The sequence below is a fragment of the Malaclemys terrapin genome, chromosome 15 (genome assembly GCF_027887155.1).
Source record: "Malaclemys terrapin pileata isolate rMalTer1 chromosome 15, rMalTer1.hap1, whole genome shotgun sequence".
Taxonomy (NCBI): Eukaryota; Metazoa; Chordata; order Testudines; family Emydidae; genus Malaclemys; species Malaclemys terrapin.
This window is the reverse complement of record NC_071519.1, coordinates 9,696,497-9,820,159: the sequence shown is the minus strand read 5'-3', so window position 1 is coordinate 9,820,159 and position 123,663 is coordinate 9,696,497. Positions and strand designations below refer to the sequence as shown.

General features: G+C 56.3%; 5 protein-coding genes and 1 long non-coding RNA gene across 13 annotated transcripts; 1 reads left to right on the top strand and 5 right to left on the bottom strand.

Moving 5' to 3' along the window:
• Positions 1–12,263: 12,263 nt before the first annotated feature.
• On the bottom strand, positions 12,264–31,691 carry FIS1 (fission, mitochondrial 1). 3 transcript variants are annotated; one of them, XM_054005195.1, is made up of 5 exons: positions 31,636–31,691; positions 14,311–14,443; positions 13,957–14,033; positions 13,196–13,301; positions 12,264–12,862 (listed from the first exon to the last, which is right to left on the bottom strand). In XM_054005195.1, exons 1-5 carry the CDS (start codon positions 31,636–31,638, stop codon positions 12,765–12,767), a joined length of 417 nt encoding a protein of 138 aa, XP_053861170.1. In that variant the 5' UTR covers positions 31,639–31,691; the 3' UTR covers positions 12,264–12,764. The 3 variants fall into 3 exon arrangements, with proteins under 3 accessions (XP_053861170.1, XP_053861168.1, XP_053861167.1); XM_054005193.1 differs by lacking the exon at positions 31,636–31,691 and adding an exon at positions 31,348–31,627; XM_054005192.1 differs by lacking the exon at positions 31,636–31,691 and adding an exon at positions 22,616–22,762.
• Positions 31,692–33,448: 1,757 nt separating this feature from the next.
• Positions 33,449–38,255, bottom strand: LOC128823099 (dromaiocalcin-1-like). The gene is made up of 6 exons (XM_054005196.1): positions 38,215–38,255; positions 37,830–37,942; positions 36,774–36,892; positions 35,545–35,691; positions 34,331–34,460; positions 33,449–33,698 (listed from the first exon to the last, which is right to left on the bottom strand). The coding sequence occupies exons 2-6, from the start codon at positions 37,906–37,908 to the stop codon at positions 33,628–33,630; spliced, it is 546 nt and encodes a 181-aa protein (XP_053861171.1). The 5' UTR covers positions 37,909–37,942; positions 38,215–38,255; the 3' UTR covers positions 33,449–33,627.
• Positions 38,256–45,220: 6,965 nt separating this feature from the next.
• LOC128823060 (alpha-2,8-sialyltransferase 8E-like) lies at positions 45,221–51,894 on the bottom strand. Of its 4 annotated transcripts, XM_054005124.1 has the most exons (9): positions 51,837–51,894; positions 51,250–51,361; positions 50,334–50,432; positions 49,707–49,784; positions 47,901–47,987; positions 47,561–47,705; positions 47,182–47,294; positions 46,528–46,614; positions 45,221–46,210 (listed from the first exon to the last, which is right to left on the bottom strand). In XM_054005124.1, exons 2-9 carry the CDS (start codon positions 51,351–51,353, stop codon positions 45,748–45,750), a joined length of 1,176 nt encoding a protein of 391 aa, XP_053861099.1. In that variant the 5' UTR covers positions 51,354–51,361; positions 51,837–51,894; the 3' UTR covers positions 45,221–45,747. The 4 variants fall into 4 exon arrangements, with proteins under 4 accessions (XP_053861099.1, XP_053861100.1, XP_053861101.1 ...); XM_054005125.1 differs by lacking the exon at positions 47,901–47,987; XM_054005126.1 differs by lacking the exon at positions 51,250–51,361 and having other exon boundaries at positions 51,837–51,872.
• A 10,505-nt stretch (positions 51,895–62,399) lies between these two features.
• LOC128823067 (alpha-2,8-sialyltransferase 8E-like) lies at positions 62,400–67,266 on the bottom strand. 2 transcript variants are annotated; one of them, XM_054005143.1, is made up of 8 exons: positions 67,181–67,266; positions 66,841–66,939; positions 66,544–66,621; positions 66,189–66,275; positions 65,953–66,097; positions 63,997–64,109; positions 63,665–63,751; positions 62,400–63,255 (listed from the first exon to the last, which is right to left on the bottom strand). In XM_054005143.1, exons 1-8 carry the CDS (start codon positions 67,264–67,266, stop codon positions 62,745–62,747), a joined length of 1,206 nt encoding a protein of 401 aa, XP_053861118.1. In that variant the 3' UTR covers positions 62,400–62,744. The 2 variants fall into 2 exon arrangements, with proteins under 2 accessions (XP_053861118.1, XP_053861116.1); XM_054005141.1 differs by lacking the exon at positions 63,665–63,751.
• A 24,587-nt stretch (positions 67,267–91,853) lies between these two features.
• Positions 91,854–110,176, top strand: LOC128823062 (alpha-2,8-sialyltransferase 8E-like). 2 transcript variants are annotated; one of them, XM_054005131.1, is made up of 9 exons: positions 91,854–92,241; positions 94,161–94,266; positions 95,228–95,326; positions 96,008–96,085; positions 104,283–104,369; positions 104,564–104,708; positions 104,889–105,001; positions 105,690–105,776; positions 106,723–107,199. In XM_054005131.1, exons 2-9 carry the CDS (start codon positions 94,172–94,174, stop codon positions 107,183–107,185), a joined length of 1,167 nt encoding a protein of 388 aa, XP_053861106.1. In that variant the 5' UTR covers positions 91,854–92,241; positions 94,161–94,171; the 3' UTR covers positions 107,186–107,199. The 2 variants fall into 2 exon arrangements, with proteins under 2 accessions (XP_053861106.1, XP_053861107.1); XM_054005132.1 differs by lacking the exon at positions 95,228–95,326 and having other exon boundaries at positions 106,723–110,176.
• An 8,667-nt stretch (positions 110,177–118,843) lies between these two features.
• Positions 118,844–120,424, bottom strand: LOC128823143 (uncharacterized). Its single transcript, XR_008441696.1, has 2 exons — positions 119,852–120,424; positions 118,844–119,772 (listed from the first exon to the last, which is right to left on the bottom strand). It is a non-coding gene; the product is annotated as an uncharacterized LOC128823143 (long non-coding RNA).
• Positions 120,425–123,663: the final 3,239 nt, after the last annotated feature.

Sequence of the window (123,663 nt, the reverse complement as noted above, 5' to 3'; positions counted from 1 at the left end):
TGGGCTCAGGCCCCTCGGATCTCCTGTGGGAGCGGAAGGTGGGGGTCAATGGGGAGACATGCCTGGGGTGGCGAGACCCTGGGACAGAGAGAACTGTTGTCGGGCCCCAGGTGGTGCAGCCGCAGATGCTGAGGGGCTGTGTGACCCGGGTGAAGGTCCCTGGGATGAAGGCCCTCGCCCTGTCTATGGCCCGGATCCCTGTGCAGACCCAGGAGGGGTCGGGCTGGCTGGTAGTTAGGGTTCTCCAGGATATCGGCTGTGAGGTCCTGTTGGGGGGTGACTGTCTCTCTTTGGGACAAGATCTAGGCCCTGCCCCTGTAACGGCCGAGGACTTGAATTTGAATCCCGCTAATCAATTGGCTAAGAGGGAAATGGTCAGTGAAAATGCAAATGACCTGGCTGGCAGGAGGGAGGGGCTGCTGGGCTCAGAATACCTGCCTACCTGTAAGCAAACCCCTGGGGCTGAGTGGGAGGGAGAGATGCTCCCCGGAGAGGGGGCTCATGCTGGCTCTGATGCTGTGACCAGAGCAGAGAGCTCGCTGCCTGCCCCCACTGTGACAACAAGGACAGTGCTGGGCACGGTGGGAGCTGAGACCCCAGCTGAGTGGGGGGGGACACAGGCAGGGCAGGTCGGCTGCCAACCAGGTTTGCCTGGCCCAGACGTACTGCTGGGAAGTGATTACACAGCAGGGAGGGAGCTACCAGGGACAGGGCTCAGAGGGGCTGTGACTCCAGGCCCAGCCAGCGAGAGGGAACAGGTCCCACTCCCTTCCCCAGCTGCTGATTTCCAGACCGAGCTGCAGAAGGATCCCTCCTTGGAGAAGCTGAGGGAACTTGCTGGCCACAGCGCTGCAAACCTCCTTGGGGAAGGCTGCAGGGACAGAGTCCTGTGGGAGAAGGGATTCCTGTACCGGGAATGGGCTCCCCAAGGGGAAGTAGAACTGTAGGGAATCGGGAGGCAGCTGGTGGTGCCCCAGGAATCCACAGGGTTCTTCCCTTTCGAGCTGCTGTATGGGAGGAGAGTGAGGGGACCCCTGGACCCAGAAGGGGAGGATTGGGAGGAGAAGGGGGAAGACCCCTGGGTGGATCTCTTCCTTGAGGTGGGAGCCAATCTCCCCATCAGGTGTTCCCCGTTCAGAGTCACTGGGAAAGCAGCCCAAAACCTGGAAAGAGAGGTCAAGGACATGCTGGCTTTAGATGTGATCCAGCCATTCACCAGCCCATGGGCCTCACCTGTGGGGCTGGTCCCCAAGGAAGACGGGATGATCTGGTTCTGCGGGGACCATTGGAAGCTTAAAGCCATCACCGTGTCCGATGCCTACCCCACGCCTAGGCCTGGGGAGATTCTAGACAAGCTGAGGGGGATGGAGAACATGGCCCTGGCATACATCGATGACATGTGTGTCTTTAGCCAGACCTGGGAGGGACATGTGTCCCAGGTGAAGACGGGGGTGGGCTGCCCCAAGGAGGTGGGACTGACGGTAAAAGCTGGAAAGTGTAAGGTGGTGATGACAGAGGTGTTGTATCTGGGCCACAAGGTTGGGAGCGGCTGCCCAAGCCCAAAGCTGGCCAAGGTCAAGATTGGGGCTCTTAACCAAGAGTGCCCGAATCACAGCCCTCCAGACCAAAGTGCTGGGAGAAGACCCAGTCCCAGTTTGAACCCCAGGGGTATTGGGGTGGGAAAAGGGCACAGGCCGCATAAACCTTCCCACATGCGGCCTGCGAATGCCATCAAGCACACTCGAACTAAGGGAGGGCACGAAACTGGAAGGGCCTGGTGTAACTCCCACCAAGGAATGGGAGAGATGCTGGGGCATCCATGGGAACATTGGTGGGTTCGAACTTCCCCAGGTCACTGGCTGCCGTGACCCCGCTCGGTTTGGTCTCGAAGAGGGGAGAGATGCGACGAAGTGGGACTGTTCTTAATGTTTTCCTCAGTTTCCCCTATGCAGTTCTTAAGTATCTAGGTGGTGGGATAAGGGTGTATGGTTGCTGCAGAGCAAAGGGCCAGGGTACATAAATGCCCGACACTCTGTCTCCTAGCAACTGATGGCCTAGGCCCCTCCTCTGCAAAGGTGCCAACTGAAGGTGTTGGAGACAAAGGGATTAGGTGACCTCCTGGCCTGGGAAAGAGACAAAGCCTAGAGATGGGAGGTGCAGAACCCTTTGGCTTCCCCAGGACCCCGCCTGGACGGACTCGCTGTGGGAAGCACACGGAGGGGCATATGCTGAATGCTCCCAGGAGAGACCCAGGAGGTGAAGCCATGTGAGCTTCTTGCCCTGAAGATAGTCTGCTCCAAGGGAGAGGCTCCCCAAAGTCCTGACTGGCTTTGTGGGAAGCAGTTCCAGAGCATCGCCTGGGGACTCCATGACACACACCAAACCAATCTAATTCTTACTGGCCTCGTGGAGGGACGTCGCAGTAGATGTGATATATCTTGATTTTCGTTAGGTTTTTGACACAATTCCCTTAAGCAAACTAGGGGCATGTGGTCCAGATAAAGGACGCACAACTGGTTGAATGACTGTATTCAAAGAATAGAATCATAGAAGATCAGGGTTGGAAGGGACCTCAGGAGGTATCTAGTCCAACCCCCTACTCAAAGCAGGACCAATCCCCAACTAAATCATCCCAGCGAGAGCTTTCTCAAGTCGGCCCTTAAAAACCTCTAAGAATGGAGATTCCACCACCTCCCTAGGGAACCCATTCCAGGGCTTCACCACCCTCCTAGTGAAATAGTGTTTCCAAATATCCAACCTAAACCTCCCCCACTGCTACTTGAGACCATTGCTCCTTGTTCTGTCATCTGCCACCACTGAGAACAGCCGAGCTCCATCCTCTTTGGAACCCCCCTTCAGGCAGTTGAAGGCTGCTATCAAATCCCCCCTCACTCTTCTCTTCTGCAGACTAAACAATCCCAGTTCCCTCAGCCTCTCCTCATAAGTCATGTGCTCCAGCCCCCTAATCATTTTTGTTGCCCTCTGCTGGACTCTTTCCAATTTTTCCACATCCTTCTCGTAGTGTGGGGCCCAAAACTGGACACAATACTCCAGATGAGGCCTCACCAATGTCGAATAAAGGGGAATGATCACGTCTCTCAATCTGCGGGCAATGCCCCTACTTATACAGCTCAAAATGCCGTTAGCCTTCTTGGCAACAAGAGCACACTGTCGACTCATATCCAGCTTCTCATCCACTGTAACCCCTAGGTCCTTTTCTGCAGAACTGCTGCCTAGCCACTCAGTCTCTAGTCTGTAACAGTGCCTGGGATTCTTCCATCCGAAGTGCAGGACTCTGCACTTGTCCTTGTTGAACCTCATCAGATTTCTTTTGGCCCAATCCTCTAATTTGTCTAGGTCCCTCTGTATCCTATCCCTACCCTCCAGTGTACCTACCACTCCTCCCAGTTTAGTGTCATCTGCAAACTTGCTGAGGGTGCAGTCCACGCCATCCTCCAAATCATTAATGAAGATATTGAACAAAACCAGCCCCAGGACCGACCCCTGGGGCACTCCACCTGAAACCGGCTGCTGCCAACTAGACATGGAGCCATTGATCACTACCTGTTGAGCCCAACGGGTTCACCATCACACTAGTGGGGGTTCCCGCAGGGGTCACTCCCGGAACTGATCCCTTTCAATATTTTCCTTAATCCCTTGGCAAATGGAGCGAGCTAAGCACGCGTTTAAAATTTTGCGGCCAGCACCCAAACTGGGAGGGGGTCAGCCGCGCTTTGCAGGCGAGGGGTAGAATTCGAACCGCCCGCGACAAAACGGGAGAATTGGCCTGAAAGGAACAAGCTGCCGCTCAGTAGAGACGAGGGGAAAGTCGTTCATTTAGGAAGGAAAAAAAGTCTAAGACTTCGCCGCTGTTAAGGGCTGGTCTAAAGATGACGTCATGAGCATCGGCAGCAAGAGAGATTTGGGTTAGATATTGCAAAAGCCTTTCTTACTCCAAGGGGAACTAAGCTCCGGCCCAGGCGTCCAGGGGAGGTTGTGGGGTCCCCGTCACTGGGGGCTTTTAAGGCTTGGTTGGCCAAACCCCTGTCAAGGACGGTCGACATTTAACTTGGTCGTGCCTCAGCGCAGGGGGCTGGAGAAGATGACCTCTGGTGGTCCCATCCTGCCCTACAAAAAAATGGGTGGAAACAATGGAATTTTTCTGGATTTTTTTTTCCAAAACAAAATTTGCCCAGACCTGCCATGGTGCTGCGGAAAGCTTCTATGCCCACCAAACAGTATTTCCGGAAGGAAAAAAAAGAGCCATCTGAGTCAGTTATATGGTTTGTGCTGCTCGGGATCTTGGGCGGTGGCTTTCTGTCCTTTCCAGCTATCGCTGCACCAAGGGGCTTAATTGCTTTTGGCACTGAAGCCCAGGAGGATCGCCCTTCGCAAATAGCTTTCACTGGGCCTTGACAGCCTCCAGCATAACAATGAATCTGGCAGCTGCATCCTTGATCTGGGTCCCTGTGGAAAATTGACCCCTTCAAAGCCCCATTCCCAGCACAGCAGCACATCCCCACCCCCTCCCAGCCCCCACCTGTGGCTTTCTCCCCCAAGCCCCAGAGAAAAGCTGCCAAGCGGGGGAACTCAAGCTGGACAGACACTAAAGGCCTGATCCCCCAGCTGTCTGTGCCCCACCCCAAGCCCATGTGTGACAGAGCTATCAGGAATGGGACCCCCACACACAGGGATGTGGGGTCCTAGGAACATCCCAGGAGGCACTGGGACTGCTGGATTTGACACCTGGACCTTAATCACAATGGTGGGAAAGAGTGTGGGGTCTGGTGGGTTAGGTCAGGGGTGGTGGTGGTTAGAGCAGGGGGGGCTGGGAGCCAGGACTCCTGGGTTCTCTCCCCGGATCTGGGAGGGGAGCAGGGACTGGTGTGTTAGAGCAGGGAGGGCTGGGAGCCAGGACTCCTGGGTTCTTTCCCCGGCTCTGGGAGGGGAGTGGGGGCTGGTGGGTTAAGTTGGGGTGCAGGCTTGGCTTTTTAGCTCCTGAGGGCTGGGAGATCCGGGTCTGGCAACCCTGGGGCCTTCCCATGGCGGAAGCGTGGGAATCACACGCACGGGGCTCGGCGACAAACAGCCCATTGTCCCGCGCTGAGCCGGCTCGCCCAGAAATGTCAGGCAGGTGATGGGCGTCCCGTGAGGGAGGGACCCACCAGTGCACAAGGGAGGCTCTGTGCAGCCTGGCGCCGGGCCCGGCAACAGAACCCAGCTCTGGGCTGGCAGGACCGTGCCCTCCCCTCCCCTCCCGCCCACACAGCGCTGCCCACACGGAGCTGTGTGTCACGAGCCCCGTACGGCTGGGGAGCGCCCCACGGAGCTCAGCCCAGTAAGGAAGGGGCAACTTGGGCACCTCTGCTGGAGGCAAAGGGATGTGAATGGTCCAGTAACCCCCATCCAGGGCAGAGCAAGGGGCAGCCGGTAACTGACACCCCACATTCACTACTTGTTATTGGGGTTCAGGGAGCGCCCCCACACTGGGGCCCATTGGGCCAGGCACCATTCCGGACCCTCCCTTGAATGGTCCCTGCCCCAGAGTGCCCAGGCTAAGCAGACAAAGGAGAGAGGAGGAAATACAGGCCCTAGACTCCCTACAGAGAGCAAGTGAGAGAACCCAGGAGTCCTGGCTCCCAGCCCCCACTCCCCTCCCCGAGCTGGGGAGAGAACCCAGGAGTCCTGGCTCCCAGCCCCGCCCCTGCTCTAACCCACCAGCCCCCACTCTCCTCCCAGAGCCGGGGAGAGAACCCAGGAGTCCTGGCGCCCAGCCCAGCCCCTGCTCTAACCTACCAGCCCCCGCTCCCCTCCGAGAGCCGGGGAGAGAACCCAGGAGTCCTGGCTCCCAGCCCCCATTCCCCTCCCTGAGCTGGGGAGAGAACCTAGGAGTCCTGGCTCCCAGCCCCGCCCCTGCTCTAACCCACCAGCCCCCGCTCTCCTCCCAGAGCCAGGGGAGAGAACCCAGGAGTCCTGGCTCCCAGCCCCCTGCCCCTATTCGTCTCACACAGAAGCGAGGCATGTACCCCCTGCCCCCTAAGAGGCTAGTGGTCTGGCAGGTGGGGGCCTCCAGGAGCGAGGCCCGGTGCCCAGCTGGGATGTGAGCGTCCCCCCGCCCCATTGATCTGGGCCCAGGACGCCCCCCCAGCCCCATGCAGGTGCGGCAGGAGAGCTCTCCGCAGCTGGCACTGCGCCTACACCACCCAGCTGGTCCCAGCTCCCGCGCCTTCCCCATCAGCCAGTGCTGGCAGGGGATGTGCCCCCCCCCCCCCCCGGGGCTGGGCTGCGCCAGGCCGCACCCACCCACACCCTGCTTGTGCCAGCTGCGCGGGCAGCGGAATTACCTACCACCAGCCACCTCCCCACTCACACCTGTGGGTCAAGAGGATGCACTGATTGGGAGCCAGGACTCCTGGGTTCTCCCCCTGGCTCTGGGAGGGGAGCGGGAGCTGGTGGGTTAGAGCTGGGGGCTGGGAGCCAGGACTCCTGGGTTCTCTCCCCGGCTCTGGGAGGGGAGTGGGGGCTGGTGGGTTAGAGCTGGGGGCTGGGAGCCAGGACACCTGGGTTCGCTCCCCAGCTCTGGGAGGGGAGTGGGGGCTGGTGGGTTAGAGCTGGGGGCTGGGAGCCAGGACACCTGGGTTCGCTCCCCAGCTCTGGGAGGGGAGTGGGGGCTGGTGGGTTAGAGCAGGGGGCTGGGAGCCAGGACACCTGGGTTCTCTCCCCGGCTCTGGGAGGGGAGTGGGGGCTGGTGGGTTAGAGCTGGGGGCTGGGAGCCAGGACTCCTGGGTTCTCTCTCCACGTCAGGGTGACCTTGGGCCCATCACTTTCCCTCTGTGTGCCTCAGTTCCTCTCCTGCTATTTAGGCTGTAAGGGCTCTGGAGCAAGAACTCCCTCGTTGTGGGTTTGCGCCGCACCTGACCCCACAGGGCCCCAATCCCCAGCCGGGCCATGCGGCCTCCTGCCCAGCACGTATCCCCACAGCCCACCAGAGATGGCAGATCCTGGCACACTGGACACCCAGTGAGCTGCTGCGTGGTAGATTGATGGGCTCACGCCGGCTGGGGCCAGCAGCAAGGGGCTGGCCTCACCGTGCCCCAATCCTGCCCCCCCTTCGGCCCGGGGGTCCTGCATCCAGCTGATCCTTGCGCCGTTCCTAAGACAGGGACCCCAGTCCCGAGAGCCGCCACCCGACACCTGGGGCGAAGGGTTCTGCTCTCGGCGCCGAGGACAGGCGCCCAGGCTGGGGAGGAGCGCTCGCAGGGCCGCGAACAGCCCGGGAGAACGGCTGGCGCTTGCAGTCAAGTTGCTGCTACAGGGACACAGGCGACCCAGGTTCAAGTCCCGTCTGCCTCAGTTTCCCCATCTGGTAAATGGGATTGAAAACCCTTCTCCAGCTCTGGAGACCCCAGGCTGTTGGGGGTGGTGCCTCGTTATAGGTCTGGGCCACGCCTGGCACAAGGGGGACCCCCATCTTGGGGGCAACCTTGCAGTGCCTGACACAGGGTGGGAACCTTCTCTCTCACTGTGTGACTGGGTGTAACAAACACCCTGGGAATAACCGTCGGTGACAGCTTCCCAAGGCCCCTGGCGGATCCCGGATCAGCGCCTCCACTAGCTCGTCCACCAGATCTGGGCTGGCAGCAGGAAGCCCCGTGTGGAAAACTGATCCAGACCAGATCCGAGGATCAGCGAGGGTCCTGGCTGGCACCAGGTTGTATTAAATAGAGAGCCTGGTTTATCATCGGATATGGGGCAGGCCCACCAGTGGGGCAGGGGCAGCAGTGAAGAGGAACCGGTGCTGTATGACCGGACACAGCCCAGGGGCAGTTGTCTCTTGCCTGCCCCAGATAGTTTGGGCATTTGGGGGGGGGGTGCCACCAGGCACACTGAGGAGCCCCCTTTGCCCATGCTTTGCTTACATGGTCATCCAGGAGCAAACCCCGCCAGGCACCAGGTTTGGGGTGCCCATGGCCTCACGCTGGGAAACCGCTCATTGACACAAGCAAACCAGGGTCTGTGCAGTGCCCGGTCCAAAAGGGGGGGGGGGGGAAGTCCCCCAGGCTCAGAGCCCAGCAAAATGGGCACCCTGATCTCCCAGCCATGGGTTCAGGCCCAGGAAACCGGCGTCTCCACCACTTCACGGCACATGCACCTCACCGAGGTCCCCAGACGATGCTGCGGCCAGAAGGGCTAATGCGATCCAGAGATGCGTAAACAGGGGGATCTTGAGGAGGAGCAGAGAGGTGATTTTACCTCTGGATTTGGCCCTGCTAGGAGCCTGGGTCCGGTTCTGGTGCCCACAATTCAAGGAGGAAGTGGATAAATTGGAGAAGGGTCAGAGAAGAGCCGTGAGAAGGATTTGGAAACCTGCCTTGGCATGAGAAACGCAAGGAACGCGATCAAGGAGACGGTTAAGGGTTGGGGGGGGGGAAACTTGATCCATCTACAAGAAGCTACACCAGGAACAACCGTTTAATAATGGGCTCTTTGGACCAGCCAAGAAAAGTCTAACAACAGCTGGAGGTTGAAGTGAGACAAACTCGGAGTGGAAATAAGGCGTGGGATTTTTAACAGTGAGGGTAATTAACCACGGGAACGATTTACCAAGGACACTGAAGGATTCTCCATCGCTGATCATTTTTAAATCAAGACTGGACATGCTTCTAAAAGATCGGCTCTGGGAAGTAGCTGGGGGGATGTTCTACAGGAGATCAGACCAGGTGATCGCCCCGGTCCCTGCCGGCCGGGGGATCTACAAATCTCTGAACATAAGGATGCTCCAAGAGTGGAAATTTTAAAATCAAAGCTGGATAGTTGCTCGAAGAGATCGACTGCAGTTCAAGGAGGAATGAATGCAAGGCAGCGCTGGGGCCTGTAGGCTGGAATCAATAGGACCTCCTGGCCACATTCCTCAAAGGTATTTAGGTGCGTAGACCCCTGTCTCCTTCGCGGCAGCATTGAGATGCCTCCAAGGCACCGCGTACGGGGCATTTCAGGCTGCGCTGAAGGCCCGATAGGATGGGGGGAGGAGGCCGGGGGCGCTGTCTCTTTAAAAGCCCGCGTGTTTACAGGAGGGAGCTCGTAAAAAGTAGCTAGAGATAAAAAGCAGATAAGGAAATACTTGGAAGAGGCAAGTGGTACCAATCAATTGGATCCAGCTGACACGGAGCCCAAGGGAAAGGGAGCAGCTGAGGATTTCATCCCCTCGAGGCAGCGAGCTAGTAAACGCTAGGGTTTGTTTACAAGCCCGGGAACGGCCCAAAGATCGGCATGATTTTCGCCCCCAAATACTTCGGGGAAAGCAGCCGTGTCAGTTTTACGTATTGCTGCAAATCAAGCTGATTTTTTAAAAAAAACCCCGACCCATTCATTCTTACTACGCGGTGTAAAAATACGTCCAAGTTTATGACATGTGGGTGCGGGGGGCTGGAAAAATAATGAGACTTTTCAGAGACAAGTACAAGCCTCCCTTTCGGTGATCACACCGTGTCAAAAACCGGCATTAGACAGATTCTCTAACACCGAGGGGGGGTGGCGGGGCAGCCGTTACCAGCCTGCGCATCTCAACTCCATTTGCTCTTGGAGCGGAGACAAGGAAGGGGTTGGGTCTGCAACTCAACAGGGTCGCTAGAGAGGCCGGCGAGCCCGACTCTCGGAGCCAGGAGAAGCCAGAACTGGCCAGCTAGGATCCAGCCATCAGCTCTGGGCCCCTCAGCTCCAACATTTCAGAAGTGGCAGGACTCATACGCCCCAGCCCCAAATGAAAAATTGGGGTTTGATGAAAGAAAAAAAAAATCTGAATTTTTAAGCCCCCTCCACCCAAATCCAGTTTTTAGGAGTTTCCATCCAATTTCCACAGAGCACGTGAAACAGCCACTTTGCACCCACTTTCTGGGAGCCCCCCAAAGTTGGGCATTTTTGTTTTAGTTTGGGGAAAAATACCCACGTCGAGTAGCTCTTATGGGTCATCCAAAGGACACCACCCAAGAAGCACAAGTTCAGAGCAGGCCAGCAGAGGCAAGTGGAGGTCGAGCCGGCCGTGCCGGGGCACAACAACACATGAATTACGGCCGGCAGCCAACGCCCAGAGGGGAGAGGATGGGCCAAGAGGCTGAAATTAGGACGGCGGCTGGAGATTCATGAGTTTCCTGCTCCCATGTCTGACCACGAGCCAAAGCCACCACTAGAGGACAGGATCTACAGGGCTTCGATCCAGCAAAGGGCCAGACTCTGCTGGCGCATGGAGAGATGCGTCAGGGAGATTCACGCCGGCACAGACCCTCGTGTGTTATACAGATCCAGACGTATGTTAGGCCAGGAGACCATCTAGCTGGACTCCTGCATGCCACGTGGCGTAATTCACCCTATACCCCCCCGGCTTGGCATGTCTGCCCCCCCGGATCTGAAGACCCCGAGCGACAGGGTAACCTAGAGAGAAGCAGCCAGCCCTGGGAGCTCTTGGAGACATTTGAAAGACGGGATATTCCCGAGCATTTTAGCTCGGGCTTTGGCCTGGCCTGCTCGCCTCTTCCACCCCAGCCACCCACCTCCTGTCTTCCAGTTAAACCGCTGGGCACAGACCGGCAGCTCCCCTCTTACAAACCAGAGTCTTGAGCCCGTCCCCCATCCCCTGGGAAAGTATGTCTCCACACGGAGCTCAGAGCCCCCCTTCCCCCAGAGCAGGGAACAGGTTCTAGCCCGCTCTCCCAACCAGGCTAGCCCGCTATTTCCAAACCGGGAGACAGGATCCCACCCGGGCCCCAAACGATGGCTAAAGGTGGCAACAATTTGACTCTGATAGCCCACGGGTCTTATCCAGCCAGAGAGCTCAACGTGCTTTGCAAAAATCCGCAACTATTTTCCCCGTCTGAATTTATCTAGCTTCAACTTCCAGCCAGGAAGTTTGATCTGCCGGCTAGAAGAGCCCTCGGTTATCAAATCTCTGGTCCCCAGGGAGGAACTGAGAGACTGAAAGCGCTCGCTCTGTTGAGCTTAAAGAGGAGGCAAAGGGGTGACTGGATCCCCCTCTCAGGCACTGTTTTTAGTAGCATTTCTCCGACCCCTCTGCAACTGATCAACGGCCGTCTGCAACTCGAGCAGCCGCAACCGGATGCAGTGGGTGTCCCAGGGCTAAATCCAGAGGCAGAGTCACCTCTCTCCTCCTACCAGAGATCCCCCCATCTACGCAGCCAAGGATTGATTTAGCATCGCTCTAGGAGCTCCTGGCCAGCTGCTTATCCACTATGACCCCACGATCTATTTCAGAGTCACCGCTTCCCAGGCTCGAGCCACAGTGGTGGCTCTTAAAGATACAACCTTCCCGGGGGGCCTAGATGCATTGGGGGCGAGGAGACTGTAAAAAGGGCGTTTTCTGGCTCGCGGCCACCTGGCTTTGCAACTTTCCCATCTTTTTTAATGGAGTTTTTTGCCTGGAATTTCTTACAAGGGGGGAATAAATTCCAAGGGCTGAAACTAACCACCTCTGCGTGACACATCAGCAGCAGGGTTTGAACTCTAGACCTCACCCCAGCCTGCTCTCCCCTGCACTCCAGGGACCAGCTCCAGGAACTGGTGGCAGTAGAAGGTTGTTATCTCAAGGAGGAGAAATCAGAACTCAATCCCGCTGACTTCACAGCTGAGGAGGCAGTCGGCCACTGGAGCCGTGGGGGGTGGGGGGAGAGGGAAGAGCACAGTCAAAGGCCCCCACCCGCTTTCCGGAACATCCTGCTGACTAGCAAAGGCTGGCCCCAAACAATCTGCCACACAGGGCGGCTGCCTGCTCCCCCCTCCCCAGCACCAGCAGCCGGAGTAGCGGCAAGAACAAAAATGTAATCGCCCGGCCAGCAGGGCCTGCGTGAGAGACGCGGCTGCCGTGTGAAGAGGCCCAGCTGTTTATGCTGCAATCGGCTGTATTGCCGTGAGACGTGCCCGTGCTTTTACTGCTCCCGGCCAGAGTCCGGGGTTCAAGGAGAGCCGCTTATCGCCCCGAGACATTTATTAGCTGGGAAATGAGCTTTGGCAGGTGAGAAGGGCTGGCTGGAGGGGATGGGCGGAAAGGGCCCATCGCCCATGGCCTCCTGCCTGTAGCCTCAGAGGGGCAGCTGTGGGGCTCTGATGACTCCATCGACTCTAGCTCCCATCCCCTACCTGTGGGGAGATAGTGCCCTCTCTCCCAGCCAGCAATTCCCCCGCACCCGCGTGCCCCCCACACCCGCTCGCGCTGAGCCAGCTGGGAGGAGTCAAAGCCAAGATCCCCCTACGGGTCAAATCAAAACCAACCTTTATTTACAGTGCAAAGGCAGCGGTTAGAGCAGGGACAGGAAAGGAAGATCTGCCCTGGGGTCCAGCCGGCAAAGCCTGCAGCCGGGACCGACCCCTCTGTTCCCGCCCAGCCCGCAGGGGCGCGGGAATCCTGGCACAGCGGGGCCCCAAACGGAGGAGACCGGAGGCCGGACTTCAGACCCTGCCCCGGCCCCCTGCAGGAGAACCACCGCTCGCTCCCACGTGCGACTGGAGACGTCTCCACTCCAGGCTCCCCAGCCATCTCCCGCTGCTGCCTGGGAAAGGGGGAGCCGGCCGATTGACCCCCCAAACCCCTCTTCCCATGTGTCTGAACCCCTATTGCACTGATTAGCCACCCGAGAGCATGGAGGGGTCCCAGGGCAGGGAGGGGGACGATTAGTGACTCTGAGTGGAGTTAGCGCGTGGGCTCCCGGGCCTGGCGGGAGGGGAGAACAGGGGCAAGGGCGGGATGCACCGGACGGTTACGATTTTGACTTGGAGATGGCCAATCCAATGAGACCGGCCAGGCCGGCCACGCCCAGGGCCATGCCACCGACGATCGCCATGCCGACCAGGCCATCTGCGGAGAAAACACAGGGCTTAGCCGCGGGGGCAGGGCCTTCGCACACAAGGCCCTGCCCACCTCTCCTGCCCTCCCCCATCTGGCAGGTCCATCCTCACCCCTGGGCATGCTGGGAAAATCCAGCCGGCTCGCCCATCATGCCTCAGGCCGGTGGAGCAATGCATGCTGGGATGCAGGGACGCATTGGGGCCCAGCTGGAAGAAGCGTGGGCAGGCCCGAGAGGGAGACCCACAGCCTGGATTTCGGGGTCAGGGCGGGAAGAGGGGCTGGCCGATCCCACCCTCCCTGGGGCGAGGCAAGGACGGGATTGGGGGGCCGTGGGGGGCTGACCTTTCTGCATGGCCTTGTCGATGAGCTTTTTCAGCTCCAGCGCCTGCGTGTTCTTGGGCTCCGTCTTCAGCAGCCCCCGGATGTACTTCAGGGCCTGCTCGTACTCCTGGGGGACAGGGGGTGGTCAGCACCCACGGTACCCTCCCTGGCCCCCCCACCCAACAGCCCCTCAATCCCTCCCATGGCACAACCCCCTCCCTGTCTCCTCCCACCCCGTTACCCTCCTCCCACTGATCAGCCTCGAATCGTCCCTCCCTGCTCCGAGTCCACTGCCCCACACACGCCCCACCCCATCTGTCCTCGACCCTCTCCCCCCGGGCCCAGCCCTTCCCTTGCCTATCAGCACCTCGGGGTTTATGAGCTGCAGTGGCAGAGTCCATAAAACCCCGCCAGCACAGGGCCCCACCCAGCCATAGGTTTATGGAGCCCCGCTGAGCCACCCTGCAATCAGGCAGGGATGTTCCCCCACCGGTACCTGGGCCAGGAAAGTTAACCCGCTTCCTTTCTGCTGTGGGTCAGCTCCCCAGTCAGCTCCCTGCATCCCTCAAGGAAAACGGGGCACGGGCCGGGGCTAGCTGGCCCTCGGCACCCCCCAGCTTGTCCCTGAACTTTGAGGGTCCCCGAGTCCATATAACCTACTCCCTGTGCCCCTTGAGCCTGTCCCATCCAGCCCCCAGCCCCTAGGCACAGTTCCCCAAGCCACCCCAGGACCTTGGGACCTGAGGAGCAGCCATACACCCCCCCTCCCCACACACACACACCTTCAGCCGGTAATTGGCCACGGCCAGATAGAAGACGTAGTCGCGTTGTTCTTCCTTGCAGCCTTTGGGCACCAGCTCTAGAGGGTAGAGTGGAGACGGGGTGACTGGGGGCTCCGGCTCCAGCTCCCCCTCCCCCCGATTCAGGGCAGAACCAGGCAGACAGACCCAATGGGGGGCCTCCAGGGCGGTGCCCTGGCCAGTCTACACCGCGCTAACCCCAGGACCATCCTGCCTGGCGGCACGGTTCCCAGAGGCGCGGGCATGCCTTTGCTGGGTATCTGGCTCAGTGGGACTGGCCGGGCAAAGCCGGATGGAGCCGGGGGGGACCCCAGCCAGGAGCAGGGTGTCACTCACCCTCCAGCAGCACGATGCCCTTTTTGATGTCGTCGGTGTATTTGCTGCGCACCAGGCACCAGGCGTATTCGAACTGCGTCCCCTTGGAGACCGTGCCCCCGCTCAGCTCCGCCTTGTACTTCTTCTCGAACCGCTGCGGGGTAACGGCGGGGTGAGACCGTGGGCAGCACCAGGAACCCCCGCCCGCCAGGACCCGTCTTCGGGGGACACACAGGGCCAGGGAGAGGGTGGGAGTAAGATGGCAGGGCCTGTCACCCCTTAGCCTCCATACCCACCCCCAGACGCACATAAGGGAGGGGGGAGAGGAGGAGAGAGAGAGAGAGAGAGAGAGAGAGAGACACACACACACACTTACTTCCCCCACTCAGTTTCAGGACTCCTGGGTTCTCTCCCCAGCTCTGGGAGCAGAGTGGGGGATAGTGGTTAGAGCAGGGGGATGCTGGGAGCCAGGACTCCTGGGTTCTCTCCCCGGCTCTGGGAGGGGAGTGGGGCCTAGTGGTTAGAGCAGGGGGATGCTGGGAGCCAGGACTCCTGGGTTCTCTCCCCGGCTCTGGGAGGGGAGTGGAGTCTATTCGAACTGCGTCCCCTTGGAGACCGTGTCCCCGCTCAGCTCCGCCTTGTACTTCTTCTCGAACCGCTGCAGGGTAATTGCGGGATGAGACCATGGGCAGCACCAGGAACCCCCGCCCGCCGGGACCCGTCTTGGGGGGGACACACAGGGCCAGGGAGAGGGTGGGGAGGGGAGTGGAGTCTAGCTGGGGAGAGAACCCAGGAGTCCTGGCTCCCCAGGGCCCCTGCTCAAGCCCCTAGTCTGCTCTGCCTTGACCACTGGTGCCTCCTTTAACTGCACCCGGCACAAAGTGCCCCTTGCCCTGGGACTCGGCACTTTCCCAGCAGGGCCGTTCCGGCAGCAGGATGGGGCTGGCTCTGTCCCATGGGGCCAGGTGTCCTTCCCCCCCTGCTGGCCCAAGGCCCCCCCAGCCCTGAGGTTAACCATTCAGAGCAGCCTGGCACTCTCCAGTTACCAGAGCCAGGGGACAGGGTCAGTTTGTGGCTGGCCGTGGTATGCCCTAGACTCAGCACCCTGCCAGTGGAATAGAACCCAGGAGTCCTGGCTCCCAGCCCACCCTGCTCTAACCGCTAGACCCCACTCCCCTCCCAGAGCTGGGGAGAGAACCCAGGAGTCCTGGCTACCAGCCCCCCCCCTGCTCTAACCCACCCGCCCCCACTCCCCTCCCCGAGCTGGGGGCCGAACCCTGGTGGTTCCAGGCTGGGAAAGGAGCACCACAGATCCCAAGTCGGGAGCATTTCTGCCCCGGAGCCCGTCTCCCTCCTGGCCTGGGCTGGGCTCCAAGAGGAACAAGCTCCCTCCAATTCCGGGTCTCTGATATCACATTTCACCCAAGCCAAACCACACATTCAGCTACTGCACCGGGCGCGGCGGAGCCTCAAGCTTCTGGCTTTGGAGCAGCCCGGGCGGCTAGGCCACCCCCACCCCCAATCCCAATCCCACCCCAGCTCGGCCCAGGGTACCAGCGTCCACCACCCCACTTCCCTCCCACTGGCCTGTGTGTCTCGCGGGCCCGGCTGCAGGCTAAATGCCCGGTATTCACACCCTGCGTGCTACCACGCTGGGAGGGGTTGCAAGTGCTTTGGAGGAGAGGATTAAAATTTAAAATGATCTGAACAAAGTGGAGAAATGTTCTGAAGTAAACAGGATGAAATTCAAGAAGGACAAATGCAACGTGCTCCACTGAGGAAGCAAACATCAGTTGCACACACACAAAGTGGGAAATGACTGCCTAGGAAGGAGTCCTGCAGAAAGGGATCTGGGGGTCACAGTGGATCACAAACTCAATATGAATCAACAGTAACGCTGTGGCAAAAAAAAGGGAAACATTCTGGGATGTATTAGCAGGAGTGTTGTAAGCAAGACAAGTAGTAATTCTTCCGCTCTACTTCACACTGATTAGGCCTCAACTGGAGCAGTGTGTCCAGTCTGGGCCCCCATTTCAGGAAATGTGGACAACTTGGAGAAGGTCCAAAGAAGAGCAACAAAACTGATTCAAGGTTTAGAAAAAATGACCTATGAAAGAAAGATTGAAAAATTGTGGATTGTTTAGTCTGGAGAAGAGAAGCCTGAGAGAGGACAAAAAACAGTTTTCAAGTAGATAAAAGGTTGTTACAAGGAGGAGGGAGAAAAATTGTTCTTCTTAACCTTTGAGGATAGGACAAGAAGCAATGGGCTTAAATTGCAGCAAGGGAGGTTTAGGTTGGATACTAGGAAAAACTCCCTAACTGTCAGGGTGGTTAAGCACTGGAATAAATTGCCTAGGGAGGTTGTGGAATCTCCATCATTGGGGATTTTTAAGAGCAGGCTGGACAAACACCTGTCAGGGATGGTCTAGATAATACTTAGTCCTGCCTTGAGTGCAGGGGACAGGACTAGATGACCTCTCGAGGTCCCTTCCAGTCCTACGATTCTATAATCATCACTCAAAACACGCCTGGTGAAGGAGCCTTTGAAACCCTCCCCACACTAATCATTTGCTGACCATTAACACCCTTGAGTGATGGTATTAAGCATTATGAACCTGTACTGGAATGATGCCTAAAATGTTTTCAAACAGATCCGTCCTAAACGGAGGAACACGCGTTTGATTTGCTGACCGGCCCGATATTCGGGCCAAAGCCAACCAAGGTCCGTATTTACATACGAACAGAAGCCATTGAGACGGCCTGTCATCGAAAATTAACAGGCGGCACGTCCCGTTCCGAGCAGTTCCTCCTTCGGCATTGTTGGGGGAAGAACAAGGTGCCAGATGTATTGAATAAGGTCGACGGAGCTCAATATGACAGAGAGATTCAAAGAAAATGCCACCGGCTCAACCACGCAAATCTGGGTGGGGATGGATAAGCGAAGCAAAAGGTCAAATTCTGGGAACAAATATTTGATCTTGACATTATACCTTTATTTAATCTCGTCTACCCATCAGGCACGAGAGTATTCAGTGATATCATAGCCACTGAAAAAGAATGACAGACCCATACGCTCTCCTTTGGCCCACAGCAACGGGCTTTACCATTGAATCACCAGCCTGCTGCTCAATCTTCCCGAGACTGATTTTTTGCTATTTTCCCCAATCAGAAAGAAAAAGCAGGACGATGCAGGAGGCTAAACTGGGAGGACCTGGCAGGCTGGGAGCTCAGCGGCATGGAAAAAAAAAAAGGCTACTACAAAGATGTGGCCAAATTTTAAGAAACTAATCAGGGAATCACGTCATTGGAGATTTAGACAAACACCTGTGAGGGATGGGCTAGGACAGGGGTCAGAGAAGAGCTGTGAGAATGATCAAAACTGGACAAATTCAGACTGGAAATAGGGTGCGAATTTTTCCCAGTGAGGGGAATTAACCACGGTGGTGGAATTTCCCCATCGCCAGCCAGGTTTTCCATCCAGATGGGCTGCTTTTTCCTCGGATCCGCGCTAGTTCGAGCAGGAATTCAGGGCAGTGGTATGGCCGGCGTTAAACGGGTGGTTATCTGGGGGGCATTCGGGCCTTGGGATCTATGAATTCAGGGAGCTCGGAGATCCTTGAGCTCTGTAGCCCCCTCGATCCATAGCCAGCCCCCGCCATGGCCAACAGGACACTTCACTGCAGCGTTAGCCGACAGTCCTCCGACACCTTCCCACAATTCCCAGGGAAGAGATCAGGGAATGTCTCAGCTCACCTTGGTAAAAAGAACCACGGGATATGCCCCTCGAAGTCCTAGCAACAGACATGGGGTGGCACAGCCCCAGAGCGGGCCCGGTAAGTCGAGTGCGGCCGCTCGCCCCGTGGCACCGATCCCCTGGGCTAACACTTCAGGGACACGGGCCCCAAGATCGGGGTCTCTGCAGAACTCAAGGGCTAGAACCTGCCCATCTGCAAATCCACTTCCGCGCGGGCTAGACAGTCACTTCAGGCCTTGGGACTCCCCTTCCTTCACGGGCCACGGGGGAGAAGGATTGCCAGCACTGTCCTTGCAGCTCCGTATGAATCCAATCTCATGCTTCAGGGGGTCACCCGCAGGGGTCAGGAAGGACTTCCCTCTCCCATGCACAACCAGCCGTCTGGATTCTGTAGGGGTTGGGGTTGCCTTCCTCTGAATCATCCACGACTGGAGATGGGACACTGCACAAGACGGGACAGCAAAGCCTCTTTCTAGCGGCCTGGTTCTTGCTCATAAGTTCGGGGCCCAGCCAATAACCAGATCAGGGCTCAGGAGGGAATTTCCCCCAGATCGGCAAGGACGTTGGGGTTGGGTTTTTTTGCCTTCCTCTGTGGCGAGCAGAGCGGGCCGCCTGCGGGATCTCCCAGGCATGTCTTGCCTTGCCAATTCCCTGTCCCGGTCTCTCCCGCGCATGGAACAATTGAGTCTCCTGAGGACTGAAATGTTTGGTCTGGCCTGGGCTACCCAGGAGGTCAGTCTAGAACAGGGATTGGCAACCTTTCAGTGTGCCGAGTCTTCATTTATTCACTCTGATTTAAGGTTTTGCATGCCAATCATACATTTTAACGTTTTTAGAAGGTCTCTTTTTAGAAGTCTAATATATAACTAAACTATTGTTGTAAGTAAGTAAACAAGGTATTTAAAATGTTTAAGAAGCTTCATTTAAAATTAAATTAAAATGCAGAGCCCCCCGGATCGGTGGCCAGGACCCAGGCAGTGTGAGTGCCACTGAAAATCTGTTCGCTGCCGCCTTCAGCACGCGTGCCATAGGTTACCTATCCCTGGTCTAGATGCTCTAACAGGCCCTTGCAGTACCTCTATGACATCTATAAAATCTCCCCCTGCCTTCACTTCTCTGCCTCCCGCGCCCTCTTCCCATCCCAGCCGCTAAAGCGATCGGCAGATAAACAATTAACCCTACAGTCTTCCGCCCAATGGAGATTAATAGGGGATTTCCCCCCCTTGGGCTTCCCCGTTCCCCACCCTCAGAGTGACTGGCAGAGGCGGCGCCCGGTCCGTAACTAGAAAGCCGTCTTTATGATCACGCATCATGCTATTGTCAAGTGAGATCTGGCAGATTTGAACGCGCCACGTGCGCACGTCAGCCGAGCCAGGCCTGACCCCCACATCCCCTCACCCGGCCCTAAAGCTGTGTTTGATAAACAGAGTGGAGAGGCAGGGCCCAGCCAGTCAAGGAAGTCAGACAACGACTGAGAAATGCTCTTTTCATTGTAGGCTCCTCCCCCCCCCCCCCATGGAGGAAATTAAACCCGGATGACTTTGTTTCAACTCCCCCAGGGTTGCAACACAACCGCGCAGGAGCTGGGAAATTCCAACCAAGGCTAACGCTGCGAGCTCTGCCAGGCCACCCGCTGGCGGCTCTCCCCACTGGCCACCTGCCATTCTTCCAGGCGGGCGGCGTGGAGCCCCGGGACGGCCGGACACCTGGGATCTATTCCCAGCTCTGTTGGGGGACCACTTCCCTGCTTCTGCGCTTCAGTTTCCCCTCGGCTGGAAAACGGAGAGAAGAATCCTGACCTTTGCGAAGCCCCGGGGGATTATTTTAAACCAACCAGTCCCACAAAGTCGGTGACTAAGCAAGCACCGTGGCAGATTCGCCGTCTCTCAGCTTTCTGGGAGAGAAGCCGGTTCCCGGGCTCCATCCGGGGGAAGCGGGCCCGGGAAGGTCCAACCAGACGATGTAACGGTCCCTTGCCAGTTTCCAAGCCCCAGTCCCAACAGCAAGGGGCCGTGTGGGTGAGCTCAGAGGACATGTAGGGTTCGTTACAGTCTCGTTCCCAGGTTGTAACGCCCAGTTCAACCATAACGGGCTGGGGACTGGAGGTGAGCCCAGAGCGGGGTGGAGGGGAGCTGTGTGCCATTGTGCAAAATGCAGCTTGAGAGGAAGGCTGGTTTCTCCATCTACATCAGGGGTGGGCAAACTTTTTGGTCCCAGGGCCACATCGGGGTTGAGAAACGGTATGGAGGGCCAGGTAGGGAAAGCTGTGCCCCCCCCCCAAAAGCCTGGCCCCCATCCCCATCCACCCCTTCCCGCTCCCTGACTGCCCCACTCAGAACCTCCGACCCAGCCAACCCCCTCTGCTCCTTGTCCCCTGACTGCCCCCTCCTGGGACCCCACCCGCTCCCTGTCCCCTATCCACATCCCCGCCCCCTGACAGGTCCTCCTCCCGGGACTCCCACGCCTATCCAACCCCCCCCCCATTCCCCATCCCCTGACCCCCCCCCCGCAGAACGTCCACCCCATCCAACCCCACTCGCTGTCCCGTGACCTCCATCCACACTCCCACCCCTTGACAGGGCCCCCAAAACTCCCACCCCCTATCCAACCCCCCCACTCTTTGTCCCCCAACTGCCCTCTCCTGTGACCTCACCCCCATCCAATCCCCCTTGCCCCCCATCCATATCCTCACCCCCTGACAGGCCCCCCGGGACTCCCACCCCCTATCCAACCCCCTCTGTTCCCTATCACCAGACTGCCCCCAGAATCTCCACCCCATCCAACCGCCCCCTGCTCCCTGACTGACCCCCAGGACCCTCTGCTCTTTATCCACCCCCCCCACTCCCTGCCTTCTTACCCCGCTCAGAGCATGGGGGGCAGCAGGGGAGGGGCCAGGGGCGAGCCTCCCCAGCCGGGAGCGCAAAGGCTGGGCAGAATGGGCCTGCAGGCCAGATGTGGTCTACATACATCGGGGAGGGGGGACTCCAGGGAGGGGGAGGGAAAAGCCACTGAAGCTAAAGGACCACGCTGGCCCAAGAAGAAACGAGGGACGAGCGGGGATCAAGGAAGGCTGCAGAGGAGAAGCAGCTTTCAAACGCTCGCGTGATGATGGAACCGGAGGCTTTCACGGCATGAGCAGGGACTGGAATTCCCTGGCACGGCCCGTCCTTTCCTGGCCACGCTCCTGGCAAGGGCCTCTGGGGCCCCCTGCTGGCCGTTCGCAGGGGCAGGTACCCGCACGGAGAACAGAAATTCGGCAAAGAGACGGCACTGCATGTATTCAGAGGAGCAGCGCCCACTGATCACAGCCCTGGCTACCCTCCTGTGTCCCAAATGAACCAGATCCGCTCTTTCAGGAAGCCATCCAGCCGTGCCTTAAACACGGGGAATCCTGTGGCCCTTGGGCACTGGCTTTCTAGTCGCTCTTTCTGGAGTTTCACTGGCTCTCAGTGGCCCTTTGCCTGCTAGATCGAAGAGCCTGCTATCAAGCTCACCTAAACTGGAATCAAGTCACCCCTCAGCTCCTTGGGTTGATCGCCTGGAGTCTCCCGCTCTCAGGCTGGTTCTCCAATCCCTCCACCCTTCCCGAGGCGCTCCTCCAGCCCCTCCCCAACCGATCAACCTCCTTCTGGAACTGCGGGCCCCAGAACTGGACGCAGGAGTCCCACGGCGATGGCACCATGGCCAACCCGCCTCCCTGCTCCGACGTGAGATTCCCCCGTTTACGCAACCTGGGATCACATTCACCCTTTTGGCCAGGGCGTCGCACGGGGAGCTCATCTCCAACTGATGATCCACCACGATCCCCACGCCCTTTGCAGAGTCCCTGCTTCCCAAGACCCTGTAAGAATGGCCGATATTCTTGGTTCCTTCCTGTGTCTTTTCCTGCCAAACTAATGATCCTGATGCTAGGAGAACCAGGACCCGACCCAGGCATTTAGAGTCATGAAGAGATAGACAATCAGCCTTGGCCTGTCCCATAACGAGAAGGCAGGGTTGGCCCTTCTGGAAACAGGACAAAGGCACTGTGGAAAGCTCAAAAAATGCAGTTTGGGCATTCGCCGCCCACCTCAGCCGACGGAGTGCTGCAAACAAGGATACGCCTGCACTTAAAACTAAGGTAATCCGCCTTCCCGAGAGACGGTAGCCAGGCCGACGGAAGAATGCTTCCATCAGCCTAGTGCTGTCTACACTGAGGGTTAGGTGGGCCCGGCTACTCCCAAGGGGGTGGATTTTTCCCAGGCGGGAGTCACCGTGACGCTGGCAGACCAGGCACCAGCTCATGCCAAGGCCCCTAGACCTCGCTGAACCCGACAAATACAGAGCTGGAAACCAGTCTGGCTCCACTGTGGGTTAGTGTTCTCAAAACAGGTATTAGAGGGATAAGAACGTCTTTAGACTTTGCAGACGGCTTGCAGGATGCTGCGAGGATTGATCCTGCTTACCAGATCTGTTCCCCGTGGCATAAGGCAGCATTTAAATGTTTGCCCTGTGACTATAAAAATGTTGGCTAAGAGCATAAAACCACACAGTCGGGGGAGATGCATTACCGGGTGTGAAATGCTAGTTTACCACAAGAGGTGCGATCTTCTCCCCAACCAAAGAGGGGCTGCAGGCATCAGACAAGGCATGGCGGACGGGAGACTCGGCTGGTGGCTTCCCCCACACCCGTGAAGACGAGACATGCACAACCCCGAGTCCCATCACAGCGTGAATGCTCAGGTAAGGGGAAAAAAATGCCTGTTAAAGAGAAATTAGTACCTTTATACCTCAAACAGGGCGGATTTGATTTAAATCACATTGATTTAAATCACTAGTCAGGAAGACTCAATTTAATCATGGTTTTCTACATAAAAAGTGCATTCGTGTTGGTTGTTATAACCTTAATACCTATTCGTCACAACTCAGAGCTAGAGACCACCCAAAATGGGTCTCTTTTACAGCCTCCTGCCATCATAGGTTTTCCCTTCTAGTGAGAGAACGGTATGGTAGATCTCAAATCAATGAAGGCTACAGTCAGAAAGACCTCGAGACTTCTGGAATATGCTGCTCAGATAGTTTCACTTTTGTGCTGCCTGTCCCTCCCTTCTCACATTTATCTCCAGACTTCTTCTCCTTGTCCAGATCTATTCCGCCCCCAACAATCTTCTATTTTTGAAACTTTGCACTTTTAGAGAGAGGTAAGGGATTGACTCTGTGTACACAAATTTGCAGAGGGACAATAGGGTTGAGGTCTGTTATTTCTCACCTCTACACATTAGTTATTTATTTAAACAACATTTTTGCTGTTAACAAGCATGTTATCGCTGGACACATGAATCCAGTCTGAGAATTGCAAAACTAACCATCTCTGATGGTATCTTCTAGACTGAGCACTGAGCCCCACTGGGTAGATAGAAAGATTAACCTCAATAATCTATACAGAAGCCCCTGGAACCCCATAAGATTGGGTCCCTAATTCATGAACTATTGGAACTCATCTACAAAACTTTTCTTAAACATTACATGAATATATTGTCTCATACTATAGAATTAGAATTTATCATCCTTATTCCATAAGGAGATACCTTTGAGCTATAATGTATCTCTCTTTAGATAGGTTTTTTCTCCCCCAAAAAGCATTTTATCAAAAAATCTGATTTAAATTAAAAAAAATCATTTTTTTAAAAAATCATTGATTTTCTCCCCCTCCCCCCCCGGTCTCAAACTGCTGTGCCCCCTCCCCCCAGCAATATTTTTGGTGATTGCATGACCCCCCCCCTCCAATAGCCTCAGGACCCCCAGTTTGAGAAACGCTGCTTTATGCTGTCAGGACGCCGAAGGGCAGCGATTCCTAGGGTTGGCCCTGAAGGACCTAATAACTTGCTTATTATAGAAACTTCTAGAACGTTTTGAACTTAAGATTGTACCTCATTTGTGTGTGTATGACCTGCTTTAACCTTGTAAATAACTTGTTTCTTTGTCCCAGTTAAAAAATACTTTTAGTTTGTTTGTTCTAGGATTGGCTACAAGCGTTGTCTTGGGTTTGAGACCTAAATGTAATTGACCTGGGGTAAGTGACTGGTCCTTTGTAACCTGAACATCCTTGTGCTTTTGGGCGGAAAATGACCATCTACCACAGAGTCCGGCTTGCCTGGGTGCCCAAGGGGACAGTCCCTGGTAAGACTGTCCTAGTGCTTTAGGAGCTCAGACTTGTTCCAGTGTAAGGTGTGAGGCCTTTTTCTGCAAACCATATGGCCATGAGAGGAAAAAGCAAAAACTCACATCCTCCTATTCCATCTCAACTACATTAAAACAATGAAATATCAGGCTGGTAGGAATGCTGCTGCTGGCTTAGTACACCTCTACCCCGATACAACGCGACCCGATATAACACGAATTCGGATATAACGCAGTAAAGCAGTGCTCCGGGGGGGCGGGGCTGTGCACTCCGGCGGATCAAAGCAAGTTCGATATAACGCGGTTTCACCGATAACGCGGTAAGATTTTTTGGCTCCCGAGGACAGTGTTATATCGGGGTAGAGAAGTAGTACCCACCACCACCGAAGAAAGAAACGGATCTTAAGAGGTTTAAAGAAAACTTTGTTTCATAGCATTCTGTCTGGTAAGCAATCACTTAACACGTTGGGATTGTGAAATCTAGACATCTTTATTGTTTTGCCCTTTATGGTCCCCACGTCTCTATTGTTGATCTGTCTGGTTCTTTGATTGTTTCTGTCCGTTACATAACTAATTTTGCTAAGTGTAAATCAGTTAAGGTGGTGGGCTGTGATTGGTTAAAAGCATTGTTTGACAATAGGTTAAGTTTGGTTAGAGAATTGTTTAGTAATATTTTAGTCAAATGATTGCTAAAATTTGAGAACCTGTGCCTTAACCAAGCTGAGGACCCCCATTTTGACTTAAAACTTTTGTTGGACCCCCAAACCCCTTGCTCAGCCCGTGGCCCTGCCCTCACTCCACCCCCTTCCCTAATGCCCCACCCCACCCCTGACCTTTCCCGCCCCCCTGCCCCAAGCGAACAGCTGTTCCGCGGTGTGCAGGAGACACTGGGAGGGACGGGGAGGAGTTAATCAGCGGGGCCAGCGGCCCCGGACATGACCCGCGGACCCCCCGGAGTACCCTCGCGGACCCCAGTTTGAGAAACCCTGGGTTAAGACACAGCTAAGCAAGACTCAAATTTCACTATATAAACTGGGGTCCAAAAGGCAGCTCTTGGGAACCAACTCCAGGACACAGCCCCAAGATCCGAGCTGTCAGACCTCAGCCCCTGCCAATCACGCGGCGCAGAAGCTGGAGTCCCCGGATGACCTGACCCTGACCGGCCAGCAGAAAAAGCTCAGCAGTGTATGCTTAGTGGGTGTATTCGGTTTCAGGGACTGTTAATAAACAGAGGTTAAGGATATTCCCGTGTAAGGTTCTTGCACTGGTAAAAGACCCCGCAGACCCGAGTCCACAGGGAACGGGGGTTATACCCTGAGCTTACGGAGGGATAGAGCCCGGAGCTCATGGAGGAGTAAAGTTGGGTATCTTATGAGCACTGCAACCCTCCGTATCACACCCCCGTTTGTGCCACTGCAACAGTCGGCGCATCGGCTTTGCCAGCAGAATTCCCCCCCCACACACACACACGCTTTCTAGACTAGACAAAGCCATTGGCTCAGAGCCCGTAACCCGCTACCAGCCCCTGAACAATGAGCCTTTTGCTTCTTTCGATTGTTTACCGCAGAGTCCCTCGGCACGGACGGCGGCTTCACCCGCCTGGGCAGGCGCGCGCCAGCCCCCGGGCTGCACGATTCAACAGGCAAAGGGAAGAATGGTTAAGTCCGCTAACGGGGTTTAAAATAAGGTTTCGGGCAATGCTGTGCTGGCTCTGGGATCGCAGGTCCCAAAAGCTCTGCCAGTGCTCCACAGCTAATCCCAATGCACACAGATAACGGCACAGTGAAGCACCGTGCCTCAGTTTCCCCATCTCTACAGCACTGCCCTGCCTCACAAGGAGGATCAATACAGTCAAGACGGTGAGGCACGCAGCCCCTCAAGGCGCCTTCCCTGGCTGCACAGAGAACTGGGGCATCCTGATGCCCAGGGAACGGCTTCTTGAAGGCGTCAGTGCCGGAAGCTCGGCATACGCTTCCTCCTCCTGTCAGCCCACGAGACAGGTCATTAGACCTCACAAGAGAGGGTGGTGAGATGTCTGATGACCGGTGCACGGGGCTTACACCGCTAATCCAGAAGGGCCCGAGACCTCTGAACCTGTTATCCCGCCCCACCACACGGCTGCGAGAAACAGCCGTGATTCTCGCAACGTGTTGCCGACGCCAACTGGTCTCTACCCATTTCGCTCGGCGGTGTCAAGCACGCTGCACCGTCGCAGCCGCAAGGGAAGCGATATTCTGCACGGATTAGGCCTTAACTGGAGAACTGCGTCCAGTTCTGGGCACCACATTTCAGGAAAGATGGGGGCAACTTGGAGAAAGTCCAGAGAAGAGTAACAAAAATGATGAAAGGTCTAGAAAACATGACCTATGAGGGAAGGTTGAAAAAACTGCATTTGTTTAGTCTGGAGAAGAGAAGCCTGAGAGGGGACAAAACCGTTTTCAAGTACATAAAAGGTTACAAGGAGGAGGGAGAAAAATTGTTGTTCTTAACCTCGGAGGACAGGACAAGAAGCAATGGCCTTAAGTTGCAGCAAGGGAGGTTTAGGTTGGATATTAGGAAAAACTCCCTAACTGTCAGGTTAAGCACTGGAACAAATTGCCCAGGGAGGCTGTGGAATCTCCATCATTGGAGATTTTTAAGAGCAGGCTGGACAAACACCTGTCAGGGATGTTCTAGATAATACTTAGTCCTGCCACGAGTGCAGGGGACAGGACTAGATGACCTCTCGAGGTCCCTTCCAGTCCTACCAGTCTATGATTCCCTCATATTTGGCACTGGTGCAACCATTTCTGGAATCCTGAATCCAGTTCCAGGGTCCTCCATTCCAAAAGGACAGGAATAAATTGGAGGGGGTTCAAAGACCAGCCATGAGAACGACTAAAGGGTTAGAAGAAGCATGCCTCCGCAGCTCAAAGAGAAGGCTAACGGGTGACTTGATCTATAACTACCTACGTGGGAACAGAAATTTGATAACAGATGACTCTTCAGAGAGTCTAAGGGCAGAAGGCACCTGCATAACAGGTCATTGGATGCCCTGAATTAATTCCAAGTTGAACTAGAGACGGGATGTCGCCTTGATTTAAGAATCCACCATGGCCCTTGGAAACTTTTCCCAATGATGAATTTCCCTTCGCTGGTAAAAATTCACACCTTCTTTCCAGTCTGCTCGCTTCCCATCTATAGGTACTTACATGGGAACAAGTCCAATAATGAGCTCTTCAGCCCAGCAGACAAAGGTCTAACAAGATCCGACAGTTGGGAATGGGCGATAGGGGATGATCACTTGATGATTACCTGTTCTGTTCATTCCCTCTGGGGCACCTGGCATTGGCCACTGTCGGAAGACAGGATACTGGGCTGGATGGACCCTTGGTCTGACCCAGTGTGGCCGTTCTTATGATGAATTCAGACTAGAAATAAAGCACACATTTTTTTCAACGAACAATCGGAACCACTTCCCAACAGCTGCGGTGGATTCTCCATCGCTGGCGATTTTGAAATTCAAGTGGGATGTTTTTCGGAAGTGTCCACTCTCGTTCAAACAGTTCATGAGCAGGCCACGTGCAAGACTCAGAGCTGGCAACCTTACGCAACCAGAACAAACTCCCACAAGAAAGCAGTCGATTCACCATCACTTGACATCTTCCAAACCAGACTTTCTGGAATATGCTTTAGTCATGCACAAGTTCTCAGGCTCAACCCAGGGGCAAGTGGGTGAAAATTGCCAGCCTGTGATAGACAGGACATCAGACTAGAGCAGAGTCTCTCAACCTTTTTGATAGCTTGCTGCCCTCCCAAACTGTATCAGGGAAATCTCAGGAACCAGTGTGGGTCCACAGACAGGTCGTTGAGGAACACTGGACTAGATGACCTATGGTCCCTTCGGATCTACGCTCAATTCTTCCCACTGGGTCCCAGTCAGCTACCAACGTCAGCCTAAGGCCTTTGACATGACCCCAAAGCCCTGGAGGGAATCACACGAGAGTTGGGGATGAAGCCTTCTCTAGAGAGGGGATCTGGCTACAGAACAATCTTCCTGCAGAAATCAGGAGAGTTCAGAGTCTGATAGCCTTTAGGAAAAACAGCAAGACCTACCTCTTGGAAAATGACTCTCAGCTGAAAGAATGACGCTTGGCTTGGCATTTCTTTCTACTCAATTAACTCCCCATCAAGCAAAACAAATAAACCCTCCCCCAAAATTAACAACCATCCCTGAAACAGATGAACTACCCCCCCCCCCCCCCCCGCCAATAGTATTTAAAAATCCCACAACCAAAGAGCCTCCTCTAACCAGAGTTTTGATCTCAAAAAGGAAGAAAGCACCAGACACCCTACCAAAGTCCTCTAGGGTCTTGGCCAATGCCCAGACGCTAGCTACAGTCAGCAGAACAAACCCCTAAACTAGATGGAAAGAGCCTGTGTCATCTAGACCAACCAGGAATAACTCCAGATCTAATAGAAAACCCCAACAATCCTCATTTTCAACAGGGCAGCAACTTTGCTGGCATGGTCCCTAGAGAGGGAGAGAAACTGAGTCTTGCTTGTCTAAGGCCAAAATTATAACTGGGTTCGCAAAAAGAACTAGATAAGTTCCTAGAGGACAGGTCCATCAATGGCTACTAGCCAAGATGGTTAGAGAGGCAACCCCATGCTATGAGTGTCCCCAAGCCTCTGACTGCCAGATGCTGGGAATGGGCGGCAGGGGATGGATCACTTGATGATTCCCTGTTCTGTTCATTGCCTCTGGGGCACCTGGCATTGGCCACTGTCGGAAGACAGGACACTGGGCAAGATGGACCTTTGGTCTGATCCAGTGTAGCCATTCAGATGTTCAATCACTAGATCTCTTCCAGAAAGGCAGCCAGTCTGGGGCTGAATACAAACGTTTGTTCCAATTGTTAAATCAGCCTAATTGAAAACACTGATGCCCAATTTTTTTTTGGGGGGGGGTGGGGTGGTGATGTTAAGGCTGTCCATTTCACCCCATGGCAGCCAAGCCCTGGGGCCCCTTCCATATCGCTCGCGCCAACGGCTTGGGAAGAGAACGCAAAGCCCCAGAGTTCTGCACAGGACTGGGGTTTCCTGATCCCCACCACGGCACAGCCCTCCCTGCTGCCACGCGCTCCCCACGGCCTCTCCACACAAGTACGAGGGCAGAACCGTTGCATAGTTTACTGCATCCCAACATGGGGGCATGATCCCCTGCCAACCCTTCCCCCCCCACACACACTCTTGGAGGTACCTGGCTTGCAGGGGGGCCGGGGGGGGAGGGGGAGTGTCACAGGATCTAAGAAAGAACGTAGCACCCCCTCCAGCCCAGGAGCCCGAAGCATCACGCACGAGAGAAAACCAGTGACATCCAAACACATAGGCACCTGCTCCATCAATGCAGAGAGAATTGAGGGGGGAGGGGGGTTCACTGGGGCCAGAAGGCGAATGGGACCGGTTATTCAAGGGCAGCTGGGGATGGTCTCAGGGAGGAGAGGCCCCAAGGAAAGCCCCTGGGCGGGGCAGGGGAAGTCAGCGGCGAGAGATTCAGGGCAGGGATATGGGGGGCAGATCCAACTGTCAGTGGGACCTGGGGGAGCAGATGCCTCAAAAGGGAGGGGGCAGGCTCTGGGAGGGAGAAGGCAGGGAGAGCTGTAGGGGAGGGGCTATGGGGGTATTCAGTGAGCAGGACCATGGGGTAGGCTCAGGAGGAGGGGAGCGTGAATTGAAGGTTCAGGAGGAGGGGGGAGGCTCCAGCGGAGGGGACCCTGGGTAGGGGAATCCAGGGGGTTGGACTGGACAGGAAGGGCCTGGGGGGGGGAGGGGAAGTCCTGGGTAAAGATCCTCCTGGGGGGCTGAAGAGGAGGGACCTTTGGGTGGGGGATCCGGGGCCTGGATTGAGGGTTCTGGGTGGAGGATCCCAGGGACAGGGGCCCCTGGATAGGGTATACTGGGAGTGGGACTGTGTTGAAGGTTCAGGGCCTTAGAGCAGCGGTTCTCAAACTTCCTTGCACAGCGATCCCCTTCCGACAACAAAAATTACTTCCCCACCCCAGGAGGGCAGGGCCGAAGCCTGAGTCCCACTGCAAAGCCCAAACCCCACCGCTCCAGGCAGGGGGCCTGCAAACCGACTCCTGAAGCCCTCGGGCTTCGGCCCTGGGCCCGAGCAAGTCCAAGCCAGCCCTAGGGATCCCATTCTAAGGGGGTTGAGACCCACTTTGGGGTCCCAACCCACAGTTTGAGAACCACTGCCCTAGAAGACCGGGGGGGGCCCTCAGGGAGAGGAGTCCCGGGTGGGGTACCCAAGAGCACAGCCTGGGAAGGGGGACTCAGGGCCTGTGTAGGGGGGCTCAGGGCCTGTGTAGGGGGGCTCAGGGAAGGAGACCCCTGGGTGGGAGATCCCAGTGGGGGCAGGGACTAGGCCCCAGGAGGAGCAGGGGCAGGTTAAGGAGAGACAGGAGAGCAGAGGGACTCCTGGGGGGCGGGGCCCAAACCGCAGAGGGGGAGGGTGTATGGGGCGGGGTCTATGCTGGGGATTCAGGGCAGGAGGACCCAGGCTAGGGGACCCCAGGTGGCAGGGCCCTGGTTAGGAGGATGGTGGGGGGACGATGGGGGGGGTCTGGGGGCAGGACCCCAATTAGGGGTATGGTGGGGGGGCCCCAGGTGAGGGGGATGCCAGGGGGCAGAGTCCAGGGAGGGGGCAATGGGGGGCAGGGCCCCAGTTGCAGGGATATCAGGGGACCAATGGGGAAGTCGGGGGGTCTGGGGGCAGGGCCCCAGTCAGGGGGATGGTGGGGGGGGCAGGGCACAAGGAGTGGACCCCAGAGGGCGGGGCTCAGGGAGAGGGGCAATGGGAGGGATTGGGGGGGCAGGGCTCGGGGGGGGATGCCGGGAGGGCAATGGGGAGCCTAGGGGGGCGGGGAGGAGGATGGGAAGCCTGGGCCCAGGGAGGGGGTAGCAGAGGGCGGGGCCCGGGCAGGAGGATGGCGGGGCCCGGGGAGGGAGGGATGGGGGGACAGAGGGGCGGGACCCGGGGAGGAGGATACCAGGGGGCAATGGGGGGGCGGGGCCCGGGTGAGGGGGGCGATGGGGGGCCCGGAGGGGCGGGGCCCGGAAGGGGGATGCCGGGGGTGGGCGATGGGGGCGGGGCCTCTCACCAGCAGATCCTCCACCGCCACCACTTCGCTCAGCACCGACTCCATCGCGTCCCCACCCCCGGAAGTCGCCGCCCCGGAACTAAACCTACGGCTCGCCCCGGAACCGGAAACGCGCCCGCTGTTCTCCGCCTTCTCCCCGCCCCTCGCAGCTGAGGCGCATGCGTCGCTTGGCTCCGGCCGGCTCCTGCCCCTGCTGCGGATCGCGAAAGGGAAGGGGTGGTTTGGGCCAAGGCGGCCACCGTCCCGGCCCAAGAGGACGCGCGCCACGGAGGGGGCTGCCCCTGTTACCATAGCGTCCGCGCGGCGCTGAGAGATGCGGGCGAGGGGAGAGAGGAGCGCTGCGCCTGCGCAGCGGGACGGGCGGCAGTTTGCGCATGCGTTGGCGAACGGGGCCGCGCAGGGGTTGCCGGGAAATTTGGGCTCGAGCCCTGAGTCCGCCTAGTGACGTTGGAGTGGGGAGATGCTGGGCACGCCCCCCCTAGTTACCATGGAGACGCGACGCTCCGACAGAGACACCCACACTCGATTGGGGGCGCGCCCGGCATCCCGTTCCCATGGTAACACTGGACCCCCTCATTTGGGGTGTCTGCCCGGCATCTCGTTCCCATGGCAACGGCAACACAGGGACATCCTCCCCCTTTTGGGGGGCGGTGCCCAGCATGCCATTCTCAATGTAACACAGGGCTCCCTCATTTGGAGCTGTGGGTCTGGCCGTGGGGCGCAGGCTGTGCACACACTGGCTCGGCAGGCCGTGGGGGGGGGGCTGCCCTCGCCCCACACAGCCCCCGGGAGCTCTCCTGGGGGCACATCCCAGCACATGAGCCGCCCAGCCAAAGGCCCGGCTGAGTGGGGGCCCGTTGTGCCAGGCCCCTCCACCGGGGGGGGGCGCGTGTGCCAGGCGCTGCGCCTGCCCCCTCAGAGCAATCGGCTCAGGCTCTCTGCAGACCCAGGCAGGCGTCACAGGCCCCCTCCATTCCCGGCACCTCCCTCTGGAGGCCCGGTGCCATCGGGGCCCGCTCCAGGCCTGGCTCCTCTCCTCCCACTGGTCCCTGGGGGGGCTCCGGGGGCAGCTCCCTCCTGCCCTGGGCCTGCTGCTCCTTGTGGCACGGCCTCAGCTTCCTCCATTGCTTCCTCTTCCTCAGGTTGCCTCCTGCCAGTTTTGCCAGCCTGCCTTCTGATGACGGCCACACCCCGGTGCCAGCCTGCTCCGTGCGGTGCAAGGCCTGGCTGGCTCCAACCCCAGAGCACCCATCTTCCTCCCCCACAACGTGGGCCCTGCTCACGACGTGGGAGTTTTCTCTCAAATTGGTATGATGGCGGTGTGTGCCTTGGTTTCCCTCCCCGTACCTTGCATTGCTACCCAGTGGAGGGATAAGTATTTAGGTGTGTGCTGGGCACGGTGGCACCTGGGCCACAGCGAAGTGGGCAGGACACGACCCCCTGCCAGTCTAAGGGGGCGATGAGACCACCTGGCTGCCTCTTCTGGAAGAGAGAGCCCCCTCAGAGTCCCTCCACAACACTGCTCCAAAGCTGGAGTGTAGAAGCAATCCTGGGGTTCCCTGACCCCACCCCCATCCTTCCCTGGGATCAAAGGGTAATAACAGCCCTCCTATGCCCCCACAGCCTTGCCCCCACAGCCTTCCCCCCCACACACACAACCTCCGCCCACCACCACCAGAATTCACAAGACCCATAGGAGCTCCCTCCACCCAACCTCATACGCACAAGTCCAGGTGGCAGCCTGGTCCCATTTTGTGTCTTCTGTCCTGATGTCCAGACCCCCACTCTAGCCACCAGCCCCCACTCCTCTCCCAGAGCCAGAGAGAGAACCCAGGAGTCCTGGCTTCCAGACCCTCCTGCTCTAACCCACCAGCCACCACTCCCCTACCAGAGCTGGGGAGAGAACACAGGAGTCCTGGCTCCCAACACCCCCTGCTCTAACCACCAACCCCCACTCCCCTCCCAGGGTTGGGGAGAGAACCCAGGAGTCCTGGCTCCCAGTCCCCCTGCTGTAACCACCAGCCCCCACTCCCCTCCCACGCAGGGTGACGAGATGGATAGGACGGAGAGCCGGGACCGCCACTGCCAGTGCTGGGGAGATTGGTTTACTTCAGGCTTAGCATGCAGTGGAGCTGTGTCCAGGTCTGCAGGGCACCAGCAGGGGGCGCACTGACCCCCGTTGGAGGGGGAATCCAGGGGGCACACAGCAGCCGCACATCACCCCAGTGGCCAGGGCACAGCCAAGCCAGGCGGGCACCTCCGGGCCGCCCTTCAAGCCCATCAGTCCAGCGAGCGCTTGCAGACGGACATGAACTCCAAGGAAGCTTCATAGTTATCCCAAGTGATAGCATCTGTAGGGAAACAAGAGAGTCGGTGAGCCCGGACTCCTGGGTTCTCTCCCCGGCTCTGGGAGGGGAGTGGGGGCTGGTGGTTAGAGCAAGGGGAGCTGGGAGCCAGGACTCCTGGGTTGTCTCCCCGGCTCCGGAAGGGGAGTGGCGTCTGGTGGGTCAGAGCAGGGGGCATTGTGAGTCAGGAATCCTGGGTTCTCTCCCTGACTGTAGGAGGGGAGCAGGGTCTGAGGGTTGGGGGGGGGGGGAGCCAGGACACCTGGGTTCTCTCCCCGGCTCTGGGAGGGGATTGGGGGCTGGTAGGTCGGAGCAGGGGGGCTGGGAGCCAGGACTCCTGGGTTCTCTCCCTGGCTCTGGGAGGGGAGTGGGGGCTGGTGGGTTAGAGCGGGGAGGGCTGGAAGCCAGGATGCCTGGGTTCTCTCCCTGGCTCTGGGAGGGGAGTGGGGGCTGGTGGGTTAGAGCAGGGAGGGCTGGAAGCCAGGACTCCTGGGTTCTATACTAACTTTAGGGATCCAGCCCGCTGCCACCCCTCTGCCCATATGCCCTCACTGTCAGCCCCAGGAGATGGCCTGGTCCCTGAACAGCTGTACAGACCAATGGAGGGGCGTGGCCTGTCCCCGCCCTTCCTCCGTTACCTTGATCCAACTTCCAGGAGGCCACGAACGTCTCCGCCGTGATCCTGTCCGGCTTGCCGTTCCCGAAGTTGTGATAGTGCCACGCGGAGCCGTCAGTCCAACGCCAGGAGCCCTCGCCCTCCAGCTGGCCCTAGGAGGCACCGAGGCATTGAGAGCGCCAATCCGGACTGGGTCCCTAACCTGGGCCAGCCCAGAGCTGATGGCTGAGCTAGGATAGACGACCAACTGAGGCACAGCACATCCACCCTTTTCTTCAGGAAGCTCCTGCCCTCCGAGCCTTGTTCTCAGCCCCCCTTCTTCTGTGGGGAAGAGCCCCCGTTTTGGGGAGGCTAGCCCGCCGGCCCTGCCCCTTCTGCCCGAGGCCCCACCCACCGCATGCCGGAGCCCCGAATCCCTCCCCCATAACAGGAGAAGCCCTGAGGACCCCCATCTGCGACTGGAGGTGCCCCGGCCTACCCCAGCCACACCGGGCTGAGCCCCCGACCCATCGCCCACCCTGAGCGCCGGGCCAAGCCAGCCCCCGACCAGTGCCCGGCCAAGCCACCTCACTCCCCTGCCAGACCCCCCTGCCCACCGCCTTCCCTGGCCTATTATACCCGCCGCCCATGGAGGTACCTATAGACCACGGTCTCCTCAATCCGGCGAGGAGGCGGATGGGAATTTACACCCCAAGTTTTCCACCAGAAAACACCACTTGGAGGAGCCCCCAAATTCAGGGCACTCCTTTATTTTAGGGAACACTGTCATGAGTTTCCCTGGTGGAAATTTCATTTTGAGAGGGAAAAATACTTTGGGGATGGGAAAAATTGAAATATGAGTCCCAGATGTGTTGATCTCAAGACCAGCAGCCCCACCCCTAGCCCGACACATAGCTACCCCGGTTGGAATGAAGAAGGCTGGGCAGACCCACAGACTGGGGCCGGTTTCCTGGAGAACAGGGGCTCGGGAAAGGATCTAGGGGGCAGAGTGGATAAGGAACTCGGGCTAATGCCATTCCTGAACGTGCCAAGTGACTAGCGGGGAGGGGGCAAAGCAGAGGTTCCCCACGTGTATAGGACGTGGGGAGCTTGGAACCCTTCACCCGCTTGAAAAAGGCATTTGACGCAGTGGAGAGCAGACAGAGCCAAATCCCAGAGCCGAGCCGAGTGCTAGAGATGGGGCCATGTGACCCAGGGAGCTGAGTAGCCCCGAGGCCCAGCAGCAAAGCCCCTCACCTGGGAGTTGCGGCGGCCCCCGAGCCAATAGGCTTCCTTTTTCTCGTAGTCTTTGGGGGTGCCCATGAGGTGATAGATGAAGTTGTTCTCCTCGGCGCTGTGCACGGATGCCAGATGGGCGCCCTCCACCAGAGCCTTGCAGTCCGTCTGGGGTGGGGGGGGGGGTGACACACACCATGGGGGTAGGGGGAGCACAGCCTGACCCCTCACTACCCCAACAAGTCCCTGCCCCCCCCTCCTCCCCACATCTCAGGCCCCCCCATTCCTCCACTCCCCCACTCCAGAGAGCTCCCCTGCCTCACCAACCCACCACTGCTGCTCCCCCACCCACATGCCAGCTGTGATGAAATGGGAATTTGCTGTCATAATTTTAGGAAGCCGATGTGTGCCTCAGTTTCCCCATATGCTGCATTGTCCCCCTCGTGGGGGGAAAAGGTCTTGTTTACTCTCTGGGCAGGCTAAAAGTCAGGTGCGAATGGTTCCTAGCTGTGTGGGGCTTGGGTCCCATATCAACGGAGCCTTTGAGAAGCCCAATCACTAGGACTTTGATACCTAGCAACCAACGACGGTGGAAGCCCAGCCATGTTCGCCCAGCTGGAGGCCGAAAGACTGGGGAGGTGGTTAAGGGTTGGCTGCTCAGAGCGCTGGCCACACCCCGGAACTGGACCAGAGAGGTGAGAGGGGCTTGGGGCTGACCCACACGGGCCAGGCTGTGACTTTCTGTTCTCTGGGCCAGCCGAGGACTTTCTGCAGCCAACTAACACGCCCGAGTGTGGCTGCACCAGCGGAGTGTCCCTGCCTCCCTGCGGGGGGGGGTTGCTCCCTACAGTCGGACCCGTCTCCCTCGGGGGTCTGCCCGAGTGGGACTCGCTGACTGAGCTCCTGGGGTGAAGCAGGGGGGCTGCAGGCCCAGGGGTCCACCCTAAGGAGGCGGAGAAGCCACAGGGCTCGCCCTGGGGGAAGAGGGAGACCCCCGGGGGGGGCCTCCCAGAGACTCTTCCAAAGCTGGGGTCACAGAGCCCCAGTCCTGCCAGCCACCCCCGCCTCCCCCACAAGCCTCCACCCTCCAGCCCAGTCACCACTGCTCCCCCAGGTACCCCCAGTGTTCCCACACCCCCTCTTCTCCCCTCAGCCACAGCACTGGGGGTGACACGCCCTCCCCCCAAGGGGGGGGTCCTACTCCAGCTCCCGAGGACAGGCCAAGCCCTCGGACCCAGGGGGGGCCATACCTCGGCTTTCCACCAGACTTTGGTGGCCATCACCGGGTAGTAGCAGGAATCCCGGTACTGGTACCAGCCGGCCGGGCAGCACCCCTGGGTGCACGGGCAGGAGCGGACGTCAGAGGAGGCTACGGGGAGGGAAGTGAAGTGTGAGGCTCTCAGAAAACATCTGTCAAGTTTGGGGTCAAAAACCACAGCTGAATTTTTGGGAGTTTACAATATGACAGTTTGAGGGAGTTCCCCCCCACCTCTCCCATTTAACAGGTTTTGGCTGAAAATATGACAATTTAAGGAAATTTGAAGCCCCTGAATTTGATGTTTTTGACCCAAAATTCAATAGTTTGGGGGGATTTTCTCAATGTGGTTGAAATTTTCTGGGATAAACGCCCCCAGTTTCCAAGTGATTTTGTCAAGAGTCACCTTGGGGGGCCGAGATGGGGGTTCGACTGAGCTGCCACTCGCTCCCTTCGCGACTCCTCATAGCAAGAGTCCTTCACCCCCCTGTGTTAATCTCCTGTCCAGATACTTGCACTCACCTCCAGAGGGTGAACCTGCGCCTGTCTGGGCTGCTGGTCCAGTGGCAGGGAGTTCCCCAGGCTCATGGCCGCGGGGCAACATGGCAGAACCCTGGTTTAAGATCCATCCTGTTCCTGCCCTTTGGGAGAAGACCAGCCAGGCCCGGTCTTGCCACTCTGTCCCTTTGGTTACAATCCACTTATCCAGAGCTCCCTGCTCTAACCACTAGCCCTCACTCCCCTCCGAGAGCCGGGGAGAGAACCCAGGACTCCTGGCTCCCAGCCCCCCCTGCTCTAACCACTAGCCCCCACTCTCCTCCGAGAGCCAAGGAGAGAACTCAGGAGTCCTGGCTCCCAGCCCCCCCTGCTCTAACCACTAGCCCCCACTCCCCTCCGAGCGCCAGGTAGAGAACCCAGGAGTCTGGAGTATTTGCAGCCCCCAGATCTGCACCCTTTAACACCCCGCCCCAGGGGGGCAAAGATTTCAGAAAAGGGGCCCAAGAGCCCTTCACCCGTCTCTCCACAGCCGGCCCCACCCTTCCGCACTTACCCACTGGAATAGGGGATCCGACCAGGAGAATGACAACGAAGGGACCCAGGCATCCGGGCAGCCAGTGCAGTGTCGCCATGTCTGAAAGGAAGGGGTCACGGGGGGAACCGGCCCTGGAGGGGAGGGAAAGGAGGCCAATCCCCTGCTGCTGTGCCCTTAACAACCAGTGCTGTGACCACTAGACCCCACTCCCCTCCCAGAGCTGAGGAGAGAACCCAGGAGTCCTGGCTCCCAATCTCCCCTGCTCTAACCCACCCCCTCTCCGCCACTCCCCTCCCAGAGCCGGAGAGAGAACCCAGGAGTCCTGGCTCCCAGCCCACCAGCCCCCACTCCCCTCCCAGAACCGGGAAGAGAACCCAGGAGTCCTGGCCGGGCTGTCCCTTACCCAGCCAGGTGTCTCTAGCTGATGCGATGGGGCAGCGTGGGTGCTCCGTGGGTCAGGGCGCTGCCCGGAGCTGCCCCCTTTTATCCGACTGCCCCAGCTGGAGCAGCTGTGTTTGCCCTGGCTCGGATTGCACCGGACAATGGGGACGAGACGCTCCCCGGGCACCAGGTGACACGCGGCGGCTGCAGGCTCCGCCCCGCCTGGATCCAGGTGCTCAGGGATTGGGACTGACTCCGGATTGACGCCGGGGGGAACCCAGCTCAGATTCCAGCCCTGGAGCGGCTCCGGGTGACCCGAGACCCGAATCCACCCCACCCCTCCCGGGTTTGGGCGTTCACGGTTAGACCCAGTTGAACGCTGCGTCTCTAGCCGTACATCGGCTTGCACGTGCGTGTGCTTGTGTAACACGTGTCTCTGTGCGGGTGTCCATGCGAGAGGGAGTGTGTGTGAAAGGACACACGTGTGGGGAGGGTGACCCCAGACAGCAACTAGAAAAAAAAATCTCTACACCTGCGCCCTCCTTCGCACCCCTCGACGCCAAACCAGCTTTGAAAGAACCCACTCCCCATGTCCGAGCAGTTCTCTGTGCTGGGGGGTGGGGGGGGTCCCTCCATTTCTTCCCCCACCCTCCCTGCCAGGAGTGATGGGAGCACCCTAAAAGTGGGGGGCCACCGGTACCCGAACTGGGGCCCTGCCCTCCCATGCCGCCCCCCTGAGGCCACGCCCCTGCCCCACCTCTTCCCCCCAAGATCCCGCCCCTACTTGCTCCTCTCCACCTCCTCCCCACCCCCCGTCGCTCGCCCTTACGGCTGGAAAAAGTGGGAGGGGCATAGCCCCCTGCTCCCCCCATCCTGGCACCCCTGCCCTTGCCAGGAGCTCTGTGCGCCCCCCCATGGCCCCAAAGCTCTGGGGGCTTTTTCTTATATAGGCTCCTATTACCTCCCACCCCCCGTCCCGATTTTTCACACTTGCAGTCTGGTCACCCTCCCCACACGTGTCTTTTCACACACACTCCCTCTCGCATGGACACCCGCACAGAGACACACGTGTTACACAAGCACACGCACGTGCTAGAGCCGCAGCGTTCAACCAGGTCTAACCGTGAACGCCTGAACCTGAGAGGGATGGGGGTGGATTCGGGTCTCGGGTCACCTGGAGCTGCTCCAGGGCTGGAATCTGAGCTAGGTTCTCCCCGGCGTCAATCCGGAGTCAGTCCTGATCCCTGAGCACCTAGATCCGGGTGGGGCGGAGCCCGCAGCCACCGCGTGTCACCTGCTGTCTGGGGAGGAGAGGCCGTTCGCTTGGCGTCTCGTCCCCATTGTGCGGGGCAATCCAAGCCAGGGCAAACACAGCTGCTCCAGCTGGGGCAGTCGGATAAAAGGGAGCAGCTCCGGGCAGCGCCCTGATCCATGGAGCGCCCACGCCGGGCAACACTGCCCCATCGCATCAGCTAGAGACGTCTGGCTGGGTAAGGGACAGCCCGGCTAGGACTCCTGGGTTCTCTCTGGGACGGGAGTGGGGGCTGGTGGTTACAGCAGAGGGGGATGGGAGCCAGGGACACCTGGGTTCTCTCCCCGGCTCTGGGAGGGGAGGGGGGGCTGGTGGGTTAGAGCAGGGGGGGCTGGAAGCCAGAACTCCTAGGTTCTCTCTCCGGCTCTGGGAGGGGAATGGGGGCTGGTGGGTTAGAGCAGGGGGGTCAGGGAGCCAGGACTCCTGGGTTCTCTCCCTGGCACTCTTAGAGCAGTTCAGTCTAATACTGGCCCCAAGAACGTACCTTCCATAATGGCAGGTGAGGCTGTTAGACCCTGATCCTCAAGCCTCTTTCCTCCAGCGTTCGAGTGAGTGCTGCACGCTGGGGAGACATTCTGCATCCCTGTTCGTCCAGGGATGTGTGAGGCTCTGGGAGGGCTAGTGGGGGTCGGGCTAGGAGCCGGGCACTGGTGCAGCGGGTGGTTGCCTGATTGCAGCGGGATCTCTGGCCGGGGGGGTTGTGGCCTCCGTGTGGCCCCGCCTGGAGGCGAAGGGCTGGACGGGGCCAAGGGCTGGATCTGGGGCAGCCCGCACGTCTGCTCCCACTTGCAGTGTCCAATTACCCAACAGGCCCCCGGGGCCTGCGCCCAGGGTCCTGGCCAATATAGGCCCCCCGGAAAAATCTCCCTCTTGTCATGTCGCTGGGCAGAACAAAGCCCCCGGGAAGGTTTGGTCCCCCCCCCCCCGAAGTTTTCAGTGACTGTTCTGGGGTCTGGGACCCTTTGGGGGGTTGTTTGACAAGGGAAATCCGGGGACCTGTCGAACTCCCACCCTGCGGTGCCAACCCTCGCCCAGGGCTCTGCAAAAGGCCCAGCACAACTGAGCCGCTTCGGCCGCCGGCGCTTCGCCGGGTCGTTTGCTCTGGCCGGAGACGAGCCCTTGGGTTCCGCTCACAGCCACAGAGGGGGTCAGGGGCCCCCCCAAAGGCTTTTTTATGGGAATTGAAACATTGGCCAAAAATCATTCATTGGCTCTGTTCACATGCAGGGAAACAAACCTCATAGACACACACGGAGCAGAGCCCGTCCCCTTCAGCAGGGACACACACACACACACCCCTTTCTCCCCGATTTCGTACCTGACGTCTGCTCACAGCACGTGCCCCAGCCCCAGATGGGCTTGAGTGTGGAATGTGATAAGTTCTGTGTTGCCCCCAAGGGGCAGGGAGTTTGTTTTTAACCAGAGGCAGGGTGATTAAGATCACAAGGCTTGTCATTACATTAAATTAAGGATCGTTAGATGATCCTGAAGGCACGGCCAGGCACTCCAGTTAAAAGATAGGAAACAGGGTAGAAATAAACGGTCAGTTTTCAGACCAGAGACAGGTAAATAGTGGTGTCCCCTGGGGGTCTATACTGGGACCAGTTGTGTTCAACATATTTGTAAATGATCTGGAAAAGGGGGTAAACAGTGAGGTGGCAACATTTGCAGATGATACAAAACTACTCAAGGTAGTTAAGTCCCAGGCAGACTGCGAAGAGCTACAAAGGGATCTCTCAAAACTGGGTGACGGGGCACCTAAATGGCAGATGAAATTCAATGTTGATAAACGCAAAGCAATTGGAAAATTGGAAAACAGAATCCCAACTATACGTATAAAATGATGGGATCTAAATTAGCTGGTTCCACTCAAGGAAGAGATCTTGGAGTCACTGTGGATAGTTCTCTGAAAACATCCACTCAACCAGGGCCGTCTCTAGGTTTTTTGCTGCCCCAAGCAAAAACATTTTTAAATAAATAAATAAATAATTTATATAAATAAATTCCATCTCCTAGAACTGGAAGGGACCTTGAAAGGTCATCAAGTCCAGCCCCCTGCCTTCACTAGCAGGACCAAGTACTGATTTTGCCCCAGATCCCTAAGTGGCCCCCTCAAGGATTGAACTCACAACCCTAGGTTTAGCAGGCCAATGCTCAAACCACTGAGCTATCCCGCTGCCAACCCTAGTCTCTCTCCTCCCTCTCTCTCCCCCAACTGCACCCTCCTGCTGCCCCAGCCCTGGGTCACTGGTAACTCACTCCCAGGGCAGGTCATTCAGCAGGAATTTTGGATGTGCACAGAACACAGACAGGATTGGTTCCCATATGGTTACAGAACTGCAGTAAAGTGGAACAATTTTCAGCTCGTGTGATTGGAGGATATCTGGATGCGTATTATAAGACTGTCCTACATAAATGAGAAAAAGTTGAGGTGCCTTTATTATTCTTTTGTCCCATTCTTTGTTTCTATGGGGAATTTGCCAATGCGATATCACTGTCTTCCTTTCAAACAAATAAAACTAAAACTAAAGAAAAACAGCAATGACTGTTGAAAATAGCAATTCCAGTCCTAATAACCACTGGGAAGCATTTCTTGCTCAATTTATTCTAGTTTTTCTACAGCATGTTACAGTGGATCAGTAGATTTGATTTGGGAGAAATGAAGTAACAGTTGCCCAAATTGAGCTTGAGCACTCCTGAATTTTGAGGTGTTCAAATCTGGAGGGCAGGTGCTGGATTCCCTTTCTGAATATTAGCTACATCTGGAAAGGAAAAGTCAATTTCTGCTTCCATGGCTCAGAAGTGGAAATCCTCCTATGTGCCTGGTACTGGATCTAAAGCTGCCCAGTCTAGTAGAGCCTCCCTCCATTAATTTTCATTTTAAATTCTAGTGGGATCCACGTACCTCCCTTGCTAGGCTTCAGATAGAGAGGTGCAATGTCCATTTAGTCCACCCAATTCTTTCTTTGGGGGACAGCCCAGGGCTGGGGCGGCAGGAGATGCGGGTGTGTGGGGGAGAGAAGAGCCCAGGGCTGGGGCGGCAGGAGATGCGGGTGGGGGGTGGAGAAGAGCCCAGGGCTGGGGTGGTAGGAGATGCGGGTGTGGGGAGAGCCCAGGGCTGGGGCAGCAGGAGGTGCAGGTGGGGGCCAGAGCTGGGGCAGCAGGGGGTGCAGGTGTGTGCGGGGGAGAAGAGCCCAGGGCTGGGATGGCAGGAGATGCGGGTGAGGGGTGGAGAAGAGCCCAGGGCTGGGATGGCAGGAGATGCGGGTGAGGGGTGGAGAAGAGCCCAGGGCTGGGATGGCAGGAGATGCGGGTGAGGGGTGGAGAAGAGCCCAGGGCTGGGGTGGTAGGAGATGGGATCTACGTACCTCCCTTGCTAAGCTTCAGATAGAGAAGTGCAATGTCCATTTAGTCCACCCAATTCTTTCTTTGGGGGAGAGCGCAGGGCTGGGGCAGCAGGGGGGTGCAGGTGGGGACCAGAGCTGGGGCAGCAGGGGGTGTGGGCGGGGGACAGTCCAGGGCTGGGGCAACACGGGGGTGCAGGGGGAGCAAAAAACCTACAGCCGGCAGGGTCCCTACCATTCACAGCAAGCTACAGCATGAAGTTTCAGTTCCACGGTCCTTCCCCCTCCCTTTCCTGTTAATTGCAGCCAAGGGAATGCTGGGAAATGTAGTTCTTTCCCTGCTCCAGGGCTGGCTCTATAGGCAAGGAGCTAACCAGGGAACTACAGCTCCCAGGGCCCCCTGTTGGTTCTCAGCTCCCATGCTGGATTCTTGCGCCCCTGCAAATTTGCCGCCCCAAGCAACTGCTTGCTTTGCTGGTGCCTAGAGCCAGCTCTGCACTCAACGTGCAGCAGCAGTCAAAAAACCTAACAGAATGCTGGGAAGAATCATTAAGAAAGGGATCGATAATAAGACAGAAAATATCATGTTGTCTCTATATAAATCCGTGGTACGCCCACACCTTGAATACTGCGAGCAGATGTGGTCGCCCCATCTCAAAAAAGATCTATTGGAATTGGAAAAGGTACAAAGGGCAACAGAAATTATTAGGGATATGGAACAGCTGCTGTATGAGGAGAGATTAATAAGACTGGGAGTTTTCAGCTGGTAAAAGAGATGACTCTGGGGGGATAGGATAGAGGTCTATAAAATCATGACTGGTGTAGAGAAAGTAGATAAGGAAGTGTTATTTACTCCTTCTCATAACACAAGAACTAGGGGTCACCCAATGAAATGAATAGGCAGCAGGTTTAAAACAAACCAAAGGAAGTATTTCTTCACACAATGCACTGTCAACCTGTGGAACTCCTTGCCAGGGGATGTTGTGAAGGCCAAGACCATAACAGGGTTAAAAAAAAAGAGCTAGATAAGTTCATGGAGGACAGGTCCATCAATGGCTATTAGCCAGGATGGATAGGGATGGTGTCCCTAGCCTCTGTTTGCCAGAAGCTGGGAATGGGTGACAGGGGATGGATCACTTGATGATTCCCTGTTCTGTTCATTCCCTCTGGGGCACCTGGCACTGGCCACTGTCAGAAGGCAGGGTACTGGGCTAGATGGACCTTTGGTCTGACCCAGTCTGGCCGTTCTTATGTTCTTATATAGAACCCAGATGTATCTGCCCCCCGCTGTAATCTACTAGACCCCACTCCCCTGCCAGAGCTGAGAGAGAACCCAGGAGTGCTGATGGGGTCTCTCTTTCCGCAGAGTTAGTAACAAAGTAAGAATAGACATTAACATTTTAAACCTAACCAGTGTCCCTTCAGTGACTTGCCACACGGTGGCAGAACATGTTCGTAATAGAGCTGAGTGGGTCTAATATTTATTGAATTTTCTTTATTTTATATAGGCGTTAGACAAGGTTCTCCTGCCGGCTCATTGCTAAGTTACCTGCCAAAAAACTAAAGTTTTCAGGTGCCTAAGTAGCCCCTGGAATCACGGTTAAAGTTGCCCCCCGCCCCACCTAGCAAAATCGGAATTGGCAGGAACTTGCTAGAACCAGTTAAGGCAGGCAGGCTAATTAGGACACCTGGAGCCAATTAAGAAGAAGCTACTGGAATCAATTAGGACAGGCCAGCTAATCAGGGCACCTGAGTTTAAAAAGTACCTCACTTCAGTTAGTGAGGTGCATGAGAGGAGCTGGGCGCACGAGGCGTGCAAGGAGCTGAGCGTGAGAAGGCGTACTGCTGGAGGACTGAGGAGTACAAGCGTTATCAGACATCAGGAGGAAGGTCCTGTGGTGAGGATAAAGGTGTTTGGAGGAGGCCATGGGGAAGTAGCCCAGGGAGTTGTAGCTGTTACAGGAAACACTATAGACAGTTGTGATCCACAGGGCCCTAGGCTGGAACCTGGAGTAGAGGGCGGGCCTGGGTTCCCCCCCTATTCCCCCAACTCCTGATCAGACACTGGAGGAGTTGACCTGGCCTGTGGGTCCCACCAGAGGGGAAGGTCTCTGGGGTGTTCCCCGACCCACATGGTGGATCAGCAGAGACTGTGGGGGATTGTTCTCCTCCCTTTTCCCCACGCTGGCCTGATGAGCTTAGCTGAGGCAAGCAAAACCCGGCAATAAGCGCAGGACCCACCAAGGTAGAGGAGGAACTTTGTCACAGACTATAACCTCTGGACTATTTCTAAAAGGACTTTTGGCAACTACAAACTCGTCTTTCCTGTGTATCTGGACCTCAAGAATTGACTTCAAGTCTGTCTGTATATTGATCTTTCAACCAACTCTGCCTTTTTGTTTTTAATAATGTTTAGTTTAGTTAACAAGAATTGACTAGAAGCGTGTATTTTGGGTAAGATCTAAGTTAGCAGCATTTGACCTGGGTCTGGGGCTTGGGATCAAGAGAACCTCTTTTCTTTTACTGGGGTATTGGTTTCCATAACTATTCGTCCCCATAACGAGTGGCACTGGTGGTGATACTGGGAAACTGGAGTGTCTAAGGGAATTGCTTACATGACTTGTGATTAGCCAGTGGGGTGAGACCGAAGTCTTCTCCATCTGGCTGGTTTGGTTTGCCTTAGACGTGGAAAACCCCCAGCCTTGGGCTGTAACTGCCCTGCTCTGAGCGATGTGTCCTAAATTGGCACTCTCAGTTGGGTCCCACCAGAAACAGCATTGTTACAGCCCCATGCTGGGAAGAGCTGGACCCAGCGCGGGGCTAGGAGACCGCCCCTGGCTCCCCGACATCCAGCCATGCCACCGCTGCAGCTCGTTGTATGTGGCTGCCGGCCAGGCCCTCACTGGCAGCGCCCCAGATGCAGCCGCAGCGCGCCCTGCATGTGCATGCCCACGTAGCGGGTGAACTCGTCGGGCATGGCATGAACGCCTGGCTTGGGGGGCTGGTTGTCGTAGTAGTGGTGGGGCAGGAGCCGCCCCTCGGGGTCAGTGGGGAAGGGCCAGAAGCCGTAGAGGGTGAGGTGCTGGCACAGCTCCAGGGCGGCGCTCACCAGCATGAAGCCCGAGGAGAGGCGGTTGACGCGCAGGCCACGGGAACGCCAGTGCCCGTCCAGCCGTGCCAGGTACTCGGGGTTCATGAAGATGGCGCGGGCTGGGGAGCCGAAGTCCTCCAGGGTGTAGAGTGCCTGGAACGAGACTGTGCTCTGGCCGACGAAGCTGAAGGCCGGGATGAGGAGCAGCGGGGCCCCATAGGCACCCACCACCTCTGCGAAGGGTCGGCGCCAGCGGCTCAGACCCCTGAACCTGCGGGCAGGGAAAGACGCCAGTCAGACGCTGTCCTGGCACAGCCCGTCCCCCAGCGCCAGTCCCGTTCCCTCCCATGGCTGTCCCATCGCTCAGTCTCCTCTGCCCCGATCCCACGGTGACTCTATGGCCGGGGGTGTCTATCCGGGCTCGCCCCTCCATCCTCCCCAGTTCTGATCCCGGCTCTGCCCATGGGTCCCACTACGACCCATCCGTCCCCTTGCTGGTCTCAATCCCCCTCACCAGTTCTGATCCAATCCATCCCCCACATGTTCCCATCAGGGTGCCCCTCCCCACACAGTCCATTGCCCCGGTACCGGGCGTGCAGGATGCTGGGGTTCATGGTGATGACACTCGATTTGGTGCCCACGTCGTCAGCATTGTCCATGGGGGGCAGGTTGAACCTGGGTGGGGGAGGCGGCGTGAGCTGGGGGCAGCCAGGGGAGCCCAGTGCCCCCCACCCCATGGGGGTCCCAGGTCTTTACTGCCCTCCATGGGCAGCGGGTATCATAGGCAGGGGTAGGCGGTGCCTCCGAAACAGCCTAGCCCCACCCATGCTCTGCCCCAGGCCACGCCCCCTCCTGCATTCCCAGAGCTGGGCTGGGGGCCAGGGTGGGGGTGCTTTGGGCTCCTGCGGGGGAGGGGGCAGAAGGGGAGGGCAGATGAGGGGCGGGGCCTTGGGAACAAGGGGAGAGGCCAGGAGCTACCTTCCCCCAATGGCCGGGTCAGTGACCGCCCACGCCGCCCTCCCCTGGTACTGCTCCCCCCACCCTGGCCTTTTAAATGGGTCTCGAACCCCTTGCCTCAAGTGGTGACCCCCTGTCCTCCACTGAGACCCCCCCACCTGGCACCCTACTCTCCGAGCCCTCCCATTTCACCCCACTCTCCCTGACCCCCCCCCCCCCGCATCTCACTCACCCCGAACCCTCCTTCCCTCTGCTCCCATACCCCGCCCCCCCAGCCGGCGTTACCTGATGACGAACTGGGCGCGGTCGATCTCAGAGCCACAGCTGCTGTTACGAAGGATCCCCCCATTTCCCACCACGGCGCAGCACTCGTAGGGAGCGCCCTGAAATGGGGAGCCCTGCAGGAGAGGGGGCCTGGGTCAGCACCCACCGACCATGCAGAGGGCCCAGCTCCCGACGCTGAGATGCAGCCCGCTCTGGGGTGGGGCGTGGGGGGCTGTTTATAAAGTACCCCTCACCCGGTGCTGAGATGCAGCTAGCTCTGGGGTGGGGCATGGGGGGCTGTTTATAAAGTACCCCTCACCTGGTGCTGAGATGCAGCCAGCTCTGGGGTGGAGCCCCTGGCGCTGAGCTCCCGCTGTCCCCACAGCCCAGCGCCCCCTACCTGCGGCAGCATCTCCAGCAGCTCCTCCTTCACTGGATGCTTCTTGTCCCGCTGAGCGTCGTAGACGATCTGGGAGCCCAGCTGGGTGTTGTTCTGGGTCAGCACCAGGTTGGCTGAAGCGTTACAGGAGCTGCCCAGCTGTTCCCTGTGCGGGGGAGAGGGGTGAGGGGCAGCTGGGGGGGGTAGTCGGAGGCAGCAGAGGGCAGAGGGCAAGGGGGGGCTGGGGGGAGGGCATGGAGGGGTAGAGAAGGAGGTATTTGGGGCAGCATCGAGGGAGGGAGGGGGCAGAGGGGTGGGGGGAGAGGAAGCAGGGGGGCAGGGCACTGGGGGTGGAGGGTACCTGTACTGGCCCAGGGCGCTGGCGTTATGCACCCAGGGGCAGCGCTGCACCAGCTTCAGCTGCCTCAAGATCCAGCCCTGGTCCAGCCTCGGATGGAGACACAAAGAGTCACTGATCTGCCCCCCTTCCTCCTTCACTGCGCCCCCCAAGGGGCCCTCTGGCCCCCCACTACTGACCGCCCCCTGCTGCCAGCTCCGGCCCAGGCTGCCGGCCTTAGCTAAGGCCTGACACACTCGTCGCCGGAGGCCGGCCCAGCTCCCCGGCGCGTTGGTGCGGGATCATCGCAGCACACAGGACTGGTCAATGGCCAGTCGCACCTGGGAAATGCTACGTGGCAGGGAGCTCGTCCCCTGGGCTTGGAAGCTGAACAAAACCACCAGAAATCTTCTCGGCTCTTTGATTTCAGAGGGGGCAGAGACTCTGAACGGCTACCAGAGATCCCCAGGAGCCGCCTCCCGGGCCCGCCCTGAAAGACACTTTGAACCGACAGATCACTGCAACTCGGTCACTCTTTGGATTTAGCTGGCGTGTAGATGTTTGCTGGCTTTCACCTGCATATAACTCTCTGATTTCTTCATCCTTGTTCCAGTTTTGTACCCCTATATTCACCCCCTTTTGCAGGACTAAGATAAGTTTTGTACAAAGAACACCTTGTGAGATATTCTTTGAAAACTCATAATTTGCTGATCATTATTGTCCTGGTAAAATATAGGTGGCAACATTGCATGTAAAGTTACAGGATTCCTCTGTATGGCGTTACTAAGACCTATTCCAAGTCTGAGAGGCAGCCACCAACCAGTTCCCTAGAAATGAAAGACTAGCCAATGCTTCAGCCAGGTTTCAAATGGACCATCCCCACTGTCTGGGTGAAAGAGGATCTGGGTGAAAAATCGACATCTTGACAAAGGAACAGCTGGGAGTTCCCATCCACACAAACTTGTTGTCTCCTGAACACGAGTCCCAAAGAAGAGCAGGGACTGTGAGAAAGAACAGATGTCCCCATTTCTCTCTCCTTTCCGGCATCCACAACACCTGAAGAACCAAGGAAGCAGCTTTGGGACTGCGGGAGACGTCCCGACGGAAAGAGATTCAGAGAGACCTTGGCTTCGAATTCACTCCGTGTGGGTGACTTTCATTTTCTTGAAACCAGTTCTGACTGTTATGACTTATTATTTATAGTCACTGAAAATTAGTCTGCTGCAGTTAGTAAATGGGAGTGATCAAAGCCGGTGTGTTTGGATTGAGCTGTGTGGGGAGCTCTGTTTGAGATAAGCAGATCGGCGCACCTCGTTTTCTGTTAATAAACGACAGGCCGCGTATGAGCTCATGTTCCCCAGGAGAGGGCCGGGCAGGACAAGGCACATTTCCGGGGGACGTCTGGGACGGGGAGTTTGCTGGTTGCTCTGCAGGGCGATTCAGGAGCGGCTGGTCTCCCAGCAAAGCAGTGTGAACAGCACCCTGGGTCGGAGACCTGAGGGGACACGGCTGGTCAGCGCTCCAGATCGTCCCCTGGCTAGTGAACGAAGCTTTACACCGTTTACTCCGGGATCGGCTACGGGGCTTGTGTTCGGTGTTGGCTCTGGGGGTCCAGCCGATCTGGGGGCCGTGCCCGGGCTCTGGGGGCTGGACGCAGGGTGATTTTCAGTGTAAGGGCCCAGTGATCGCTAGGTCCGGTGTGTCCGGCTGGGGAGCGTTGAGACCGGTACAGGGACCAGCTGGGTGAAATCTCCCCCCAGGCCCCAGCGCCGATGTGGGGGGGGGGGGGGGTTGGAGGGGCTGCCCCGAGATGCACCCGGCCCCACTCACCTGGCGGGGAGGGTCCCTGCGCTCCAGTTCTGCATCAGCCCCCGGCACTGCTCTGCCCCCATCACCGGGGCCTCGGGGCTGGAAAGGGGAAAGAGGATTACAGATGGCCAGGAGAGCCGCCCACCACGGGGCCCCCCAGCACTTCCCCTCCCCCCCCACCATCTCCTTCCCCATCTCACAGAGCCCCCGCTCTTCCCCTCCCCCTCCCCCTCCTCTCCCTCCCCCTCCTTCCCTCCCCCACATCCCTTCCCCCTCACCACCTCCTTGCCCCCCCCCCACCCGGGCTCCTCCAGCACCCCTCGCCCCCACCGCCTCCTCCCCATCTCACAGAGCCTCTGCTCCTCCTCTCCCTGCAACTCCTTTCCTGCCCCCACACTGCTTCACTGACCCCTTTTTCTTCCCCTCCCCACACCCCACCCAGCCCCCATACCCTTCTCTCCCCCACATCCCTCCTTCCTCTCCCCCCCACATCGCCCCCAGCCCCTTCTATAGCCCATCACCAACCATCCATCCCTCTTCACTCACCCACCCACCTTCTGCCCCACTGAATCCTATTCCCTGCCATGCCCCCATAACTCAGTGGGTCCCTCAGAGGTCAGTGCCCCCAAAGCCCCTCCCCCCACGCACATGGGGCTCCTGTTTTGGTCCATGGTCCGGCAGGGATGTTTGGGGTCCAGCCTCACTCCTTTGCCGGCCGCCAATGCTGTCTTGGGCTGGGACGCCTGGCTAGGGGGCAGAGAGAGGGGGGGTTAATGTCGCTGCGGGAGGGAGGGCAGGTTTACATTTACCACTGTGAGCTGGTGGGTCAGGGGGGAGCTTGGGGGGTAGTCTGAAGGCTGGAAGAGGGGGTTCAGGCTGCGATTCTTTGATGATCCCCCGGCTGGGTTTCAGGGGATGGCAGGTGGCAGCGAGGGGTGTGGGGTTGGCGGGGGGTTATTTCCATACTGAAGCAGGTTATCTCAGGGCGGGGGCGGGGCGTTCCAGGATGGGATCGATTTCTCCGGGGCAGTGTCTTCGAGCGGCGAAGGCGGCATTAAGGGGTACGTCCCGTGGAGCCTATTCTGGGGGCTTGGAGTGCCTGGCTGTCGAGCACAGACTTCTGGGGGATGGAGCACCAGGGACCCCCGGTGACCAGCACCCCACACAGACCAGCTCACAGCTCTGACTTTTGTAGGGTCTCCCCTGGCCTGTCTGGAGAAGCCTGGCTCGGGGCTCGCCACCTCGGGGTGACCAGCCTTTGCCAACAGGGCTTCAGAGCCAGATACCCCCCCACATACAAACGAGTCCTGGCTCCCAGCTGCACACCCCCACTCTAACCACCAGCCCCCACTGCCCTCCTAGAGCCGGGGAGAGAACCCAGGAGTCCTGGCTCCCCGCTCCCCCTGCTCTAACCCACCAGCCGCCACTCCCCTGCCCGAGCCGGGGAGAGAACCCAGGCATCCTGGCTCCCAGCCCCCCCTGCTCTAACCACCAGTTCCCACTCCCCTCTCAGAGCTGGGGAGAGAACCCAGGGCTCCTGGCTCCCAGCCCCCCACTCACTCACCTCTGAAGCCTCCACAGCACAGAGAGGCTGAAGCTGAGGGCGATGCCCACGGCCAGCACCAGCGCCCAGCTCTGTCTCCGCAGCATCCTTGGGGGGCCCACCATGGCGCTAGCTGTGGGGAGAGCAGGGCAGGTGAACCACGTTCACACACGATGGGGGAATGCACTGGGCACGGCTCCCCTGGGGTGCCCCTAATCCGCCCTGGTCTCCTGGATATCACAGGCTGGGAGCCAGGACTCCTGGGTTCTCTCCCTGGCTCTGGGAGGGGAGTGGCGGCTGGTGAATTAGAGCAGGGGGGGCAGGGAGCCAGGACTCCTGGGTTCTCTCCCCAGCTCTGAGAGGGGAGTGGGAACTGGTGGTTAGAGCAGGGGAGGTCTGGGAGCCAGGACCCCTAGACACCACTCTCCTCCCTGAGCCAGGAGAGAACCCAGGAGTCCTGGCTCCCAGCCCTCCCTGCTCTAACCACCAGCCCCCACTCCCCTTCCAGAGATAGGGAGAGAACCCAGGAGTCCTGGCTCCCTGCCCCCCAATCTAACCCCCTAGACCCCCCTTCCCTCTGAGCACTGGGCTTTCATAGCCAAGCTCACCTCCAGCTTTGCAGGCTGCAGGAAGCCACAGGCTGAAGTCTCCCAGGCAAGTCGAACACCTTCACTTCTGTTTGTCCAGAGTCAAAGCAAACAGACCTGCGTGTGCTGAGCCAGTATCTGGGCAGGGTGCTTCCCACCTCTCTTCCCGCCCCCCGGTCCCGCTGACACCTCGCCGGCCGCAGCAGAGAATGGGCTGAGTTAAGGGGGTTTCCTTCCCCAGTGTCTCCGGGCACGATCCAGCTGCTGCAAACTCTTTGCCCAGGGGAACTAGGTTTGGTAACTAGCCACTGAAACACCAGCTCCGTGGGGCTGGAAGCATTTTGAAGCTTCCTTGTTCTTTTTGCCTGGAACGTTGCAGTCTCGAGCATTCATTTTCTCCCCTTTCCCCCACCGTATTTCAGCCAGAAATTTCTTCCCTTTCTTCCCGTCGCTCACTTTTTGCCCTTTTTTGGGTGGAGCCATTTCGCTTTTGATCAGAACCTTTCAGGAGCCATTTTGCCCTTCTAGGCTGAAGTTTGCCAACTTTGGGCCAGCAAGTGATTCACTTTTCCTTGCACATTTTAAGCCGATTTCCCCCCCTCCCCCTGCTTTTTTGGCTAGGATGTCTCCAGTTGCAATGTTTAGCAATTTTTTTTTTCATCTGTTCGTCCGCACGACTGTGGAGTTTCGTGCGCCCCTCGCTTTCCGCTCCATGACGCACGTGACTGAGTTTGCAGGGGATCGTCTTGTGGACTTGAGTCGAGTGGAAAAGTGTCTTGGCTTCTCCCCGTCCCTTTCGGGAACCTTTCCTGTAGAGACCGGAGAGTGCCGACGAAAGGAGAAACAGAGGTTTGAGAGAAGCGAGTTTGACGACATCGTCAATGACTTTACTCTCCAAAAATCATGAGAGAAAATGTTTTAAATGTCAGTGTTCAAATTAATGTGATGTGCAACCAGACCTACCCACTCCTTGTACCGCTTCCATTAAGTCAGCTGGCTTGTGTAACTGTAATTGCATTTCTGTTGCTGCAGATGATAAAGTTTTCTTATCTACTGATTAGGTACACATTGATGAAAATATGCAAATATAATGCAAACAGGCGTATTGCAAGACATGGTCTATTGAGCTTATTCTATTTTTACAACTTTGCCTTTGTATGTATGCAAATACAAAGTGTTTGTGTTTATAGCCAACGTCCTTTCTGTGAAAATAATAAATTCATGGTTTTTACGGGATGGGGCCTCTTACACTTGACATAGGTTACGGCCTCAGAAAGTCATAATCAAGTGGTTCTGTACAATAACGTTGGCCTGAAAGACGGGAACACACCAGTCTTAGCGATCAATGGTCCCTTACACCAAAAATCAAACCACAGTCAGGGTACGTCCAGTCCCAAGAGACCAGCCACTGCCCCCAGATCAACTAGTCCCCTAGACCTCACACCAAAGACAATGCCTGTAGCCGATCCTGGAATAAACTAGGTAAAGGTTCATGTACTCTAGGGAACTGATTGGTGGCTGCCTCTCAGACTTGGGATATGTCGCAGCAATGCCCTACAGAGGAATCCTGTAACTTTACGTGCAAGGTTGCCACCTATATTTTACCAGGACAGTAATGCTCAGCAAATTATGAGTTTTCAAAGGATACCTCACAAGGCATTCTTTGTATAAAACTTATCATAGTCCTGAGAAAGGGGGTGAATATAAGGGGTACAAGACTGGCATAAGGACAAAGGACTCAGAGAGTTAGTTGCAGGTGAAAGTCAGCAAACATCTACACTCCAGCTAAATTGGAAGAGTAACTGAATCATAGTGATCTGTCAGTTCAAAGTGTCTTTCAGGGCGGCCCCGGGAGGTGGCTCCTGGGGATCTCTGGCGGCCGTTCAGAGTCTCTGCCCCCTCTGAGTTCAAAGAGCCGAGAAGATGGGAAATTTCCAGTGGTTTTGTTCAGCTTCCAAGCCCGCAGGAGTTGCTCCCTGCCACGTAGCATTTCCCAGATGCAACCATTGACCAGTCCTGTGTGTTGCGATGATCCCGCACAGCCCAGCTGATTTCGTTAGTCGTGAGCGTGGGCCGGGGGATGATTCCCCTTCCCCGGTTTGCAAGTTCACAGCAAACATTTGCACCTTTATAAAGCAAAATTTAAATTTTTCCTTCTAGCCTGGGACAGACGCTGCGAGTGCGATTCCTGCTCCAGCCGCTCACGGAGGCGAAAGGCGAAACGCATCAGTGTCAGACTCACACCTGTTCTGACCCAAACCAGCGCGCCGGGGAGCTGGGCCCGCCTCCGGCGATGAGTGTGTCAGGTCTTAGCTAACGCCGGCAGCCTGGGCCGGAGCTGGCAGCTGGCCTGCCAGCGTCAGTTCCCCGCAAGGTCTGGACTGGCAGAGTCTCGAGGTGTTTGCTAAGAGAGCAGGCCTGGCTTAGCCGCAGGTGATCTAGCCCCTGGTGAGGAAGGCGGTAACCCGGGGGGGGGGGGGGGGGTCACAGGTCTGGGTGCCCTGGGCTCCGGCCGCCAATCTGTCTCTCCCATGCTCATACATGGTCGTGAGCTCCCCTCCCGCCTTTCGAGATTTACAATAGTTTTCCTCCAGTGCTGCAAGAGACTATACCGACGGGGCCTCGGGCACGGGGCAGAGAGCTTGGAAAGCTGCCTTCCTCGCTTGTGTACGTACGCAAGAGGAGGCTAAGGGGGTGTGTCTGTCAAGACTCAATGGTCAAACAAATAGGAGCCTTCCCAAAAACCAAGCAGGATTTGAGCAAATGTTTGTGGGTTCTGCAAAAGAGAGTTCCAGACTGAAACCTCGCTGGAGAAATCCACGGCCCTTCGCTGTCCCAGTAGCCAGCAAGAGTTCTGGTTTTGAAACTTACACTCGTGCCGCCAGGAGCCATCAAGGAGCAAAAGATACAACTCACCATCTGGAGAGCGAACAACACCCCACAACTCACAGAGCAGTGTCTTCCCAGCCACGGATTCCTTTGGGACCTGTGGAAAATGCCCTCCAGGCTAAAGTAAGTTGAATATGTTTCATAATTATGATGCCGCTTGTTATTAATTTATTGGGAGTGAACTACATCCACCCTGACTGAATTGGCCCTGTCAACACTGGTGCTCCACTTATGAAGTAACTCCCTGCTCTCCATGTGTCAGTATATAATGCCTGCATCTGTAGCTTTCACTCTATGCATCCGAAGAAGTGAGGTTTTTACTCACAAAAGCTTATACCCAAATAAATCTGTTAGTCTTTAAGGTGCCACCAGACTCCTTGTTGTTTTTGTAGATACAGACTAACACAGCTACCCCCTGATACTAGATAAGGAAGTGTTATTTACTCCGTCTCATAACACAAGAACGAGGGGTCACCCAATGAAATAACAGGCAGCAGGTTTAAAACAAACCAAAGGAAGTATTTCTTCACACAATCCACAGTCAACCTGTGGAACTCCTTGCCAGGGGATGTTGTGAAGGCCAAGGCTATAACAGGGTTCAAAAAAGAATGAGAAATTCATGGGGGTTAGGTCCATCAATGGCTATTAGCCAGGCTGGGCAGGAATGGTGTCTCTAGCCTCTGTTTGCCAGAAGCTGGGAATGGGTGACAGGGGATGGATCACTTGGTGATTCCCTGTTCTGTTCATTCCCTTTGGGGCACCTGGCATTGGCCACTGGCGGAAGACAGAATCCTGGGCTAGATGGACCCTTGGTCTGCCCAACTCTGGCCATTCTGATATTATGTTCCTTTCGATATTTACCTTTGAAAAACTATTCTGGTTTTGTATTGCTATATTACACCTTGTTTATTTACAAAATGGGGTTTTTTCGCCCCCCCCCCAGGTGACGCGGAAGTTACACCTCTGTTTGCAACAGCTCCATCCTGCAGACCGCCTGAGGCCCCTATTTAAAGATACCTTCCTCGACAGCCAGATGGCCCAACATTATCCAGCTGCAAGAACCGAGTCAGCCTGTCTGCTCAACGGCACCGCCTGCTCCTTCTTTCCAAGCGCGGCTGGGGACGCCAAGGAAGACTGGAGCCTTTTCTTTTCCTGTTGGCGGCTCTGGTGAGGCAGGCTTAGAAAAAAACAAAAACCAAATCCACTGATTTTTGCTGCCCAGAAAGATCTTGTGACCGCGCTGGTACTCGCCTCATGCCTCGCTCGGCCGCAGCAGAACAAATCTTTTCCAAACGTGATGGGAGAACAATGCCACGGGAGAGGCCAGGGGCTAACGGGGTTGGGATTTCTGTAGACAATGCCGGTGTAAGAAGACTTCAGTTCAGACACCGGTTCAAAGGAAGAATGGGCGTAGGTGTATTACGTGCCACAGGCGCTGTGATGGGTTGGATCACAGAAACCCCCTTGGGAACTCCCACCTGATGTGCCAAGACTACTTCTGCCCCCGCTTTTCCTGCCAGCTCAGGACCCCAGCACCCTGTCTTGCTGAGCCAGACATGCCCGTCTGCTCCAACACAGACCCGGGGTCTGAATCACTTGTCCCAAAGCTGCAGGTTTACCTGAAAACAGCTCACAGAAGTGTTCCTGTCTTTAACACTCAGATGCCCAATTCCCAATGTGATCTAAACCCCAATAAATCCATTTAACCCTGTGTCATAACTAGAAAGGGAAGGGTAACAGCCCTCCTGTGTACAGTACTATAAAATCCCTCCTGGCCAGAGACTCCAAAATCCTTTTCCCTGTAAAGGGTTAAGAAGCTCAGGTAACCTGGCTGGCATCTGACCCAAAGGACCAATAAGTGGACAAGATACTTTCAAATCTTGGTGGGGGGGGGCTTTTGTTTGTGCTCTTTGTTTGGGAAGTCATTCGCTCTTGGGACTGAGATGCACCAGACATCAATCCAGGTTCTCCCCATCTTTCTAAACAAGTCTCTCCTATTTCAAACTTGTAAGTAAATAGCCAGGCAAGGCGTGTTAGTTTTCTTTCATTTTCTTCTGTTTCTAGTTTGGCCAGTTCTATTTTGTTAGCTACTTCTTTTGTAGTCATTTTCCTGTTTCCTTGTGCTGGGTCACCCTCTCTGCGGTTGACTGAAACTGGAATGTACTCAGCTCTGGCTGCTGCTGAGTTAACAGAGACTTTAATAGCTACTCCCGAGGATGTAAAAAGAAAAGAAAAAACAATTCAGCTTGTAAATTCCTTTTACCAGTCGTTTGCTAATTGAACCCTTCTCTTAACAAAGGATCTTGTTAAAATACTTAACACCTCTGCCTTCAGGCAAGGAGAGATAAGATATGCATCTACCTTCAGCTCTGCTTTCCAAGCAGCTAGAAGGAAAACAAAAATCTTACTGGCTTTTGGGTTTAAAATGAATCCCACCTCTGCCACCATGTCAAGGCTGTATCCCCACTTTGAACTTTAGGGTACAAATGTAGGGGCCTGCATGAAAACTTCTAAGCTTAACTACCAGCTTAGCTCTGGTCCGCTGCCACCATCCCAAGGCTAATTCCCTTCCCTGGGTAGCCTTGAGAGACCTTCACCAATTCCCTGGTGAATACACATCCACCCCTTGGGAACTGCCACCTGATGTGCCAAGACTACTTCTGCCCCTGCTTTTCCTGCCAGCTCGGGACCCCAGCACCCTGTCTTGCTGAGCCAGACATGCCCGTCTGCTCCAACACAGACCCGGGGTCTGAATTACTTGCCCCAAAGCTGCAGGTTTACCTGAAAACAGCTCACAGAAGTGTTCCTGTCTTTAACACTCAGATGCCCAATTCCCAATGTGATCTAAACCCCAATAAATCCATTTAACCCTGTATAAAGCTTAAGCAGGGTAAACTCATAAATTGTTCGCCCTCTATAACACTGATAGAGAGAGATGCACAGCTGTTTGCTCCCCCAGGTATTAGTACATATGCTGAGTTAATTAGTAAGTAAAAAGTGATTTTATTAAATACAGAAAGTAGGATTTAAGCGGTTCCAAGTAGTAACAGACAGAACAAAGTGAATTACCAAGTGAAATAAAATAAAACACGCAAGTCTGTGTCTAATACAGTAAGAAACTGAATACAGATAAGATCTCACCCTCAGAGATGTTTCAATAAGTCTCTTTCACAGACTGGACACCTTCCTAGTCTGGGCCCAATCCTTTCCCCTGGTACAGCCCTTGTTCCAGCTCAGGTGGTAGCTAGGGGATTTCTCATGATGCCCCTCCTTGTTCTGTTCCACCCCTTTATATATCTTTTGCATAAGGCGGGAACCCTTTGTCCTTCTGGGTTCCCATCCCCTCCTTCTCAATGGAAAAGCACCAGGTTAAAGATGGATTCCAGTTCAGGTGACATGATCACATGTCACTGCAAGACCCCCAAGCCTTCATTCCTCCCAGCCTGACTCACAGGGAGGCCTGCCTGCAAACAGAGCCATCCACAGTCAATTGTCCTGGTTAATGGGAGTCATCAAGATTCCAAACCACCATTAATGGCCCACACTTTGCATAATTACAATAGGTCCTCAGAGTTATATTTCATACTTCTAGTTTCAGATACAAGAGTGGTACATTTATACAAATAGGATGACCACACTCAGTAGATTATAAGCTTTGTAATGATACCTTACAAGAGACCTTTTGCATGAAGCATATCCCAGTTACATCATATTCACCCATTAGCATATTTTTATAAAATCACATAGACTGCAACGTCACAGGTGCGTTGCGGGTTTTTCTGCAGTGTGAGGATTAGACATCGAAGATGTCTGGAGCGATTGTCCGGAGCACAGAAGGGAAGTCACTCTTGGAGGAGTGCTGTCGTTTCGGTGAGGTTGAATGTAGACGGATTCTGAAGCATGTTCCCACGTGGCGTGGCCTGCCGGTAGCTAGGAACAGATTGGCGCAACTGGACGCAAAGCTTTTGCCCAAGAGCGTGGGCAGTGGGTGAACACACCGTTGGAGGAGGCTATCCCCAGCCTGTCCGTCTCTGCCCGAGGCCCTGCCCCGCCAGAGCCTGGAGCACACAGACCCCATCGTGAGTTTGCCACGAGTCTCAGGAGGATTGTTTTCCATCACACCCCAGCTCCTGGAGTCAGCTGAAGACGTGATGATTTCAGCCTGCGCTCTTAAAGACACAGTACGTTTCTAGCCCTCGCTGTTGTGGAGAAAGCTTCAAAATGGGACCCCCCGGACACCCTCACAGCTCAATGAGCAGAAGGCAAATGAAAAGATCCCCCAAATCTTTTCCGTTTACGGAATCGCATGAATTTAAAGCCGAGCTCATGCTTTTTGGTGGGCCTGACTCGTGATTTTTGAACATTCGGGGTTGGCCGTACTGCAATCAGAGGTGGATTAAAGTCTACTGGGATCCTGGGCTGGAGCAAGTGGGGGGCTCCAGCACCATGGCCCAACCCCCCCCCTTCCAGCTGCGGTCCCACCCCCATTTCGCCCCTGCTCTGCAGCCCCTGTTCCACCCATGGCCCCGCCCCATTCTGCCCCTTCCCCTATGGCCCCGCCCCCTTCTGCTCCTGCGCCACCCACGGCCCCGCCCCATTCCGCCCCTTCCCCTGTGGCCCCGCCCCATTCTGCTCCTGTCCCTGCAGCTCCGCCCCTGTGCCACCCACGGCCCCGCCCCATTCCGCCCCTTCCCCTGTGGCCCTGCCCCATTCTGCTCGTGCCCCTGCAGCTCTGCCCCTGTTCCACCCACGGCCCCACCCCATTCCGCCCCTTCCCCTGTGACCCCACCCCACTGCATCCTTCCCCCGCAGCCTCGACCCTGCTTGCTCCCTTCCAGCCCCCCTCCGCTGTGGGCCAGCTCCTCTAACCCTGGGGCCACAGCAGGAGGGAGGTTTTTCCGTGGGCCCCCAAATTGGCTGTGATCAGCTTCCAGAGCCGCGTCTGTTGGTGGGGGTGTATGCACGAGAGAGCCAGTTCTGTACCCCCCCTCGCCACTGAACCTGGCGCTTGGGGCTGCCTGCGCCCCCCCAGCGGGAGGGTGATGGCCGCTGTGTACTGCTGAGTGAGATGATTAACGGCCCCGCATGCTATCACAGACGCCTGCCCCTGCTCATCACACTGAGAGGGAAACTGAGGCACACACCGGGCATCAAAATTCCCACCTTCAGCATCTCACACCAACCCCACAGCGCAATGCCACGGAGGCAGAAGATCACACACGCTTGTCCCCTGCACCCTGACCGACCCCAGCTGTCCATGCCCATGGGAGCGCCCTGTGAGCCACACCCTAGTTCACCCTTGGCTCTATGGCCGCGCCCCGACCCGCGCTGGGAGCAGGGGCTGGCAGAGGCTCACCCCGATAGGCTGAACAAAGGGAGCAAACTCCGCTGGTGGCTTGGCACAGCACCTGGCACAGAGCAACCCCCACCCCCATTCCTGAGCTGACACAGCTGAGGGCTGGCGAGGCAGGAAATACTCCATTTCGCAGCTGGGGTCACCCTCCACTCCGCCCCCTCGGTGTAACGCGGGTGCACAAGGTTACCCGATTCAGGTCACGCGGGTGGCTGGAACCTTTGCTGCCCGTAACGGAGTTTTTTGCATGGAGTTTCCCAGTTTTTTTTCAAAGTCACGTGGGCTGAATTAAGGTCCCATCCGTCTGCGGACAGCTCACGATGGTGCGTCCAGGCCAATCAAAACGGCTCATGGTGGCTCTAATCACTGCCTTTCACTGCCCCCCTGTCCCGGAGGAGGAATTAACCCCTTCATGCCCCATACAAAACCGAGGCACACCCATTGGGCTCCCAAATGTGACAACAACCCCCACATTCACTCGTGGGCGGAAAAAAGGCATCCAAGCCAGTGGTACAAGGCAGCCACACCAGCGGTCGGAGCCCACTGGCAGATGCCGACTCTTGGCAGCCGTAATGAAGTTTGTTGTACGGCATTTCCTAGTGTTTTCTTTCTTTTTTTTTTTTTAATGGGAAAAAGTGCAACTGGGACAGCTCCCCCCCACAGTGCACGCTCAGTGGGAGAGGCACCGTGCCCCTTTCCAGGACCGGCCCCTGCCACGGGAATACAGGACAATCTGCGCTAGCCAGCAGCGGTAGAAGGCTGGTATCATAGATCCATAACGACTGGAAGGGACTGTCAGGGCTTCATAGGACCCTGGTCATTACATTTACCCTCAGCCAAAGCCAAATGGAATTTCATGGCACAAAGAAAAGACACCTCCTTGGGCCTAGGGCTGGTGTGGTGGCAACAGGGTGCCAGGGACCAAACCTGTCTGGTGAGCAGCCACTATCAGATCCCATCGTAGCTGGTGCTGGCACATAATTAAATCAACAAGCAATCAAGGCCGGGGAACGAATTAACGGGTCACCGTGGCACGGGGAGCAGCACAGGACAAAGGGCGACTCGTAATTAATGCCTGAGCAGGGAAGACGGTGTCACGGATGACGAGGAGCACTTAACGAGGTGGCCCTTGTCATATCCATCATATTGGAACAGTGATGTCAGGGTTATGGCATAATTCTGATGCGTTTTGTACCATACGTGTCATGGGAGGCGTCTATGGAAAAGTCATGATTCACTGAAGACGATTATCCTGTTGGTGCGCCTGGATCAGGTTTGTATCTGGAGTTATGAATATCAACGATGTGTCTGTATTTCGAATGCGGTTTCACCTGGGTGACACCAACTCGGCAAGATGCTGCCAATCTAGACAGCTGGTTGTGCTGGGCCATGAGGGGAAACAAGAGGCCTTCTCCCCCACCTGGCAAGCCTTCCTGGGAACACTTCAGCCAGCCTACGGCTAACGGCTGCTATGACTCACAAGGGCATGTGACCAGCTCACATGACACTGGACTCCATTTTGGGACTTGTATTTTTCCACCAACTGGGCTGGGCACTTAGCTTAGGACAAAGGCGTTCCCGTCGTACGGAAAGGCTCTGAAAGATGGGGATTGACGTCACCTCTGGGTCTCACTCCCCACACACGAGAACACCTGGAAACATTTGAGCAACAGAGACTGAACCAGGGGAAGTGCCAGTCCCAGGCGAAAGGGATTTCTAGCCTGCGTATGGACTGCTTGTATTGGGGTGAGATATCGCTGATTCCAACCCTATCTAGTTCGTTAAGCTTTGTTTGCAAGTTATGTTTAACGTCCTAGGTGACCCGCTTCAGTCTGTTTGCTCTCATTGACACTCACTACAAATCGCTCGCTCTCTACTTTAATAAACTTCTTTTATGTTTTATCCCGACCCATGCGTTTCTGAGTGGGGAAATCGCAGCTCAGCCAGCCAAGGCTGGCGCAGACCATCCCCGCATCGATGGATTAATGAGCTTGCCCCGGACAGACTCCCGGGCAGTGCAAGATGGTAGAATTCAGGGTCTGTACTCCCGTGGGGGGCAAGGCTAGGGAGCTGGGGAATTGGCTGGTGTTTATATAGTTGATGTACGAGTGGCTTCGGTAAAGCACTCAGGTAGCTGAGTTGGGTGTGCGGTGCCACCTGCTGTCGCGTTGGGTGATAACGGGGGCTGGCTGAGTTACCAGCAAAGCAGTGGGAGTGTTGGGGGCGCAGACTGCACCCGGGGGTGACGACCCCTCACACCCCTAATGAAGAGCAATCACCAAAGAGCCTTTATTAGTGACAAACAGCTGGTGAATGACTCATTACAAGTAACCGTCGGCCAGGACTCACTAGCCAGCAACAGATGGCAGTGAAGGGTGGTTGACTAATGAACTGGGATAATTAAATCACAATTAAGAGGTGCTGACTTATTAATTACAATGAACAAACTGCAATAATTAAAGAGCTATGAATAGGCCAGCCGACAACTCATAGTAAAGGAACTGTGATAATTAAATAGTAATTAAAGGAGGCCAACGAACACCTTGACCTTAATGAACTTTGGTAATCAAATAGCACTGAAGAGAAGCCAATTAACGAATGCCGAATGAATTGATGCCACTGGCTATTTTCCTCCTTTGGTACCTGGGGAGGGAGTCGGGTTGAATTGAGGGGCCGGGGGGCTCATTTCAGACCCCCCCGTCCGAGCCTTGTTGTGCGCGGCCGCCGGCCAGGCCCTCCTGGCAGCGCCCCAGATGCAGCCGCAGCGCGCCCTGCAGGTGCATGCCCAGGTAGCGGGTGAACTCGTCGGGCATGGCGTGAACGCCCGGCTTGGGGGTCTGTTTGTCGTAGTAGTGGTAGGGCAGGGGCCGCCCCTCGGGGTCGGTGGGGAAGGGCCAGAAGCCGTAGAGGGTGAGGTGCTGGCACAGCTCCAGGGCGGTGTTCACCAGCATGAAGCCCGAGGAGAGGCGTTTGGCACGCAGGCCACGGCGATGCCAGTGCCTGTCCAGCCCCGCTAGGTACTCGGGGTTCATGAAGACGGCGCGGGCCGGGGAGCCAAAGTCCTCCAGGGTGTAGAGTACCTGGGATGAGACCGCGGTGAAGCCGATGAAGCTGAAAGCCGGGATGAGGAGCAGCGGGGCCCCGTAGGTGCCCATCGCCTCCGCGAAGGGCCGGCGCCAGCGGCTCAGTGCCCCAAACCTGCGGGCCGGGAAAGACCCCCCATCAGCTGCTGTCCTGGCACGGCCCGTCCCCCAGCGCTAGTCCCGTTCCCTCCCACGGTCGTCCCATCGCTCAGTCTTCTCTGCCCCTGATCCCACGGGGACTCTATGGCCGACCGGAGAGCTGGGGGGCTGGAGCTGGAACTTCTTTACCCCCCGATCCCTCGGTGACCCTATGGCCAACTGGAGAGCTCGGGTCTCGGGCTGGGACTTCTCTGACCCCGATCCCACGGGGACTCTCTGGCCGACCGGAGAGCTGGGGCGGGGCTGGCATCCAGTGCCATCCTCCCTCCCCCAGGGGTCTCAATCCAGACTCCTCCCTTCCCCACCCCACAGGTCCCGATCCCTCCCCCCACTCCAATCTGGGCTCCCCTCCCCCACTGCCATACCGTAAAACCAGGATGCTGGGGTTCACGGTGATAACGCTCGATTTGGTGCCCACATCCTCGGCAAAGCCCATGGGGGGCAGATTGAACCTGGAGGGGGGAGCAGCGGGAGCCTAGGGGCGTCTGGGGGACCTGGGGGTCTCCCCACTTCCTGGGGGTCCCCATAGCTCCACAGTTCCTTCCTCACAGTGCCCGGCTCAGAGACACCCCCTTGCGCTCCCCCCACCCTCTGATCCCCCTCCCTCCACACCCCCCACCCTACAGAGCCCATTCCAGCCGGTATAACCGTCCCCCTCCCCCACTCTGCCCCCCTCTCCCCACCCGGCTGGCGTTACCTGATGACGAACTGGGCGCGGTCAATCTCGGGGCCACAGCCACTGTTATGGAGGATCCCCCCATTCCCCACCACGGCGCAGCTGTCGTAGGGGGCGCCCTGAAACGGGGAGCCCTGCGGGGGCAGGGGCCTGCGTCAGCACCCATCGACCATGCACAGGGCCTCTCCCACACAGGGCCCCCCTCCCAGCACTGAGATGCAGCCACCTCTGGGGTGGGGCGCGGATGATACGAAGCTGGGAGGTATTGCCAATACAGAGAGGGACCGGGAAATCCTACAGGAAGATCTAGGTGACCTTGTAAACTGGAATAATAGTAATAGGAGGAAATTTAATAGTGAAAAGTGCATTTAGGGAGTAATAACAAGAACTATTGTTATAAGCTGGGGAGGCGTCAGTTGGAAGTAACAGAGGAGGAGAAGGACTGCGGAGTATTGGTTGATCACAGGATGACTACGAGCCGCCAATGTGATATGGCTGTGAAAAAAGCTAATGCAGGCTTGGGATGCATCAGGTGAGGTATTTCCAGTAGAGATAAGGAGGTGTTAGTAGCGTTATACAAGGCACTGGTGAGACCTCATCTGGAATACTGTGTGCAATTCTGGTCTCCCATGTTTAAGGATGAATTCAAACTGGAACAGGTAGAGAGAAGGGCTACTGGGATGATCCGAGGAATGGAAAACCTGTCTCATGAAAAGAGACTCAAAGAGCTCGGCTTGTTTAGCCTAACCAAAAGAAGGCTGATGGGAGATATGATTGCTCTTTATAAATATATCAGAGGGATAAATACCAGGGAGGGAGAGGAATTATTTAAGCTTAGTACCAATGTGGACACAAGAACAAATGGATATAAACTGGCCATCGGGAAGTTTAGACTCTAAATTAGATGAAGGTTTCTAACCATCAGAGGAGTGAAGTTCTGGAACAGCCTCCCAAGGGGAGCAGTGGGGGCAAAAGACATATCTGGCTTCAAGACCAAGCTTGATAAGTTTATGGAGGGGATGGTATGATGGGTTAGCTTGATTTTGGCAATTAATTGGTGTTTGACTATTAGCGGTAAATATGCCCAATGGCCTGTGATGGGATGTTAGATGGGGTGGGATCTGAGTTACTACAGAGAATTCTTTCCTGGGTGTCTGGCTGGTGAGTCTTGCTCACGTGCTCAGGGTTTAGCTGATCGCCATATTTGGGGTCAGGAAGGAATTTTCCTCCAGGGCAGATTGGCAGAGGCCCTGGGGGGGTTTCACCTTCCTCTGCAGCGTGGGGCACGGGTCACTTGCTGGAGGATTCTCTGCACCTTGAGGTCTTTAAACCACGATTTGAGGACTTCAATGGCTCAGACATAGGTCAGGGGTTTGTTACAGGAGTGGGTGGGTGAGATTCTGTGGCCTGCGATGGGCAGGAGGTCAGACTAGATGATCTTAATGGTCCCTTCTGACCTTAAAGTCTATGACTCTGTGACCATGCACAGGGCCCACCTCCCAGCACTGAGATGCAGCCACCTCTGGGGTGGGGCACAGGAGGCTTGTTATACAGGGACCCATCACCCAGTGCTGAGATGCAGCCACTTCTGGGGTGGGGTGCGAGCGGGCTGGTTATGCAAGGATCCATCGCCCAGCGCTGAGATGCAGCCACTTCTGGGGTAGGGCACGGGGGGCTGGTTATACAGGGATTCATTGCCCAGGGCTGAGATACAGCCACTTCTGGGGTGAGGTGTGGGGGGGCTGGTTATACAGGGACCTATCACCCAGCGCTGTGATGCAGCCACCTCTGGGGAGGGGTGCAGGGGCTGGCCATAAAGTACCCCTCACTCAGTGTGGAGATGCAGCCAACTCTGGGGAGGCGCACGGGGGGCTGGTTATACAGGGACCCCTTACCCGGTGCAGAGATGTGGCCACTTCTGGAGTGGTGCGCCCTGCACTGAACCCCTGCGACCCCCCCCAGCCCAGCGCCCCCTACCTGCGGCAGGATCTCCAGCAGCGCCTCTTGCACCAGCAGCTTCTTGGCCGGCTGTCCGTCGCAGACGATCCGCGAGCCCAGCGGGGTGTTGTCCTGGGTCAGCACCAGGTTGGCCGACGCGTTACAGCAGTGCCCCAGCTGCTCCCTGCGGGGGAGAGAGGGGGTGACATGGGGGGGGCGAAGGAGTTTGGGGCACAGCGGGACGTTGGGGACTGTACGGTGGGGGTAGGGGGTACCTGTACCGGCCCAGGGCGCGGGCGTTATACGCCCAGGGGCAGCTCTGCATCAGCTTCAGCCGCCTCCAGATCCAGGCCTCGTGCAGCCTGGGGCGGAGAGACAGAGAGTCACTGACCTGCCGGTAATCGGTGTAAGTCGTGTCTCCCCCCACCGCGGGTGCCTCAGTTTCCCCTGTGTTTGGCATGGCCGCCCAGCGGGGGCAGGGCGCCGTTCACAAGGGAAGCCAAGCCCCAGCTCAGTGGGGCGCTCCAAGAGCCCATTCCAAAGGGGGGGGATAGCCCCAATCCTGTGGGTCCATGACCTGCCCCCCCAGCACCCTGCCCCAGCCACAGGCCTGCCCCCAGCCACACTCGCCTCACGGGGAGGACGCGCTGGCTCAGTTCCTGCCCCAGCTCCCGGCACTGCTCTGCGTCCATCCCCGTGGCCTCAGGGCTGGAAAGGAAGTGGTGGGGTTAACTACGGAAAGGAGACACTCCCTGGGGGGGCTTCCATCCAACCCCCCAGAACTCCCCCATCCATAAAAACCCCCATCCATCCCCCACAGCTGCCACATCCATCCCCCCAAAGCCCATGCCAGCGTTTCTCCACTCTCTGCCCCACTGAGTCCCACACCCCCCAGCACCCACGCCCCATCTCCCCCCCCACACACACCTGGGCTTCGGGGTGCAGGCTGTGGGCCAGCCGATCCCTGGCTCGGATGCTGCTGTAGGACCAGCAAATGAGGCTGTTTCCACTGGCGGGGGGACACGGCTCGGGGGGCACAGAGACATTAACATCAGCCAAGAGAGAGAGAACCCAGGAGTCCTGGCTCCCAGCCCCCCTGCTCTAACCCACCAGTCCCCGCTCTCCTCCCAGAGCCGGGGAGAGAACCCAGGAGTCCTGGCTCCCAGCCCCCACCCCTCCCCCCGCTCTAACCCACCAGCCCCCACTCCCCTCCCAGAGCCGGGGAGAGAACCCAGGAGTCCTGGCTCCCGGCCCTCCACTCACTCACCTCTGAAGCCTCCACAGCACAGAGAGGCTGAAGCTGAGGGTGATGCCCACGGCCAGCACCAGCGCCCAGCTCTGTCTCTGCAGCATCCTCGGGGGGGCCACCATGGCGCTCGCTGTGGGGGGAGCAGGGCAGGTGAGACACATTCACACACCATGGGGGAATCCACCGGGCACGGCCTCCCTGGGGTGCCCCTCCTCCGCCCTGGCCTCCTGGATATCATAGGCTGGGAGCCAGGACTCCTGGGTTTTCTCCCCGGCTCCGGGAGGGGAGTGGGGGCTGGCGGTTAGAGCAGGGTGGGAGGGCTGGGAGCTGGATAGAGGTAACCATGTTAGCTGGGAGTGGAGCATATGGCCAGGGGACACCTCCCCCTAGGGTGACCAAATGTCCTGATTTTATAGGGACAGTCCCGATTTTTGGGTCTTTTTCTTATATAGGCTCCTATTACCCCCCACCCCCGTCCCGATTTTTCACACTTGCTGTCTGGTCACCCTACCTCCCCCAACCAGAGAAAGGGTTGGGGGGGCCCATGGGATGGCAAGATTCTGACTCAGACCCCCCACTCCACTCCCAGGAATCAGTGGGGAAGGAGGGAGGACTGAGGTCAGCTCCTGCCCAGGACCCCAGGACAGTGTTTCTCCACCCAGGGACCCACCACCCGGGACGCCAGGATGTGTCAAGGGGTTGCGTGGCGGCTCCTACCCCCACGGGGTGGGCTGGGCCCCCTCCCTGCTCCGGGCCCTGTGACCTCTGGGCTCCTGGAGCCGCTCAGGAGTGGCCCAACCGGAGTCCGGGTAGGAGAGCCAAGGCCCCACCCCGCACAACGGAGCTGCTGTGGGGGAGAGAACCCAGGAGTCCTGGCTCCCAGCCCCCCCTGCTCTAACCACCAGCCTCCACTCCCCTCCCAGGGCTGAGGAGAGAACCCAGGAGTCCTGGTGCCCAGCCCCCTGCTCTAACCACCAGCCCCCGCTCCCCTCCCAGAGCTGGGGAGAGAACCCAGGAGTCCTGGTGCCCAGCCCCCTGCTCTAACCACCAGCCCCCACTCCACTCCCAGAGCTGGGGAGAGAACCCAGGAGTCCTGGCTCCCAGCCCCCCGTGCTCTAGCCACCAGCCCCCAATCCCCTCCCAGAGCCAGGGAGAGAACCCAGGAGTCCTGGCTCCCAGCCCCGCCCCCGCTCTAACCACCAGCCCCCACTCCCCTCCCAGAGCCAGGGAGAGAACCCAGGAGTCCTGGCTCCCAGCCCCCCCCTGCTCTAACCACCAGCCCCCACTCCCCTCCCAGAGCCAGGGAGAGAACCCAGGAGTCCTGGCTCCCAGCCCCCCCCTGCTCTAACCACCAGCCCCCACTCCCCTCCCAGAGCCAGGGAGAGAACCCAGGAGTCCTGGCTCCCAGCCCCCACGCCAAGCCAGGGGGAGGACCCAGGCGTCCAGGCTCACCCTGGGGCGCAGCACATGGGCAGGGTCGGCTCCTTCCTGTGCTGCCTCCCTCTGGCTCCCCCTGCAGCCTGGGTGGGAACATCCCAGGGGCGTCTCCCGGGCTGGGCGGGGCCGGGACAGGATGAGCCAAGCCCCACCCGGGCTCCCGCCTGCTCCCCACATCCCGAGGGGGCCTCGACCCCCATCCTGCCCCAGGTCCCACCCCTGCTGCAAGCCCCGCCGCTTCCCGCCCCTCCCCCCCCAGCGCCTCCTGCCCGCCGCGGAACAGCTGATGGTGCTGGAAGAGTCGGCACTGTGGGGAGCTGAGCACCGTGGGGCCGCCAGCCCCAGAGCATCCCCAGCCTCTGAACCCAGCACAGGAGGCTCTCTGGGCCCCCCAGGCCTCACCGTATATCTAGGGCTGCATCCAGGGGGGCTCTGTCCACTCTGTCCCCCACTCCAGAGCCCCCGTCCGTCCAGCCGAGCCCCCATATCATCTCCCCCAACAGCTGCTCCCCCGTCCCGTGTCCTCCGTCCCCGGTAAACAGGTCGGGGTCCCCTCCCCTCCGCCCGTATCCTCCCACCGGCCAAGCTGGGGTGACCTCCTGAGCACCCGGTAGCTGGGCTCCCCCATCTCCAGGCCGTGGTCCGGGGTCCCGGCTGCCAGGTTGCACCTGGTCCCCTGCAACAACAACTCCCTCTGCCGTCCCCTGGTTACACACACCCACCCACGGCACGCAGGGGAAACTGAGGCAGGCCCCGGTCTCCCAGCAAAACACGAAGAAACCCCCCACCCCACCCCCCATTTCATCCCAGAATCCAACCAGAGAGTCCAAACGCCAATACAGCGAGGAAAGGTGGGGTCTGCCCGTCGGCCCGCTGGCTTCAGGGGCCTTTTGGGAGCCAGGTTTTCAGACGTCTGTCGGGAGCTGGGATTTGCTTTGTTGCTTTGCTGCGGGAGCAGGGCGTCTCCAGTCATGGTTTGACCCTAGAAATTGGGCGTTGAGCGTTCCCAACCCTTGTCCTTTCTCACGCCTGGGTTTCCAACCTACGAGCCCCAGTGCGGCCAACTCCTGCAAGGTCTCCACCAGGGTGCAGAGAGGGGGTAGCTGGGGGCTGTGTGAGGGCAGGGGGTGGCTCAGGGTGCAGGGAGGGGGGTTGCTAGGGGCTGTGTGAGGACAGGGGATAGCTCAGGGCACAGGGAGGGGGTGGCTAGGGGCTGTGTGAGGGCAGGGGGTAGCTCAGGGTGCAGGGAGGGGGGGTAGCTGGGGGCTGTGTGAGGGCAGGGGGTGGCTCAGGGTGCAGGGAGGGGGGTAGCTGGGGGCTGTGTGGGGGCAGGGGGTAGCTCAGGGCACAGGGAGGGGGTAGCTAGGGGCTGTGTGAGGGCAGGGGGTAGGTCAGGGTGCAGGGAGGGGGTCGCTAGGGGCTGCGTGAGGGCAGGGGGTAGGTCAGGGAGCAGGGAGGGGGGGTAGCTGGGGGCTGTGTGAGGGCAGGGGGTAGGTCAGGGAGCAGGGAGGGGGGGTAGCTGGGGGCTGTGTGAGGGCGGGGGGTAGCTCAGGGAGCAGGGAGGGGGTCACTAGGGGCTGCGTGAGGGCAGGGGGTAGGTCAGGGAGCAGGGAGGGGGGGTAGCTGGGGGATGTGTGAGGGCAGGGTGTAGCTCAGGGTGCAGAGAGGGGGTAGCTAGGGGCTGTGTGCAGGCAGGGGGTAGCTCAGGGTGCAGGGAGGGGGTAGCTAGGGGCTGTGTCCAGGCAGGGTGTAGCTCAGGGTGCAGGGAGGGGGTAGCTAGGGGCTGTGTCCAGGCAGGGGGTGGCTCAGGGTGCAGGGAGGGGGTAGCTAGGGGCTGTGTCCAGGCAGGGGGTGGCTCAGGGTGCAGGGAGGGGGTAGCTAGGGGCTGTGTGTTGGCAGGGAGGGGGTAGCTCAGGGTGCAGGGAAGGGGCACTATGGCCTGTGTGCAGACGGGGGGGGGAAGCTCAGGGCACAGGGAGGGTTTGAGGGGGGGCTGGAGCTGCCAGGCCGGCCCTGGGCTCCGTTCCCGGTTGGCACCGTTTGGGGGAACTCCGCAGGGTGGGCCGAGGGGTGCACTCTGCCAGCCCGGGACACGACAGGCGGGGGGAGGCGCTGTGACAAACTGGGACTGTTCTTAATGTGGTCTTTGAATGCTGAGTGGGGAGTGTTGGCTGGGAAAGCAGGGGAGGTTGGCTAGGATGGTCTGCATTGGGGGATGGGAAACTGGCCTTGAGGGAAGACATGGGAGCATGTAACAGGAGAACCCAGGAAGGGGTTAGAGGCCAGGTGACACCTTTGCCCGGGGAAACTGAACAAAGGCTGTGGGAGGGTTCACTGAAGGGAGAGTTTCAGGAGCTGGCTGGTGGAATGGTTGGGAGGCAGATGGGACTCTGACCTCCCAAGGGGGCTGTGGGGCTCTGGGACCCCAAGATGGACCTAACTGGGGGGGATCCTGTTGTCTGTGCCTGCAAGACCTGTCTTGGACTGTGTTCCTGTCGTCTAAATAAACCTTCTGCTTTACTGGCTGGCTGAGAGTCATGGTGAATCACAAGTAGCCGGGGGTGCAGGGCCTTGTGTCCCCCCACACTCCGTGACAACTGGTGGTAGCGGTGGGATCTACTGCACCCCGTGGACGGCGCTTCCTGCAGTAAGTGACTGGGGAGCAGCAAAACGAAGGGGGATCGACGGGGACCAGGTGGGCTGAAGAGTCAGAGAGAGACGGTTTCAGGAGGCGATTAACCCCTGGGACTGTGTGACCAGAGAGAAGGACTGTTGCAGTAACAGGGTCCCCCAGGGATCGCAGTGAGCGGTCCTGGGGCAGAGGAGTCTGCAGCTCGACCCTGGCTGGTTACTCAGAAGTCCAAACAACGCAATTCCCTTAAAGTACGCAGCCTCAGGCCTCCGTCCAGACACACCTGTCAGATATGATGATGATTACTGAAAATTTTATCTCATATTGTGACAAAGTGGGGGATTTTCTTGTGTTTTTCTTGTTTTCGGTGGGGTTTCACTGGTTTGCATGAGGAGGGGGTGGGACTCCGTTTCCCTGGGTGTTACTGGTTTAACAAGGGGAGGGGAGAGGGAGTTTGTTGTTACAGAGGACCGGAGAGGGAACTTGGGACCCCAGCCAATGGCCTGGAGGATGGATACCCCGGCGACCAGTGACCTGAGACCCAGACCCAGAGACCCAGCTCAGGAGTTGCAGCCGGTTCTGGCCAGTGGAGGACAATGGGCTGCAGAGTGAGGACCCAGTGATCTAACCAGCCGGTTCCAGCCAGAGGACAGAAGAGAGGAGAGGAGGCCCCAGTTTACAACCCTGTTTACCTGGAGAGAAGACAATGGACAGAGGCGGGGCCTGGGGCCAGTGATCTCAGAGGCCCAGCTGGGAAGCAGGGAGGCTTGGGGCTGGAGAGGGGGAGCAGGCAGAGCCCACCTGGATGCAGAGAGACTGGGATGTGCTGGGCTGAGGGAGGCCAGGCCTGAGGCCCTGAGAGTTTCCTGTGCTGTGTTCAACTCTCAATAAACCCTTCTGTTTTACGCTGGCTGAGAGTCACTCCGGTCTAGAGAATGGGGGTGGGGGCATCGTCCCCTTCGGGGGTGGAGGCCCGGGGGGCAGAGCGAGGGGACTCCCTGAGGGGGACCCACGGCAGAGACGAACATGCTAAGGCTCAGAGAGGTGCGGCTCCAGGAGGTGGAGGGGCCTGACCCCGAGAGAGAGTGGACCCCCGAGAAGGGCTGTCACACTGAAAGGGGCACCCCCCACACACACATAGACCACACGGGGCCAAGAGTGGGCACAATCTGTAAGTCCATGACACATATAAAAGAAAAGGTTCTTCCAATACCAAAGGATCAGCCACATACCCAGGTCCAATTATAACTTAGATCTTAGCCAATTCTTATTAACTAAACTAAAATTTATTTAAAAAGAAAAGAGAGCGAGTGTTGGTTAAAAGATCAATATACAGACAGACTTGACTTCAATTCTTGAGGTTCAGATACACAGCAGAGATGAGCTTGTAGTTGCCAAAAGTCCTTTTAGAAATAGTCCAGAGGTTATAGTCCAATGTCCATATCCAGGGTGATTCCAGTCGGTGACTGGGGATCTCAGTCCTTATGGCTTAAGGTTTCCCCCTCTTGAAACCCAAAGCAGATCTGAGCTGAAGCAGACAGAAGAAAACAAGAGGCTCAACTTTCCTCCTACATATCCTGGCAATTAGCACAGGGTCATTTATCCATTAAACAGTTCAGCTACTGGTTACCACAACCTTCAAAGAGACATCGAGACAATAATACTATTTCCCTCCAGTGTCTTCCTAAATGTGAATATTCCTTTTTTGATCTTTGAATCAAAGCTATTGCAATAGACAAGACTTGTTTGCTGACATCACAAGCCCTGAGCAAACACCTGCCCTTCTATCTCTAACAATGCCGGCTGCATTTCACAGCTCTCTTCATTTGCAGATCTTCCTAACCAGGCTCTGAAGTTCGGCCACGGGTCAGGTCAGTCTGTGAGTTAATTACCGTAACTCTTTCTGGCCCTGTCACCTTTCAATGAGATATTATATTACACTCCTAACGTCACAGGTCCCCGTACAGTTCTTAGGATACAGAAATCAGATTTGGGTATAGTAGGTTGGGCCTGAGTTACATAGCGTCAGGATCCTATAAAATACCTGGTAAGGAAGAGGCAGGAGGCTCTTCTAGCTCCGGAAGCTTTGGTTTCTTGGAGTGTTTTTTCCAGGAGCTCTTTCTTGTCTTTGTTCTCCTCTATTCTACAGACTCTCCCTTATCTCTCGAGCCAGTCGATCTTCCCTTACGCTGTGAGCTCAGCTGTGCAGTACAGTACAACCACCCAACCTTCGTAACCATTGGGGAAGCAGAACCATCGCATTATCCGGCCTGCCAGGAGTGAGGCTGCTCCTTCATCTCCAGGACCCCCATCTTCCGCCCCCACTGGGGGTCCGAGGGGCCTGAGCCCAGGAGACTCCGCGCAGACATATAGGCCGGGGCCAGGAATGGGAGCCTGTCCTCCACCCCACCCATCTGGCTGACAGCATCTATGGCCTTGGGACCCAGCAAGGGGGCTAGATACCCGGGCTTTTCCGCAGGGTCCCCCTGGTTCAAATCACCAGCCTGCTCGAAGGCCGTGCGGTGGGCATCCACATCCCCCCCTCCTTCACCAGGGGCAGCAATTTAGTGTCGAGGTTCCCTGTGGAACTGGCCGCCCGGGGTCTATCCCCACTCACCCCTGGGGAGCCCCCGATCCCTCTCCGCTCCACCATCTCCAGGCCATGCTGCTGTTGCTTTTCCTAGATACTTAAGAAATGCATAGGGGAAACTGAGGCACGCACACAGCCCCAGAGAGAACATCAAGAACAGTCCCACTTCGTCACAGGAGGTCCTTACAGACCAGGGGTCTAATTTCATATCAATCCTGCTCCAGTGCTTGTGGGAGAAGTGTGGGGTCCGACACACCTGGGTCTCGGCGTACCACCCTCAGTCCAACAGGCTGGTGGAGAGGTTCAATGGGACCCTAAAGAGGGTGCTGAAAACCTTTATGGACCAGCATTCGCAGGACTGGGACAAGTATTTGCCCCACCTGCTGTTTGCATATAGGGAAGTACCCCAGGAATTCACAGGGTTCTCCCCTTTCAAGTTGCTGTACGGGAGGAGGGTGAGGGGGGCCCCTGGACTTGATGAGGGCAGAGTGGGAGGGAAAGGCCTCTCCCGATGGGGAATCAGTAGTAGAGTATGTACTGGGACTTTCTGGGAAAGGCTCGTGGAGCTCATGGGCTTGGCTAGGGGAAACCTAGCAAGGGCCCAGAGGAAGCAGAAGGCTGGGATGACCGCTCAGCCCGTGCCCGTTCATATGCTACCGGGGACCAGGTGATGCTCCTCATCCCCGTGAGGAAGAACAAGCTGCAACCGCCTGGGACGGCCCCTTCAAAGTCATCAGACAGGTAAACGAGGTGAACTATGTAGTGGAACTGTCCAACCGGGCTCACAGCCACTGGGTGTATCATGCCAACATGATGAAACCGTACTGGGACAGGGAGAAGTTGGTGCTGGCTGTGTGTGGGCAGTGGGAGGAGAAAGGAGAGGACCCCCTGGTGGGACTCCTCCCTGAGGCTGGGGCTAACCCCTCATTAGAATCAATCCCTCTCTCAGACCAGCTAACCCCTGCCCAGCAGGCAGAGATCAGAGAGGTGCTTCATTCATACCGGCAGCTGTTCTCCAGCCGGCCGGGGCTCACTAACCTGGCTGTCCACCGGGTGGAGACAGGAACCAACCCTCCCCTCAGGTGTTCCCCATTCAGGGTCACTGGGAAAACAGCCCAGGACCTGGAGAGAGAGGTTGGGGACATGCTGGCTTTAGGGGTGATCCAGCCGTTCGCCAGCCCCTGGGCCTCACCTGTGGTGCGGGTCCCCGAGAAGGACAGGTCGATCCGGTTCTGTGTGGACTATCGGAAGCTCAATGCCATCACCGTGTCCAATGCCTACCCCATGCCTAGGACCGATGAGATCCTAGACAAGTTGGGGGGCGCCTGGTACCTCACAACCATGGATCTTACCAAAGGCTACTGGCAGGTGCCTTTGGACCTGGAGGCCAGGGCGAAGTCTGCCTTCACCACCGCAATAGGGCTCTTCAAGTTCCTGGTCCTGCCTTTCAGTCTCAAGAGGGCACCTGCTACCTTCCAGCGCCTGGTGGATCAGTTACTAAGGGGGATGGAGGGCTTTGCTCTAGCGTATATTGACGATATCTGTGTCTTTAGCCAGACCTGGGAGGAACATGTGTCCCAGGTGAGGAGGGTGCTGGGTCGCCTCCAGGATGAGGGACTGACCATAAAAGCTGAAAAGTGCAAGGTGGGGATGGCAGAGGTTTCATACCTGGGCCACAAGGTGGGGGGTGGCCACCTGAAGCTAGAGCCAACCAAAGTGGAGGCAATCCAGGATTGGCCCGCTCCCCAGATTAAGAAGCAGATCCAGGCTTTCATTGGGATGGCGGGGTACTACCGGAGGTTTGTGCCTCACTTTAGCTCCCTGGCAGCTCCCCTCACGGAGCTGTGCAGGAAGGGAAAGCCGGACAAGGTGGTCTGGACCAAGCAGTGCCAGAAGGGGGCACTTATCCAGGGCCCGGTGCTGGTAAACCCGGATTTTAACAAGCCCTTCCTGGTGTTCACTGACGCCTCGGACACAGGGCTGGGGGTGGTACTGATGCAAACTGATACGAAGGGGGAGAGACACCCTATTGTGTACCTGAGCAAGAAGCTGCTGCCCCAGGAGCAGCACTATGCGGCCATAGAGAAGGAATACCTGGCCATGGGGGGGGCCTTAAAAAACTGCAGCCGTATCTATTTGGGCGGCGCTTCACCGTGTACACCGACCATTCGCCCTGACGTGGCTACAACAATGAAAGGGGCTAATGCCAAGCTGCTGAGGTGGAGTCTGCTCCTCCAGGGGTATGACATGGAGGTGGTCTATGTGAGGGGGAGTGCCAATGTTATAGCCGATGCTTTAATCACAGGGCGGGGGCCCTGAACTTCCCCAGGTCACTGGCTAAGTGACCCTGCTCCGTTCAACCTCGAAGGGGGGAGAGATGAGACAGAGTGGGGGATTTTCTTGGTTTTTCCTTGTTTTCCAATGGTTTGCATGTAGAGGGGGTGGGACTCAGTGTCCCCGGGTGTTACTGGTTTAATGAGGGGAGGGGAGAGGGAGTTTGTTGTTGCAGAGGACCGAAGAGAGAACTTGGGACCCCGGCCAATGGGCTAGAGGATGGAGACCCCAGCGACTGGTGACCTGGTGACCGAGAGGCCCAGCTCAGGAGTCGCAGCCGGTTCTGGCCAGTGGGAGGACAATGGGCTGCGGGGAGAGGACCCCGGTGACCTGACCAGCTGGTTCCAGCCAGAGGGGCCAGAGGACAGAAGAGGGGAGAGGAGGCCCAGGCGACCCTGTTTATCTGGAGAGAAGACAATGGACAGAGGGGGCTTGGGGCCGGTGATATCAGATACCCAGCTGGAAAGCAGGGGGGCTCTGGGCTGGAGGGGGGGGGGGACAGGCAGAGCCCACCTGGATGCAGGGGAGACTGGGATGTGCTGGGCTGAGGGAGACCAGGCCCGGAGAGTTTCCTGTGCTATGTTCAACGCTCAATAAAACCTCCTGTGTTACGCTGGCTGAGAGTCACTCCGGTCTAGAGAACGGGGGCGGGGGCATCGTCCCCTTCGGGGGGTGGAGGCCCGGGGATGCAGAGTGAGGGGACTCCCTGAGGGGGCCCACGGCGAGAGACGGATGTGCTAAGGCTCCAAGAGGTGCGGCTCCAGGAGGTGGAGGGGCCTGACCTCGGGAGAGAGTGGACCCCCCGAGAAGGGCTGTCGCACTGAAAGGGGCACCCCCCCATGGACCGCACGGGGCCAAGAGTGGGCACGATCTGTGAGTCTGTGACAAACATAAAACAAGTTTATTAAACTACAGAGAGTGTAGCCCGTAGGATTATTTTGTTAGCTATTATATCCTACTAATCCAGCCAGCCGTATCAAAGAAAACATTTCTTTCTGAATTCATCCATTTCATTCTTATATTTTATCCGTATTCATTCCTTTGAATTTAGGGTGTGTTCAGGCATCTGTTTCTTAAGAATAAGTTTTGCTGAAATTCAAGAAACCAACCAGCCTGTAAGATCCGGTCAGACCTGCTCTATCGCTAAAAGTATCATCAGTTCCAAGTAGGTCAGCAGAAAAGCTGCGAATGGTCCCTGAACTTTGGGGAACCAAAGAGAGGAACCACACACAACACTGAACAGGTTTATCCGGCATCTGCAACCGGTTGGTAACCGCAGGGTCCACCACAACTTGGAGGTCACCAAGAGAGCCTAGGTTGGCAGTTTTGGAGAGAGAGAATCCTTATTAATATCCATAGAAAGTAAGTGTGATAATCCACTAACCTAGAGGAGAAGGGTCCCATACAGTTCTTAGGATACGGAAATCAGATTTGGGTGTAGTAGGTTGGGCCTGAGTTACATAGCGTCAGGATCCCATAAAATACCTGGTAAGGAAGAGGCAGGAGGCTCTTCTAGCACCGGAAGCTTTGGTTTCTTGGAGTGTTTTTTCCAGGAGCTCTTTCTTGTCTTTGTTCTCCTCTATTCTACAGACTCTCCTTTATCTATCGAGCCATTCGATCTTCCCTTATGCTGTCAGCTCAGCTGTGCAGTACAGTACAACCACCCAACCTTCGTAACCATTGGGGAAGCAGAACCATCGCATTATCCGGCCTGCCAGGAGTGAGGCTGCTCCTTCATCTCCAGGACCCCCATCTTCCGCCCCCACTGGGGGTCCGAGGGGCCTGAGCCCAGGAGACTCCGCGCAGACATATAGGCCGGGGCCAGGAATGGGAGCCTGTCCTCCACCCCACCCATCTGGCTGACAGCATCTATGGCCTTGGGACCCAGCAAGGGAGCTAGATACCCGGGCTTTTCCGCAGGGTCCCTCTGGTTCAAATCGCCAGCCTGCTCGAAGGCTGTGTGGTGGGCATCCACATCTCCTCCCTCCTTCACCAGGGGCAGCAATTTAGTGTCGAGGTTCCCTGCGGAACTTGCCGCCCGGGATCTATCCCCACTCACCCCTGGGGAGCCCCCGATCCCTCTCCGCTCCACCATCGCCAGTCCATGCTGCTGTTGCTTTTCCTGCAGCTTTTCCTCAGGCTCTTGCTCTCTCTCACGGTCCTCTCGCTCTCTCAGACTCAGCTCCAGTCCCATCCGTCTCCGATCCCCCAATGGGGAACCCGATCGTGAAGACCCCCGTCTGGTTGGGGACCGACTCTTGGGGATGCCTGGCTACTGCTCCTGCTGCTTCCAGATCCTCTTGTAGCCCCATCTTGGTCAGGAATCTGCTCCTTAGAGCGGTCCTCGTCCTCCAGCTGCACGATTGACTGGGCCTTGGTGAACTTCCCAATGTTTCACGGGCCAAGAGGCCACCTGATCTCTTTGTTCTCCAACACCTTCAGTTGGCACCTTTGCAGGGGAGGGGCCCAGGCCATCAGTGGCCAGGAGATGGGGTGTCAGCCATTCTCTGTGCAGACAGCATCTCACTGTCCCTCTAGGGCTCTGCAACAATCACAGTGGACGAGAAGCTGGATATGAGTCAGCAGTGTGTCTTTATTGCCAAGAAGGCAAACGGCATATTGGGCTGCATTAGTGGGAGCATTGCCAGCAGATCGAGGGACGTGATCATTCTCCTCTATTCGGCACTGGTGAGGCCACACCTGGAGTATTGCATCCAGTTTTGGGCCCCCCCACTACAGAAAGGATGTGGGCAAATTAGAGAGAGTCCAGCAGAGGGCAACGAAAATGATTAGGGGCCTGGGGCACATGATTACGAGGAGAGGCTGAGGGAACTGGGCTTATTTAATCTGCAGAAGAGAAGAGTGAGGGAGGATTTGATAGCAGCCTTCAACTACCTGAAGGGGGTTCCAAAGAGGATGGAGCTCGGCTGTTCTCAGTGGTGGCAGATGACAGAACAAAGAGCAATGGTCTCAAGTTGCAGTGGGGGAGGTCTAGGTTGGAAATTAGGAAACACTATTTCACTGGGAGGGTGGTGAAGCACTGGAATGGGTTCCGGTTTTTAAGGTCAGGCTTGACAAAGCCCTGGCTGGGATGATTTAGTTGGGGGTTGGTCCTGCTTTGAGCAGGGGGGTTGGACTGGATACCACCTGAGGTCCCTTCCAACCCTGATATTCTAGGAGTCTATGATCCCCCAGCCCTGCTTTGGCTCCAGCCGCGAAACGCTGGATTTCGAACTTGCTGGCGAAGTGATCTCCCATCACCGGGCAAAATCTACCCTCATCTCTGGTCTGAATGTGTCCAGCACTGACAGCCAGGAGTCCTGGCTCCCAGCCCCCCCTGCTCTAACCACTAGCCCCCACTCCCCTCCCAGAGCTGGGGAGAGAACCCAGGAGTCCTGGCTCCCAGCCTATGATATCCAGGCGGCCAGGGCGGAGGGGGGGCCCCCCAGGGAGGCCGTGGATTCCCCCATGGTGTGTGAATGTGTCTCACCTGCCCTGCTCCCCCTACAGCGAGCGGCAGGATGGGCCCCCCCGAGGATGCTGCAGAGACGGAGCTGGGCGCTGGTCCTGGGTGTGAGCATCAGCTTCAGCATCTCTGAGCTGTGGAGCCTTCAGAGGTGAGTGAGTGGGGGGCCGGGAGCCAGGACTCCTGGGTTCTCTCCCAGGCTCTGGGAGGGTAGTGAGGGCTAGTGGTTAGAGCAAGGGGGGTTATGGAGACCCAGGACTCCTGGTTTCTACCCCCACTGTGGTCTGGTGTTCAGCAAAGGATGTCATGAAAAGTTTCTCCCCCCAGCCTGTGTCTCGCGGGGCGTGCGACTGGCTGCGTCAGGTGAGTTACGCTCAGAAGCCCTGTCCACAAAGATCACCCCGAGGTGGCGAGCCCCAATCCAGGCTTCTCCAGACAGGCCGGGGGAGACCCTGTGAAAATCAAAGCTGTGAACTGGTCTGTTTGAGGTGCTAGTCCCCGGGGGTCCCTGGCACTTCCCTGATGCCCCATCCCCCAGAAATCTGTGCTTGACAGCCAGGTGCTCCGAGCCCCCAGAACAGGCTCCGCGGGACGTACCCCTGAACGTCGCCTTTGCCGCTCGAAGACACTGCCCCGGAGAAATCGATCCCCTCCTGGAACAGGCCCCTCCAACTGCCCGAGATAACCTGCTTCAGTACGGAAATAACCCCCCGCCAACCCCACACCCCTCGCTGCCACCTGCCATCCCCTGAAATTCACCTGGGGGATCATCAAACAATCCCAGCCCAAAACCCCCTCTTCCGGCCTTCAAACCACCCTCCAAGCTCCCCACAGACCCACCAGCTCACAGCAGTAAATGTAAACCTTCCCTCTCCCCCAGGCAGCCCGGCAAAAGACAAGGGAAACTGAGGCATGGACCCATGACAGAAACGTCTCACTTCCTCGCTCGGGCATTTTGCGGGGATTCTGCTGCCCAACCTGATGCAGGGTTTCTTTATTAGATCCCGGCCTCGACCGTGGGGTTTGTCACGGTGCCGTAAATCCGGTGCCAGGGCTGGGCGCCCCAGGGGACTGCTGGGGAGGGAGGGGGGCTCATGCCTGGAGCTAACCTGTGCAGGACCCGCCAGCTCTGTGGGGCAGGGGAAAGACACAGTTGGAGGGATGTGGGGCAGGGAAGGAGGTAGTGGCAAGGATATGGGGGAGGGGAAGATAAAGGAGTCAGTGAAGCAGTGTGGGGCAGGGAAGGAGGTGCAGGGAGAGGAAGGGGAGGAGCAGGGGCTCTGTGAATTGGGGGAGGGGGGCAATGGGGCAGGGGAAGTGCTGGGGGGGCCCTGTGGGGGGAGGCTCCCCTGGTCGTGTGTAATCCTCCTTCTCCTTTCCAGCCCCAAGGCCCTGGTGATGGGGGCAGAGCAGTGCCAGGAGTTGGTGCAGAACTGTAGCACAGGGACCCTCCCCCCCAGGTGAGTGGGGCCGGGCGCGTCTCACAGACTCGGGGCAACCCCTCCAACCCCCCCACACTGGCACTGGAGGTAGAATTCATCTGGGGTTAGATTTATTAACTGCAGGAGATTGATTTTAAGTGACTATAATGAGCCATAAAAGTCCAAACTGGTTTCAAGAAAATGAAAGTCACCCACAACTAACAGCTAACGTAACAAGTGGACTGAATTCAAAGACAAGGTCTCTCTGAATCTCTTTCCATTGGGACGTCTCCGGCAGTCCCAATGCTGCTTCCTTTGTTCTTCAGGTGTTGTGGATGCCGGAAAGGGAGAGAGAAATTGGGACTGTGATGGGTTGGATCACAGAAACCCCCTTGGGAGCTGTCACCCGATGTGCAAAAACTACCCGTGCTTCCATTTTCCCTGCCAGCTCAGGACTCCCACACCCTGTCTTGCTGAGCCAGACATGCCTGTCTGCTCCAACACAGACCCAGGGTCTGAATCACTTGTCCCAAAGCTGCAGGTTTATCTGAAAACAGCTCACAGAAGTGTGCTTGTCTTTAGCGCTCAGATGCCCAACTCCCAATGGGGTCTAAACCCAAAGAAATCCATTTTACCCTGCATAAAGCTTATGCAGGGCAAACTCAAATTGTCCTCCCTCTATACCACTGATAGAGAGATATGCACAGCTGTTTGTCCACCCAGGTATTAATACATACCATGAGTTGATTAATAAGTAAAAAGTGATTTTATTAAATACAGAGAATAGGATTTAAGTGGTTCCAAGTAGTAACAGACAGAACAAAGTAAGTCACCAAGCAAAATAAAATAAAACACACAAATCTGTGTCTAATCAAACTGAATACTCTGACAAAGTTCTTCCTCTATCTTGGTGGGTCCTGCACTTATTGGCAGATTTTCTTGCCTCAGAGATTCACCATGTGGGTTGGGGAACAGCCCAGAGATCTTCCCCTCTGGAAGAACCCACAGTCCAGGTCAATTGGGAGGTTTGGGGGGAACCCGGGCCTGCCCTCTACTCCGGGTTCCAACCCAGGGCCCTGTGGACTGCAGCTGTCTATAGTGCCTCCTGTAACAGCTGCACGACAGCTACAACTCCCTGGGCTACTTCCCCATGGCCTCCTCCAAACACCTTCTTTATCCTCACCACAGGACCTCCTCCTAGTGTCTGATAACGCTTGTGCTCCTCAGTCCTCCAGCAGCTCATTCTTAGCTCCTTGCATCTCTTGCTTCCAGCTCCTCACACTACAAACTGAAGTGAGCTCCTTTTTAAAGCCCAGGTGCCCTGATTAGCCTGCCTTAATTGATTCTAGCAGCTTCTTCTTAATTGGCTCCAGGTGTCCTAATTAGCCTGCCTGCCTTAACTGGTTCTAGCAGGTTCCTGATTACTCTAGTGCAGCCCCTGCTCTGGTCACTCAGGGAACAGAAAACTACTCATCCAGTGACCAGTATATTTGCCATCTACCAGACTCCTGTACCCCACTGGTCTGGATCCGTCACAATACAGATAATCTCGCCCTCAGAGATGCTTCAGTAAGTTTTTTTCTCAGACTGGACACCTTCCAGGCCTGGGCACAATTCTTTCCCCTGGTACGGCTCTTGTCCCAGCTCAGGTGGTAGCTAGGGGATTTCTTATGATGGTTCTTCTCCTCTCTCCTCTTTGTTCTGTGCCACCCCTTTATATATCTTTTGCATAAGGCGGGAACCCTTTGTCCCTCTGGGTTCCCACCACCCCCTTCTCACTGGAAAAGCACCAGGTTAAAGATGGATTCCAGTTCAGGTGACATGATCACATGTCACTGCAAGACTTCATTGCCCACTTGCCAGCACACACGTATACAGGAAGACTCACAGGTAAACACAGCCATCTGCAGTTGATTGTCCTGGTTAATGGGAGTCCTCAAGATTATAAGCTTTGTAATGATACCTTACAAGAGACCTTTTGCATGAAGCATAGTCCAGTTACATTATATTCACTTATTAGCATATTTTCATAAAATCATATAGACTGCAACGTCACAGGGACATCTGTTCTTTCTCACAGTCCCTGCTCTTCTTTGGGACTCATGTTCAGGAAACAGCAAGTCTGTGTGGACGGCAGCTCCCAGCTGTTCCTTTGTCAAGATGTATATTTTTCACCCAGACCCTCTTTCACCCAGACAGTGGGGATGGTCCATTTGACACCTGGCTGAAGCGTTGGCTAGTCATTCGTCTCTAGGGAACTGGTTGGTGGCTGGAGTATATCTTAGTAATGCCCTACTGAGGAATCCTGTAACTTTACATGCAATGTCGCCACCTATATTTTACCAGGACAATAATGATCACCAAATTATGAGTTTTCAAATGATACCTCACAAGGCATTCTTTGTACACAACTTATCATAGTCCTTAAAAAGAGGGTGACTATAGGGGTACAAGACTGGCACCAGGACAAAGAAATCAGAGAGTTAGTTGCAGGTGAAAGCCAGCAAACATCTACATACCAGCTAAATCCGAAGAGTGAGTGAGCTGTACTGATCTGTCAGTTCAAAGTGTCTTTCAGGGCAGCCCCAGGGTGGTCTCTGGCAGCCGTTCAGAGTCTCTGCCCCCTCTGAGTTCAAAGAGCTGAGAAGATGGGAAATTTCCGGTGGTTTTGTTCAGCTTCCAAGCCCACAGGACGAGGTCCCTGCCACGTAGTGTTTCCCAGGTGCGACGGCCATTGACCAGTCCTGTGTGTTGCGATGATCCCGCACGGCCCAGCTGATTTCGTTAGTTGTGAGCGTGGGCCGGGGACCGATTCCTCTTCCCCGGTTCACAAGTTCACAGCAAACATTCGCACCGTTATAAAGCAAATCTCCTGTCTTTCCGTCTAGCCTGGGACAGACGCTGCGAGTGTGATTCCTGCCCCAGCAGCTCCCAGCCGCTTATGGAGGCGAAAGGCGAAACACGTCCGTGTCAGACTCACAGCTGTTCTGAGCTGACCCAACATGCCGGGGAGCTGGGCCCGCCTCCGGCGACGAGTGTGTCAGGTCTTAGCTAACACCGGCAGCCAGGGTCAGAGCTGGCAGCGGGGGGTGGTCGATAGTGGGGGGCCAGAGGGCCCCTTGGGGGGCGCAGTGCAGGAGGAAGGGGGGCAGATCAGTGACTCTCTGTGTCTCCATCCGAGGCTGGACCAGGGCTGGATCTTGAGGCAGCTGAAGCTGGTGCAGCGCTGCCCCTGGGTGCATAACGCCAGCGCCCTGGGCCAGTACAGGTACCCTCCACCCCCAGTGCCCTGCCCCCCTGCTTCCTCTCCCCCCACCCCTCTGCCCCCTCCCTCCCCCATGCTGCCCCAAATACCTCCTTCTCTACCCCTCCACTCCCTCCCCCCAGCCCCCTTGGCCTCTGCCCCCTGCCGCCTCCGACTACCCCCCCCATCTGCCCCTCACCCCTCTCCCCCGCACAGGGAACAGCTGGGAGCCTGCTGTAACGCTTCAGCTGACCTGGTGCTGACCCAGAACAACACCCAGAACGGCTCCCAGATCGTCTACGACGCTCAGCGGGACAAGAAGTATCTGGTGGATGAGAAGCTGTGGGAGATGCTGCCGCAGGTAGGGGGCACTGGGCTGGGGGGGGTGGGGGCTCACCACTGGGCACTCCGCCCCAGAGCTGGCTGCATCTCAGCACCGGGCGATGAGTCCCTGTATAAACAACCCTTGAATCCCACCCCAGAAGTGGCTGCATCTCAGCGCTGGGAGGGGGGCCCTGGGGGGGGGTATCCTGTGCATGGTCAGTGGGTGCTGATCCATGTCCCCTCCCCCGCAGGTCTCCCCATTTCAGGATGCCCCATACAACACCTGCGCCGTGGTGGGAGGAGGGGGGATCCTTCAAAACAGCAGCTGTGGCCCCGAGATCGACCGCGCCCAGTTCGTCATCAGGTAACGCCGGCCGGGTGTGGGGGATGGGAGCAGGGGGAAGGGGGCACAGTGCGGAGATCAGGGGGTAGAGAAGCGGGGTTAGTGCGGGCGTAGGGTGGGGGAATGAGGGTATGGGGGCAGGGAGAGTGGGGTGCAGTGGGGGCTCGGAGAGTGGGGTGCAGTAGGGGGGTTCAGGGACAGTGGGGTGCAAGGGGTTCAGATGGAGTGGGGTGCAGTGGGGGGCTTGGAGAGTGGGGTGCAGGGGGGCTTCAGGGGGAGTGGGATGCAGGGGGGTTCAGGGAGATTGGGGTGCCAGGTGGGAGGGTCACGGTGCAGGGCAGGGGGTCGCCTGTTGAGACGAGGGGTGCGTGACCCATTTAAAAGGCCATGATGGGAGGAGCAGTACCAGGGGAGGGTGGTGTGGGCGGCCGGTGACCCGGCTGTTGGGGGAGGGTAGCCCCCGGCCCCTCCCCTTGTGCCCAGTGCCCCGCCCCCCCCATCTGCCCCCCTCCCCCACAGGAGCCCAGTCCACCCCCACCTTGGCCCCCGGCCCAGGCAGAGCTCGGGGACCGCAGGAAGGGGGCGTGGCCCAGGGGCAGAGTGTGGGCGGGGCCAGGCGAGGCTGTTTCAGAGGCACCGCCTGCCCCTGCCTATGATAATTTTCATATGACTTTACATTGTGCCTCTTCATATAACCTTGTGGTGGGTCTACCCATGTGTGACCTCTGTTTTCATGGGGCTTTGTATCAAAACCTCATTTAGAAACTTTGCATTGCCCTTGGTATAATATTATAGCCCCTCAGGATAGAATAAGATAGAAGAAAAATTTCTTTTTGCTAGCAGTAGAACAAGAGCTCTCCCCCCCCCACTCTTAATCAATTGCCCTGTTGAATGAATGAGGTGTGGATGAGCAAGGCATGGAAGGCAGCACCTCCAGACAGCCTCAACTGTTGGAGAGGGGCTGGGAGCCAGACCCAAGGACAATAAAACGTGTCAAGTGGGCTCATTAAAGACAAGCAGACATACCGAGGGCCTCGGGGGTTAGAAGCAAGCACCTTCTTTTGGAAACACCCTCTTTGCAGCATTGGGACAACACTCAAAAGAAAGCAGCACAAAGGACCAATGGACACAGACACAGAGTTTGAATCTGGTATAGATTTGCATAAGAGGAAAGCTGCTATAAAAGTGAGGTGTCTTGCAGAGGACCCCAGGTCTCGTCTTGTCAACATGGGAGCATCGATCCGGATCGGCAGAAGCCCGGCTCCACCCCCTCCCCCATCTAACTCACCTGGCCAGTGAAGTTAAGGGGAGCAACTAATTGGTAACAACAAGACGGAGTGTGTTTGTGTGTGTGTGTGAGTGTAAGTGTATTACTAATAAATGTGGCGTTTTGTCTTATTCCCCCTGAAAAGATCCTGTGCAGTACTTTAAGTACAACAGTAGGAGGGAGTGGATGGGGGCGGGGCTAGGGCAGGGTGGGGGCGGGGCTAGGGTGGGGCTCCCTGGGTGCACACCCTAATGAAATGTGCTGCGCACACCTATGCCTGTGTCTGTGCTGTGTTAGCGTCAAATTAATGTCTGACCGACTGTATCTATTTTTACAGTCGTTTAAGGCTTTGTCCGGCGGGGTTTTGTTTGACGGACTTCATTTATTTTGCATTTATTTCTGTTGGCATCTGCTGGCTTTAGTTTAGCTTGCTGTGAAGGTCGTCTGAGCAAGAATATCCCAACCAACTAATAGCTGGACTGCAAAGGTTTTTCAAACGGACGCTTGCTCCACCAAAAATGAACACGCGGTTGTATTTGCTAAACCGGTTTCCTTTTCCTTTAGGTGTCTGTAAAAACGATTTAGTTTGGAATATGTCTCTGGTTCTGCCCACTGACTGGCTGCTTAAACCAGCGGTTCTTAACAGTGGCCCTCAGAGATCTCCAACCAAGCGATTTTTTGACATTGGTGACTGACGCAGCAAACCCAGAGGTGCCGGGGCGAGGATCTGCCACCCTGGAACCCATTAAACGCTGGCTGGTTGAATTAGAAACAGCCGATGTGGGCAGCATGCGCAAAGGGCCCCAGCACCGGAGCGTGCAGCTGAACGGGAGGGCACGGCCGAGGGGAAAACACCCCCTCCACGCGCAGGGGCAGCCAAAGAAGCAAACAGCCTGTTTAGTAGCACTAAGAAAGGGATAGATAATAGGACAGACAATATCATGTTGCCTCTATATAAATCCATGGGATGCCCACACCTTGAATACTGTGTGCAGATGTGGTCACCCCATCTCAAAAAAGATCTATTGGAATTGGAAAAGGTTCAGAAAAGGGCAACAGAAATGATGAGGGATATGGAACGGCTTCCGTCTGAGGAGAGATTAGTAAGTCTGCGACTTTTCAGTTTGGAAAAGAGACAGCTAAGGGGGGGATATGAGAGAGGGCTATAGAATCATGACTGGTGTGGAGAAAGTAAATAAGGAAGTGTTATTTACTCCTTCTCATAACACGAGAACTAGGGGCCACCAAATGAAATGAATAGGCAGCAGGTTTAAAACAAACAAAAGGAAGTAGTTCTTCACACAACACACAGTCAACCTGTGGAACCCCTTGCCAGAGGATGTTGTGAAGGCCGACATTAATAGGGTTCAAAAAAGAACTAGAGAAGTGCATGGAGGACAGGTACATCAGAGGCTCTTAGCCAGGATGGGCAGGGATGGTGTCCCTAGCCTCTGTTTGCCAGAAGCTGGGAATGGGTGACAGGGGATGGATCACTTGATGATTCCCTGTTCTGTCCGTTCCCTCCGGGGCGCCTGGCACTGGCCGCTGTCAGCAGACGGGACGCTGGGCTGGACGGCTAAGTCTGAAGGACCCCAAGGGAAACCCGACCATCCCTAGCCGAAGCAGAAGTCCCCTTTGGCCCCACAATGTCCACCCTCAATAGGCATGGTGGGGTTAAGAGGCCAGTACAAAGGTTAATTTACCCAGGTTAAAGCATAAGCAGGAAGGCCGGAAAAGAATCGGAAGACACAAAAACTAACAGCAAAAAAGGTTTTAAGTCCATCAGCAGCAGGAGGCCTCTGCCCATACTACCAGTGGGGCCACTGGATGGTCGAGGTTGTGAGACTAAAAATTCCTTATCCATTCGCATAAGTTCTGCAAAGTTGTCACAGTTCCCAGCCTAGGGGTTGCTCGTGTCAGACATTTCACTCTCTTATCGCCCATTCTCCTGCATCCTTTATCCTAGCACAGATCTTTCACTTCTATGTTACCACCTATTCCTTCTTTAACATATTTCTTTTTACAACTCTCGGGGCATGACAGGCTTTACCAGATCTGCTCTGCCCACTTGCTACACAGGCAAAGAGAACAAAGGAGATAAGGAGCGCAATGGGTGGGCATTTCAGGGTGTTGTTCTGAAGTTCAGAACAGATTCTCGGTCTAAAGATGGACTGGTACAACTAGCAGTTTGGCCCTGTGATTTTTACATCGAGACAGAGAAACATTTGCAATTAGGACGGCCTTGTCGGCCTCTGCTTCTAAAACATATTTCTTGCTTGTGGCCAAATTCAATACGGGGCTTGCTGCATAGCATATACCTATATTCAAATACCTATTTCTTATTCCAGTACTCAACATGGTCCCACATATATGGTCTCACAAGGTGCTAAAGGAGCACTCAAGGACGATAAGGCCATTGAGAAGTGTGACGAAGTGGGAATGTTCTTAATGTTTTCTCTGAATACTGTGTGGGTGCCTCATTTTCCCCTATGCAGTTCTTAAGTCTCTAGGTGGTGGGATAAGGGTGTATGATTGTTGCAGAGCCCTAAAGGGCCAGTGTGATGGTGTCTGCACAGAATGGCCAACATCCTGTCTCCTGGCAACTGATGGCCTGGGCCCCTCCTCTTCTGCAAGGTGCCAACGGAAGGTGTTGGAGAACAAAGAGATCAGGTGACTTCCTGGCCCGGGAAAGAGACAAAGGGAGAGGAGGGGCTTGAGAGTTTCAGTTTGGAGCTGGCTGGGAATATGGACGGGAGGCCAGACAGACCTCCTGGCCTCCTCTGGCCCCCCAAGATGGACCTGACTGAGGGGTCCTGTTCTCTGTACCTGCAAGACCTGTCTTGGACTGTGTTCCTCTCGTCTAATAAACCTTCTGTTTTCCCAGCCGGCTGAGAGTCACGGTGAATCGCAGGAAGCCGGGGGTGCAGGGCCCTGACTCCCCCTCACTCCATGACAAGGAGAAACTAAATGAATTCTTTGTGTCGGTCTTCACGGCGGAGCATGTGAGGGAGATTCCCACACCTGAGCCTTTCTTGTTAGGTGACAGATCTGAGGAACTGTCCCAGATTGAGGTGTCATTAGAGGAGGTTTTGGACCAAATTGATCAATTAAACAGCAATAAGTCACCAGGACCAGATGGTATCACCCAAGAGTCCTGAAGGAACTCAAATGTGAAATTGCAGAACTACTAACTGCGGTCCGTAACCTATCATTTAAATCAGCTTCTGTACCAGATGACTGGAGGATAACTAATGTGATGCCAATTTTTAAAAAGGGCTCCAGAGGTGATCCCAGCAATTACAGGCTGGTAAACCTAACTTCAGTACCGGGCAAACTGGTTGAAACTCTAGTAAAGAACAGAATTTTCAGATGTCGAAATGAATACGATTTGTTGGGGAAGAGTCAACATGGTTTTGTAAAGGGAAATCACGCCTCACCAATCTACTAGAATTCTTTGAGGGGGTCAAGAAGTACGTGGACAAGGGGGATCCAGTGGATATCGTGTATTTAGATTTTCAGAAAGCCTTTGACAAGGTCCCTCACCAAGGGCTCTTACGCAAAGTAAGCAGCCACGGGAGAAGAGGGAAGGTCCTCTTGTAACCCTTGTGGCTGGGCTTCTTCTCCACCTCGGTGGGTCCCGTGCTTCCTGCTAGCGGTGGGTCAGGATCGCGTCTCATCTCTCAGAGTTCCCCCCCCCTCTCTGTTTATAGTGGGCGGGGAAATTTGGTCTCCAAGCGGCCTTCTCGGCTCTGGGCCTGCCAGGCCCTCGTGGCTTCACTGGGGCTTCTGGTGGACATCCAGTGAGGGGAAAAAAGAGGTGGGGGGGGGCCCTCTACTCCGGGCCTCAACCCAGGGACCCTCCCAGTCGCAGCCTCATGCTGCCAGTTCCCAGAAAAGCTGCTAGAGTCCCTGGGTTACGTCACAGACTCACAGACCGTGCCCACTCTTGGCCCCATGCAGTCCGTGGGGGGTGCCCCTGTTAGTGCGACAGCTCTTCTCGGGGGTCCACTCTCTCTCGGGGTCAGGCCCCTCCACCTTCTGGAGCCGCACCTCTCTGAGCCTTAGCACACCTGTTTCTCACTGTGGGCCCCCTCAGGGAGTCCACTCGCTCTGGATCCCCCGGGCCTCCACCCCCGAAAGGGGTTGATGCCACCCTGTTCTCTAGACCGGAGCGACTCTCAGACAGCATAACACAGGAGGGTTTATTGAGAGTTGATCACAGCACAGGAAACTCTCAGGGCCTCAGGCCTAGCCTCCCTCAGCCCAGCACATCCCAGTCCCTCTGCATCCAGGTGGGCTCTGCCTGCTCCTCCTCTCCAGCCCAGAGCCCCTTGTTTCCCAGCTGGGCATCTGAGATCCCCGCCTCTGTCCATTGTCTTCTCTCCAGGTAAACAGGGTCGTAAACTGGGGCCTCCTCTCCCCTCTTCTGTCCTTTGGCTGGAACCAGCTGGTTAGGTCACTGGGTCCTCACTCTGCAGCCCATTGTCCTCCACTGGCCAGAACCGGCTGCATCTCCTAAGCTGGGCCTCCGGGTCACCAGGTCGCCAAGTCACCAGTCACTGGGGTATCCATCCTCCAGGCCATTGGCTGGGGCCCCAAGTTCTCTCTCCTGTCCTCTGCAAAAACAAACTCCTTCTCCCCTCCCCTCGTTAAACCAGTAACACCCTGGGACACTGAGTCCCACCCCCTCCGCATGCAAACCATTGAAACGCCACAGAAAACAAGAAAAACCCCCACTTCGTCACAGGTTACTTCCCCAGGTGGAGCCAGCAGCAACCAGGGCTGCGGTCAATATCTAGGGGTTCATTTTCAAGAATACGACACAGAACCAGCTCGAGCCCCCACCCAGTGACCTGCTGTGACAAAGTGGAGGGTTTATTCATCTTATGTTGCATGTGAGTCTTATTGTGTGTGCCTCAGTTTCCCAGTGTGCTGCACCAATACTTTGAGGGTGGGAACTTGGGGTATGATTTTGCTGAGGCCCGCAGGGCAGGTGAGGCTGCCCAGCGATTTGCACCTGTCTCACCTGAGACTCAGGAGAGGGGAAGTCCCGGGCGTCTGGCCCAGGACTCCCAAGATGGACTTGGCTGAAGGTCCCCCTCTCCTCTGCCTGGTCGCTCCTCTGCCTGGGAGGTGGGGGGCTAAGCCAGAGGAGCTGGAGCAGCTCCCTCCCCATCCCTGCTGGGGAGGCGGGGTCAGGGAGCTCTAGCACCGCCCCCCCAGCTCCCATTGGCCGGGGTTCCAATGAGAGTCCTGGGGGTCTGTCAGGGGGCGGGGGTGTGGTTAAGGGTCGGGGCAATCGGGGACAGGTAGGGGGTAGGGTCCTAGGAAGGCAGTTACAGTGGGGCGGGGGTCTCAGGAGGGGGCAGTCAGGGGACAAGGAGCAGGGGGGGGTTGGGGGTTCTGAGGGGGGCAGTCGGGGGCGGGAAGTAGGGGGGAGTGGATGGGGGCGGGGCTAAGAGGTCACATTTCTTTCAATATCGAATTTGGTTTCCCAGTTTCCTCGTGTGCTTTCTTATCTGGCCCTCTGGCCCCCTCGGCTGTTTTCATAACGTCTTTTGGCGGCTCACACTTGACGCATGACTCAGGCTTCACCGGCTGCCCTTTGATAAGAGAGGACGGGGAGGGATAGCTCAGTGGTTTGAGCATTGGCCTGCTAAACCCAGGATTGTGAGTTCAATCCTTGAGGGGGCCATTTAGGGATCTGGGGCAAAAATCTGTCTGGGGATTGGTCCTGCTTTAAGCAGGGGGTTGGACTTGATGACCTCCTGAGGTCCCTTCCAACCCTGATATTCTATGTATCCTGTCCAGCCTGAGGGTCGTGCTGAACCAACGGTGTCTTCTCGAATGCTCTGGCTGCGCAAAAGGACGTCCCTTCGGCGAGCGGGCTGAGATCCCCCCCGCTGCCCGGTTCTTCCAACGCCCGGGCTAGCTCCTGTGTGAATACGCCCCACGACAGAGCCGGGTCTGGAAGCTGATCGCAGCCAATTCGGGGACCCACGAAAAAAACATCGCCCCAAGGTTAGAGGAGTTTAGAGGGGCAGGGCCATGGGGGAAGGGGTGGGGCTGTGGGTGGACCAGGGACAGGGATGGGGCCAAATGGGGGGGGGTGCCCGCAGGCAGAAGTGGGGGGCGTCAGGCCACAGTGCTGGCCCCCCACTTGCTCCAGCCCAGGGGGGAGAGGGGAGAAAATGAATGCTCAAGACTGGAAACTTTGCGGCAAAAAGAACAAGAAAGCCCCAAAACACTATTGGCCAGAAACTAAACTAAAAAAAGACACAGTTCTGCCAAAAGTGAGTGTGTGGGTGTGGGTGTGGGTGTGGCTGTGGCGGTGGCGGTGGGGGTGGGGGTGTGCTTGGATGAGGGTTTGGGTGTGGGTGTGTGGGTGGAAACTCATAGCCCAAGGGCATTAGAGCGGGGAGGGGGCTGGGAGCCAGGACTCCTGGGTTTTCTCCCCAGCTCTGGGAGGGGAGTGGGGTGTAGTGTTCAGGTGGGATCCCCCTGCTCAAGTCTTGTCTCTCTAATGTTTTACTTTGTGACCCGGGAAAAACACAAAATCCCCCCTGATCCTAGTGACGGGTGGGTAGCTGAGTCCAAGTGACCTGTTAAACTGGGCGGGAGCCCACAACTGCTGGCATTTGGGGGGGGCGCCTTGCCCCCGGCTCCCTCCCTCCAGTGCCGGAGCAGCCCCCGCGGAGAGCTGCTCTGGATGGGGCGCAGCCGATGGGGTCCGGAGTCCGGCCCCTTAAAGGGTGACTCACACACACCTCCCCGCTGCCCTTTGCAGCTCTGAAACCACCGGGGGGACCTTTTCCGCTCTTCTGCAGCCCAGCCCTTTCCTTAGCTGTTTTGTTCGCTGCAGCTTTCTGGGCCGGGACATCCTGTTCCACTGTACAAACACGAGGGGGCTCCCCGGGAGGAGCTGGGAGGTGATTTTTCTCGCCGGATCGTGTCCCGCAGTCCCACGCGGGTAGGGAAATCTTAGCGGGGGGCACAGGCGAGGCCATGGGGGCCAGGGAGACAGGTCGTGGCGAGGCACGGGCAGGTGGGCTTGGTGGCCGGAAGAGGGAGAGGGGACGGGAGCCCTGGGTCTAAGGACCTGCATGGGGGACACCTCCCGGGTCCCAACGCGCCGGAGACGGGCCACATTCCCGTTGTAAATAGGCTGCAGTTTCCCCAGCCCTTGTACCGACCTCCCCAGTCAAGGGAATCCTATCCCAGGGTAGCCCCCCGACCTCCGACCCCCTGCCCCCCGGCCCTGCATTGGCTCCCGCCGCGAAACGCTAGATTTCCACCTGCCCAGCGAGGTGAACTCCCATTGCGGAGCCAAATCGACCCCTCATCTCCAGCTCCAAAGGCCAGGAGTCCTGGCTCCCAGCCCCCCCTGCTCTAACCCACCAGCCCCCACTCCCCTCCCAGAGCCAGGGAGAGAACCCAGGAGTCCTGGCTTCCAGCCCCCCCTGCTCTAACCCACCAGCCCCCACTCCTCTCCCAGAGCCGGGGAAAGAACCCAGGAGTCCTGGCTCCCAGCTCCCCTTGTTCTTACCATCAGCCCCCACTCCCCTCCCAGAGCCGGGGAGAGAACCCAGGAGTCCTGGCTTCCAGCCCCCCCTGCTCTAACCCACCAGCCCCCACTCCCCTCCCAGAGCCGGGGAAAGAACCCAGGAGTCCTGGCTCCCAGCCCCCCCCTCTAACCACTAGCCCCCACTCCCCTCCCAGAGCCAGGGAGAGAACCCAGGAGTCCTGGCTCCCAGCTACTCCCCTGCTCTAACCACTAGCCCCACTCCCCTCCCAGAGCTGGGGAGAAAACCCAGGAGTCCCGGCTCCCAGCCTGTGATATCCAGGAGGCCAGGGCAGAGGAGGGCACCCCAGGGAGGCCGTACCCGGTGGATTCCCCCATGGTGTGTGAATGTGTCTCACCTGCCCTGCTCCCCCCACAGCGAGCACCAGGATGGGCCCCCCAAGGATGCTGCGGAGATGGAGCCGGACGCTGGTCCTGGGTGTGAGCATCAGCTTCAGCATCTCTGTGCTGTGGAGGCTTCAGAGGTGAGTGAGTGGGGGACTGGGAGCCAGGACTCCTGGGTTCTCTCCCCAGCTCTGGGAGGGGAGTGGGGGCTGGTGGTTACAGCGGGGGGCTGGGAGCCAGGACTCACCTGTGTGTGTGTGGGGCGTCTGGTGAGTTACGCTCACAAGCCCTGTCAGCAAAGGCCACCCCGAAGTGGCGAGCCCCAATCCAGGCTTCTCCAGACAGGCCGGGGGAGACCCCATGAAAGTCAGAGCTGTGAGCTAGTCTGTGTGGGGTGCTGGTCACCTGGGGTCCCTGGCACCCTGTCCCTAGGAAATCTGTGCTCGACAGCCAGGCGCGCCGAGCCCCCAGAACAGGCTCTGCGGGACGTACCCCTTAACGCCGCCTTCGCCACTTGAAGACACTGCCCCGGAGAAATCGATCCCATCCTGGAACGGCCCCCCCCAACCGCCCGAGATAACCTGCTTCATTATGGAAATAACCCCCCATCAACCCCACACCCCTCGCTGCCACCTGCCACCCTCCGAAACCCACCCAGGGGATCATCAAACAATCCCAGCCCAAAACCCCTCTTCAGGCCTTCAGACCACCCTGCAGCTCCCCACAGCACCACCAGCTCACAGTGGGAAACGTAAACCTTCCCCCCTAGCCCCCCCCAGGCAGCCCATCGAAAGACAGGGGAAACTGAGGCATGGACCCATGACAGAAACTTCTCACTCCTCGCTCGGGTGTTTCGCGGGGATCCTGCTGCCTGGCCCGACGCAGGGTTTCTTGATTAGACCCAACCTTGACCGTGGGGGTTCGTCACGTTGCTGTGAATCCGGTGCCAGGGCTGGGCGCCCCAGGGGGCTGCTGGGGGGGGGTCATGCCGGAGCTAACCTGGGCGGGGGGCACGGGCTCTGTGGGGCAGGGGGCAGCGAGGCACCCGAGTCCCCGGGAAGCGGGACCAGCGGCATTAACCCCCCTCTCTCTGCCCCCTAGCCGGGTGTCCCAGCTCAAGATAGTGTTGGCGGCCGGCAAAGGAGCGAGGCGGGACCCCAAACATCCCTGCCGGCCCATGGACCAAAACAGGAGCCCCATGTGCGTGGGGTGGGCAGGGGGGAGGGGCTTTGAGGGCACTGGCCTCTGAGGGACCCACTGAGTTATGGGGGCATGGCAGGGAGTGGGATTCAGTGGCGCAGAAGGTGGGCAGGTGATGGGCTGTTGAGGGGCAGGGGGGATGTGGGGGGAGGGGAAGGAGGCAGGGGAGGGACATGGGGGAGGGGAAGGGGTGGTGTGGGGAGGGGGGAGAGGAAGGAGGCAATGGGAGGGATGTGGGGGAGGGGAAGGAGGCAGTGGGAGGAGGGATGTGAGGGGTGGGAGGAGGGATGTGAGGGAGAGAAGGGTATGGGGGCTGGGTGGGGTGTGGGGAGGGGAAGAGAAAGGGGTCAGTGAAGCAGTGAGGGGTCAGGGAAGGAGGTGCAGGAAGAGGAGGGGGAGGGGAGGAGCGGGGGCTCTGTGAGATGGGGAGGAGGCGGTGGGGGGAGGGGAGGAGCAGGGGCTCTGTGAGATGGAGGAAGACGGTGGGAGGGATGTGGGGGGAGGGGAAGGAGGCGGTGGTGGGAGGGGAGAGGCGGGGGCTCTGTGAGATGGGGAGGAGGCGGTGGGGGCAGAGGGTGCTGGGGGGGCCCTGTGGGGGGAGGTGATGGGGGTGGGGTGTGCTGGGGGGCCCCGTGCGGGGCGGCTCTCCTGGCCGTGTGTAACCCCCCTTCGCCTTTCCAGCCCTGAGGACCCAGTGATGGGGGCGGAGCAGTGTCAGGGGCTGCTGCAGAACTGGAGCGCAGGGACCCTCCCCGCCAGGTGAGTGGGGCCGGGCTAGGGTGACCAGATCGCAAGAGTGAAATATCAGGACACATTGGGCGAGCGGGGAGGGGAGAGGACGACAATGACAGACACAGGTGCACAGAGCCATGAGAGGGGGCCCTAGGAAGCTGCGAGAGGGGTTGCACGGCCCCTGCTGCAGCCCGCACCACAAGCCACAGGGCAAGGACACCTATTGAATTCAATGAGAATTTTGCATGTGAATTGATGTGCCTGCCTAGTTCTGAGATTATAAAGCCAGAAGGGATCCGGTGATCACCTGGTCTCACCGCCTGTATAGCACAGACATAGAACTTTCCCAAAATAATTCCTAGAGGATAGCTTTTAGAAAAAGCTTTTAGAAAAACACCACGACCCTTAGTATATTGTTAATCGTTAATTACTCTCACCGTTGAAAAGGTATGCCTTCTATCCAGTCTCAATTTGTCTAGCTGCAACTTCCAACCGTTGGCTCATGCTCTACCTTTCTCTGCTAGACTGAAGTGCCCATTAACAACTCTTTGTTCCCCATGTAGATACTTACAGTCTATAACCAAGTCACTTCTTAACCTTCTTTTTGTTAAACTAAATAGATTGAGGTCCTTGAGTCGATCACTATAAGGCAGGTTTTATAATCCTTTAATCAGTTTTGTGACTTTTCTCTGATCACTCTCCAATTTATCAATATCCTTCTTAAATTGTGAACACCAGAACTGGACCCAGTATTCCAGCAGTGGTTGCACCAGTGCCAAATACAGAGATAAAATAACCTCTCCACTCCTGCTTGAGATTCCCCTATTTAGGCATCTGGTCACCCGATTTCTGTATGCATTTCCCCAGTTTTTTTTGTAAAAATCAAAACTGAACTGCCCCAGAAATTCTGGCATGTAGAATCATCATGAAACTCGCATGGCTCCAACCCTGCCGATGAACCTTTAGATCCACTGCCCAGACTTCTGCCACTTGAGTTACTGGAGTAAGTGATGGCAGAGGCAGTAGGTTGTCATCCTATATGTGATAGATCAGCTCTATAGGGGGATGAGACACTTTTTTTGCCACTGGGTTTCACAGATATCTGCTGACAGAAGAGGAACTGTGAAACTCAGGAATCCTGGGTCTATTTCAGGCTCCTGAATGGAGTGGTCTCTAGTAGTCAAAGACCCTTCTTCCCATCCCCTCCAATCTATGTCTATCCTATTGCTGTCTAACCTGCCCCAGCTCCTCATCTGATTTCAATGCCCCCCACCACCGCTCTGGATTCCTTGTCCCAGTTTCCTGGTCCTGTCTCACTCTCCTCTCTCTCCGCCCCCATCCCTCAGATGGGATGTTCGTTCCAGACTGGCAAAATTATAAGGCTTCCCAACCTTTCAACACTTCCCATTCTAAATTTTTGGTTGCTTAACTATAGGCTAGCTCTGCCTACAACAAAGCATATTCAGAACCTCTGATTAAAGGGATTATAAGTGTAGCAACCTCCATCATAGCTAGTCACCAAAGATTGAACCCGAGCCATCCAGACTTAGAAGCATGAGCTTCTACTACTTGAGTTCAAGATATAACTCCCTTAGCTGTTAGCTATACAGTTATCCTCTAAAAATCCACCAGAGGAGGGCACAAAACACAGGTTGGACAGTGAATTACAAAAGTGCCAAATATTATTATTAGACCTGCAATACTTTTCACAATGAACATCAGCGGGGGATAAACTGGGAGTTTAAGAATATTTGGAAAACAATTTTAGAATAACATTCAGTGCTGTGGTTTAAAAGAAAAAAAACCTGTTAAACTCATAACTTAGCAGTATTCAGTGTTTGAAAAAAACCAACTTCTAGGAGCTATGGGATACAAGTTAAGAATGTTGAAACAGGAAGATGTTATGCTTAGTTACCACTTGGGCAAGGCGGCGTGCTATGTAATACTTGCAAGATTTCACGGTAATGTTTTACAATATATAGCAGCGCAATGCTGATTCCATTGATATTGTTGAGCAATTCAGGCTGATTTTATTTCAGCCCACATCTTAATAGTTTTGAATATTATAGATCACAATTTTCAGCTCAGTTGGTCTGAACATGCAGAGCTTTAAAACTGCTATGCTCCAAACTGTATATTAACTACAATTTTATAAACCTGCATGTCAGAGAACTGTGTGCCACTACTACTAGACAGGTTTCAGAGTAGCAGCCGTGTTAGTCTGTATCCGCAAAAAGAAGAACAGGAGTACTTGTGGCACCTTAGAGACTAACAAATTTATTAGAGCATAAGCTTTCGTGGACTACAGCCCACTTCTTCGGATGCATATAGAATGGAACATATAATGAGGAGATATATATACACACATACAGAGAGCATAAACAGGTGGGAGTTGTCTTACCAACTCTGAGAGGCCAATTAATTAAGAGAAAAAAAACTTTTGAAGTGATAATCAAGATAGCCCAGTACAGACAGTTTGATAAGAAGTGTGAGCATACTTACAAGGGGAGATAGAGTCAATGTTTGTAATGGCTCAGCCATTCCCAGTCCTTATTCAAACCGGAGTTGATTGTGTCTAGTTTGCATATCAATTCTAGCTCTGCAGTCTCTCTTTGGAGTCTGTTTTTGAAGTTTTTCTGTTGTAATATAGCCACCCGCAGGTCTGTCACTGAATGACCAGACAGGTTAAAGTGTTCTCCCACTGGTTTTTGAGTATTTTGATTCCTGATGTCAGATTTGTGTCCATTAATTCTTTTGCGTAGAGACTGTCCGGTTTGGCCAATGTACATGGCAGAGGGGCATTGCTGGCACATGATGGCATATATCACATTGGTAGATGTGCAGGTGAACGAGCCCCTGATGGTATGGCTGATGTGATTAGGTCCTATATACCTTCAAGTCAGCGGCACTGCTATGGGTACCCGCATGGCCCCACAATATGCCAACATTTTTATGGCTGACTTAGAACAACGCTTCCTTAGCTCTCGTCCCCTAACGCCCCTACTCTACTTGCGCTACATTGATGACATCTTCATCATCTGGACCCATGGAAAAGAAGCCCTTGAGGAATTTCACCATGATTTCAATAATTTCCATCCCACCATCAACCTCAGCCTAGATCAATCCACACAAGCGGTCCATTTCCTGGACACTACTGTGCTAATAAGCGATGGTCACATCAATACCACCCTATACCGGAAACCTACTGACCGCTACACTTACCTACATGCCTCCAGCTTCCATCCAGGACACACCACATGATCCATTGTCTACAGCCAAGCTCTAAGATATAACCGCATTTGCTCCAATCCCTCGGATAGAGACAAGCACCTACAAGATCTCTATCAAGCATTCTTAAAACTACAATACCCACCTGCTGAAGTGAAAAAACAGATTGACAGAGCCAGACGAGTACCCAGAAGTCACCTCCTACAAGACAGGCCCAACAAAGAAAATAACAGAACACCACTAGCTGTCACCTTCAGCCCCCAACTAAAACCTCTCCAGTGCATCATCAGAGATCTACAACCTATCCTGAAAGATGATCCTTTACTCTCACAGATCTTGGGAGACAGACCTGTCCTCGCTTACAGACAACCCCCCAACCTAAAGCAAATACTCACCAGCAACCACACATCACTGAACAAAACCACTAACCCAGGAACCTATCCTTGTAACAAACCCCGATGCCAACTCTGTCCACATATCTATTCAAGTGACATCATCATAGGACCTAATCACATCAGCCATACCATCAGGGGCTCGTTCACCTGCACATCTACCAATGTGATATATGCCATCATGTGCCAGCAATGCCCCTCTGCCATGTACATTGGCCAAACCGGACAGTCTCTACGCAAAAGAATTAATGGACACAAATCTGACATCAGGAATCAAAATACTCAAAAACCAGTGGGAGAACACTTTAACCTGTCTGGTCATTCAGTGACAGACCTGCGGGTGGCTATATTACAACAGAAAAACTTCAAAAACAGACTCCAAAGAGAGACTGCTGAGCTGGAATTGATATGCAAACTAGACACAATCAACTCCGGTTTGAATAAGGACTGGGAATGGCTGAGCCATTACAAACATTGACTCTATCTCCCCTTGTAAGTACTCTCACACTTCTTATCAAACTGTCTGTACTGGGCTAGCTTGATTATCACTTCAAAAGTTTTTTTTCTCTTAATTAATTGGCCTCTCAGAGTTGGTAAGACAACTCCCACCTGTTTATGCTCTCTGTATGTGTGTATATATATCTCCTCAATATATGTTCCATTCTATATGCATCCGAAGAAGTGGGCTGTAGTCCATGAAAGCTTATGCTCTAATAAATTGGTTAGTCTCTAAGGTGCCACAAGTACTCCTGTTCTTCTTTTTACTACTAGACAGTGGCACAAGGGAATTCAGTGTGAATCACAGAAATGTAGGACTGGAAGGGACATCAACAGGTCATCTAGTCAAACCCCTGCACTGAGGCAGGACTGAGTAATAACAACTAGACCATCCTTGACAGGTGTTTGTCTAACCTCTTAAAAAACTCCAATGACTGCTATTCCATAACCTCTCTAGATAATTTGTCCAGTGCTTAATTACCTTTACAGTTAGCAGGTTTTTCCTAATGTCTAAACTAAATCTCCCTTGCTACAATTTAAGCCCATTGCTTCTTTTTCCTGCATGTCCTGAGTGGGACGGGGGTGGGTCCAGGCAGTGGGATTGGGGGGAGGGAGGTCGAGGGAATCGGTGGGTGTGTGGGGATGGACTGGGGGAAGCAGGGTGGAGGTACTGAGAGGGACAGGACTGAGATGGGGGGTGTAGGGTGGGGCTGAGGGGAGCATGAATGGGACAAGGTAGAGAGAGCTGTGTAGAGTGGGGCGGGGGAGACAATGGGACTGGGCTGCGGAGGGTTGGGGGATTGGGGAGAGGGACAGGGTCTGGAGGGGATGAGACAGAGGGGAGCAGGACTGGAATGGGGGGAAGTTGAGGGGGTGGGACAGCAGAGGGAGCGATGGGGGTGGGATGACGGGGGAGGCTGAAGAGAGATTTGGGGTAAGGCAAGGCTGAGGGCAGTGGGTTGGGGGGAGCAGGGGGTCTGGGGGAGGCTGTTGGAATGGGGGCAGGGACTGAGGGCAGTGGGTTCGGGGTGGGAGGTACAGGGGGGACTGAGGGGGAGGCTGAGGGAACAGGGTCAGGGTGGGGGCTGAGGGCAGTGGGTTGGGTCTACACTGGCCCCTCTCAGCATTGCTGTGCCGGGTGGCAGACCTGCGCCAGCGCTACCCTGGCGATGGAAGAGTCCTCAGTGGAAATGCAGACTTCATGACACAGACCCTCCTCGTCACTTCAAACCTGATGCTGCTCTGGTCAGTCGCTAGGCGCTTGTCACTTTGAAACCCATGCAGGGTATCTGGCTCTTTTTCAGTTCTCAGGTTAAGAAAAGCCTCTGCATTTTGTGAGGGCTTCAGCATTCACATTCCTACTTCACAAACTGTCTGCCTGACACATTGCTCCCAGGGCATTCATCTTTATTCATTATCGGCAGGTCCATCAGATTAACGAGCAACACAGGGGGAAGCAACACAATGGTGTCAAGGATTTTTAATTTTTCAAACCACTTTGGCCTCAACAGGGATAACAGCAAATCTGGACAGAGCAGATGGGTGTCAGGATGGGTTTGGATATTTATTTATTTATTTATTTAAGTGAAAATGTTTGGGTCTGAGCAAAGGCTGCAAACTTCCCTTTGGAAAGGGGCTAATGACAGCCTGGAATCTGGGACAGATTTCCACATCCATGCAGGGTGAGATGATCGGGGGAAGGGGAGGGACTGTGCGGGAGGCAGAGGGAACAGGGTTGGGGGGCTGAGGGCAGTGGATTGAGGGTGGGGGACACAGGGGAGACTGCGGGGGAGGCTGAGGGAACAGGGGTAGGGACTGAGGGCAGTGGATTGAGGGTGGGGTCACAGCGGGGACACTGCAGGGGAGGCTGAGGGAACAGGATCAGGGTGGGGGCTGAGGGCAGTGGGTCTGAGGGGAGCCCCCCCAGAGGGACCTGCCAGGGGGCCAGGTGAGCCCAGCAGTGCTTACCTGGAGCGGCTCCCAGGAAGCATCCAGCGGGCAGGTCCCTCCCAGTCCCTCTGGCCCCTTCCTAGGGTCAGGTCGAGGGGAGGGGGGCGGGGGGGCTCTCTGCCCGGCACCCGCTGCCGGAGTCTACAAGCCCCGCCCCGCTGCAACACGCAGGGGAGCGAGACCTCCTCGCTGTCTCTCTGCGTGCCCCGGGCAGGGCTGCGCTCTGTGGGCTCCTGCCGGCCAGGCGGGGGGCCCCGTGGGCTGGCTCCGCCGCCCCGGGAGCTCAGCTGCGCACTGCCCCAGGGCCCAGGGAGGAAAGGTGAGTGGCGCCGGCGGGGCCGGCTTGCCACGGTCCCCCTCATATAGGGTGACCAGACGTCCCGACCAATGTAAGGTTGGGACGCGGGACAAGTCCCCTAAAATCGGGACTGTCCCGATAATACCAGGACGTCTGGTCACCCTAGGCCGGGCACGTCTCGCAGTTTCGTGGCAGCCCCTCCAAACCCCCCACACCGGCGCTGGGGCCTGGTGGTAGATTTCACCCAGCTGGTCCCTGTCCTGGTCTCACCACGGAGCCCCCCCGAGACACTCCCCAGCCAGACACACCGGACCTAGAGATCACTGGTCCCTTACACCAAAAATCACCCCGCATCCAGCCCCCAGAGCCCGGGCACGGTCCCCAGATCGGCTGGACCCCCAGAGACGACACCGAACACAAGCCCCGTAGCCGATCCCGGAGTAAACGGTGTAAAGCTTCGTTCACTAGCCAGGGGACGATCTGGAGCGCTGACCAGCCGTGTCCCCTCAGGTCTCCGACCCAGGGTGCTGTTCGCACTGCTTTGCTGGGAGACCAGCCGCTCCTGAATCGCCCTGCAGAGCAACCAGCACACTCCTCGTCTCAGATGTGCCCCGGAAACGTGCCTTGTCCTGCCCGGCCCTCTCCTGGGGAACATGAGCTCGAACGCGGCCTGTCGTTTATTAACAGAAAACGAGGTGCGCCGATCTGCTTATCTCAAACAGAGCTCATCCCCACACAGCTCAATCCAAACACACCAGGTTTGATCAAATACATTTATTAACTGCAGCAGACTGATTTTAAGTGACTATAAATATTGAGCCATAAAAGTCAGAATCGGTTTCAAGAAAATGAAAGTCACCCATAACTAACGTAACAAGCGGAGTGAATTTGAAGCCAAGGTCTCTCTGAATCTCTTTCCGTCGGGACGTCTCCCGCAGTCCCAACGCTGCTTCCTCGGTTCTTCAGGTGTTGTGGATGCCGGAAAGGAGAAAGAAACGGAGACATCTGTTCTTTCTCACAGTCCCTGCTTTTCTTTGGCACTCATGTTCAGGAGACATCAAGTCTGTGTGGATGGGAATTCCCAGCTGTTCCTTAGTCAAGATGTTGATTTTTCATGCAGACCCTCTTTCAACGGGGATGGTCCATTTGACACCTGGCTGAAGCGTTGGCTAGACTTTCATCTCTAGGGAACTGGTTGGTGGCTGGAGTATGTCTTAGTAATGCCATATAGAGGAATCCTGTAACTTTACATGCAATGTCGCCACCTATATTTTACCAGGACAATAATGATCAGCAAATTATGAGTTTTCAAAGGATACCTCTCAAGGCATTCTTTGTACAAAACTTATCATAGTCCTGCGAAAGGGGGTGAATATAGGGGTACAAAACTGGCACAAGGACAAAGAAATCAGACAGTTATATGCAGGTGAAAGCCAGCAAACATCTACACACCAGCTAAATACGAAGAGTGACCGAGTTGCAGTGATCTGTCGGTTCAAAGTGTCTTTCAGGGTAGGCCTGGGAGGCAGCTCCTGGGGATCTCTGGCTGCCATTCAGAGTCTCTGCCCCCTCTGAGTTCAAAGAGCCTAGAAGATGGGAAATTTCCAGTGGTTTTGGTCAGCTTCCAAGCCCACGGGACGAGCCTCCTGCCACGTAGCGTTTCCCAGGTGTGACCGGCCATTGACAAGTCCTGTGTGTTGCGATGATCCCGCACAGCCCAGCTGATTTCATTAATTGTCAGCGTGGGCCGGAGCTGGCAGCGGGGGGTGGTCGGTAGTGGGGGGCCAGAGGGCCCCTTGGAGGGCGCAGTGAAGGAGGAAGGGGGGCAGATCAGTGACTCTCTGTGTCTCCGTCCCAGGCTGGACCAGGGCTGGATCTTGAGGCAGCTGAAGCTGGTGCACAGCTGCCCCTGGGCGCATAATGCCAGCGCCCTGGGCCAGTACAGGTACCCTCCACCCCCAGTGCCCTGCCCCCCTGCTTCCTCTCCCCCCTACCCCTCTGCCCCCTCTCTCCCCCAATGCTGCCCCAAATACCTCCTTCTCTACCCCTCCATGCCCTCCCCCCAGCCCCCCTTGCCCTCTGCCCTCTGCTGTCTCTGACTACCCACCCAGCTGCCCCTCACCCCTCTCCCCCGCACAGGGAACAGCTGGGCAGCTGCTGTAACGCTTCAGCTGACCTGGTGCTGACCCAGAACAACACCCAGCTGGGATCCCAGATCGTCTACGACGCTCAGCGGAACAAGAAGCATCCAGTGAAGGAGGAGCTGCTGGAGATGCTGCCGCAGGTAGGGGGCGCTGGGCCGTGGGGGCAGCGGGGGCTCAGCTCCGGGCGCTCCACCCCAGAGCTAGCTGCATCTCAGCACCGGGTGAGGGGTACTTTATAAACAGCCCCCCACACCCCACCCCAGAGTTGGCTGCATCTCAGCATGGTCGGTGGGTGCTGACCCAGGTCCCCTCCCCCGCAGGTCTCCCCGTTTCAGGGCGCCCCCTACGAGTGCTGTGCCGTGGTGGGGAATGGGGGGATCCTTCATAACAGTGGCTGTGGCCCCGAGATCGACCGCGCCCAGTTCGTCATCAGGTAATGCCGGCCGGGGAGGGGGAAAAGGGTAGAGAAGCGGGGGCAGTGCGGGTGTAGGGTGGGGGAATGAGGGCATGGGGGCAGGGAGAGTGAGGTGCAGTGTGGGGCTCAGGGAGAGTGGGGTGCAGGGGGAGTTTAGGGTGAGTGGGGTGCAGGGGGGGCTTAGGAGGAGTGGGGTGCAGGAGGGTTCAGGGCGAGTGGAGTGCAGTGGGGGTTCAGGGAGATTGGGGTGCCAAGTGGGGGGGTAGCGGTGCAGGGCAGGGGGTCACCGGTTGAGGCGAGGGGGCCGTGACCCATTTAAAAGGCCAGGGTGGGGGGAGCAGTATCAGGGGAGGGCGGCGTGGGCGGACGGTGACCCGGCCGTTGGGGGAAGGTAGCCACTGGCCCCTCCCCTTGTGCCCAAGCATCCGCCCCCCACCTGCCCTCCCCTTCTGCTCCCCTCCCCCGCAGGAGCCCAGAGCACCCCCACCCTGGCCCCTGGCTAAGGCAGAGCTCTGGGAACGAAGGAAGGGGGCGTGGCCTGGGGCAGAATGTGGGCGGGGCCAGGCGAGGCTGTTTCGGAGGCACCGCCTACCCCTGCCTATGATACCCGCCGCCCATGGAGGGTGGTAAAGACCTGGGACCCCCATGGGGTGGGGGGCACTGGGCTCCCCCGGCTGCCCCCAGCTCACACTGCCTCCCCCCCCAGGTTCAACCTGGCCCCCATGGACAATGCTGACGACGTGGGCACCAAATCGAGCGTCATCACCATGAACCCCAGCATCCTGCACGCCCGGTACCGGGGAGATGGACCGTGGTGGGAGGGGCGCCCTGATGGGAACATGTGGGGGGGTGTGGATTGGATCAGAACTGGTGGGGGGGGAAGCTGGATTGAGACCAGCAGGGGGAGGGACGGGTCGTATTGAGGCCCATGGGGGAGCCGGGATCAGAACTGGGGGGATGGAGGAGCGAGCCCGGATAGACACCCCCGGGGGGAGGGGGTAACCCAGTTCACAGTGTGGGAGGGGGGTACAGGGGCTCTCCAGTCAGCCATAGGGTCACTGGGGGATCAGGGTCAGAGAAGTCCCAGCCCCAGCCCCCCAGCTCTCCGGTCGGCCATAGGGTCACTGGGGGATCAGGGCAGAGGAGACCCAGCCCCCAGCTCTCCAGTCGGCCATAGGGTCACCGGGGGATCGGGGGTCAGAGAAGGCCAAGGCCCAGTCCCAGCCCCCAGCTCTCCAGTCGGCCATAGGGTCACTGGGGGATTGGGGTCAGAGGAGGCCCAGCCCCCCAGCTCTCCAGTCGGCCATAGGGTCACCGGGGGATCGGGGGTCAGAGAAGGCCAAGGCCCAGTCCCAGCCCCCAGCTCTCCAGTCGGCCATAGGGTCACTGGGGGATTGGGGTCAGAGGAGGCCCAGCGCCCCAGCTCTCCAGTCGGCCATAGGGTCACTGGGGGATTGGGGTCAGAGGAGGCCCAGCCCCCCAGCTCTCCAGTCCGCCATAGGGTCACCGGGGGATCGGGGGTCAGAGGAGGCCCAGCTCTCCAGTCTGCCATAGGGTCACCGGGGGATCGGGGGTCAGAGAAGTCCCAGCCCCCCAGCTCTCCAGTCGGCCATAGGGTCACCGAGGGATCGGGGCAGAGGAGACTGAGCGATGGGACAGCCGTGGGAGGGAACGGGACTGGCGCTGGGGGACGGGCTGTGCCAGGACAACGTCTGACGGGCGTCTTTCCCTGCCCGCAGGTTCAGGGGTCTGAGCCGCTGGCGCCGACCTTTCGCAGAGGTGGTGGGTGCCTATGGGGCCCCGCTGCTCCTCATCCCGGCCTTCAGCTTCGTCGGCCAGAGCACAGTCTCATTCCAGGCACTCTACACCCTGGAGGACTTCGGCTCCCCAGCCCGCGCCGTCTTCATGAACCCCGAGTACCTGGCACGGCTGGACGGGCACTGGCGTCCCCGTGGCCTGCGCGTCAACCGCCTCTCCTCGGGCTTCATGCTGGTGAGCGCCGCCCTGGAGCTGTGCCAGCACCTCACCCTCTACGGCTTCTGGCCCTTCCCCACCGACCCCGAGGGGCGGCCCCTTCTCCACCACTACTACGACAACCAGCCCCCCAAGCCAGGCGTTCATGCCATGCCCGACGAGTTCACCCGCTACGTGGGCATGCACATGCAGGGCGCGCTGCGGCTGCATCTGGGGCGCTGCTGGTAAGGAGCTTAGCAGCGAACGCTGGAAGGAATGAGGTGGCCCGGCACCACCATTGCAGGCAGGGCTTGAAGGAAGAAATGAAGGATGGCCTGGCCCGGGTAGAGCCACTCTCCGCCCTAGACGCCCTGATCCAGCCAGGCCTCAGCATCGACGATCGCCTGGCCCACCGCCAACCAGAAAGTCAGGCCAGTGTTTGACCCGCACCGGAGTCAACCCAGCCGTAGAGATGCAGAAAAGAGCTGGCAATGAGTCTTCGACGTCTGCCTATATTGGGGAGATGCTCACGACGTCCATTAAGACCCGTGTCCTGCCCCGGTTGGGAACCCCCTTGGGCCGACCCGTACCCCAGCCAAGGTCGGGCCGTGAGCCGCCCGCTTCCTCTTTGCTTATCACTTCCCACCGTGCCCAAAGTGGAGCTGGTGGACTCAGGGGCCTCTGAGAACTTCCTGGACCTCGACGTTGCTTGGACCCCGTAATGTTCCCACTCCGCGTAAGCGCATCCCCGCCTCGGTGGAATCCCTTTCCCCAGACCCAGTTACCATATAAATGCCACCCCCCGTGGCTGTGACCCCGCTCCAGGGCCCCCGGGAGGCATCGCTATTTGGACTAATCTGCACCCCGCCAATTCCCCGTCATCCTCGGCGTTCCTTGGTGGGTCGGCCAGGCCCATGCATCCAAGGGGGACCAGGTCTGGCGGCTGACTTCAAAGGTAGATACCACCCTGTCCCTCGCCCCTCCATCCACGCTGGGTGTTCTGGAGAAATACCGAGACTGTGCTGATGTCTGACAAAAGGAAATAGAGGTCTTGCAGCCGGTTGTGATTGATCCATCAACCTGTAGCGCCCAGGACCCATGTTCCCTATAGCCGTATCTCCTCCCTCTTGGGACACATGAGGAATACCTTGGTGAGAGTGTAGAGAAGGGGTTAATTCTTCCTTCTACCTCGCCGGGGCGGGCGTTTTTGTGACTAAACATGATGGGTTGATCTCTGGACTTTGAATGGAGGGACCATTTGAAACGGCCGCCCGTCACTGATATGAGCGACGGTTTGGCATCTCCGTTCTGCGTCAGGAACGCAGCCGGAAGAGCATCGCTCGGACCCCACTAGCTGAAGCAAGAGGGAGATCGGAATTAAACGTATTTAAACGAATAAACCCGGGAGTGGTGAGACAGGGAATCATAACGTTAAGAGGCGTAAATCATTGTCCGTAGTTGAATCGTTCAGAAAGGCCGTTTTTAGCAGTTTACAGCCGGGGGTAACAAGATGGCAGTCGCCGGGAAATGAAAACGATGGTCTTGGAGCGATTCGGCCAATTGCAAATAGGCGGATGAGGTGAGAGAAGGGTCACTCCAAAACTCGAAGGGTCATGCTCAACTGACCCCCTCCCAAGTCTTCAATCAGGTCCAGCTTCGATTGACAGGTGAGTTTAAAAGCTAGGATTGGTTCCTAAGAACAGACCAATCAGGGAAGGCTTAAGATGACTGGTGGATCAGTATGTTAATGATGAGGATTGAAGAAAGAACCAATCAGAATAGGGTAAACATCTGGATATAAGGCAGGGAGGCGAGCAGCTGACTGGCGTTAGTCAGAGTGGGTGCCTTGAGTCTGAAGGGAGCCACTTACTCATGAACCTTTTGGGGAGACTTCACTTGGCAAGAGCATTTCTTCAACTGGACCTTTGTGGAGACAACGGTCTGGTTCGTGTCAGGGAAGGTGACATATGAGCCCGGATAGAAACCCGCGTGGGGAGGGGGTAACCCAGTTCAGAGTGTTGGAAGGGGTACAGGGGCTCCAAAGAGGCACCAAGGGATGGGGGTCAGAGGAGGCCCAGCCCCCCAGCTCTCTGATTGTCCATAGGGTCTTTGTAACTCTACCAGTATGCCTGGGACTTCACTATCCTGAACAGTTTTGTATCATCTACAGATGTTGCCACCTCACTGTTTACCCCTTTTTCCAGATCATTTACGAGTATGTTGAACACAACTGGTCCCAGTACCGACCCCCGGGGGACACCATGATTTACCTCTCTCCAGTCTGAAAACCAACCATTTATTCCTACCCTGTTTCCTATATTTTAACTGGAGTGCCTGGCAGAGCCTTCGGGATCATCTAACGATCCTTAATTTAATTTAATGACAAGCCTTGTGATCTTAATCACCCTGCCTCTGGTTATAAACAAACTCCCTGCCCCTTGGGGGTGGAAGCTAGCAGCAACACAGGACTTATCACTGTAGCCTATAGGATTACCCTGTTTGCTTGCACAGATATCTCTTATAGTTTAATATAAATCGATAAACCTATTACAATAAACCAAACACTTACAGTAAGTTTGGCTGTAACGCAAGGGACCTACAGGCCAGATCCGGGATGTTGAGGTAAGACAAATTTAGCGCATCTATGTCTGGGACCTTCCACCTAGAGAGATAGATAATGGGAGAATGGCATAGGGGCGTTCCAAATCTACACCCACAAACTTAACAGGTACCACCAGGGAAGAACCGGAAAACCAAAATAACAGATGTGTGTGTGTGAGACATTGCACTCCGTATGATTTTATAAAAATATGCTAATGGGTGAATATGATGTAACTGGAATATGCTTCATGCAAAAGGTCTCTTGTAAGGTATCATTACAAAGCTTATAATCTACTGAGTGTGATCATCCTATTTGTATAAATTTACCACTCTTGTATCTGGGACTAGAAGTATGAAATATAACTCTGAGGACCTATTGTCATTATGCAAAGTGGGGGCCATTAATGGTGGTTTGGAATTTTGAGGACTCCCATTAACCAGGACCATTGTCTGCAGATGGCTGTGTTTACCTATAAGTCTTCCTGTATATGTGTGTGCTGGCAAGTGGGCAATGAAGATTGCAGTGACATGTGATCATGTCACCTGAACTGGAATCCATCTTTAACCCGGTGCTTTTCCAGTGAGAAGGGGGGTGAGAACCCAGAGGGACAAAGGGTTCCTGCCTTATGCAAAAGATATATAAAGGGGTGGAACAGAACACCTGAGCTGGAACAAGGGCTGTACCAGGGGAAAGGATTGTGCCCAGACTAGGAAGGTGTCCAGTCTGAGGAAAAAACTTACTGAAGCATCTCTGAGGGTGAGATTATCTGTATTCAGTTTGATTAGACGTAGATTTGCGCGTTTTGTTTTATTTTGCTTGGTAATTCACTTTGTTCTGCCTGCTATTACTTGGAACCACTTAAATCCTACTTTCTGTATTTAACAAAATCACTTTTTACTTATTAATTAACTCAGAGGATGTGTTAATACCTGGAGGGGCAAACAGCTGGGCATATCTCTCTATCAGTGGTACAGAGGGTGAACAATCTAGGAGTTTACCCTGCATAAGCTTTATACAGGGTAAAATGGATTTATTTGGGGTTTGGACCCCACTGGGAGTTGGGCGTCTGAGTGTTAAAGACAGGAATACTTCTGTGAGCTGCTTTCAATTAAGCCTACAGCTGTTAGGGGACCTGGTTCAGACCTGGGTCTGGGTTTGCGGCAGGCTAGCGGGTCTGGCTCAAACCGGGCAGGGTACTGAAGTCCCGAGCTGGCAGGAAAGCAGGGGCAGAAGTAGTCCGGGCACATCCGTTGGCAGCTCCCAAGAGGGTTTCTGTGATCCAACCCGTGCCAGTGTGTATGATCGAATGTCATTAATATGTCTGTACACGTCACACACCAGCCTATGGAGTAAGCCGACCCTACTGTTTTTGTGGGTGAGGGATGAGGTTTGGGCAGAGGAGGAAGGATTTCCAGCCCCTGTGCCCTATAAATGTGGTGACCCACCTCGCTAAGAGACTAGACCAGACGACTAATAGGCGGTACTTTGTTTTTCTTCACCTTTCTACGTGCCGAGGGGACGAGGCTAAGCTTGGGTTCCCTGAGTGTTTGTCCTTAGTTTTGTGTATTAGGTTTTGATTTTAAGTTGAAGGGAGTTAAGTAAACTCGAAGTTTGCTCCGATCGCTCTTAGCTCCAGCTCCTCTCTGTCCCTCTCACTCAAGAATCGAGGACGCTGAACCGGCAGATGCGAGGCTGGGCCTGTCTCTCCCCACCGGGCTATCAGGGAAGGATGTGAGTCTATTAGCCAGAGCTTTGTAGCGTCTAATACCATCATCATGTATTTTGAATAGCAGGAATCCAACGGGTACTGTGTAACTCTGATTATTTTCCCATTTAACTACTAGTTCGTTGATGTTAATAAAAAGTCTGGAAGGCTCTGTCTCAGTGGGAGCTTCCTGGCATCCCCCCAAGGGGCCTTTGGAAATTCTTGGGAGCCTAATTTGAGACAAGAACTTTTATCTTCTGATCAAACAGATTGGTGAGCCTCAAACCCACAATTAATATTATTAACCTCCTAAATCAGGCAACAGCACATTCCACACTCAAACCCGTCTGGGGCTAGGGCATGTGCTGTGAGCAGACCTCAGGTACGAAACTCGGGGGGAGGAGGCCTCACCAAACCCCCGAATGGCGCCCCCACAGACAGCACAGGTCAATCAACTCCTTGAGCAAGACCGTCCTTGCTTCCTGAACTACTGCCAAGGTGCCTGGGTCACTCCCCTGTTGTCTGCCACATTTCCCTGTGATGAGCCCATCCACAGCTGTGGGGAGTCGGGATCAGGGGTGTGTGTGTATACTTGCTGCCCCCTGCTGGAGGCGATGGGCCCTGCCCTGTGTGTGTGTGTGTGTGTGTGTGTGTGTGTGTGTCCCTGCCGCCCCCTGCTGGAGGGAACAGGCCCTGCTCTGTGTGTGGGTGTGTGTCCCTGCTGCCCCCTGCTGGAGGGGATGGCCCCTGCTCCGTGTGTGTGTGTGTGTGTGTGTGTGTGTGTGTCCCTGCCACCCCTTGCTGAAGGGAATGGGCCCTGCTCCGTGTGTGTGTGTGTGTGTGTGTCCCTGCTGCCCCCTGATGGAAGGGATGGGCCCTGCTCTGTGTGTGTGTCCTTGCCGCCCCCTGCTGGAGGGGACAGGCTCTGCTCCGTGTGTGTGTGTGTGTGTGTGTGTCCCGGCTGCCCCCTGCTGGAGGGAATGGGCCCTGCTCTGTGTGTGTGTGTGTGTGTGTGTGTGTGTGTGTGTGTGTGTCCCTGCTGACCCCTGCTGGAGGGGACGGGCCCTGCTCTGTGTGTGTGTGTGTGTGTGTGTGTGTGTGTGTGTGTCCTGCTGCCCCCTGCTGGAGGGGACAGGCTCTGCTCCGTGTGTGTCTCTGAGATTTGTTTCCCTGCGTGTGAACGGAGCCAGTGAATGATTTTTGGCCAATGTTTCATTTCCCATTAAAAGGCCGTTGGGGGGGCCCCCAACCCCCTCTGTGGCTGTGAGCAGAACCCGAGGGCTCGTCTCCGGCCAGAGCAAACGACCCGGCGAAGCGCCGGCGGCCAAAGCGGCTCCGTTGTGCTGGGCTGTTTACAGAGCCCCAGGCGAGGGTTGGCACCGCAGGGCGGGAGTTCGACAGGTCCCCGGATTTCCCTTGTCAAACAACCCCCCAAAGGGTCCCAGACCCCAGAACAGTCACTGAAAACTTTTGGGGGGGGAACCAAACCTTCCCGGGAGCTTTGTTCCGCCCAGCGACACGACGAGAGGGAGATTTTTCCAGGAGCCCTTATTGGCCGGGGCCCCTGGGCCAATGCAAGTGGGAGCAGACGTGGAGGATATCCTGGATCCAGCCCTTGGCCCCGTCCAACCCTTCGCCTCCAGGCGGGGCCACGTGGAGGCCACAACCCCTCCAGCCGGAGATCCCGCTGTGATCAGGCGCTGGAAGGTCCGTTCTCTCTCCAGACACCACTGTGGATCTCAGTCGGTTTCAACCAGCCCGGTCACTGTGGCCATTCAGCAGACTGAACTAGGCAGCAAGGCAAAGGACAGAGGGAAACTGAGGCACGCCTAGGCTTCATAAGCATATTACAGCAAATTCCCCATTTGACTCCCAGCCCCCCCTGCTCTAACCCACCAGCCCCCACGTCCCCTTGGGGTGAAGGCACGGGGCCGTGGTCAAACCCTGCCGGGAAGCGGGGGGCATGAGGGACACGCCGGAGACGTTTCCAGGGACCAGTTTGTTTTGGGGTGGGCGGAAAAGGGACTGGGCCCCGGGGCCAACCTGTGCTCTGATCACTAGCCCCCAATGGCCTCCCAGGAGGCCTGGGGCCCACACACGCTCTCTCCCACACATAGGGTGACAAGATGTCCCGATTTTATAGGGACAGGCCCGATTTGGGGGGCTTTTTCTAATATAAGCTCCTATTACTCCCCACCCCCTGTCCCGATTTTTCACACTTGCTGTCTGGTCACCCTCCCCACACGTGTGTTCTTTCACAAACATTCCCTCTCGCACAGACACCCACACAGAGATACCCGTGTTACACAAGCACACGCACATGCAAGCCGACGCACGGCTAGAGATGCAGAGTTCAACCGAGTCTAACCATGAACGCCCGAACCCGGGAGTGGATTCAGGTCTCGGATCACCCGGAGCCGCTCCAGGGCTGGAATCTGAGCTGGGTTCCCCCCGGTGTCAATCCGGAGTCAGTCCCAATCCCTGAGCCCCTGGATCCGGCCGGGGCGGAGCCCGCAGTCACCACGTGTCACCTGCTGTCCGGGGAGGAGAGGCCATTCGCTCGGCGTCTCGTCCCCATTGTCCGGCGCAATCCAAGCCAGGGCAAACACAGCTGCTCCAGCTGGATAAAAGGGGGCAGCTCCGGGCAGCGCCCTGACCCACGGAGCACCCACGCCAGGCAACGCTGCCCCATCACATCAGCTAGAGACGCCTGGCTGGGTAAGGGACAGCCCGACCAGGACGCCTGGGTTCTCTCCGGGCTCTGGGATGGGAGTGGGGGCTGGTGGGTTAGAGCAGGGGGGGCTGGAAGCCAGGACACCTGGGTTCTCTCCCCGGCTCTGGGAGGGGAGTGGGGACTGGTGGTTAAAGCAGCGAGCTATGGATAAGTAGATTGTAACCAATGGGACAGAGTGGCAAGACCGGGCCTTGTTACCACATTTGCCCGTTACTTTGGGGTATGCTCATTTATTCAGGTTACTCTTTGGGGTGGGCGGAGTGGGGGTCCTGCAATTCTATCAATGTGCTACTTGTGTTTTCATACAGAGCTCTACTTCTCCCTGCTGCAAGTCCCCTCCCAATGGAGCCAGGGCCGGCTCTAACTTTTTTGCCACCCCAGGCAAAAAAGAAGAGCGCCGCCCCGCCGTAACACCCCCCAACCCAGCGCCGCGCCGCCAACCCCTCCCCCCGCCCAGCGCCATGCCGGGCCACCCAAACCCCTGGAGCGCCGCCCAAATCCCCGCCCCCGGAGCACCGTGCCGCACCGCGGCGCCCAAACCCCTGGAGCACCGGGCTGCTCAAACCCCCGCACCGGGCCGGCCAAACCCCTGGAGCGCTCTGCTGCTCAAACCCCTGCCCCGAGCAACGCGCCGGGCCACCGAACCCCCCCCCAGCGCCGTGCCGCCAACCTCTCCCCCCCCAGCGCCGTACCACGCCGCCCAAACCCCTGCCCCCCACTGTCCCCTGGAGCGCTGCGCCGGGCCGCCCAACCCCCTCCCACTCCCCGGAGCGCCGCGCCGCACTGCGCCGTTCAAACCCCCACGCTGGGCCGGCCAAACCCCTGGAGCGCCGGGCCGCTCAAACCCCTGCACCGGGCCAGCCAAACTCCCGGAACACCGGGCCGGGCAGCCCAAACCCCTGGAACCTCTCGCCGCTCAAAACCCTGCCCCGAGCACTCCATCGGGCCGCCGAACCCCACCCCCCAGAGCCGCGCCACTGACCCCTCCCCCCCGAGCGCTGCGCCGGGCCGCCCAACCCCCTCCCCCCGGGAGCGCCGCACCGTACCGCACCGCTCAAACCCCCGCGCCAGGCCAGCCAAACCCCCAGAGCGCCGGGCTGGGCTGCCCAAACCCCTGGAGTGCCTCGCCGCTCAAACCTCTGCCCCAAGCACCGTGCCGGGCCGCCGAACCCCCTCCCCAGTGCCGGGCCAGCCAAACTCCCGTCCTCCCCCGAGCGCCGCGCCGGGCCAGGCCGGGCCACCCAAACCCCGGTGCACCATGCTGCGTCGGGCTGCCCAACCCTAGCACCACCGAAGCCCCCAGCCCCCCAGCGCCGTGCCACGCCACCAAAACACCCCCGCGCTGCCCAGCCGAAACAAACAAACAAACAAAAAAACCACCGCGAGCACCCCCCACCACCCCAACATTGGCCGCCCCTTCTAAGGTGCCGCCCCAAGCATGTGCTTGGTCCGCTGGTGCCTGGAGCCGGCCCTGAATGGAGTTACCCTGCAAGACTTAGGTTCCCCAGGGCTGGGTTCCTCCAGCCCCAGAACCGGATGAACACCACCACACCCACACGTACATTAACTGAGCAAGTCTGAGCAGAACGAGTCAATCAACACTGTCAAGCTGACTCCTTATATGTCTCTGGACTCACTGGGCTGGAGGAAGCAGCACTTTCAAGCTGTTACCCTTATGGGTTCCAGATTCAGCACGTCCCTATCCCCACTCCCCCAACACAATTGTACTGGCAGTAACCTACTCGATGAGCAAATCCCACAGTATTTTGGGCGCTGCAGGGATCTTTGGCGTAGGTAAAAGAAGCGTTGCTGTAGAGTGAATGGGGGAAGCTAAAAACACAAAAGAGTAGAGTTCAGCCAGAGAGAGAGAAGCAACCAACTTAACGGTACAAGTTATTGATTGAATAATAGTGATAACTACACAAACTAAACCAACATAAGATACATGATTAAAGGTTAATACCTAAAGTAGAAAGGAAAACCGAGAGAGAGAAAGAGGGGGATCACACCCACTCCATGAAGCTTGAACTGATCGGGATTCCCAGGTGATGGTGGTAGCTGAGGGTCCTGAATGCTGGAGACAGGCAGAGCCCCCAGCACGATCAGTCAGGAGAAGATGGAGTCCCAGTGGAACTGATGCAGAGTTTGGATCTAAGCATCAGAACACTGACTGGAGGGTGAGTAGGGATTTTTGTAGACAAAATACCATGGTTCAAGGGAGAACACTAGATTTGTTTATAGGTAAGCTGATGACTCAAGGGGTTTCTTTAGGCTAGACAATAGGAGCTGATCACTCTTGGCTATGGGTGGTGTTTTCTTCCAGGGAGCTCACAAGGCAACTAGACTGCTTCAGTATTTTGGATATCAATTACAGATTTATTACTAGAATTGGTCTGATCATTGCTGAGCTGGGTGTGGGCAAGCGTAGGTTCATTAGCATCTCGAGCAGGGATTCCCATGATGCAGTGCGTCCCTGCTTTTTCTGGTCCCAGAATTCAGTGTGGTTCTCTATTCTTCATTCTGTATGCAAATTGAGATGTCTTCCTGTCCCATCTTTCATGCAGATGAGGCTAGGGGAGTTGTCTCTGCTCTCCATTCTGTATGCAATGGAGATGTTTTAATCTTGTGACCCTTGTCAGGAGGGGTTTAGGTGTGTCTCCCCATGCCCTTCACTGCTCTCTGCAAGTTTTTTCCTCTGATTTTTGGTTTAAGCAGAGGCTGGGGAGGGGGTGTCTTTCATGAGTCAGGCTGGATACTGCACCCTGGTTCCCGAAGAACACAGAGCTGACTGGTATCAAACATTTGCTGTGAACTTGCAAACTGGGGAAGGGGAATCATCCCCTGGCCCACGCTGACAATTAATGAAATCAGCTGGGCTGTGCGGGATCATCGCAACACACAGGACTTGTCAATGGCCGGTCACACCTGGGAAACGCTACGTGGCAGGAGGCTCGTCCCGTGGGCTTGGAAGCTGACCAAAACCACTGGAAATTTCCCATCTTCTAGGCTTTTTGAACTCAGAGGGGGCAGAGACTCTGAATGGCAGCCAGAGATCCCCAGGAGCTGCCTCCCAGGCCTACCCTGAAAGACACTTTGAACCGACAGATCACTGCAACTCGGTCACTCTTCATATTTAGCTGGTGTGTAGATGTTTGCTGGCTTTCACCTGCATATAACTGTCTGATTTCTTTGTCCTTGTGCCAGTTTTGTACCCCTATATTCACCCCCTTTCGCAGGACTATGATAAGTTTTGTACAAAGAATGCCTTGAGAGGTATCCTTTGAAAACTCATAATTTGCTGATCATTATTGTCCTGGTAAAATATAGGTGGCAACTGTGATTAATGTACATAAGTTTTGTCAAGCAATGTCAGACTAAGCAGTGTCAGGCCTCAACCTTCCGGAAGTTGTAAGAAGTGAGCACACTAAAATCCTGCAAGCGTAAGCAAAATCTAGCTAGGAAGCTTTATAGACTAAAAAGGAAACTCTGTAAAGATAGATACAGACTTGTGGTTACTATGCACTGCAACCAGATACTTCTTTAGGCTAACTTGGGCATTTTTGAGTCTAGCAAATTGACCACAATTAGGACAACAGGCCACATAAAGACAAGATGGGCTGAGCACAGGTGCACAGTTCATAAGATCAAGACAACCGTAAATAACACACTAGAACATTTGGCCACCTTAATTGATTGACCTGTTTTGGAACACGGCCAACGAATACTGTATAAAAAAGGTGCAAAGACGCAGGTGTGTGTGTTGACCTAAAAGAGATCACTCTTTGTCAGACACACATACACCCTGTGACGGAGCAGGGAGCAGGGCAGATTTGACCTGGGAATGTTGCAGGGGGGTTGCAGTGGGGATGTGGGACTTCCCTTGAAGGAAGCTACCTGAGCTGTAACCTGAGCCAGGAACGGGGGTGGGGAGAATTAACACCTTCTGCCCGGGAGACTGAACAAAGGAGAGGAGCAGCGGGAGGAGTTGAGAGTTGAGTTTCGGTTGGGGCTGGGTGGTGCAACGCAGGGAACCCCAGGCTGGGGTCTAAGCTCCCTGAACCTCCCCGAGGGACCTAATTGAGGGGGTCTGGTCGTACCTACACGCTCTGCTTGAGACTGTGTTCCTGTCCTTAAATAAACCTTCTGCTTTACTGGCTGGCTGAGAGTCGCAGTGAATCTCGGGAAGAGGGGTGCAGGGCCCTAACTCCCCCACAATCCGCTACACACCCCCTGAACCAAACTGACTTGCGCTTCACCGACTATCTGTACTTGGCCAGTGCGGAAAGCGGTCGACAGAAGATAACGTATTTTTGGACAAATGCAGGGTAAGGTTTCGGAGTGAAGAAGTCTGGTTGTGCTCAAGCTGGTTAATCTTAAATCTGTATTAATATTATAGCTTAATTATATTGGTAAATTGTTTAAGTTGCTTAGAGGTAGTAGTAGTCGCTAGTTAATCAATATATAATAACTGTATATGTTCTTGTGCCTTGCTGGGAATGGGCACAACACTGGTGAAGCAGTAGTTTGTAAACAATAATAGCTTTGCATGTCGCTGTGCCTGTCTTCAGTATAATTTGCCATTCAGTTTATAATAAGAGTCAGTAGAAGTTTATATGTTGTTAAATAAGGTTATAGGTAGTTTAAAATTAGTAGGGAGGGATAGCTTAGTGGTTGAGCATTGGCCTGCTAAACCCAGGGTTGTGAGTTCAATACTTGAGGGGGCCACTTAGGGATCTAAGGCAAAATCAGTACTTGGTCCTGCTAGTGAAGGCAGGGGGCTGGACTTGATGACCTTTCAAGGGCCCTTCCAGTTCTAGGTGATAGGATATCTCCATTTAATCTTTAAAAGAATATCGTTAATCAATGTATCATTATTGCATATGAATTTATGTTGGTTGGGGATGGTTACAGTACATGTGAAGTTGCTAGGCAATAAGTAATGGCAGCATTGCGTGTACTTGTGACTGTCTTCAATATAACTTGCTTTTTATATATGTACTTACAGTAGTAAATAATGCATAATATTACAGGTACTTGTGCTTGTCTCCAGTATAACTTGCCATTTGTGTTAATCCTCACTCAGTGCTGGTCTTTAATTCTGTTTTTCTTGTTCTGTCTGTGTTGCCTTTATAGTCGTAAATCATTAAAAGCCTTCTTTGAAGAATAATTAGATGTTTAGTTTCTCTTTTGCGGACACTACTCAACCTCATTCCATCTGTGTTGGGTGGTGGGAAGTAGCCATCACCCAGAGCCCCATTAGGGCCCTACTGGGGCCTTGACGTATGCCTCCTCCTTCCGTTAATCTCCACATGGCGTAGTCAGCAGGATTTCTGGGGTATTCCAGGAATTCCAAGAATTTTGGGGAAACAGTTTTGGGATGGGGCCACAGTCAGACACTTAACCCGTCTGCCTTGAGACCCACAAGCCTCTAAAGCCTCCGCGGTAGCCCGTCCGACACTTGTCTGCCAAACTCCAGTAAAAGCAGTAAAAGACTCGGGTGATACACACAACTTAATAAAGGGACGTGCAATACACAAAGGTAAACCTACAGTTAGAATAGTAAAAACATTGAAGGGACTTAAAAAACTCTGCAGTTAATGTTTCCAGATGCATACTTACACCTGCCAGTGTTCCTTTTTGTTGTCGAATTACCGGTTTTGGATTCTCGGGTCACAGTTAGTGAACCTTTTGTGTTTCTGCCTCCCGCTTTCTACATAATGGTCCCTTCTTGCGGCTATAACCTCACGAAGGATCCTATTCCCTCAGTGTCATAGCCGTCGTGCCATCCCTTTGATCTACGGTGATAATGTCAGCGTCAGCATAAGTTATAAAAATTGTCTAGTGCTGGGGTTGATCTTGTCACTGTGAACTTACAATTCTCCCCAGGTATTAAGTTCTGTGGCAGGTTCAGGTTGTATGGTTTTTATTTCCCCTGGTAGTATTTAATTCATCAAATGAGTTCATGGTCTGCTCCAGGAGTCATTTCGGCCTGGATTTTCTCTGGCCTTTGTGTCTTGTTTATTATTGGAGTTTTTTGTTGCCTTCTCAAACATTTCTTCTGTCCCTGGGACCGGGCATATTTTCCTAGGCGATTTAATAATCCAGTTATCCCACTAATAAAACTACCCTCAGAAGCCCCCGTTCCTGCCATAGAAAGGATGGCAGCATAAATGTCGGCAGATCGTTGCAATACTTATAAGCGGTCACAAATAGGAGACCACCCTATATTAGAATATATTGAAGGATATTGCTGGGAACTCCCACCCCCAGGGCCCAACAGAGATCAAATCGTGGGTTATATAAACTCCCCTGATCCAGTACCTCTAGTGCAGGTTAGGCATCTATTTGCCTACAAACTTGGGTGTTTACTTTCCACCCAAAGGAACCAGTTCTACCGTAGAGATACAATCGTTTTTTTCATAAGTGACTGAACAATCCGGTTCTTCCATTAATTGAACTGCCATCGGAAGCCCCAATTCCTGTCACTAAAAGAAAGGCGTGTAAATGTCAGTAAATCATTTCCTGATAACCTTATTTCGTAATACTGGGAACCGAAAAGCAGGAGACTCCCTCCCCGCACTTGAGTATATCTCAGGACACTGCTGGGCACTTCCCCCTTCCAGGAACCTAAAGGGAACTAGCTCAGGATTCCACAGGGGCACTGGACCAGGGGCCTCTATCGCGTGTTAGGTACATATTTCCTCGCCAGTTTGGAGGTTTATATTCCACACAAAGGGCCGACTTTAATTGTAAAAGCACATTAATTTTTTTCTATTAAAAATGGCTAAATCTGGGGCACAGAATGTAGTGTTGGTCCCAAAAGACCCTAACGGGGAATGCCCATATATGCAGGTCCGGGCAGGCCCTGCCAGGGAATGCCCCAATAAAAATAGGACCGATATGAATATAACAAACACCCCAATTTGGCATTTAGTGGAACATATTGCTTTCCATTATAACAAAAAATTTGGAAATATACAAATAAATATTCAAATTGATTATAATTTCGACCTTCCTGAAGCACCTCCAGAGAACGTGGCAATGGAGGGGTCGAACTTCCCATATGGGTTTTTGTTGCTTGCATAATACAGGAACCTCGTCTCACCGAGCGGTGAGCGACTTTACGTCCTGGGAAATAAGTCGTTCTACCACTTCTGTTAATTTTAACGAACCGGGTAAAATTCCTGTTGATCGTCCCTCCCACCTGTTATTGGGGGGACTAGAAAAGGTCTGCAAAGTAAAAGCCTCTACCCCTAAAAGTTTTCAATGTATGGACCGGCTCCTCCGGCCTTTGGTCTTAAAAGAACTAATTTGGGACAAAACTAAAGTCAACAAAAAGGGATTCTGTCAATCCGTGTTGGATTGCTTGGCGTGTCTAAGTTCCACGATAATTAAACAGCAAAAAACCATCCACCTGCTGCTTCAGCCTCATTGTTCCACTTCCCCCTGTCCTGTCCCGCTTGAGGAAGAAGGTCCACCTCCTTCTTATAATTCACAGGAGACAGTTCCTTCTGCTCCAGCAGTGCCTCTGTACCCTATAGTTGCCACAAAATCCAAAACCGATGGTCAATTGACCACTGTGGTTACTGAATGTAGATCTTTTACCCCCACTGAGCTCCAGGATTTGCAAGCCAGGGTATCTGGAAAAGACAACGAACCTGTCTGGAAATGGTTAATGCGCTTATACAAAGAACACAGTGATGATTTTCTTTCTAATGTAGATGGACCCCACGTGTTAACTTATCATTCAACCGGGAGGTTAGCTGCAGGGGACTGGAGAGCAAAAATTGGTCAAGAGCTGACCACCCTTCCCTCCATGGCCTTGGTAACGGGTATAACACCCAGGGAAAGAGAGCCAAGCCAGGCAATGATGAAATCCAGGACCGGGACTCAATGGATGCATATATTTTTTTGGATACGCTTCTCAGCATAAGAGATAATGCTGACAGCACCGCCGGATGGCGAAGCGACACCATTGTTCAAACCCAAGCCAGAGTGGTGAGTTTTGCTACAGCTCGGCATGTAGGGAACTAACTTTCAGACAATATTAAAAAATCCGTGCTGGTGTGACGAACTGGGACTGTTCTTAATGTGGTCTTTTAATGCTGAGTGGGGAGTGTTGGCTGGGAAGGCAGGGGAGTGTGGCTAGGACCGTCTGCATTGGGGGATGGGAGACTGACCATGAGGGAGAATACCTGAGCATGTAACGTGAGAACCCAGGAAGAGGTTAGAGGCCAGGTGACACCTTTGCCCGGGAAACTGAACAAAGGCTGTGGGAGGGGATGCTGGGGAGAGAGTTTCAGGACCCACTGGACATGGGCTGCTATCACTGTGGCCAAAGAGGCCACATATGGGCCCAGTGCCTCAGGCTCAGGGACAGACTGAGCGAACCCAACCCACAGAGGGTTGACTGGGTAGAGACCCAGCCGGACGAGGGGAAGACGGCCCAGGCAAGGGGGGCTGACAGCTTCCCAACGTCTCAGGAGAGAGGAGGCCCCCAGTTCCTCTGGGGGGGCTGGATGCTCCAGACTCAGGGTTTTTGGTTTATACGGTGGGCGCGGGGCTGTCCCTCCGGAGAGAGTACCTTGTTCCCCTGGAGGTGGATGGGAGGAAGGTCAATGGATACTGGGATACGGGCGCAGAGGTCACGCTGGCCCAGCCCGAGGTGGTGGCCCCAGATCAGGTGGTGCCCAATACCTACCTGACCCTGACGGGGGTGGGCGGAACCCCAGTCAAAGTGCCCATGGCGAGGGTACACCTGAAGTGGGGGGCTAAGGAGGGCCCCAAGGACTTGGGGGTACACCTGTATTTGCCCACTGAGGTGCTGATGGGGGGGACGACCTGGAAATCTGGCCAAACAACCCCCAGGGTGCACTGGTTGTGACCCGTAGCCAGAGCCACTGAGGGGCACTGCGCCCTGACCTTGGGGAGGGTGCCTTGCCCGAGGCGCAGGACCCTAACCTGGTGGGGAGGGAACACCCAGGGACACGGCTGAGGGAGGCTACGGCTTCAGACCCAGCCAGCAAGAGAGAGCAGGTAGCCATCCCTGTCCCAGCTGCTGAGTTCCAGGCTGAGTTGCAGAAAGATCCCTGCTTGTGGAAGATAAGAGACCTAGCCGATCTCAGTGCGGTACAGACCATGGGGAGAGGTGGCCGGAAAAGGTTCCTGTGGGAGAAAGGGTTCTTGTACCGAGAATGGGCTCCCCCAGGGAAAATGGAGTCAGGGGGGGATCAGGAGGCAGCTGGTGGTACCCCAGAAGTATCGCCGCCAGCTGCTGTACCGGGCCCATGACATTCCCCTCTCAGGGCACCAGGGAACCTGGCGTACCCAGCAGAGGCTGCTACGGAGCTTTTACTGGCCTGGGGTCTTTGTTACTGTCCGACAGTACTGCGGATCCTGTGACCCCTGTCAGAGGGGGAGGAAGGCCTGGGACAAGGGGAAAACGGCTTTAGGACCCTTACCCAGCATAGAGGAACCTTTCTGGAGGGTGGCCAAGGTTAAAAGGGGAGCTCTGAACCAAGAGAGCCCGAATCACAGCCCTCCAGACTGGGACGCTGGGAGAAGACCCCAGCCCAGTCGGAACCCCAGGGGTATTGGGGTGGGAAAAGGGCACAGGCCGCATAAACCTTCCCACATGCGAACTGCAAGTGCCATCAAGCACCCCCGACCTAAGGCGGGGGGCGTGA

Coding starts and splice junctions, on each gene's coding strand:
- FIS1 (XM_054005192.1), bottom strand. CDS start 22,747: ATGGGACTCGGGGTTGTGCATGTCTCGTCTTCACGGGTGTGGGGGAAG. Junction 14,034..14,310: donor GGGCATCGTGCTGCTGGAGG/GTGAGTGACACC, acceptor TCTACCCTCTAG/AGCTGGTGCCCAAAGGCTGC. Junction 13,302..13,956: donor TGGCCAATTACCGGCTGAAG/GTGTGTGTGTGT, acceptor CCTGTCCCCCAG/GAGTACGAGCAGGCCCTGAA.
- LOC128823060 (XM_054005124.1), bottom strand. CDS start 51,353: ATGGTGGGCCCCCCAAGGATGCTGCGGAGACAGAGCTGGGCGCTGGTG. Junction 47,295..47,560: donor TGCTGGAGATGCTGCCGCAG/GTAGGGGGCGCT, acceptor CCTCTCCTGCAG/GGCTCCCCATTTCAGGGCGC. Junction 46,615..47,181: donor CGCGCCCAGTTCGTCATCAG/GTAACGCCGGCT, acceptor TCCCCCACCCAG/GTTCAACCTGCCCCCCATGG.
- LOC128823067 (XM_054005143.1), bottom strand. CDS start 67,266: ATGCTGCAGAGACAGAGCTGGGCGCTGGTGCTGGCCGTGGGCATCACC. Junction 66,940..67,180: donor GTGCTGTGGAGGCTTCAGAG/GTGAGTGAGTGG, acceptor GTGCCCCCCGAG/CCGTGTCCCCCCGCCAGTGG. Junction 66,276..66,543: donor CAGCGCGTCCTCCCCGTGAG/GCGAGTGTGGCT, acceptor TCTCCGCCCCAG/GCTGCACGAGGCCTGGATCT.
- LOC128823099 (XM_054005196.1), bottom strand. CDS start 37,908: ATGGCGACACTGCACTGGCTGCCCGGATGCCTGGGTCCCTTCGTTGTC. Junction 36,893..37,829: donor CGGATCCCCTATTCCAGTGG/GTAAGTGCGGAA, acceptor CCCTCCCCGTAG/CCTCCTCTGACGTCCGCTCC. Junction 33,699..34,330: donor CTCCTGGAAGTTGGATCAAG/GTAACGGAGGAA, acceptor GTTTCCCTACAG/ATGCTATCACTTGGGATAAC.
- LOC128823062 (XM_054005131.1), top strand. CDS start 94,172: ATGGGCCCCCCAAGGATGCTGCGGAGATGGAGCCGGACGCTGGTCCTG. Junction 105,002..105,689: donor CGCGCCCAGTTCGTCATCAG/GTAATGCCGGCC, acceptor CTCCCCCCCCAG/GTTCAACCTGGCCCCCATGG. Junction 105,777..106,722: donor CCCAGCATCCTGCACGCCCG/GTACCGGGGAGA, acceptor CCCTGCCCGCAG/GTTCAGGGGTCTGAGCCGCT.